The sequence below is a fragment of the Rhinoderma darwinii genome, chromosome 1, assembly GCF_050947455.1.
Source record: "Rhinoderma darwinii isolate aRhiDar2 chromosome 1, aRhiDar2.hap1, whole genome shotgun sequence".
In the NCBI taxonomy this organism is placed as follows: Eukaryota; Metazoa; Chordata; class Amphibia; order Anura; family Rhinodermatidae; genus Rhinoderma; species Rhinoderma darwinii.
The window spans coordinates 220834335-220978513 of NC_134687.1; the positions used below are offsets into that span (position 1 = coordinate 220834335).

At 43.6% G+C, this 144179-nt stretch overlaps 1 protein-coding gene across 2 annotated transcripts; it reads left to right on the top strand.

The window, feature by feature from the left end:
• The first annotated feature begins 32439 nt into the window (after positions 1-32439).
• ANXA3 (annexin A3) lies at positions 32440-110184 on the top strand. 2 transcript variants are annotated; one of them, XM_075849852.1, is made up of 13 exons: positions 32441-32603; positions 61265-61296; positions 71567-71654; positions 72341-72435; positions 75805-75918; positions 76723-76813; positions 79500-79579; positions 88490-88546; positions 99019-99112; positions 101204-101299; positions 108769-108827; positions 109036-109158; positions 109867-110184. In XM_075849852.1, the coding sequence occupies exons 2-13, from the start codon at positions 61282-61284 to the stop codon at positions 109924-109926; spliced, it is 972 nt and encodes a 323-aa protein (XP_075705967.1). In that variant the 5' UTR covers positions 32441-32603; positions 61265-61281; the 3' UTR covers positions 109927-110184. The 2 variants fall into 2 exon arrangements, with proteins under 2 accessions (XP_075705968.1, XP_075705967.1); XM_075849853.1 differs by lacking the exon at positions 88490-88546 and having other exon boundaries at positions 32440-32603.
• Positions 110185-144179: the final 33995 nt, after the last annotated feature.

The window sequence follows — 144179 nt, forward strand, 5'->3', positions numbered from 1 at the left end:
ACCTATCGCAACAGGCTAATAACGAGTTAAAGCGCACCCCAAAACCAGTTCACACATCCACACAAAACGCTGCCACCACTTGCCGTATTAGGCCGACAAGAGCCTCCTCCTGGTAACGCACACGTTCACCCAGGCACACACTGAATCTAAATAGCATTCAACAGATTATGCTTTTCCTCTTCGAAGTTGTGGGTAGGTTTAGAGCAGCAAGGAACAAACTTATTAATTTTAAGGTTTAATATACGAAAGTACAGTGCTTACAAAAAAGGTTACAAAAATGATGTAAATAAAATGACATACGTATAAGCAAAACAGTTACAAAATAAAAGGGAATAAAGCAAAAGAATAACAGACCTCTTACGTATTGGATAGGTTAGAGATCCCGCTGAGGAGAACAGCTTGAAGGTGGACAGAACTGCAATGTGGTCGCATCTCCTGTGGTCTGACACTGTGTATTTCTTGGTATGCCACTATAAAGGGTCCAAACAAGACCCCTCACCCCTCCTCCTGGTCAGGTGGAAGGAGGATGGCTAATTACATGCAAAACAGGGAAAGTTGTCGGACACAATTCTAATCGGTCATAACTCTTTATATGAATCTCGTAGCGAGATACCATGTCCGACAAGTTCCCGGGCATATTTTAACCAACCCTGGCATACCAAACATGACTATGAAATATTAATAATTGTAACCAACATTCAGTGCTGGGGTTTCTCATGGCCGAGAATCCCTGCGCTTGAGACCCAAGGAGCGTCTGAGTTCCTGGATCATATACACCTAGCTGGGTTATATACAATATGAATGACAGGGGGGGCTTTGAAGGATTATATTTCTTTTGTCCCATACAGCCATTTCTGTAGACATGTGGGTACTGGAGTCTCTCTGTCTGGCTTCCAAAGTATTGATTATATTAGCACCCAGATGTGATGGGAGCCCCACAGAGACAAAGTTGGTCCTGGTGTTGTCATGCAAACTAATTTGATTATGTCTCTGGAAAAGGACATCCTGATTATCCCCCACAGTCAGGGACATTTACCTGATGCATGGGCTTTAAAACATAACTCATGACACCTCTCCCTTTTATAGATGGCATGGGAGATTTATTCACAACCTGAAAATAAGGAATATTACATCCCCAGAGGACTGGTTTATCACACCTCCCCCTGTATGATGTGCCATGGGAAACTGACTTACAGGTCATTTCCCAAGCACATCCCCTTGGCGGGATAACCCATCTGCGTTCCCATGTTCACTTCCCTTCTTATGCTGGATCGTAAAGTCATACTGCTGTAGAGCTAGGCTCCACCGCAGTAATTTGCCATTATCACCCGCTACCCTGTGTAACCAGCTAAGAGGGTTGTGATCGGTCACTACCGTGAAATTACGCCCATAAAGGTAGGGTTGCAACTTCTGCAGGGCCCACACTATGGCCAAGCACTCTTTCTCTACGGTGGCGTATGCCACCTCCCTGGGCAGAAGCTTCCTGCTTAAATACATAACTGGATGTTCTTCTCCCCTTGAATTTATCTGGCTGAGAACCGCACCCAGGCCATAGGCACTGGCATCAGTCTGGACCACGAACCTTCGGGTGAAATCTGGGGCTTGCAACACTGGAGAACTGGCAAGGGCAGCTTTCAGCGTGGCAAGAGAGTTCTCACAGGTGGCGGTCCAATTCACTATCTGAGGCAGCTTCTTCTTGGTTAGTTCAGTCAGGGGCCTCGCTAGGGCACTATAGTACAAATTTGCGGTAGTACCCAGCGGTACCCAAAAAAGACATCACATGTTTTTTTGTTGTTGGGGTGGGCCAGGCTGTGATTGTATCTACCTTCCCGGGCTCTGGTTTCAGAGTCCCCCCACCCACTCTGTGTCCTAGATATTGCACCTCCGTCATGCCTATCTGACACTTTCCGGGCTTGATAGTCAGGCCTGCGGTTTGGACCCGCCTGAGCACCTGCGACAGGTGTTCTACCCATGTGGAGCTGAACACGGCAATGTCATCCAGGTAAGCTACTGCAAACCCTTCAAGTCCCTCAAGCAGCTGATTCACTAAGCGCTGGAAAGTGGCAGGTGCGTTTTTCATGCCAAAGGGCATCACCCTGGATTCATACAATCCGAAAGGTGTAATGAAAGCAGACCGTTCCTGCGCTTCTATGGACATGGGAATCTGCCAATATCCTCGACTCAAATCCATAACGGTTAGGTATTGAGCGCTGGCTAACTGATCCAGTAACTCATCTATGCGGGGCATCGGATATGCATCAGAAACCGTGATGGCATTTAATCTCCTATAGTCTACACAGAACCGAGTTGTCCGGTCTTTTTTGGGGATAAGGACTACAGGGGAGGCCCATGAACTCTGCGATTTTCGGATTACGCCCAGATCCAACATTTCATCTATCTCCCGTTTAATATCTGCCCGCACCTCTAAGGAAACCCGGTAGGGGGGTTGTCTGATAGGAAGATGCTCCCCAGTGTCCACATGGTGGACTGCCAGCTGGGTTCTTCCCGGTTTCCCAGTGAAAGTGGCTAGAAAGGGATGTAATACCCCACGCAGCTGGGACATCTGGTTCGCAGATAGCTTCGGGCTAATCTGGGCATCCTCAATGGACCCAACCTCTTTCGCGGTAGCGACTAGATCTAGAAGGGCATCACTTTCCCCTTCCTCTGGCCAACTGCACACTGGCAGGGCGCATGCTTCCCGGTCATAATGGGCCTTCATCATGTTGACATGAAAAACCTTCTGCTTTTTCCTCACATGATCTATGGTCACCACATAATTTACATTATTTAGGCGTTGGTGAATGGTATAGGGGCCTTCCCAAGCGGCTTGTAATTTATTTTGAGTCATGGGGACTAACACCCATACTTTCTGGCCCACTTCATAAACTCTTTCTCTCGCATTGCGGTCATACCATTGCTTTTGGCTGGATTGGGCCTGCACCATGTTCTCCCTTACCAACCCGGTCAGGGTTTGCATCTTATCCCGGAACCTCATGACATACTCTATGACTGATACCTCTGGAGTAACCAATTCTCCTTCCCAGGATTCTCTTATCAGATCTAGGGGGCCCCGTACTCGTCTTCCATACAGCAGCTCAAAGGGGGAGAACCCCGTTGAGGCCTGCGGTACCTCTCGGTAAGCAAACAACAGGTGGGGGAGATACCGCTCCCAGTCGCGCCCCTGGGACTCGACCAACATCTTGAGCATTTGTTTGAGGGTCCCATTAAATCGTTCACACAGACCATTAGTCTGTGGGTGATAGGGACTGGCTACAAGGTGTTGCACCTGCATTTTCTTACAGAGGCACTGCATCAGGTTGGACATAAACTGGGTCCCCTGATCGGTAAGCATCTCCCTGGGAAATCCTACTCGAGCAAATACACTTATCAGGGCATCAGCCACCTTGTCGGCCCGAATGGAGGATAACGCTATGGCTTCTGGGTATCGAGTAGCATAATCTACCACCGTTAAGATAAAGCGTTTCCCAGAACTGCTGGGTATGGCCAGAGGCCCAATAATATCCACAGCGATTCTCTGGAAGGGCTCATCAATGATTGGCAAAGGGGCTAATGGGGCTTTCGGGATATGTCCCGACTTCCCCACCCTTTGGCATGTCACACAAGAACGGCAGTAGTTTGCTATGTCAGTTCCCATTTTAGGCCAATAAAAGTTATGAGCAAGCCTGGCTTTTGTCTTCTGTACCCCTAAATGTCCAGCTAAGGGGATCTCATGGGCAACCCTCATTAATTGTTCACGAAACTGGTGGGGTACTATGAGCTGTTGCTCTGTTAACCATGCCTGTTGGTGATCACAGGGAATAGTCTCCCTATACAGTCTGCCTTGATCCCAGAAGATCCTCTCCTTGTCAGATTCGTCAGGTGTTTTTCCAGCAAGGTCCCTTAGCTTGTCTAAGATGGCATCATCATGTAAAGCGGCCTGGAACTCTTGGCTCTGGGTGGCTAGGAGGGAAGTAAAAGCGACAGCCTCGCTGGGCTCCTCTGTGGCACTTTCTGGGCTGTTAGCTGGCAGACAGATATCTAAGTTATGGCTATTTTGACTGCGGGTCACGGCTGATATGTAAGTCCGCTTCTGGCTAACTAGGGTCTGGGGGTCATTCTGAGTATATACCATATTACCGTTATCAGGACATATCTCTAGAGCATTACTGGTTATATGACTATTACCGATTACCTGAGTAGCATCCCCCAATAGTATGGCATTACATGGTTCCACATGGTCACATAGCACATTAACATCATTAGACACTTCTACATGGCAGGGTTCAGAAAGCTCAAGAGGGGAACATATTACCTTATCATCAACATCACACATTTCAACAGAGCTTGCGGGGTCATCAGCAACATCTGATGCAACATACTGAGATACTAACCGTCCCAGGTCAGTACCTAATAAGACATTCGTGGGAATATTTTCAGACACCCCCACTTCTTTTAACCCCCTCCCTGTACCCCAATCAAGGTACACCTGTGCCATGGGCAAAGCGGGGTGGACTCCCCCAATCCCTGTGACAGTCAGGGTTTTTCCAGGAATAATGTCCTCCATGGACACAAGTTCGGGACGGACCAGAGTCATCTCAGCGCCGGTGTCTCTCAGCCCCACAGTGACGGTATTGCCCACAGTAACCGACTGTAGATTGTCACTGGGTTTCCCCTGAATCCCACCCACACACAAAACAGCTGGAGAGGACCCAGGTGGCTTGGGCAGGGGGGCATTCTTCTTTTTCTCAGGGCAGGTAGTGCTGAGGTGGCTCAATTTGTTACACACAAAACACCTGCGGGAATCAAATGCAGGCCTGGTGGGGGGAACAGGGCCAGGACCCCCTGAGGGTCGGTTGGCAAAAGAAAATGTGTTTGTAGTTGGCTTACCCCCTTTCCAGTTGGCAATAGAAGGTTTCCGCACTGCTGGTTCCCGGTTGGCAAGATAGGCATCCGCAATGTGTGCTGCCTGGGCCGCATCCTTGGGCTCTCGGTCCAATACAAACTGTCGCACTTCCACAGGGCAAATGTGCAGCAATTGATCTTTAATAATCAGATCCTCCAGGCCCTCAAAGGTAGTGATGGAAAACCCTCGGATCCACTGCTGGAGGTTGATTCTCAGGCCATCTACCACATCGGAGTAGCTGTCATTAGGTCCACGTTGTAAAGTCCGGAATCTTTTGCGGTACACCTCTGGGGTGAGGTTATATTTCCGGATCAAAGCTTGTTTGATGGCATCATAATCCCCATCCTGGTCTAGGGGAAGAGCTGCAAACACTTCCAAGGCTTTGCCTTTTAACCCTGGGGTTAGGTACCTGGCCCATTGCTCATTGGGTAACTGGTACTGTCTGCAAGCCTTTTCAAATCCTCTTAGGAAAGTGTCCAGGTCCCCATCCTTTTCCATAACAGGAAAGTGCTCCAGACGGGGTTTAAAGGTTGTTATTGTATCCCTGGACTCTCTGTTCGGTGGGGTAGAAGTGTGCAATTGGAGTCGTGCTAACTCCAGCTGGTACTCTCGCTCCGCCTGGCGCTCTGCCTGCCGCTCCGCAAACTCTCGCTCTGCTTGGCGTTCTTGTAAAATAAGCTGCATACGCATTTGGGGGTCACATTCACTCATCTGTTGAAGAATTAGGGGCAAACAAGAGTCCATTCCACTCCGAGAACTGCTGCTGCTGGTACCCTCTGGGTCTGCCAGTTCCGGAGCCATATCCATTGCTTGATCCCCATGTGCTGTATAGGTCCCTGGCTCAGGTACCACATGGCGTTGGTGCTTGGCATCATCCTCTACCAACGGATCAGCATTTCTTTTGTTTTGTCAGTCCCATCCAGACCTCTCTGCTCACAAAGGCTGATCAAAACGGCTTTATCTTGCTTCTTGTAAGCAGCTGCCATCTTAGCAGTTACTTGCCAAATAAAAAAAATAGAAAAGAATAACAAGGGAGGGAGGGAAACTGTATGCAAGTATGTCTTAATTAATAAAAAATAAATAAGCACTGAGTTTGTCCTTATAGACCGGTGAGCTCCTCGCAAGGATTCTGCCAGTCCTTAAGTGCAAGGGTTAATTACTTAATCCAGGCACTTAATGCTCTAATACAAAAATAAAATTATCCCACCGCTGCCACCACTCTGTCACGAACACCACTCCCGGCACACGTGACTTGGATGCTACTGTAAAGGGGAACTCCGCTTGTCCACTCTCACTATTACACACACCTATCGCAACAGGCTAATAACGAGTTAAAGCGCACCCCAAAACCAGTTCACACATCCACACAAAACGCTGCCACCACTTGCCGTATTAGGCCGACAAGAGCCTCCTCCTGGTAACGCACACGTTCACCCAGGCACACACTGAATCTAAATAGCATTCAACAGATTATGCTTTTCCTCTTCGAAGTTGTGGGTAGGTTTAGAGCAGCAAGGAACAAACTTATTAATTTTAAGGTTTAATATACGAAAGTACAGTGCTTACAAAAAAGGTTACAAAAATGATGTAAATAAAATGACATACGTATAAGCAAAACAGTTACAAAATAAAAGGGAATAAAGCAAAAGAATAACAGACCTCTAACGTATTGGATAGGTTAGAGATCCCGCTGAGGAGAACAGCTTGAAGGTGGACAGAACTGCAATGTGGTCGCATCTCCTGTGGTCTGACACTGTGTATTTCTTGGTATGCCACTATAAAGGGTCCAAACAAGACCCCTCACCCCTCCTCCTGGTCAGGTGGAAGGAGGATGGCTAATTACATGCAAAACAGGGAAAGTTGTCGGACACAATTCTAATCGGTCATAACTCTTTATATGAATCTCGTAGCGAGATACCATGTCCGACAAGTTCCCGGGCATATTTTAACCAACCCTGGCATACCAAACATGACTATGAAATATTAATAATTGTAACCAACATTCAGTTCTGGGGTTTCTCATGGCCGAGAATCCCTGCGCTTGAGACCCAAGGAGCGTCTGAGGTCCTGGATCATATACACCTAGCTGGGTTATATACAATATGAATTATGACAGGGGGGGCTTTGAAGGATTATATTTATTTTGTCCCATACAGCCATTTCTGTAGACATGTGGGTACTGGAGTCTCTCTGTCTGGCTTCCAAAGTATTGATTATATTAGCACCCAGGTGTGATGGGAGCCCCACAGAGACAAAGTTGGTCCTGGTGTTGTCATGCAAACTAATTTGATTATGTCTCTGGAAAAGGACATCCTGATTATCCCCCACAGTCAGGGACATTTACCTGATGCATGGGCTTTAAAACATAACTCATGACACCTCTCCCTTTTATAGATGGCATGGGAGATTTATTCACAACCTGAAAATAAGGAATATTACATCCCCAGAGGACTGGTTTATCACAAAGGGAAAGACCCTCAGCTATGTGGGAGTTACAGCCTAATCTCATTATTGAATTTAGATTTAAAAATTTGGGCCAAACTCCTTGCCTCCAGACTAAGGCCCTTAATGCCTCTTCTTGTACATAATGAACAGTCGGGTTTTGTGGTTGGAAGAGAGGGAGAGATAACACTGCTAAACTTTTTACAGCTATCACCCTTGCTCATAAAAATAACACGCCACTTGTTCTACTTCGTATTGATGTCGAAAAGGCTTTTGATAGGGTTGATTGGGCCTTCATGAAAGCTACCCTGGAAAAATGTAAGTTGGCATCAGTTTTTATATGCAATTTTCACTTTATATTCACAGCCTCATGCCAGATTGAAAGTTAATGGGTCTCTGTCTCCCGCTCTTGAAATCTCTAATAGGACGCGACAGGGTTGCCCACTTGACCCTTCTTTGTTTGTACTAGTGGTTGAGACGCTTCTTCAATGTGTGAGGCAGGCAGAGGATGTGGGAGGCATGGAGTTTGGCTCAACACAATTACAGGTTACAGCTTTTGCAGACGACCTTTGGTCAGCTTGATCTACCTGCACTCAGAAATATACTGACTCAATATAGAAACATCTCAGGGTTTAAGGTGAACTTTAACAAGTCTGAGGTGTTAAATATAACTCTTTCGCAGACTGATATGCTGAAGGAGCAATCAACATCCCCTTTTCTCTCGTCCAAGGGCAACATTAAATATTTAGGAATTCGCTTGTCAAATAAATGTTCCGATTTATACAACTTAAACTACTCCCCCCTTCTTTCAGAGGTGACTAAGTTAACTAAAGAGTATAATATTCCTCTTCTCTCATGGTTAGGCAGAAAGAATCTGTTGAAGACTTATATTGTGCCCAAGATTCTGTATGTACTACAAATGGACCCTGTGGGCCTTCCACCATTTTTTTTCAAATCTCTGAGAGGGATTTTCTCTAAGTTTCTTAGGAAGAAGCCAAGACTTTCTTACTCACTCTTAATAACTAAAAAAAAATAGCTGGAGGTGTTGGTATGCCTGACATGCAGTTATACTATAAAGCTATCCAGCTTAATAGATTGATGGACATGGTTAAGCCTTCCAAAGACTAAACCATTACCCTTGCTCTGAAGTCTCTATGGGAGGCCTCGTATTCTAAGAATTTGTGGAGACCTGCTCCAAGGATATAGACAACCCACTTTTGACCCCCTGACTAAGGGAATGTGTGAGGTTTGGCACTCTCTATACCCTTCCCTCATGCCATCACCTTCCCCTTGTTTACCGATAGGGCTTATTCCTAATCTTCTGAACATAGACATTATAGCATATCCAGACATATGGGAGGCACTTAATAGATATTCTGTTAGGGATATCCTGGGGAATCATAATGTACCAGATGAACTTCATTTCCGAACACTTTTACCAGCGCTACGCCTCACATTCTTACATTATGCTCACTTCAAAAAGCTGTGCTCGCAATTTTTAAACCTTCATTCACCACTTAGAGATGTAACTGATATGGAAAAGATATTGTTAGCGCAGACTCCCAAAACTAGGAAAATTTCTAATTTGTATAACACCTTAGTGAGTAGGTCGTCGTCTGTGAAGCCTGCCTTTATTCCATCATGGGAAGAGGAGACAGGTAAGATGGGCGGATGGAAGACTTGATACTTTCATTAAAATTTGGCAACCTTGGATTGACTTTCAGACTCTGGCACAACACACATCTACCACACAGTGATTGACTCTTATCCTTTACTTTGCTTTCTCTCATGAGACATTGTGCTTTCTTTTATGTTTTTATGTTCTCTAACCCATTGAGTTGGATCATCTCATGCCCCCCCTCCCCTCCCCGCTACCTTTATGTATCCATACCCTTCCCTTACTCTCCCTTTTTTATAATACTGCTGGGTGGATAGCTTTTTTGTATGAGATTTATATGTGACTGTTGTATATAGAAGTCTTATGTGTATCATCTTGCATTGAGGCTCTTCACCTACAATAATGTTCAACTGATGACTGATCTCTGCCTCTGAATGGTGGGGAACTGGTCCTTTTAAATTTAAAATGGACTTACTCCCTGCCATTCTGAGGCAGACATCAAGCCGTCTAATCTCTCACTAAATAGAATTTTGTAAGATACTTACTCTCATCTTTATAAAAATTAATGTGCATTCCATTATTATGGATTCATGGATCTGCCCGTTTGGTGGGGACTCGGTCCTTTTGCCTTAAATGGCTTAGGACGGGTTCCCTGGCACCCCGGGGTGAACCATGGATTCTTTATTTATTACCTCTTTTTTTGATTTATTAAATTTACCTATTTAAATAATTACTTTGGGGAATTGCAAATATTATTTGTATATTTTTTTACTTTTATTATTTTTGTTTTTGTTTTTTAATTTTGGTTAGGTTATTCTTATAATTTTTTGGAGAGGACATCGCTGACCATTCACAAATATGACAGGGATGGAAAATGATACTTTGTAACTTATTATTGGTATATAACATGATTTTCTATATATATGTGTATCTCCTTATATACTTGTCTGATTTTATATTCCTGATAATTTATAAAAAAATAGGGAAAGATATACATGACCTTATCTTATACTAATTCTCACGATAGAATTAATATTATTGCACAATGTAAAAATTTGGGACTGGTCCCCTTTAAGCTTGGCACTATAAAGATGCTAGACGCTATTGCATCTATGGAATGGCTCTGAGGAAATCCCGGTCATGGATGAAACGCGTTAGCTGATCTAATCAAGGTGCGCTCGGCCAGTAGTGACGTCAACCATGCCTTGCAATCTCTGGCAGTGTTGAAGCAACACATGGAAAAACAACACAGTACAAAATTGTACTTCTCTGGCAAATTGTTCTTCCCTTTGGACTTTGTCACTCTTCATTCGTCTTCTTGGCTGCCTCCAAGTATTTGGAAGTTAAAACACTGCAATACAGATGACTCTCGAGACTGGCTGGATACATAAGAGTGTCTGTGTGGCAATCATGGATGTCCACTCGGAGATTTAAGGAGGGGAAAAAGAAATCTGACCGGTCTATAACATATACCATCAGTCACCCTCGCTCCTGAGAATAGGACGCAAATCAAAGGAAAGAATTTAAAGTGTATTCCAACCACATTTGCGCAAAACCTACGAACAGATGAGTATGAAATGGATACAAAGTTAACAATTCAGTCTATATTTTGATTACAATCATATCAGATGATTCGTTCTTGCCAGCACCTGATTGAAATATATAAATATGTAAAAAACGCAAGTGTGTACGGAGACCAGTGGTTTTTTGAAAACGAAGTAAAAAGCTTTTGCTAAATCTCTAATTCGATTTCTCTTGTAGTATTTGTAGGAAGTCAACAACTTTAAAACTATATTTCATGATACATGTACTTTACTGTTTATGAAGAGGGATATATGAATGGAATCATTGTCATAAGTATATATGTCACGGTTTGTGGACCCACTAGGCCATACCGCCGTCGGAGAGGCAGCTGGGCAAACAACAGGGAACCCCAGCAATACAAAGTCCCGCACAAGGGTACCTGAACAGTCCAGATAGTGGCCGCAGCTCTGGTACTGATGAAGATGGGTGCAGCAGGTAACGCCAGATGTGGCAGATGACAGCAGGTGCCGCAGGTTGCGCCAGACGTGGCGAATCCCTCTGGACGTGGCAGATGACACAGGACATGGCGGATGACACAGATGCCGCAGGTTGCGCCAGACGTAGCGAATTCGACTACATGCGGCAGAAGACACAGGACGTGGTGGATGACACAGATGCAGTAGACACGACTCCAACTAGTAGGCAAAGGAACAAGAACACAGCACGGGATACAGGAACAGGTAACAGGGCACGGGTAACAACTGGAACAGGAAACACTAAGGGACCATTTGCAAGACAGACTTAGGAATTACTAACAATGCTCAGGCAAGGATCAGAAGGGCTGGGGCCCTCTTATAGACCAGGAAGTCATGTGGTTGATGATGATTGTTTTACAGGTGCGCACGCTGGCTCTTTAAGAGCGGGCATGAGCATGCGCGCGCACCCCACGGAACACAGCAGACCGGAGCGGAAGTGAGCGCTGGCGTCTCCTAGGAAGGAGATGGGGACCAGCGCTCACGGATCCATGGCTGCGGGCGTCAGGAGGTGAGTAAACCCGACGGCCCGTGGCCATGGACGCTACAGTATCCCACCTCTTACGCCCCCTCTTCTTGGGGCCAGAGCTAGAGAGGAATTTCTTAACGAGAGCAGGAGCACTGAGGTACTCTTCCGGCTCCCAGGACGAAAACCTCTCCAGTCCACCAAATAAAAAGTCCTTCCTCCTACCCTTTTGCAGTCCAGCATCTCCCTCACCTCGAACACATCAGAAGAACCGCTGGGAGCAACTGTGGAACTAGAAGTCTTGCTGTAGCATTTCAGAACTACTGGCTTCAGGAGGGACACATGAAAGGAGTTAGGGATTCTGAGGGTAGAAGGTAGCCGCAGCCTATAGGAGACAGGGTTTATTTGTTGCAGAATCTCGAAAGGACCAAGGAACCTGGGAGCAAACTTGTATGAAGGTAACTTCAAACAAATGTTCCGAGAGGATAGCCAGACTTTGGTACCCAGAAGATACTGATGCGGCTCTTTTCTCTTCGTATCTGCTTTTCGCTTCATGCGATCGACTGCTAGCAAAATAGAGGACTGGGTCTGTTGTCAGATTTGCAGAAAGTCCCCAAATGCAGGGTCAGCACCGGTACCTGAGATGTAGTCGACACTGGAAGAGGGACTCTAGGATGTTGACGGTACACAATTTGAAATGGAGTGGAAGTGGTTGACTCGCTTGTGTGGTTGTTGTACGAGAACTCGGCCCATGGAAGAAGCTGTACCCAGTTATCGTGCTGTAAAGAGATGAAGTGGCGGAGATAATTCTCCATGATCTGGTTGATCCACTCAACTTGCCCATTGGACTGGGGGTGATAGGCCGAGGAAAAGTCCAATCTCACATCCAGGAGTTTACAGAGGGCTCTCCAGAACTTTGAGGTAAATTGAACCCTCCGGTCGGATACAATGTGAAGAGGCAAGCCATGCAAGCGAAAGATGTGTTGAATGAAGAGACTCGCCAGTTGGGGAGCAGAAGGTAGGCCGGTCAGCGGGATAAAATGTGCTATCTTAGAGAACCGGTCCACTACCACCCAGACAGTGTTGCATCCTGCTAAGGGGGAAAGGTCTGTGACAAAGTCCATCGCAATGTGCAGCCAGGGGGCATTGGGTACAGGCAGAGGTTGAAGTAGGCCGGCAGGCTTGGAGTGAGAAACTTTCTTAGAAGCACACACCGTGCAAGAAGAGACAAAGTCCATAACATCCTTGGGCAGCGTGGACCACCAGAAGTGACGAGCAATCAGGTCTCGGGTCTTACAGACACCAGGGTGCCCAGCCAGTTTAGAACTCTGTCCCCATCGAAGAATTCTTCTCCTGTCTTCCAACCGAACAAACGTCCTCCCCGGAGGGATGTCTCTAACCTGCAGAGGATTAGCAGTGATAATGCAGGATAGGTCTATGATAGTCTGAAGGGACTCCACCGGGTCTTCTGTCTCAAACGATCTGGACAGGGTATCGGCCCTCACATTCTTGTCAGCGGGACGGTAGTGGAGCAAAAATTGGAAACGGGTGAAGAACAGCGACCACCTGGCTTGACGGGGATTTAGTCGTTGAGCGGACTGAAGGTAGGTAAGGTTTTTGTGCTCGGTGTAGATCAGGGTGGGGTGAGCTGCGCCCTCTAGAAGATGTCTCCATTCCTCCAGATCCAATTTGATGGCCAGTTGCTCCCGATCTCCAATAGAGTAATTGCGCTCAGCAGAAGAAAAAAGTCTTGAGTAGTAGCCACATACTACTGACTTTCATTTGGAGCTCCTCTGGAACAGAAGTGCACCTGCACCAACAGAGGAAGCCTCCACCTCCAATAAGAACTGCCGAGATATGTCAGGATGATGGAGGATTGAAGCTGAATTGAAGCTGAAGTGAAGGCTTTCGTGAGACTAATAAATGCGGACTCTGCCTCTGGAATCCACACCTTGGCGTTCGCACCCTTCTTGGTAAGGGTAGAGATGGGAGCCGTCAGAGATGAGAACTTTGGAATAAACTGCAGGTAGAAATTGGCGAATCCCAGGAACCGCTATATGGCCCTTAGGCCTTGAGGACGTGGCCACTCCAGGACAGCTCTCACTTTCTCAGGATCCATCTTGAGACCTTGATCCGAGATGATGTAGCCCACGAAGGGCAAAGAACTCCTCTCAAAGACGCACTTCTCCAACTTGGCGTATAAACTATTCTCTCTTAAACGTAGCAGAACCTGACAGACATGCCTCCGATGGGTCGTCGGACCTGGGGAGAAAATCAAAATATCATTGAGATAAACAACAACACAGACATAGAGGAGATCTCGGCAGATATCATTAACAAACTCCTGAAACACTGTGGGAGCGTTACACAGTCCGAAGGGCATCACTAGGTATTCGTAGTGCCTGTCCCAGGTGTTAAATGCCGTCTTCCATTCGTCACCCCGGCGAATCCGGATTAGATTATAAGCCCCCCACAGGTCTAGTTTAGAAAAATTTTTGGCTCCTCGTATGCGATCAAACAGCTCTGATATAAGTGGAAACGGGTATTTGTTCTTGACCGTGATCTGGTTGACACCACGGTAGTCAATGCAGGGTCGAAGGGATCCGTCTCTCTTTTTAACTAAGAAGAATCCAGCCCCGGCCGGGGAGGAAGACTTCCATATGAAACCCCTCTAAAAATTCTCCTTGATGTAGGCCGACATGGACAGAGACTCTGGCAAGGAGAGAGGATATACTCGGCCACGGGGGAGAGAAGCATTAGGAACCAGTTCAATGGGGCAGTCATAAGTCCGATGTGGAGGCAGTGTCTCAGCCTCCTTTTTGCTGAAAACATCTGCAAACTGAGCAAACTAGGGAGGCAGTCCCGCTAAAGACTGAGGTAGAGGAGGCTGGACAGGACGGATCTGCAACAGACATCGACCAAGGCATTTGGAGTCCCGTTGGAGAACCTCTCCAGAATTCCAGTCCAGGACTGGGGAATGTAGTCGAAGCCAAGGCAAGCCCAGCAGAACAGCATTGATGGCCTTGGGCAAAACAAGGAAAGAAATCAGTTCAGAATGAAGGACTCCAACCTGGAGCTTCAACGACTTGGTTTTAGAAACGATGGGATCAGGCAGAGGCAGTCCGTTCATTGAGGCAACAGCCAAAGTTGTCTCTAGGGGGACTGTGGGCAACTGAAGATGATCCACCAGCTCTTTTTGGATGAAGTTTGCCACAGACCCAGAGTCAAGATAGGCGGAAACCCGATGCGTCCTCTTGCCGCATACTAGGGTCATAGGAATAGTCAGCTTGGAACAGAATGTCTTATTAGGTACTGTTCCACCTAGGGCTGTCTCCCCAACCAATCCTAGGCAGTGGGGTCTCTCTGGCCTCTGGGGACACAGAATCTGGCCTCTGCGTTGTTTCTCCTGGATAGACAATTTGACATGGTTACTTTGCATAGGATCCTCTGGTGGGACGACTGAGAAGGATTGGTGGAAAGTAGCATCCAGCCTAGGGAGTTCTTTCTCCCGGAGAACCTCTTAGGAAAGCTCCCGGATCCTCATGTCAACCCGGGTGGCGAGTAGGATAAGATTGTCCAGGGTAGATGGCAGATCGCGAGCAGCCAGCTCGTCCTTTATCCCCAAAGACAGTCTCCACCAGAATGTGGCCACCAAAGCCTCGTTGTTCCAGGTTAACTCAGCAGCCAGGATACGGAACTGAATGGCATACTCGCCCACGGAGAGGTCTTCCTGGTGTAGGATCAGCAAGGATACAGCAGCCGAAGAAACTCTCCCAGGTTCCTCAAACATCGAGCGGAAGGTCCGTAAGAAGCACTGCAAGTCACGGGTCTCTGATGTTTCCACAGAGGATTTGCCCATGCCAGGGCTTTGCCAGTAAGGAAAAAGATGATGAAGGTGATCCTGACGTCATCCGAAGAGAAGGACCCGGCATGAAGTCTAAAGTGGATCAGGCACTGATTCAAAAATCCCCTGCAGGTCCTCGGGTCTCCGTCATAGCGTGGAGGTAGCGGCAAGAAGCACAGGGGTCGGCACTGGTACAGACAGGAAGTGTAGCAGGAGGAACAGCAGGAATGGGTGCAGTGACGACTGTGGTTGGAGAAGGCAGCCAATGAGCTATGGCGTTCACAGACAGGAGGAGTTGGTCTTGCCGTGACTGGAGGTCTTGCATCTCGGCCAGCATGGCTTATGTCATCGAGATCTCAGGTTGACCAGCGGGGTCCATGGCCTGAGCGTACGGTTTGTGGGTTTCTGGACCCACTAGGCCATACCGCCATAGCAGGGAGGCAACTTGCCAAACAACAGGAAACCCCAGTAATACAAAGTCCTGCACAATGGTACCTGAATAGTCCAGATAGTGGGCGCAGCTCTGGTACTGATGGAAATGGGTGCAGCAAGTAACGCCAGACGTGGCGGATGACAGCAGGTGCCGCAGGTTGCGCCAGACGTGGCGAATCCCTCTAGACATGGCAGAAGACACAGGACATGGCGGATGACACAGATGCAGTAGACACGACTCCAACTACTAGGCACAGGAACAAGAACACAGCACGGGATACAGGAACAGGTAACAGGGAACGGTTAACAACTGGAACGGGAAACACTAAGGGACCATTTGCAAGACAGACTTAGGAATTACTAACAATGCTCAGGCAAGGATCAGAAGGGCTGGGGCCCTCTTATAGACCAGGAAGTCATGTGGTTGATGATGATGATTGTTTTACAGGTGCGCGCGCTGGCCCTTTAAGAGCGGGCACGAGCATGCGCGCGCACCCTACGGACACAGCAGACCAGAGCGTAAGTGAGCGCTGGCGTCTCCTAGGAAGGAGATGGGGTCCAGCGCTCACGGATCCATGTCTGCGGGCGTCGGGAGGTGAGTAAACCCGATGGCCCGTGGACACTACAATATGTGCTTGTTTCCTGGCCAGGAGATATTTTAATTAAATAATTATACCTGTTTGGAAAAAGTAGTTCTATCCAAACGCTCCCTTTTTCTATAAATTTATATTTAAAGGGAAAATCTCTTTATGGAATGTAATAATAATTGTATACATCCAGTTTGGAGAAAGTAGTTCTATCCAAACGTTCCCTTTTTCTATAAATTTATATTTAAAAAGGAAAAACATTTTTGTTATAGAATTTGATAAAATGTATACAAAATTTATATTATCCCAAAGAGTGCTGTTTTTTTTTGGAACTTTTTCTTTTTTTGTTTTGTAGATCTGTTTTCCGAAACGGCACCGTGCTATATATTCATTGCATATTTTGGGATCTCCATTAGGCATGGTTTAACCCCTTAATGACCGGGCATGTTTATACCTTAATGACCAAGCCAGATTTGTCAAATCTGGTATGTCTGACTTTATCAGAGAATAACTCTGTGAAAGTTTTGAATATCCAAGTAATTCTGACATTGTTTTTTCGTCACATGTTGTACTTTATTTTAGTGGTAAAAGTAGACTGATACAATTTGCGGAAATTAATAAAAAATTAGAAAAATTGAAGAAATTTTGTAAAAATTACAATTTTTCCCTATTTTTAACTGTAATATGTCACATATGTACACACATACTGTACAATTTTTTTAAATTAAATATATATTTCCATCTCTTTACTCTATTTTGGCAGCACTTTTGAAAAAATAAAATAAATTTTCAGCAATTTAGAGGACTTCAAAATGTATACAATTATTATTCATTTTGTAAGTACATTTTGTTTTCCTGCACAAAGCCAGGTTTTCAGAAGCTCATAGGTCTCAGAATGATGGAAACCCCCACAAATGACCCCATTTAGAAAACTAGACCCCATAAGGTATTTATTTAGGGTTATAGTAAGTATTTTGACCCCACAGTTTTTTGCTAAATTTAATACATAGCAGCTGAAAAAATAATTATTTCACTTTTTTTCATAAAAGTATCAGTTTGAAGACCGATTTCTTTGTAAAGCAACCAGGAGAATGAAGAAACACACCACAAAATCTATCACCCCATTTCTCCTGTTTTCAAAAATACCCACATTATACGCTGCCTGCCCTAATACGCTGCCTGGACACACGGCAGGGCCCAAAATGAAGGGAGCAACCGGAGGCTTTCAGGACTCAAATTTTGCTTGAAAATGTTTTAGGCCCCACTGTACATTTGGAGAGGCTTTGAGCTGCCAGAATGATAGAAACTCCCCATAAACGACCCCATTTAGAAAACTAGATCCCATAAGGTATTTATTTAGGGGTATAGTAAGTATTTTGACCCCACAATTTTCTGCTAAATTTAATGCATAACAGGTAAAAAAAAAAAAGTCACTTTTTTCATAAAAGTATCAGTTTGAAGACCGATTTCTTTGTAAAGCGAACATGAAAATGAAGAAACACACCCCAAAATCTATCACCCTCTTTCTCCTGTTTTCAAAAATACCCACATTGTGGCCCTAATGCGTTGTTTGGAAACACGGCAGGGCCCCAAAGGAGGGGAGCACCCGGAGGCTTTCAGGACTCATATTTTGCTTGAAAATGTTTTAGGCCCCACTGTACATTTGGAGAAGCTTTGAGCTGCCAGAACGATAGAAACTCCCCATAAACGACCCAATTTCGAAAACTACACCCCTTAATGTATTTATCTAGGGATATAGTTAGCATTTTGACCACACAGGTTTTTCGCTAAATATATTGGAATTAGTCTGTAAAAATTTAAATGTACTTTTTTTTCTGAAACAACATAGACATTTTTAATATTTACAAGGAATAACAAAGAAAATGCATCCCAACATTTGTAAAGCAATGTCTCCCGATTACAACAATACCCCATATGTGGTAATAAACTGCTGTTTGGACCCACAGCAGGGCTCAGAAGGGAAGGAGCGCCATTTGGATTTCTGATTTTGCTGGAATGGTTTTCGGTGCCATGTCGCATTTGCAATGCACTGGAGGGACCAAAACAGTGGAAACCCACCAAAAGTGACCCCATTTTGGAAAAACCTTCAAGGAATTTTTCTAGGGGTATAGTGAGCATTTAGACCCCACAGGTCTTTTGCAGAGTTTATTAGAATTAGGGCGCGAAAATTAATATCAAAATTTTTTCCACTAAAATGTTGCATTTTCTCATTTTCATAAGGGATAAAGGAGGAAAAAAAAACAACCATTTTTTATAAAGCAATTTCTCCCGAGTACGGAAATACCCCACTTGTGGTCATACGTTTTTTTTTATTAGAAATGAATTAACCCATTCGGGACTGATCCATTTTTTGCTTTCTTATTTTAGATTTTCACTCCCCCCTTTCCAAGAGCCATAACTTTTTTATTTTTCCATCAATAGAGAGGTGTGAGGGCTTATTTCTTGCGGGAGGAGCTGCAGTTTTTATTGGTACCATTTTTTGGTACATAAAAAGTGATTCAAAAGTTGTATTACATTTTTTTTTTTAGAGCTAAAAAAACAAAACAGCGATTTTGGCGGTTTCAATTATTATTTTTTTTTAAGTTGTTCACTGTGCAAATTAAATAATGGTATATTGTAATAGTTCTGACTTTTACGGACGTAGCGATACCAATTTTGTTCATTTTTTTTACATTACTTTAGAAGAAAAATGGGAAAAGGTGTTGTTTTTTTTTTTACTTTAAAAAAAAATAAAAATTCTCACTACTAATAACTATAATTCTTCTACACATTTTATTAATCAATCCCCTTAGGGGACTTGATCCAGCGATCATTGGATCACTGGTACAACACACTGCAATACTAATGAATTGCAGTATATTGTTATTCTTACAGGCTTCTGTAACAGAGCGATTGCTGTACCTGTCCGTTAGTCCCGGTTGTCAGCTGTAATACACAGCCGACACCCACAGCGTATGGAGCGGGCTCAGCATGTGAGCCCGCTCCATACATCAACCGCCGCACCATGACGGGCAATTAAGTCATAGTGCGCAAAGGGATTAGTCCACAGCGGATGGTTCAAAGTGAAAATTGCAATTTTCCACTGATATGCCATTTTAGTGCATAATATGTTGTGCCACAAAAGACAAATACCGCCTAAAACGTTAAGCGGGTTCTCTCGGGTATGGCGATGCCATATGTGTGGGCGCAAACTGCTGCTTGGCCACGCTGCAGGGCTCTGAAGGGAGCGATGCCATTTTGCTTTTGGAGCGCAGATTTTGCTTGGTAGTAGTTTTGTTTGGGGTTTCGCTGATATTTCAGTTTATAATGAGGGGGCATATGTAATCTGTGCGGAATACATCAGGGCATAATAATGCGGTAAATAAATAATAATCCGCAGATGTGTGGCCGGTGTCGCACTGATAAATGGCGCCCGATCTTATCCGCTTTTGGAACACTCTGCACATTTTGTATCGCCATATTCTGAGAGCCAGAACTTTTTTATTTTTTCACCAACGGAGCTGGGTGAGGGCTTATTTGGTGCGGGACAATCTGTAGTTTTCATTGGTACCATTTTGGGGTACATGCGATTTTTTTTTTATCACTTTTTATTACATTTTTTTGCAATCCTGACAAAAAAACAGGAATTCTGACACCGGTTTTTAGGTTTTCTTTTTGCGGCGTTCACCGTACGCTATAAGTGAAATTTTTACTTTATTCTGCGAGTTGGTACGATTACGGCGATACCATATGTATATAGGTTTGGTCCTTTTTTTTAGCGTTTGCACAATAAAATCACTTATTTATAAAAAAAAAAAAATTCGGTGTCACAATATTCTGAGAGCCATAATTTTTTTATTTTTCAGTCAAAAAAGCTGTGTAAGGGCTTGTTTTTTGCGGGACGGATTGAAGTTTTTATCGGTACTATTTTCGGGTACATGCGACTTTTTGATCACTTTTTATTCTTTATTTAGGGAGCGGTGGTGACCAAAAAAATTGCGATTCTGTCGTTTTTTATTGATTTTTTTTGGGGTGTTCATCGTGCGGGAAAAATAACATTACAGTATTATAGTTGGGGTCGTTACGAACGCGGTGATACCAAATATGTGTACTTTTTTAAACGTATTCATTTTTTATCTATAATAAAAGTCTTATTATAGGAAAAAAAAGCATTTTGTGTTTAAAGAGCTTATAACTCATTTTTACACTTTTTTAAAAAAAAACATTTATTACTTATTTTTACTTTTTTTACTTGTCCCACTAGGGGACATTTATACTTGCAGCTTTGATCGCTGTTAGAGAGTACATTACACTACACACGTAGTGTAATGTACTCTAACTGTCATCGTGACGTAACTGTCACTCTGACAGAAAGCCGAGGAGGACCGGCCGGAGGCTGTTACTCTGAGGCTTCCGTACATGGCAACCCGGAGGTCATTGTCTGGCCTCCGATTGCCACGACAAGCATCGGTAGCCCCCACGATCACTTCGTGGGGGCTGCTGATGTGCTTCAAACCACTTAAAGGGAATGTGTTGCCAGAAAAACATGTTTTTTTTTTGTAAATTAAACATTTAGTGTGTGGGTGATTAAACATTGTTCAAATTTTTTTTATTTTTTTCACGAGTCAGGAAATATTATAAATTAATTCAAAATTTATAATACTACCCATTTTTGGTCACTAGATGGAGCTATTCCCAAAATTGCAGCATTGCAACATTGGGTTAAAAGCCCTCGCTCTAGTGAGCTCTCAGCATCCCCCCCTCCTTTATCCTGGCTAGTGCCGGGATAAACGAGGGGTTTGAACGGTGTAACCTCCTACACTGTGTGTCGCCATTTTTTGAGCTAACACACAGTGTAGTAGGTTTACATACAGTAGTAAACACACACAAACACGAACATACATTGAAATCTCTTACCTGCTCCTGCCGCCGCGGCTCCCTCCGGCCCGTCCGCTACGTTTGCTGCCGCTGGTCCAAGTGCACAAATCCGGAAGCCGCGACCGGAAGTAGTAATATTACTGTCCGGCCGCGACTTCCGGTCCACAGGAAAATGGCGCCGGACGGCGCCAATTTCGAATTGGACTGTGTGGGAGCGGCGCATGCGCAGTTCCCACACAGACGCCGTACACTGAAGTCAATGGGATGGGAGCCGTCCGCAGTCCCTATGGAACTGTGGCTGCCGTATTCCATGTCTGTATGTGTCGTTAATCGACACAGACAGAAATGGAACAAAAAATGGCAGCCCCCATAGGGAAGAAAAAGTGTAAAAATAAGAAAAAGTAAAACACAAACACACAAATGAATATAAACGTTTTTAATAAAGCACTAACATCTTTAACATATAAAAAAATAATTTGTGATGACTCTGTTCCTTTAAATGCGGCGACGGCAATCCGTCGCCGCACTTAAGGGATTAATTGCCGAAAGCAGCGGCGATGGTCCGCTGTCCGGCGAGACTGATGTGACAGCTGTCTAGGACAGCTGTCAGCGAGCGCCTGTCACTCTGTGTTTACACAGAGTGACAGTTTGAAATACTGACGAAAATGAATGTCATGGTGCGGTAACTAGCAGCCGACCATGACGTTCATTTTCGTCATTGGTCGTGAAAGGGTTAAAACAATTTCCCTTTCTTAACTTCCATACATACCTGGATTACTCTTCCATTATTGATGTGGACCACTCAGATCTCTTTCCTTAGGTCTTCAGTCTATTGATATAGAAATAAACTGTCCAATAGCTTTAGCTTATGATCTTCATTTACAAGTACATTATTGTGATGTCATAAATTGTTGGGGAATCAAGTGATCTAGTGATGTCATTGAATGTTGTGTTGCCATGTGGTCTTGGAGTTTCAAGGAATGTTGTGGTGTCATGTGGTCTTGTGATGTCATGGAATTTTGCAGTGTCATGTGGTCTTGTGATGTCATGGAATTCTGCAGTATCATGTGGTCTTGTGATGTGGCGTCAAGGATGCCATTGCCAATTATCACTGATATTAAAACAAATGTCATCCATTTTATTGGTGGGATTAGCATTCTTTAATATATAAATCGTTAATAATTTGTATGGGTGCTAACCTTAATAAACACCTTTTATTCTTTAGGAATGTTGCTCAAAAAAGGATTCCGTGTTTTTAAAAAAACATAAAACTGGCAGATATAACAAAGAAAAAAACCTCATGCTTATGTTTTTAAATCCTCCAGCACCACCAGTCCAGTAGTCGTCCGCCGTTCTACACCGTGTTCCAAATTATTATGCACATTGGATTTAAGTGTCGTAAACATTTAAAGATGTGAAAAGATTTGTGGCTGATTCAGAGCATAGACGGGTTCGTTCAGATAAAGGCATAATGAGGAAGGTTTCTGCCAGACAAATTAATAGGATTAGGAGAGCAGCTGCTAAAATGCCATTGAAAGCAGCAAACATGTATTTGAACCCGCTGGTGCCTCTGGAGTCCCGCGAACCTCAAGGTGTAGGTTCCTCCAGAGGTTTGCAAGTGTGCATAAAGCTATTATTCGGCCACCCCTAAACAATGCTCACAAGCAGAAACGGTTGCAGTGGGCTCAGAAATACATGAAGACTAATTTTCAAACCGTGTTGTTTACTGATGAGTGCCGTGCAACTCTGGATGGTCCAGATGGATGGAGTAGTGGATGGTTGGTGAATGGCCACCATGTCCCAACAAGGCTGCGACGTCAGCAAGGAGGTGGCAGAGTCATGTTTTGGGCTGGAATCATGGGGAGAGAGCTGGTAGGCCCCTTTAGGGTCCCTGACGGTGTGAAAATGACCTCTGCAAAGTACGTAGAGTTTATGACTGACCACTTTCTTCCGTAGTACAAAAAGAAAAACCGTGCCTTCCGTAGCAAAATTCTCTGCATTCTCTGCAAAGAATACCTCTGTGTCATTGGCTGTTATGGGCATAAAAGGAGAGAAACTCATGGTGTGGCCCTCATGTTCCCCTGACCTCAACCCTATTGAGAACCTTTGGAGCATCCTCAAGCAAAATATCTATGAGGGTGGGAGGCAGTTCACATAAAAACAGAAGCTCTGGGAGGCTATTCTGACATCCTGTAAAGATATTCAAGCAGAAACTGTCCAAATACTCAAATTCAATGGATGCAAGAATTGTGAAGGTGATATCAAAGATGGGGTCCTATGTTAACATGTAACTTGGCCTGTTATGTTTTTTTTGCTTGAAAGAGCTTTTGATTTCTGTAAATATGACCTCCAGATGCTGCAAATTCAACAAATTACTATTTTAGTTCTCTTTACAACCTTTAAAATGTTTTGATCTCTGTTGTGCATAATAATTTGAAACAGTGCATTTTGAGTTTTTTACTTCTAAAAAAAAATCTGTTATCATTAGGAGATTTGTTCAATAAAATTCGCATTATACTCCAACAGTTGATGGCTTGATGCCAACCAATGCTAGCCGGGGGCGAGCGCCACTTGTGCCCCACTCCGAGCGTACCGGCAGGGTTAAATAGCCCTGCGTCGGTACGCTCAGCAGCTGAAGCTAGCTGGGGCTAGCAGGAAATGACCCCACCACTCCACCTACGAGTAGCAGCTGGGACCTGCCTGCCTCCCACACCACCAATGTCAGCTCACCTGTCCTGCGGTCTCCTGCCCTGCTCGGGCTCCTGCCTCTGCTCCCACCAAACGCTAAGGGTATGTGCACACGACCTCCTTTCAGACATAATGGAGGCGTTTTACGCCTCGAATTACGCCTGAAAAGACGGCTCCAATACTTCGGCAAACATCTGCCCATTGCTTGCAATGGGTCTTATGATGTTCTGTGCAGACGAGCTGTCATTTTACGCGTCGCTGTCAAAATACAGCGCGTAAAATGACGGCTCGTCAAAAGAAGTGCAGGACACTTCTTGGGACGTTTTTGGAGCCGTTTTCTCATAGACTATTGAAAACAGCTCCAAAAATGGCTGTAAAAAACGCAGCGAAAAACGCGAGTTGCTCAAAAAACTTCTGAAAATCAGGAGCTGTTTTTCCTTGAAAACAGCTCAGTATTTTCAGACGTATTTTGTTAATCGTGTGAACATACCCGAAGTAGCATAGTGTAGCCACGACTACACTTTACCTCTCCCTGTTTGTCCCTGGGTTAACCCTTGGGGTAAGTTCACACAACCAAGTTTCAGATGTAATTCGAGTGTTTTACGCCCCGAATTACGCCTGAAAAAACGGCTCCATTACGCCGACAAACATCTGCCCATTACTTTCAATGGGTTTTACGATGTACTGTGCCGACGACCTGTCATTTTCTGCGTCGCTGTCAAAAGACGGCGCGTAAAAAAGACGGCTCGTCAAAAGAAGTGCAGGACACTTCTTGGGACGTAATTGGAGCCGTTTTTCATTGACTCCATTGAAAAACAGCTCCAATTACGCCCGTAATGGACGCCGCGAAAAACGCGAGTACGAGTAATTACGTCTGAAATTCAGGAGCTGTTTTCGCCTGAAAACAGCTCCGTAATTTCAGACGTATTTGTCGTTATCGTGTGCACATACCCTTGCTGTCAGTAACCCTTGCTGTCCCTGAGTTAACCCCTTGCTGTACCTGAGTCCCTGTTAACCCTTGCTGCCCTGAGTCCCTGTTGACCCTTGCGGCCCTGAGTTAACCCTTGGTGCCCCCGAGTCCCTGTTTACCCTTGCTGCCCTGAGTTAACCCTTGCTGTCCCAGTGTCCCTTGCAGTCGCTAAAGTTTACCCATTGCTGCCCTGATTTAACCCTTACTACCCCTTGCAGTCCCTGAGTTAACCCCTTGCTGATCTGCGCATACCCTGTTGTATCCCTAGAAACATTTAACCCTTCCCACTGTTGACCCTTTTACATGATTATTAACACTACGGGTATGTGCACACGATATCGACAATTACGGCTGAAATGACAGAGCTGTTTTCAGGAGAAAACAGCTCCTGCATTTCAGACGTAATTGCTCGTACTCGCGTTTTGCGAGGAGTCCATTACGGACGTAACTTGGAGCTGTTCTTCATTGAAGTCAATGAAAAACGGCGCAAATTACGTCCCAAGAAGTGTCCTGCACTTCTTTGACGACGCTGTTATTTTACGCGCCGTCTTTTGACAGTGACGTATTTGAGCTGTGTTTTCAGGCGTAATTTGAGGCGTAAAACGCCTCGTTTACGCCTGAAAATAGGTTGTGTGAACCCAGCCTTAGTGTACAGGGACAGTTATATTAGGAGGGCGAGGGACAGAGATATTGAGCGTGTGAGAATTACAAGTAACTTATGTGTATTGTGTTGTAACGTAACTTCTATGTATGTTTAGGTAAGTGGGTGGCGGTATAATTAGGATTGTGATACCGTGTTTATACTGTACTGTGATTAGTTACTGTATTTTATATATGAGAGTAATTACTGTATGTTAATAAATATTACCTTTATTTACTATACGGTCTTATTCCCTTGAGTAGCAGCAAAAGCAATTAGATCGATGTTAGTATAAGGCCGGATTCACATGAGCGCATGCGTTTTGCGAGCGCAAAAAACGCAGCGTTTTTAGCGCGCAAAAGGTACATAACAGCTCCGTGTGTCAGCAGCATATGATGCGTGGCTGCGTGATTTTCGCGCAGCCGCCATCATTATGACACTCTGTTTGTATGTTTGTAAACAGAAAAGCACGTGGTGCTTTTCTGTTTTCATCCATAGTTTTTACTGCTGTTGCGCGAATCACGCGCGTCACATGGAAGTGCTTCCGTGTGCTGCGCGTGATTTTCACGCACCCATTGACTTCAATGGGTGCGTGATGCGCGAAAAACACAAATATAGGACGTGTCGTGAGTTTTACGCAGCGGATACGCTGCGTGAAAATCATGGACTGTCTGAACGGCCCCATTGACTAACATAGGTCTGTGCGAGGCGCCTGAAAATCATGCGCATTGCACGGACGTATTATACGTTCGTCTGAATAAGCCCTAAGGAAAAGGTAGGGGAACTAGGCATAACTCTAGTGACCCTGATTATAAAGGAGGTAGTTATAGTGGGTGAAACTAACCAGTGAATCCCGCTATTACCCCACCCCTTTTAACAATTACGTCCGTGTGACAGTTGTTAAAACAACGGCCGTCACACGGACCCATGTAATTCAATGGGGCCCTTCACACGGCCGTTGTTTCAATGGACCGTGTGAAGGGTCCGTTAAAAAATAGGACATGTCCTATTTTTTTGTGCTTCACGCATCCCACCATAGACTCTAGTGCAGGGGTCTCAAACTAGGCAGGGTAAGTGGGCCACGTATAGAAAAAATATTAAGTTGACAGGCCGCATTACTTTCAAATTTGACACATTACAAAATTATTGTTAAGCAATTAGTTATTTGAACTACTATAATAATACCGTGTTTCCCCGAAAGTAAGACAGTGTCTTACTTTCTTTTTATCCCCAAAAGCCCCACTATGTCTTACTTTCGGGGTATGTCTTATATTGGAAAAAAATTGTCGAATTATTATTTTTTTTTTTTTCACAAACTTTATTTAACTGTTTTACATTTTTTTTTTTTAGTCCCACCAGGGGACTTCACTATGCGATGTGCCGATCGCATATATAATGCTTTGGTATACTTAGGGTATGTTCACACGGCCTATTTACGGACGTAAATCGGGCGTTTTTGCCCCGAATTACGCCCGAAAATAGCGCCTCAATAGCGCTGACAAACATCTGCCCATTGAAAGCAATGGGCAGACGTTTATCTGTTCACACGAGGCGTATATTTACGCGCCGCTGTCAAAAGACGGCGCGTAAATAGACGCCCGCGTCAAAGAAGTGACCTGTCACTTCTTTGGCCGTAATTAGAGCCGTTATTCATTGACTCCAATGAATAGCAGCGCTAATTACGCCCGTAATTGACGCGGCGTTCAAGCGCCTGCACATGCCGGTACGGCTGAAATTACGGGGATGTTTTCAGGCTGAAACATCCCCGTAATTTCAGCCGTAACGGACGCCCTCGTGTGAACATACCCTTAGTATACCGAAGCATTATTGCCTGTCAGTGTAAAACTCCCCCCTCTGTCAAACACATTAAATGCCGCTGTCACTATTGACAGCGGCATTTAATGGGTTAAACTGCCGGAATCGGCGCGCGCTTCGATTCCGGCAGTTGCAGCAGGAGCCAGGCTGTGTATAACAGCCGTGCTCCTGCCGCTGATCGCGTGGGTACAGTCTCAGTACCCGCGCCATCACAGGACGGATATATCCGTCCTCCTGCGCGAACTAGCAGCTGCTGAGGACGGATATATCCGTCCTTCGTCGTTAAGGAGTTAATACTGTGTGCATTACCGTATTTTAAGCAGGAGGCGGCATTGACAAGTGCAGGGGACGGCGCGGTGACGTATGGAGACGTATGGAGAGGGGGGCGGCGCGGAAGTGGGCAGGAGGCGGCAATACCCCCGTGTTTCCCCGAAAGTAAGACATATGTCTTACTTTCGGGGTACGGCTTATATTAGCCGACCCCCCCTGAAACCCCCGATACGTCTTACAATCGGGGGTGTCTTACTATCGAGGAAACACGGTACAATATTACTATAATAATACTACATTGCTATAATAATACGACATAACTATAATAATACGACATTACTATTATAATACGACATTACTATTATAATACGACATTACTATTATAATAATAAAAAATAATAATACTACATTACTATAATACTACAATAGTATAACAATACTACATTACTATAATAATACGACATTACCAGTGGCGTAACTACCGCCGTAGCAGCCGTAGCGGCTGCTACGGGGCCCTTGGCATGAGGGGGCCTGTGTCGCCCGCCGGCACGGGCCCCCACCATGGCCGGAGGCTCCGCTAGCAGCCGCTATGGCTGCTACAGCGCAACGCCACTGAACACTACGGCAGAGCAGGGAGGTATCTCCCCGCTCTGCCATTAAACAAAAGACATGTATCCCCTCTCCACAGGATAGGGGATACATGTGTGATCGCTGGCATTGATAGGGAGAAGTTCTCCATCACAAACCTCGGACTTCCGGGGTCTGTGTCGGCAGCTCCGTAGAAATGAATGGAGCACCGGTCGCGCTTGTGCGCATGCGTGACCAGCGCTCCTTTCATTTTTATTGAGCTGCGCAGACGCCGGAAGTCAGAGGTTAGTCATGGAGAACTTCAGGGGACTTTCGGTCCCCCGTTCTCCCTAACAATGCCAGCGATCACACATGTATCCCCTATCCTGTGGATAGGGGATACATGTCTTATGTAGGACACACTATAGGTCGGCTTTTTTTGGGAGGGGGGATGCTGTATGGCGTTCCCTACAGGGGGGGGCTGTATGGCGTTAGCTACAGGGGGGGCTGTATGGCGTTAGCTACAGGGGGGGCTGTATGGCGTTAGCTACAGGGGGGGCTGTATGGCGTTAGCTACAGGGGGGGCTGTAGGGCGTTAGCTACAGGGGGGGCTGTAGGGCGTTAGCTACAGGGGGGGCTGTAGGGCGTTAGCTACAGGGGGGGCTGTAGGGCGTTAGCTACAGGGGGGGCTGTAGGGCGTTAGCTACAGGGGGGGCTGTAGGGCGTTAGCTACAGGGGGGGCTGTAGGGCGTTAGCTACAGGGGGGGCTGTAGGGCGTTAGCTACAGGGGGGGCTGTAGGGCGTTAGCTACAGGGGGGGCTGTAGGGCGTTAGCTACAGGGGGGGCTGTAGGGCGTTAGCTACAGGGGGGGCTGTAGGGCGTTAGCTACAGGGGGGGCTGTAGGGCGTTAGCTACAGGGGGGGCTGTAGGGCGTTAGCTACAGGGGGGGCTGTATGGCGTTAGCTACAGGGGGGGCTGTATGGCGTTAGCTACAGGGGGGGCTGTATGGCGTTAGCTACAGGGGGGGCTGTATGGCGTTAGCTACAGGGGGGGCCTGTAAAAAAGGCACTATCTACAAGGGGGGGTGTGTGACACCCAGGGGAGGGGGGGCCCAGTCAAAAGTTTGCTATGGGGCCCAGTCTTTGCTAGTTACGCCCCTGGACATTACTATAATACTACATTACTATAATAATACTACATTACTATAACAATACGACATTACTATTAGGGTATGTGCACACACACTAATTACGTCCGTAATTGACGGACGTATTTCGGCGGCAAGTCCCGGGCCGAACACAGTGCAGGGAGCCGGGCTCCTAGCATCGTACATAAGTATGATGCTAGGAGCCCGGCTCCCTGCACTGTGTTCGGTCAGGGACTTGCGGCCGAAAAACGTCCGTCAATTACGGACGTAATTAGTGTGTGTGCACATACCCTCATAATACTAATAATACTACATTACTATAACACTTCTACATTATTATAATACTACATTACTATAACAACACTTAGGCTATGTTCACACGGGGTATTTTGCAGAGTTTTTTGACGCGGAAACCGCGTTGCAAAACTCGGCAAAAACGGCCCGAGAACGCCTCCCATTGATTTCAATGGGAGGCGTCGGCGTCTTTTTCCCGCGAGCAGTAAAACTGCCTCGCGGGAAAAAGAAGCGACATGCCCTATCTTCGGGCGCTTCCGCCTCTGACCTCCCATTGACTTCAATGGGAGGCAGAGAAAGCGTATTTTGCGCTGTTTTATGCCCGTGGCGCTCAATGGCCGCGGGCGAAAAACGGCGCGAAAATCGGCGTGCAGGGAGAGGAAAATCTGCCTCAAACTTCCAAACGGAATTTTGAGGGCAGATATTCCTCCCCCAAAATACTCTGTGTGAACATAGCCTAACACTACATTACTACAATAATACTGCATTACCATAACAATACTACACCACTATTCGGGTATGTGCACACACACTAATTACGTCCATAATTGACGGACGTATTTCGGCCGCAAGTACCGGACCGAACACAGTGCAGGGAGCCGGGCTCCTAGCATCATACTTATGTACGATGCTAGGAGTCCCTGCCTCGCTGCAGGACAACTGTCCCGTACTGTAATCATGTTTTCAGTACGGGACAGTTGTCCGGCAGCGAGGCAGGGACTCCTAGCATCGTACATAAGTATGATGCTAGGAGCCCGGCTCCCTGCACTGTGTTCGGTCCGGTACTTGCGGCCGAAATACGTCCGTCAATTACGGACGTAATTAGTGTATGTGCACATACCCTAACAATACTACATTATTATAACAATACCACATTACATTACTATAATAAGGCTGGGTTCACACTGAGTTTTCTGCAGGCAGAAAATCTGCCTCAAAATTCAGTTTGGAAGTTTGAGGTAGATTTTACTCTGCCCGCACGCCGATTTTCGCCCGCGGCCATTGAGCGCCGTGGGCAAAAAACGCCACGAAATACGCTTTTTCTGCCTCTCATTGATATCAGTCAATGGGAGGTCAGAGACGTAAACGCCTGAAGATAGGGCATGTCACTTCTTTCTCCCGCGAGATGGTTTTCTACTTGCGGGAAAAAAACGCCTCCGCCTCCGATTGAAATCAATGAGGTGTTTTCATCAGTTTTTTGGCACGTTTTCCGTGTAAAAAAAACTCAGTGTGAACTTACTTCTGGGCAGCTTACGCTGGGTTCACACAGAGTTTTTTGCAGGCGGAAAATCTGCCTCAAAATTCAGTTTGGAATTTTGAGGCAGATTTTGCTCTGCCTGCACGTAGATTTTTGCGGGGTTTTTCGCCCGCGGCCATTGAGCGCCACGGGCAAAAAACACAGCGAAATACGCCTTCTCTGCCTCCCATTGATATCAATGGGAGGTCAGAGACGTAAACGTCCAAAGATAGGGCATGTCGCTTCTTTCTCCCACGAGACGGTTTTCTGCTTGCGGGAAAAAAACGCCTCCGCCTCCCATTGAAATCAATGAGGCATTTTCATGTTTGTTGCGTAAAAAAACTCAGTGTAAACTTACTTCTGGGCAGCTTAGGCTGGGTTCACACAGAGTTTTTTGCAGGCGGAAAATCTGCCTCAAAATTACATTTGGAATTTTGAGGCAAATTTTGCTCTGCCTGCACGCAGATTTTTTGCGTTTTTCACCTGCGCCCATTGAGTGCCACGGGCAAAAAATGCCACAAAATACGCCTTATCTGCCTCCCATCGATATCAATGGGAGGTCAGAGGCGTAAAGGCCCGAACATAGGGCAGGTCCCTTCTTTTTCCAGCGAGCCGGTTTTTCCGCTAGCGGGAAAAAAAATGCCTCCCCTTCCCATAGAAATCAATGGGAGCCATTTTCTGCCGTGTTTTGACGCGTCAAAGAACTCTGTGAGGCTATGTTCACACAGAGTTTTTTGATGCGGAAACCGCGGCGCAAAACTCGTCAAAAACGGCTAAAAAATGCCTCCCATTGATTTCAATGGGAGGCGGGGGCGGTTTTCTCCCGCGAGCGGTAAAACCGCCTCGCTGGAGAAAGAAGGGACATGTCCTATCTCTGGCCATTTACGCCTCTGACCTCCCATTGACTTCAATGGGAAGCAGAGAAAGCGTATTTCGCTGCGTTTTATGCCCACAACGGTCAATGGCCTCGGGCGAAAAACGCCACGAAAATCTACGTGCTGGGAGTGGAAAAACTGCCTCAAATTTCCAAACGGAATTTTGAGCCAGAAATTCCGCCTGCAAAAAACTCTGTGTGAACATAGCCTCACTGGCCCTTATTCGTCCAGTTTCTTATTTAGGGCTGAAGTTGGTTAATAAACGTGTTGGTTGCCGCGATTTGTGACGCATTTTTCGGCAAAAAACTCTCGCAGTTATTCCATCAGCTAAAAACAAAGGGGAAAAACGCGGCAAAAACACGTGTCGTGCAAAACCGGAGCAGACTTCTCCAGGCAGAATTATCAGCCTGCAAAAAACTCCGTGTGAACATAAAACTAACTTCAGCATCGTCTTTTTCCAAACCTTTCTATATTCCCTACATTACATAGCACACACGTCTACAATGTCGACCATGGACAGGTCAGTCATCCCCTCATAGCAGGTGCACCTGCCATAGACCTCTCCTTCCCTGGTAAGTATGCTGTGTAGTTTTCCTCTCATTAGCTAAACCGCTTATCCTACACCAAATAAACTCCATCCACACAGACAGACAGCACTGGTTTGGTTAACGTTCCCCTTCCTGAGGTGGCGCGCAGTGCACGCTGGGAGGAATGTAGAGTGGGTAGGTGTGGTGGCCGGCCGCTCGTCATCCCTCCTATACAGTATAAGGGGAAGTAACCGCTCGGGTGCGGTTGTTTAGTTTGCACTTCACCAGTTCTCGGCAGACAGAGGAGAGAGCAGCCGCATCACTTGACGTAGCACGGCTGACACCGGTGAGTTCTTTCTGGGGTTAAGTTACTCACAGTAACTTTTTAGAATCGCTTCACATATGTCATTATTAATTAAGTAAAAGTTGCAGAACAGTAAACTCCTTGCATATCAGTGCTTGTTCACACCTATGTGCTGGCATCCATCATTTGACCCACTGTACCACAGAAGTAATCATAACTAGCAGTATGGGATCTGCATCTCCGGTCCATGTTTGCACAGAGGGCACACTTCTTAATACTGGTGTAGAATACTAATGTAGGGTGCCATATTCCATAAATACAGTGCAGGTACAAATGAAATGTATTCAAAGTGCTAAAAAACGCATGCGTTTTTTAATTACCCATGTGTTTCAGCTGTAAGCCTATGAATAGTAAATGTAAAACTAGATTACAGTTGAAACCCTTTATAAAACACATGGGTAATTTAAAAAAACCTCATGCCTTTTTAGGTTAAAAAAACAAAAGCAAAGTCTGCAGCGGAAGCCTGTGAAAATCCTCGGTTATATCTGCAATAAATCGGCGTGTATTAACAGAGCAGCTGAAATCTGGAACAAACCAATGCCAGAATAGGACATGCCGTTATGGATTTCTGTGCAGTGTACTACATGCAAAACTTAGCACCAAATATGCGACGTGTGAACGGCACCAAACGGTGCAGGTGTTGTTTCTTCACAGGAACACCTATTGCGTGTAAGGCCATGTATAACGGTTCAAACCTTAGTGTGCCGCCTCCTATGTATTTCAGGTCCATGTGACATAGATTCCAAATCCAGCTGTATTCATGGGCCCCAGAGGAAGATCCAGCCCTTCCCATAATCACAAATCAGAATCGAGCCGTGGTCGAACATTTCCCCTGTATAACTTGCTCTTGTTGGGGATCCTATGACGGGAACCTGTCAGTAGTTTTGAGGCCTAGATCTAGGGGAGGGCATTTTAAACCAACCTTTTGTCTCGATCATGCAAGTTGCAGGACGGAGAAAGCAACGTTTGATTCACCCGGCACAGCTGTGGCAAGTGCCACTCTCCGCTGAGTGAATGCTTCAGGAGACCGCTAGAGCTGTCACTTAGGGCAGATGGGCGGGGCTTGAAGAGTAGGAGCACTTGCATGTCTAATCCCGCCCCCGTGGTACCTGCGATCTGCATGCCGGGGGCATGAAATATCATTTTCTCCATCCTGCAACTTTCATGACCAAGAATAAAAGTAAATTTAAAATGTCCCCCCCCACCCCCTCTCCTATATCACGGTCAGCAGTTTCGGGCCCTTCGCATCAAAACGGCAGGTCAATTCCACACCTATTAGTGCGTTTTTAGGTGCAGGTTGTACATTTACATTCAGTGTGGTTTAACCCCTTAACGCTCCAGGACGCACCGGTACGTCCTGCATTGAAGTGCTTTAAGGCACAGGGACGTACCGGTGCGTCTTGGCTAAAAACTGTCACCCTGTCAAATGACAAGGTGACAGAACTGTGCCGTCAACTGTTTGTCAGTTGACCGGCACAGTAAGACGGCAGGGGACCATTCACAGCGGTCTCCTGCCGGCGATCGCTGTGATTGGTCAATCACAGCTCCATGACGTAAGGTATGTGATGGCGCTGGCTCAGCTTGAGCCAGCGCTATCACCGCCGGTAATCAGATGTCCGGCACCCCTCTGTAACGGCCAGGACCGGAGCTAGGCTCCGATCCGGCCGATTAACCCCTTCGATGCATCGATCAACGCGATCGATGCATCGAAGTGTCTTGTAGCCTGTCGGCAACCACGATGGTTGCCACGGGCGTCAGCTGTTTGTCACAGCTGACATCGTGCTCTAACGGCCAGGACCGGAGCTAGGCTCCGATCCGGCCGATTAACCCCTTAGATGCAGCTATCGCTGCATCTAAGTGATTAGACCGCACGCGATGGTTGCTAATGACAACCATCGGCACACGCGAGTGTTCCGATGGTTGCTATGGCAACCATAGCCTAACAATCGCTTCCTAGTACGGAAGCCTATTAGGCCCCGTCGGGAGGCGAAGCCTAATAGGCTTGCTGTCAGTGAATAGCTGACAGCTCTAATACACTGCACTATGTAGGTAGTGCAGTGTATTAGAATAGCGATCAGGGCTTCATGCCTTCAAGTTCCCTAGTGGGACACAAAAAAAAGGTAAAACAAGTTAATAAAAATGTTGTAAAACAGTAAAAAAAACTAAGTTGCAAAAAACACTAACAGCCTTTTTTCCTATAATAAGTCTTTTATTATAGGAAAAACAGAGAAACATAAAAAAAAGCACACATGTAGTATCACCGCGTCCGTAACGACCCAAACTATAAAAATATCACGCTATTTTACCCGTACGGTGAAAACCGTATTTTTTTTAAATAAAAATCGATTCCAGAATCGCTGTTTTAGTCACTACCCCTCGCAAAACAGAATAAAAAAAGGGATCTAAAAGTTGCATGTACCCCAAAATGATACCATTAAAAACTGAAGCCCGTCCCGCAAAAAACAAGCCCTCCCGCAGCTTTTTTGACGGAAAAATAATAAAGTTATAGCGCTCAGAATCTGGTGACACAAAAAATTAATTTGAAACAAGTGATTTTATCGTGTAGACGCTGCAAAGCATAAGAGAAACGATATACATCTGGTATCGCCGTAATCGTACCGACCCGCAGAATAAAGTAAAATTGTCATTAATAGCGCATGGCGAACGCCATAAACATTTTTTGATAAAAAACATCAGAATACCAGGTTTTTGGTCACCTGGCTTGCCAAAAAAATTAAATACAAAGTGATCAAAAAAATCACATGTACCCCAAAATGGTACCAATGAAATCTACAGATTGTCCCGCAACATATAAGCCCTCACACAGCTCCGGTGGAGAAAAAATAAAAAGTTCTGGCTCTCAGAATATGGCGATGCAAAATGTGCAGTGTCCAAAAGCGGATAAGATCGGGCGCGACACCGGCCACATATCTGCAGATTATTATTTATTTACCCCATTATTACACCCTCTTATTATGCCCCTGATGTACTCCGCACAGATTACATATGCCCCCACATCATAAACTGAAATACCAGCAAAACCCCAAACAAAACTGCCACTAAGCAAAATCCACGCTCCAAAAGCCAAATGGCGCCTCTCCCTACTGAGCCCCACAGCGTGCCCAACGGGCAGTTTACGTCCACATATATGGCATCGCCATACCCGGGAGAACCCGCTTAACAGTTTGAGGTATTTGCCTTCAGTGGCATGAACTGGGCACAAAATATTGTGCACTAAAATGGCATATACCTGTGGAAATGTGCAATTTTCACTTTGCACCATCCACTGAGCATTCATTTATTATAGAAAAAAAAAACCCTGTGTGGTCAAAATGCTCACTACACCCGTTAATAAAATGCCTTCAGGGGTGCAGTTTCCAAAATAGGGGTCACTACTTGGGGGTTTGTTTTACTATTTGACCCCGTTGTGGGCTAATGCTGCGAAAATCACCAAAATAGGTCTCACATGCGCCTTTCACTCCTAAGCCCTGTCATATATCCAGGCAAATGTAAAATGCCTTGAGGGGTGTAGTTTACAAAATGGGGTCACTTCTCAGGGTTTTACACTCTACTCTGGTACCTAAGGGAGCTCTGCAAATGCGACATGGCGCCCCTACACCAGTCCAGCAAAATCGGTGCTCTAAAAGCCACATGGCACTCCTTCTATTTTGAGCTCTGCCATGTGCCCAAACAGCAGTTTAGGGCCACACATGGGGTATTGCCGTACTCGGGAGAAATTGGGTAACAAATTATGTGTGGTTTTTTTCTAATATTACCCCTTGTGGAAAAAAAATTGGGTGCAAAACTACATATTTTTGGGGAAAAAAAATAATTTTTCATTTTCACTGCCTCAATCTATGAAACACCTGTGGGATCAAAATGCTCAGTACACCCCTAGATGATTATCCTGAGGGGTATAGTTTCCAAAATGGAGTCACATCTCAGGGGTTTCTACTGTACGGGTACCTCAGGGGCTCAGCAAATGCGACATTGCGCCCAAAAAACAATCAACCAAAATCTACATGCCAAGTAGCACTCCTGCCATTCTGAGCCCTGTGGTGTATCCAAGCAGACGTTTATAACCACATATGGGGTATTACCGTACTCGGGAGAAATTGGTTTACAATTGTTGGGGCGCTTTTTCTCCTTTATTCCTTGTGAAAATGAAAAAAATTCAACATTTTAGTGGAAAGAATGTAGATTTTCATTTTCACTGCATAATTCCAATAATTCAGCAAAAAAACTGTGGGGTCAAAATGCTCACTATACCGCTAGATAAACTCCACGAGGGGTATAGTTTCCCAAATGGGGTCACTTTTGCCGAGTTTGCACTATTTTGGCCCCTCAGTGGCTTTGCAAATGTGACATGGGGCCGCAAACCATTCCAGCAAAACTTGAGCTCCAAAAGTCAAATGGCGCTCCGTCCTTTCTAACTTCCGCCATGTGTCCAAACAGCAGTTTATTACCACATATGGGGTATTGCTGTGCTCAGAAGAGTTTGCTTTACAAATATTGGGGTGTTTTTTTTTCCTTTATCTGTTGTAAAAATGAAAAAATCTGAGCTAAAACGACATTTTATTAGAAAAAAATTGAGATTGTCAATTTCACAGCATAATTCCCATAATTTCAGCAAAAACCGTGTAGGGTCAAAATGCTAACTATACCCCTAGAAAAATTCCTTGAGGGGTGTAGTTTCCAAAATGGGGTCACTATTGGGGAGTTTCCACTGTTATGGTCCCTCCAGGGCTTTGCAAACACGACATGGCACCGAAAACCAATGCAGCAAAATCTGCGCTCCAAAATCCAAATGGCCCTTGTTCCCTTCTGAGCCCTGCCGTGGGTCCAAACAGCAGTTTATTACCACATATGGGGTATTGCCGTAATCGGGAGACATTGCTTTACAAATGTTGGGGTGCTTTTTCTCCTTTATTCCTTGTAAAAACTAAAACATCGTATGTTTTTTCAGAAAAAAAGTAGATTTTCATTTTCACAGACCAGTTCCAATAAATTTAGCAAAAAACCTGTGGGCTAAAAATGCTAACTATACCTCTTGAAAAATTCCTTGAGGGGTGTAGTTTCCAAAATGGGGTCACTTTTGGGGGGTTTCCACTGTTTTGGCACCACAAAACCTCTTCAAATCTGACATGGTGCCTAAAATATATTCTAATAAAATAGAGGCCCCAAAATCCACCAGGTGCTCCTTTGCTTCTGAGGCCGGTATTTCAGTCCATTACCACACTAGGGCCACATGTGGGATATTTCTAAAAACTGCAGACTCTGGGCAAAAAATATTGAGTTGAATTTCTTGGGTAAAACCTTCTGTGTTACAGAAAAAACTGTTACAAATGAATTTAGTAAAAAAAAATTAGAAATTTGTAAATTTCACCTCTACTTTGCTTTATTTCCTGTGAAATGCCTAAAGGGTTAAAAAAAATCTGAATGTGGTTTTGAATACTTTGAGAGGTGCAGTTTTTAAAATGGGGTGTTTTATAGGGGGTTTCTAATATATAAGGCCCTCAAAGCCACTTCAGAACTGAACTGGTCCCTGAAAAAATAGCCTTTTGAAATTTTCTTGAAAATGCGAGAAATTGCAGCTAAAGTTCTAAACCTTGTGAGGTCCTAGAAAAATAAAAGCACGTTCAAAAAACGATGCAAACATAAAGTAGACATATGGGAAATGGTAACTAGTGACTATTTTGTGTAGTATTACTATCGGTTTTACAAGCAGATACATTACAATTTAGAAAAATGCAGATTTTTGCAAATTTTCTCAATTTTGGTGTTTTTTACAAAAAAATATTGAATTTAACGGCGAAATTTTTTCAGTATCATAAAGTACAACAGGTCACAAGAAAACAATCTCAGAATCGCTTGGATAGGCAAAAGCATTCCGGAGTTATTACCACATAAAGTGACACATGTCAGATTTGCAAAAATCGGCTGTGTCCTGAAGGCCAAAACAGGCTGTGTCCTTTCTGTGTTTTTTTTTTTTTTTTTTTTTTTTAAATAAACCTGTACGATTCACAGTGTGAAACGTGAGATAAATTGACATGCTGCGGGTTTGTCAATTTACGTGCGGAAGAATTCTGCATCTTGTAGATGAAATTACTTAATCTCCTTTACCTTGCTGATACTATTACACGGCGGATTTGCCGCAGAAAAATCTGTATGGCAAATTTGCACGTAATGCACATCGTGTGCATTTGGCCTTAGCGTTTTGAGCTGTAAACGCATACAGAATAAGGCCTCATGCACACGGCCGTGCCCGTAATCACGGCCTGCAATTGCGGGCACGGCAGGCCGCCGATGGACGCGGGTGGCATCTTCGTGCCGTGCTCCCATACGAAGTAATGAGTCAGTGGCCGCTTTGCGACCCGTAGCTTGCCGCGACACTGCAGTCGCAAGAATTCCAGCAGGTTTGAATTTTTTGCGACTGTTATGTCACGGCAACAGACAGGTTGCTACGCAGCCACATTGAATTTAATTACCTGCGATGCAGGCAGGACATAACAGCGATCTTTTCGCTGTCATAGTTGTCGTGTAGCCCTAGCCTAAATCCTATAATTAGGACATCTGAGGTATTGAAACAGTGGATTTACTACTAGGATGATAAAATGGTGAATAAGTCGCATTTTGTAGAACTCTAATAATCTGCCTAAAATGTTGTGCAAGGGTTTCATAAATGTGTTTTGGGCCTTGATCCGCAGAGAAAAGTTTGGCCTTTTGGAATGCTGTATACTAGAGGTGTTTTTTTTTTTTTGTTTTGTTTTTTTTAATATCAGGACACATGGGGCTTTCTCATGATTTGAAATTGGTGTAGGTCTTTTTTAGGAGAAAAAGGTCTGAAAAGGGAAACTATTAAGGCCCTGTTTACACTGAGTTTTTTGCAGGCAGAAAATTCTGTTTTCTTTGCGGTTTTGCACCACACGCGTTTTTTTGCCGCAATTTTTTTTTTTTTAGCCTTTTTTCTTTACAGCTATTTCTTCAACAGAGATGGAATAACCGCAAGCCTTTTTTGCTGAAAAACGCATAAAAAAATCGCTGCAAAAAAAGGTTTGTCAGTCTCCCATTGATTTCAATGAGGTTTTTGAAGCGGAAAACGCCTCAAGATAGGGCATGTTGCTGCTTTTTCTCGCGAGTGGTTTTCTTGATCGTGGTAAAAAAACTCCTCCACCTCCCATTGAAATTAATTGGAGTCAATTTCGGACGTTTTTTGCAGCAGTTTCCGTGGCAAAAAACTCAATGTGAACAGGGCCTAAAGCTGTGTTCATACTGAGTTTTTTGCAGGAGGAAAATTCCTCCTGCAAAAACTGCTCCAGACGTTTTTTGCACAGTGATTTGACAAAAACTCGTCAAAACACTAGTTGAGGCGTTTTTTTTCCCGTTTCTGGCCCTGTTCACACGGAGTTTTGATGAGTTTTTGGGCGCGGAAACCGCTCCGCGAAACTCGCCAAACGCCTGAAGATGCCTCCCATTGAAACCACCATTGAATTACCGTGAGCAAAAAAAAACGTGTCGCGGTAAAAAGGCGACATGACCCATCTTGAGGCGGTTTCCGCCTCCACAACCCCATTTCAATCAGAAAGGGTAAAAAAAAAACACCGAGTGTTTTGACGAGTTTTTGTCAAACTACTGTGCAAAAAACGTCTGGAGCAGGTTTTGCAGGAGGAATTCTCCTCCTGCAAAAAACTCAGTGTGAACACAGCCTCTAGGCTGGGTTCACACGGAGTTTTTGCAGGCGGAATTTCTGCCTCAAAATTCCATTTGGACGTTTGAGGCAGATTTTCCTCTCCCTGCAGACCGATTTTCGCGGCGTTTATTGCCCGCGGCCATTGAGTGCCGCAGGCATAAAACGCCGTGAAATACGCTTTCTCTGCCTCCCATTGATGTCAATGGGAGGTCAGAGGCGTAAACTCCCGAAGATGGGGCATGTCTCTTCTCTTTCCAGCGAGGCGGTTTTACCGCTCGCGGGAAAAAGACGCCTCCGCCTCCCATTGAAATCAATGGGAGGCATTTTAGGGCCATTTTTGACGAGTTTTGCGGCGCGGTTTCCGCGTAAAAAAACTTTGTGTGAACATAGCCTTAGGCTGGGATCACATGGAGTTTCTTGACTAGTTTTGTGACTGCCTCAAACTACCAAACGGAATTTTGAGGCAGAATTTTCGCCTGCAAAAGAACTGTGCGAACCCAGCCTTAGATGAGGCATCTGTGCACAGATGATAATTAACGGATGATAATTTGTTTGTAAAGGCGCAAAAAGGTAGAATAGGCAAAAATTGGTGGCTGGAGTAATTATATATTTGGAATAACGTACATTCTGCCTGGAAGGAACATTTATGTTTGAATGCCTGAGCACCTGATACCCATGCAAAAGACGTTTGTGCCACATAGAATATAAAAAGCTTTGGGAAGAGGGACTTTTATATAAAAAAAATTAAATAAAAAAATTCATTGTTTTATATTTTTGTTGTACATGTATACATTTATTTATTCTTAATATTTTATTTTTTTTAAATGTTATGATCTGGCGCTTAGGCCAGAGAATACAAGTTACTGTAAGGGTATGTGCACACGATAACAGCAATTACATCTGAAATTACGGAGCGATTTTCAGGAGAAAACGGCTCCTGAATTTCAGACGTAATTGCTCGTACTCGCGTTTTTCACTGCGTCTTTTTTGGACGTGATTTGGAGCTGTTCATTGGAGTCAATGAAAAACGTCTCCAATTACGTCCCAAGACGTGTCCTGCACTTTTGACGAGGCTGTAATTTTACACGCCGTCCTTTGACAGCGACACGTAAAATGACAGGTCGTCGGCACAGTACATCGGCAAACCCATTGGAGCTGTTTTTTCAGACGTAATTCGGGGCGTAAAACACCCGAATTACGTCTGAAACTTGGTCGTGTGAACATGCTCTTAGACGTGAACTCTCTTATTCTACTGGAACCCAGTGAGTAGTGTTCCTGCAGCGTGGAGTGTGCAGGTCTGACAGCAACCAACAGTCTAGACCGGGTGCCGTCAGAATGTAAGTTCGTGTCCGATCTAGAGACTGCAGTGCTGCTGGAACCCAGAAATTGTGGCATTTCTACAGCCAAGGTCTGACTGTAATTAACAAACTTTGGTTCACGTTCCGATAATGGCAAGCGGACACAAATCGGGTCTCAATGACGGCACCTGGACCAGAGGCTGTTGGATACAGCCAGATCTTGATAGTTGATGCAGCAGAAATGCTGCAATCATCGAGGAAAATGGGACCTTAAATATATGGCTTCTCTGCAGGCTGGCACACTGCTAGCTACTGTGTTTTTATGTGAAGGGGTTAGGCTACGACCCGTAATTATGGGCACGGCCGGCTGCACCTTTTTACAAGCCGTGCTGCTCCCATTATAAAGTATAGGAGCACGGTCCGTAAAATGAAAAAATAGGACATGTCCTATTTTTTTCGGCAGGTTTCTACGGCACGGACAGCCTCCTGTAGATATAGGGGAAGGTGTCCGTTGGCCATAGAAGTGAATGGGCCTGTAATTACGGGTGATTTTACGGCCGTGTGCATGGGGCCTAAAAGCCTTGCTCATGGGGGAGAAAAACTCTGTACATATGCCATTTGTTGAAGCATGCCACATTAATTATTTTGTCAGATTTACAGAAAAAAACCTCTGTATGAAATCGGAAGCATATGGAGGTACAGTAATGACTTATTTCGGCTTTGTACCAAACGTCTGTCCGTCATAATGTGGCCATGTGCATTATGCCGAAGTGCTTTACCATATGTAAGTGCAGTTTATAGAAATTGTGCTCTTGCTTTTTTTTTTTTTTTCTCAGCAGTGAGTTGGTCCTGAGAGGAGACTAAGGGGAAACCTGCTTCATGGACTGGCTCACATTGTTTCCAAAACTGGCACAAATAAAAGATGCATTAAACGGGTTTTCCGGGGTATTATATTGATGGCCTATCCATAGAAAAAGCAATTAATCTATGATCGGTGAGGATCCCACCCCCAGGACCGAACAAGCATTGGTGCTCACTGGAGTGCTTTGTGCCCTTCACTGCAGTAGCCCGCACAGTGGTGTCCAAACGTGTGGCTGTGTCTGGTACTTCAGCTCAAGTGAAAACGGCTGACCATTGCTGAGCTGCAGTACTAGACACTGCCATACGTTCCATTGCGAGCACTGCAGCCCCTGCGTTCTGCTGATCAGTGGGAGTTCTGGGGGCTAAACGCTAATGTATATGTACCTTAAAATAGCGCCATTACAAGCCCTCATACAGCTATGTCAATGGAAAAATAAACATCAAAATTGTGTTTTTACAGGGTTAATAAGTCACCAGTTCCTAAATGAGTACTTGAATTGCAGCCACAATTTTATTGAGTTTTCGATGAGGACTGTGCCATGTGACCGCATAATGAATGTGCAGCTCATATAATGTACTTTTTTTTACTTGAACTGGGCACAAGCTAAATAACTTCTTTCTGCATTCTATAAAACCATGTAAGCCTGTACTCGAATATTTGTAACTAAAAGTGATGCAGAATGAAGAACCGTAGCCTTGAATTACAGCGTAATGGCCCAGGGTGTGTGCAGTGTCATGTCCAGGAGTGTGGGAGAGTTAACATTCTCGCATCACATCCTGAATGGAGGAATGTACACAGGATGAGGTACTTTTCCAAGGCGTAACACTGAAAACCTTGGCCTCTAGTCAGATATTCTAGAAAACTCTGCCCTCTGTTTTCTACTGGCTTGTGTTTAAAAAAAGAATTAAATACTTAATCCATACCTTCGGGTTTTTACAAGATACGGTGCTGAGCTGTACATGGATTGTGTTCGTTCACTGTAGTCACTACCCCGTGATATAATTTGGGGCATGCACACACATAATACAGACCATTTCATAGAAAGATATTTTTTATGTCGTAAACAGGACATTATGCACAGAAAGGGTCAGTTCATACGTGTAAATACTGTGGTTTTTCCACAACGGAATTTGTTGCGGAAAATCTGCAGCAAATACAGTAGCAGCAAATTGGATGAGATAAAACAAAGCTCATCAACACGCTGTGTAAATACTTAGCGGAAATACCGCTCAGAAATTGACCTGCGGTGCAGAACTTTATTCCGCAGCATGTCAATTGTATTTTCGTAAACGCTGCTTATTTGTTGGGGTAAATCCCGCAACAAATAGTTGTTACGGTTTTTACAGTGGGTTCGCAGCGATTCCGCGCAAAAAAAAAAAAATGCAACTAAGGGGGGATTCACACGAGCGTGTATTCGGTCCGTGCGGGCCGCGTGGTTTTCACGCGGCACGCATGGACCAATACAAGTCTATGGGGCAGTACAGACAGTCCGTGCTTTTTGCGCAGCGTTTGTCTGCTGCGCAAAAAGCGCGACAGCTTCAATAACTCTGCGTATTTCGCGCATCACGCACCCATTGAAGTCAATGGGTGCGTGAAAATCACGCGCACCACACGGAAGCACTTCCGTGGGACGAGCGTGATTCGCGCAACAGCAGTGAAAAGGATGAATGAAAACCGAAAAGCACCACGTGCTTTTCTGTTTCCGAACATCCAAACGGAGTGTCTTTGCGATGAGCGAAGCCGGACAAGCGTACCGAACTTCACCGGGTTCGGCCAAACTCGTTTTGGCCGATCCCGGCAAAAAAATTATCGGTACGCGACGTCAGGAGATAGTCACTGTCCATGGTGCTGAAAGAGTTAAACTGTTTCAGCACCATGGACAGTGACTTGCGATCCCAAAATACATTAACCTGTAAAAAAAAAACGAAGTTCTAACTTACCGATTACTCCTGTCTCCTTCCTGCAGTCCGACCTCCCGGGATGACACTTCAGTTCAAGTGACAGCTCCAGCCAATCACAGGCCAAGCACAGGCTGCAGCCAATCACAGGCTGCAGCGGTCACTTGGACTGCTGCGTCATCCAGGGAGGTGGGGCCCGATGTCAAGAGAGGCGCGTCACCAAGGACGCGTCACCAAGGACGCGTCACCAAGGCAACGGCCGGGAAGTTCTCGGTAAGTAGGAACTTTATCTTTTTTTTTTACAGGTTTTTCGCTGTTGTGTTCGGCATTCACTGTCGAGGGTGCTGAAAGATTTAGCTCTTTCAGCACCTTGGACAGTGACGGGCGTTGACAAGCCTCATCTCTATGATGCCGGCTGCGCGAAAATCACGCAGCCGCGCATCAGACACGCATGACACACGCAGCTGTCAAATGGTTTTTGCGCTCGCAAAACGCTGCGTTGTTTGCGCGCGCAAAAACGCAACGTTCGTGTGAATCTCCCCTAAGAAAAACACTCATACTTAGCCAGAAGTCTGTGCTCCTCCCTCCAGCGCATTTCATCCCATGTGACTACTGCAGCCATTCACAGGCTGTAGCGGCGGTCACATGGGATGAAACGTCATCCCATGTGACGTGACATTAGAGGGCCGGCCTCCTGGGATGACGCTTTATCCCATTTGACAGCTGCTGCAGCCAATCTGACTGGGGGTCAATGTGCACACTGCATATTACATGCGGTTTTGATTTGCAGATTTGTGTGCAGCGTAATACAGTACCAGCATAGTCCATGACATTCCAGGAAATCTCATGTACATGCTGCAGTATTTTTCGGGACTGAAATTGACCTGTGGTGCGTTTTTTAGAATCCGTAGCATGTCCATTTATTTTGCATTTCCACCTGCGGATTCTATCTGCCTAAAGTAGAGGAAAATCGCACCAGAATCCGCAGCGTGAAAACTTGCCAAAAAAAAGCATCAAACAACTGAAAAACCGCACTGACACACATTAACCCCTTGAGTACCCAGCTCATTTTGGCCTTGAGGACCAGACCCATTTTTTCAAATCTGACATGTGTCACTTTATGTGGTAATAACTCCGGAATGCTTTTACCTATCCAAGTGATTCTGAGATTGTTTTCTCGTGACATATTGTACTTCAGGTTAGTGCAAAAATTTGGTCGATAAATTCATTGCTTATTTGTGAAAAACACCAACATTTAGCGAAAATATGAAGAAATTATGATTTTTCCAATTTTAAATGTATCTGCTTGTAAAACAGATGGTAATACCACACAAAATAGTTACCAATTAACATCTCCCATATGTCTACTTTATGTTTGCATCGTTTTTTGAACATCCTTTTATTTTTCTATGACCTCACAAGGCTTAGAACTTTAGCAGCAATTTCTCATATTTTTAAGAAAATTTCAAAAAGCGATTTTTTTTCAGGGACGAGTTCAGTTCTGAAGTGGTTTTGAGTGCCCTATATATTAGAAACCCCCATAAAACACCCCATTTTGAAAACTGTACGCCTCAAAGTATCCAAAACAGCATTCAGAAAGTGTTTCAACCCTTTAGGCGTTTTACAGGAATTGAAGGAAAGTAGAGCTGAAATTTTCAAATTTCATTTTTTTTTACAAAATTCATATGTAATACATTTTCTTCTGTACCACAGAAGGTTTTACCTGAGAAACGCAACTCAATATTTATTGCCCAGATTCTGCAGTTTTTAGAAATATCCCACATGTGGCCCTAGTGCGCTAATGGACTGAAACACAGGCCTCAGAAGCAAAGGAGCACCTCTTGGATTTTGGGGCCTCCTTTTTTCAGAATATATTTTAGGCACCATGTCAGGTTTGAAGAGGTCTTGTGGTGCCAAAACAGTGGAAACTCTGATTTTACTGGAATGGTTTTCAGTGCCGTGTCACGTTTTGCAACGCCCTGGAGGGACCTAAACAGTGGAAACCCCCCAAAAGTGACCCCATTTTGGAAACTATACCCCTCAAGGAATTTTTCTAGTGGTATAGTTATCATTTTGACCCCACAGGTTTTTTGCTGAATTTATTGTAATTAGTCTGTGAAGATGAAGAGACTTTTTTTTGGAAAAAACACAGAATTTTCTAATTTTTATAAGGAATAAAGGAGAAAAAGCACCTCAACATTTGTAAAGCAATTTCTCCTGATTACGGAAATACCCCATTATGTGGTAATAAACTGCTGTTTGGACCCATGGCAGGGCTCCGAAGGGACGGAGCACCATTTGGATTTTGCAGCTCAGATTTTGCTGAATTGGTTTCTGGGGGCCATGTCGCATTTGCAGAGTCCCTGAAGTACCAGTACAGTAGAAATTCCCCAGATGTGATCCCAATTTTGGAGACTATACCCCTGAAAGAATTAAATTAGAGGTGTAGTGAGCATTTTGAGCCCTCAGGTGTTTTATAGATTTTATTAGAATTAGTCCGTGAAAATGAAAACATTTTTTTTTTCCAATAACCTGTAGCTTTAGCTCAGAATTTTTCATTTCCACAAGGAATACAGGAGAAAAGACGCCATGTTGCATTGCGCTGAGGTACCAGTACAGTGAAAACTCCCGAGAAGTGACCCCATTTAGGAAACTACACCCCTCAAGGAATTCATCTAGAAGTGTAGTGAGCATTTTGACCCCCAAAGGTTTTGCAGAAATTAGTGCACAGTGGATGTTGCAGATTGAAAATTGACATTTTCCACATATATGCTATTTCAGTGCCCAATGCGTTGGGCCCAGCTTGTACCACTGGAGACGCACACCCCATAAATTGTTAAGCGGTTCTCCAGAGTACGGTAAGACCCCATATGTGGTCATAAACCGCTGTTTGGGCACACTGCCAGGCCCAGAAGGACCGCCATTTGGCTTTTGGAGCTCAGATTTTGCTTGGTAGTAGTTTTGTTTAGTGTTTTACTGGTGTTTCAGTTTATAATGTGGGGGCATATGTAATCTGTGCGGAGTACATCAGGGTATATGTAAGATGCGCGGAGTTCATCAGGGCATATGTAATCTGTGTGGAGTACATCAGGGCATATGTAAGCTGGGCGGAGTACATCAGGGTATATGTAAGCTATGTGGAGTGCATCAGGGTATATGTAAGCTGGGCGGAGTGCAACAGGTCATAATAGGATGATGTAATAATGGGGAGAATGAATAATAAAATTAATTATCCCTGGATAGTGACGTACGCTTTGAACCAATCCTTCATGCACAGGCCGGATTATTGGGTGCAGGAGTCGCACTTCTAAAGGGTGTCTGGTGTTGTACAAAATATCCGCACTCCAGTATTGCCTAATCTTTGACATCTTCACTAGCCCCATATGTAGCACAGACCCCAAAACGTCATCGTTTTCGCTGGATTTACAGGGTCTACCAATGGGGGCTGCAAATGATGACGTGGGGTTTTAGGTGAAGAACTGCTGCACACATAAATTAGTCTGGGCCGTCGTTTTGCATTATTGCGTTCCAAGAGTCATAACTTTTTATTTTTCCGTTGACGAGCTATGTGAGTGCTTGATTTTCATGGGACGAGCTGTCGTTTTTATTAGTATCATTTTGGGGTACATGCGATAATTTGATCAGTTTTTATTCCATTTTTTGTGAGGTGAGGAGACCAAATATCAGAAATTCTTTCACTATTTTTTTTATAATTTTTTACCGGCGTTCTCTGTGCAGTATGAACAACATGTTTACTTTATTCTGCGGTTCGATACGATTATGGCAATACCAAATTTACATAGTTTTTATATGTTTTACTACTTTTACAAAAAAAAAACACTTTTTTCTAAATAAAATGTTTTAGTGTCACCATGTCCTGAGAGCCATAACTTTTCTATTTTTTTGTCGACGGAGCTTTGTGAGGGCTTGTTTTTTGCGTGACACACTGTAGTTTTTATTGGTACCATGTTTGGCTACGCGCGACTTTTTGATCACTTTTTATTCCATTTTTTTGGAAACAACGTGACCAAAAAAGGAAATTCTGCCATTGTTTTTTATGGTATTTTTTTTTACGGTGTTCACCATGCGGGATAAATAATGATATTTTTTTAGGTCAGGCCAATACGAACGCGGCGATACCTATTATGTCTAGTTTTTGTCTTTTTTTTCATTTTTTTTCTAATTATAAAGGGCTTGATCAGGGAAACAGGGCGATTATTGTTTTTATTACGTAAAACTTTTATTTATTTATCTAAAACTTTTTTTTCACTTTTTTTCACTTTTTATTTTACACATACTAGGGGACTGGAAGATCTGATCTTCTGATCCCCTGCACAATACACTGCACTACTTCTGTGTGTACTTGTGTAGTGCAGTGTATTGTAACTGTCACTTTACAACTGACAGTTGAGCCTATTACGTCCTGCCTTGGGCAGGATCTAATAGGCTCCCGTACCTGGCAACCAGGAAGCCGTTGCTAGGCTTCCTGGTTGCCATTGCAACCATCAGAACCCCGCGATTTTTCGCGGGGGGGGGGGGGCAATGGGGTGCAGAGGGAGCCCCCTCCCTCTGTATCAATCACTTAAATGCCGCTGTCGCTATTGACAGCGGCATTTAAGGGGTTAAACTACAGCGATCGGAGAGGACAGTGATCGCTGTAGTTGCAGTGGGATGTCGGCTGTATATTACAGCCGACATCTGATGAAGATGGAGCGAGCACAGCTCCTGTGCCCGCTTCATCCTCAGGGCGTTACTATACGCCTATTTTCGGGAAGGGGTTAATAAAAATAGTGTTTTGTTTTTTTTTTTACACCGCTTTCTCTGATCTCCTCACGTATCTCACAGAAGTGAGGAGATCAGAGAAAGTGACAGGAGCTTTCTACTGCAGACGACGTCACAGACGGCTGAGATTGGTCAGTCTTCAGAGACTGACCAATCACAGCAATCGCCGGCATTGGGGACTGCTAATTGGTCCCCAGGCCGGTAGCAGAGACGGTTAGCTGCCGCTGTTCTGTCACTGTGATTTCACATAGTGACAGTTTATTCCTGCGCCGTAATAGTACGTCGAAGGTACGCTGGCATAAGCGGCCAGCGACGTACTATTACGGCGAAGGTACGCAAGGGGTTAAAATACTCACGATCCGTTGTTTGTTTTTCTTTACCTGCGAATTTCTTGTGTATTGCTGCGTTTTTGGTGTGTAATTTCCACAGCAAAATACGCAACCAGTGCATGTAGCCTAAGGGTAAGGCCACACGGTGCGGCCATGTTGCGTTTTTAAACTGCAGCAAGTCCTTTCTCAATAGAGGTCAATGGTGAAATGTTTGTTATAGACAGACTGCTGCTATTATATTAGTTAACTGCATCTTCATAATGTCCGACCGCATGCAGTTAATGACCGCGCTGCCAAAGTTGTTGCTGAACTGCTTGCGTTTTTGCTAACAGTTCTGCAATGCCTTGTAATGACCTATATACAGGAAGCACATAACAAACTTCAACACGGGTGAAAACTGTGTCCATCAATTATTTCCTTTAAAAACGCAACAGAACTGCAGCATGAGGCCCCATGCACACAAATGTAAAAATACCCGTAATTACGGCACGTTTTTACGGGCCCATGGATTTCTATTGGCCACGGGTACCTCCCCGTATGCTTACGGGAAGGTGCCCGTGCCGTTGAAAAATATAGAACCGGTCTTATTTCAGGCCGTAATTACGGCACGGGCAGGCCCATAGAAGTCTATGGGGCTCCCGTAATTACGGGTGACCACATGTGTGCACCCGTAATTACGGGAGCGTTGCTGGGCGACATCAGTAAATAGTCACTGTCCAGGGTGCTGAAAGAGTTAAACGATCGGCAGTAACTGTTTCAGCACCCTGGACAGTGGCTACCGATCACCATATACATCAACCTGTAAAAAAAAAAAAGACGTTCATACTTACCGAGAACTCCCTGCTTCTTCCTCCAGTCCGGCCTCCTGGGATGACCTTTGAGCCCATGTGACCGCTGCAGCGGTATCATGGACTGCTGCGTCATCCAGGGAGGTCAGGCTGGATGTCGAAAGAGGGACGCGTCACCAAGACAACGGCCGGGTAAGTATGAATTACTTTTACTGCGGAAAGGGCTGTCCCTTCTCTCTATCCTGCACTGATAGAGAGAAGGGCTGCCGATTAGTGCAGTGCTGTTTTGCAGCGAAAATGTGCCTGTAAATACGGGTGGAATACTGGTGACACCGGACCCGTATTTACGGGCACTGGTCCGTAAATACTGGTGCAATACGGGTCGAATACGTGTGACCAAAGACCCGTATTTATACCAGTATTTACGGGAGGACAAAAATACGTGCGTGTGCATGAGGCCTGACAGAGACAAAACGCATGCATTTTTCCACATGTGGTTTTCAAACGCAACAAAACTGCAACAAAACCGCAGCAACGACATACCATGTGGCCTTACCCTAAGGCCGGATTCACAAGAGCGTGTGTGTGTGTTTTGCGCGCGCAAAAGGTCCGTGTGTCATCAGCATATGATGCGTGGCTGCATGATTTTCGCGCAGCCGGCATCATTATGACACTGTTTTTATGTTCGTAAACTAAAAAGCACGTGGTGCTTTTCTGTTTTTCATTCATCGTTTTGACTACTGTAGCACGCATCACGCGTGGCACACGGAAGTGCGTCCGTGTGCCGTGCGCGGTTTTCACGCACCCATTGACTTCAATGGGTGCGTGAAAAACAGGCAAATATAGGACATGTCGTGACTTACGCAGCGGATATACGCTGCGTGAAAATCATGGACTGTCTGAACGGCCCCATTAACTAACATAGGTCCGTGCGATGCGCGTGAAAATCACGCGCGTAGCACGGACGTATTATACGTTCGTCTAAATGAGCCCTAAGGGTATGGCCACACGGTGCGTCGATCGCTACCATTGGTCGGTCTGCATAGACCGACCAATCCTAGCCATGGCGGGCGTTTCAAACACCCTGCACCAGCTCTGCTCACCGTTCTAAACCGGAATTAAGTGGGCAGAGCTGGTGTATCTCTGTGAACTGAATACTTACCGTTGCTGAGGCCTTCTGTGCTGAGATCATCATTTTCTGCATCTTGCTGTGTGATTATGGACTGTAATAATCAACTGTGCTGATTTTATTTTTTTTAGCAGCAACACTAGTGATTCCTGAATTTCCCTGCCCCCCCCCCCTCCTCCATGTACATCCCGCGGCCACTGATCAGCAATTTTTTTTAGCGGTAGTTTAGGTGTAGGACGTAGGTGTAGCTAGTACCTGCATAGGTAGGACGTTAGGGTAGCGGTAGTTTAGGTGTACCTAGTACCTGCATAGTTAGGACGTTAGGGTAGCGGTAGTTTAGGTGTAGGACGTAGGTGTAGCTAGTACCTGCATAGGTAGGACGTTAGGGTAGCGGTAGTTTAGGTGTAGCTAGTACCTGCACAGGCAGGACGTTAGGGTAGAGGTAGTTTAGGGGTAGCTAGTACCTGCATAAGTAGGACGTTAGGGTAGCGGTAGTTTAGGTGTAGCTAGTACCTGCATAGGTAGGACGTTAGGGTAGTGGATATATAGGTTAGCGTCCATTTTATAATAAAACAAATTACATAACCTTTTGTAGTTTTAGCTATACAAATTTTCTAAAGTTAGTGTCATTTACTGTAGTATATTATGCTACAGTTTTTTTTCTAAAATATAGTGCTACATTTAGTGTCGGTGGTTACTGTAGCTTTATAGTTTGTCTAAATTGACTTCAGCATAATTTTTATACTACAGTTTGTTTGTTTTTAGCACTATTATATAGCGTTATAGATTTAGCGTCAGTTAGGCCCCATGCACACTACAGTAAAAAACCTCAGTTTTTGCGGACTGCAATTACGGTCCGGAAAAACAGACCCGTTCACTTCCATTGTACGCGGACACCTTTCCGTATCGCTACGGATGGGTGTCCGTTCTGTAGAAATGTTCCGAAAATTATGCAACATGTCCGTTCTTTTGAATTTTGCAGGCCGCGCTCCCATACTTTGTATGGGAGCACGGCCCGAAAATGCGGGTGGCAGTCGGCAGGCCGTGATTACGGGCACGGTCGTGTGCATGGGGCCTTAGTGACGGGCATTCAGTTTTTTTATTTAAGTTCGTTGGCAAAATTTTACATAGCGTAGGTTTAGCCTAAATGTACTGCAGTAGTGTTTATACCGCTTGTTTTTTTTTTTTAGCAGATAGAACGTCACTAAAGTTTGGTTTGTGTCAGGTAGTCAGGAAATTCTTTCGTTTTATATTGCCATAATTTTCTGTTACTGAATAATTTTATGCTTCCATTTTTTTTCTACATTTTTTATTTTCTCAAACTCACAAAACCCTGTGTAAAGATAGTCCGTGTTACACGTGTTCAAGCACTACACACACCCCCTAATAAAAATGTCCCAATTATCCCAAAGGGTCTATTCAGCAGAGGAGGCATACGCCATCCTGGCCTCTGACACGGATTCCGCCAGCGAGGGAGAAGAGGAATTCGCCCCATACATCTTTTCTTCCTAATCATCATCATCCAGTGATGAGAAACCCCTGCAAAGTCGACCCAGGACATCAGCTGAAGCAACCCCCCCCCCCCCAGATGAGTGATCCTGTGTGGAACCCACCCCCTGAGAATTGAGCCTCAGATCTCCGAATTCATAGGCAACTCAGGAACTCATTTTGAGACTGAAGGCCTCACAAATATTTTTTTTTTAAGGTTTTCTTCAGTGAGGATTCAGTGAATTTGATGGTGGCCCGAACCAATTTTTATGCCCAGCACCCCACATCATATGCTAGACCCTTCAAGTGGACCCCTGTAGATGCAGCGGAGATGCTCAAATTTTGGGGCCTTGTGCTGCATATGGGGCTAGTAAAGAAGCCACAGATCAAGCAATTCTGGAGTGCAGATGTTTTGTACAACACCCCAATTTACCACATGGTAATGCTCAGAACTCGCTTTGAAACTATTCTTAAATTTTTGCATTATAATAATAATAATGCACAGTGCCCGCCCCGTGATGACCCCACAATTGACCACCCATTCAAAATCAGGGCAGTAATTAATCATTTCTGCACCAAATTTCAAGAAGCGTATACCCCCCAAAAGAACACTGTAATAGACGAGTCCCTTGTACATTTTTGTAGGCTAAAACTCTGCCAATACCTGCCCAGTAAGAGGGCAAGGTATGGGATAAAAATTTACAAACTGCGCGAGAGTAGCTCAGGGTACACCTACAGGTTTCGGGTTTATGAAGGGAAGGACTCCAGGATTGAACCCCCAAAATGCCCCCCTGTCCTGGGAGTTAGTGGGAAAATGGTGTGGGATTTGGTGCACCCACTGCTGGACCAGGGTTATAAACATTACGTGGATAACTTCTACACCAGCATCCCACTATTTAAATGCCTCTCCACCAGAAATACTGCAACATGCAGCACGGTGCGCAAAAACCAGAGAGGCCTCCCTAAAACACTGCTTGGCCAACGTGTCAGAAGGGTAGAGAGCAGGGCATTATGCAGCGAGAACGTGTTCGTCAAGTATAAGGACAAGAGGGATGTCCTTCTCTTGACCACAATACATGGGAACAGCAGCGCCCCTGTCGCTGTACGAGGTACCACAACAGTGACCCACAAGCCAGATTGCATTGTGGGCTATAACAAGTACTTGGGAGGGGTTGATCTCCCCGATCGAGCGCTGAAGCCCTATAGTGCCATGAGAAAAACAAGGGTGTGGTACAAAAAGGTGGCCGTGCACATGGTACAGATGGCAATGTGTAACGCTTACGTGCTATCCAAATGCGTAGGCCAGACAGGGTCATTCCTTAATTTTGAAGAGGGGATTATCAAGTTGCTTGTGTTTGAAGACCAAGCAGGAGAGGGCCCAAGCACTTCTGCTGAAAGCGAGGGCACCTGAAAAAGGACTCAATATATATAACTATATATAATGAATACTCACTACACACTCTGGGTTTCACCTACTTGGTCGCCCACTATTACTACCTCCTTTATAATCAGGGTCACTAGGGTTATTCCTAGTTCCCCTAGCTTTTCCTTATACTAATGTCTACTTGCTTTGCTTCTACTCAACGGAATAAGACCGTACAATAAATACAATTGTATAGTAAATAAAGGGTAATATTTCTTACAAACAATAATCACACTTACATATAAAATACACCAAACGAAACACAGAACATAGTAACTGATCACCGTATAGTATCAGTATACCCCAATACATATAACATGTTAATATATACTGAGTATACTCACACTATAAATAGTACAGTATAAACATGATGGCATAATCCTAATTATACCGCCACCCACTTATCTAAACATACATATGAATACAGTTACGTTACAATCCAATACACGCTCACTATTTCTGTCCCACTCCCTCCTAATATAACTTTCCCTATACACGAAGGGTTCAGTAATGGGTTAACAAGGGGAGAGAAAGGGTTACTTAGGGTGTATAGGGGAGAAGATACTTAGCAGTTCATCTGGTCCAAGGTTGGTGTGGGGCCATCAGGGCCATGAGGCAGGAGCAGGCCAGGAGGGAAGTCCTTTGGTAGCAGGAAATGAGAGTGAACTTTGGGACAGTTTGTCCTTTTAAACCTCCCCGTGCACACGTGTGACATCACAGCTCATGCACGTGAAAGGGGGGGGGGCCCTGGGCCTCATGGAATACCATTATCTAGTAGGGGGATGGAAGGGCAGTTGGAACTTCCTGCTACCTGGATTAGTTCGTTGTTTTACACCCCCCAGGGTGTCTGATTAGATGACACCTTTCTGGAGGGACAAATACATATATAATGTATATATCTATCTCTACACTACATGTACATAGATATAAATATATAAAACACTTCCCTTTACAGCGCCCGTATTGTACCAGGCAACACTTTTCCGTCCTCGTTCCCCAAACTGCAAAGAAGGGAAGATCCCAAAAAAGGTGCAGTGTGTAGCAAAGGGGGCATAAGAAGGGACACCACCTATCAGTGCGACACCTGCCCCGAAAAACCTGGCCTGTGCATAAAGGATTGCTTCAAGGCTTACCTCACATCTATGAATTATTATTTTATTATTCATGTACCCTTTTATTATACTCTGATTTGCTCTTCACAATATACACATGCCCCCACATTATATATTGACATACCAGTAAATACGGCCGAATTCAAAAAAACCTTTTTGGTCAAAATTCTAACTATACCCTTCGATAAGTTCCTTGAGGGGTGTAGTTTTCTAAATGGGGTCACATTTGGGGGGCAGGGTTTCCACTGTTTTGTCCCCTCAGGGGCTTTGTAAATGCGGCATGGCCTCTGCAAACCATTCCATCTAAATTTGAGCTTAGTCAAATGGCGCTCTTTCCCTTCTGAGCCCTGCTGTGTCCAAACAGCCGTTTATGACCACATATGGGGTATTGTTTTACTCAAGAGAAACTGCTCTACAAATGTTGATGCTTTTTCTGCTCTTAGTTCTCGTTTAAATGAAGAAAAATTTTGCTAAACCTACATTTTATTGAAAAAAAAAATTTTCATTTTCACGGCCTACTTCCAATATTTTCTGCAAAAAACCTGTGGGGTCGAAATGCTAACTATACCCTTGTATAAGTTCCTTGAGGGGTGTAGCTTCCTAAATGTGGTCACTTTTGGGGGTTTCTACTGTTTTGGCTCCACAGGACCTCTTCAAACCTGCCATGGTGCCTAAAATATATTCTAATAAAAAGGAGGCTCCCTAAATCCACTAAGTGCTTCTGAGGCCTGTGTTTGTCCATTACCACACTAGGGTCACATGTGAGATATTTCTAAAAACTGCAGAACTTGGGCAATAAATATTGAGTAACGTTTCTCTGGTAAAACTTTCTGTTACAGAAAAAAAGGATTAAAACTGATTCTCTGCAAAAAAAAAAAAGTAATTTGTAAATTTCACCTCCACCTTGCTGTAATTGCTGTGAAGCACCTAAAGGGTTAAGAAACTTTCTAAAAGCTGTTTTTAATACTTTGAGGGGTTAGGCTTTAAAATGGAGTGATTTATGCGGGGTTTCTAATATAGAAGGCCCTCAGTCACTTTAGAACTGAACTTGTCCCTAAAAAATTGCCTTTTGAAATTGTGAGGAATTGCTGCTAAAGTTCTTTGCCTTGTTACGTCCTTTAAAAAGAAAAGCGTTCAAAAAAACTACGCCAGCATAAAGTAGACATATGGGATATGTGAACTAGTAACTATTGTGTGTGGTATAACTATCTCTTAGGCCGGATTTACACGATGCGGCGTTTTGCATGCGCAAAAGGTACTTAACAGCTCCGTGTGTCAGCCGCGTATGATGCGTGGCTGCGTGATTTTCGCGCAGCCGCCATCATTATGACACTGTATGTTTGTAAACAGAAAAGCACGTGGTTCTTTTCTGTTTTTATTTATACTTTTAACTGCAGTTGCGTGAATCACGCGCGTCACACAGGTGCTTCCGTGTGGTGCACGTGATTTTCACGCACCCATTGACTTGAATAGGTGCGTGATGCGCGAACAACGCACAAATATCGCACATGTCGTGAGTTTTACGCAGCGGACACACGCTGCGTGAAACTCACGGACAGTCTGCACAGCCCCATAGACTAACATAGGTCCGTGCGAGGCGCGTGAAAATCTCGCGTGTTACATAGTTTGTACGGTTGAAAAAAGACATGTCCATCAAGTTCAACCGGGGGATGGGAAAGGGGAAGTAAAAAATTTCTACACATAGGAGCTAATATTTTTTTGTTCTAGGAAATTATCTAAGCCTTTTTTAAAGCCATCTACTTACTGTCCCTGCTGTGACCAGCTCCTGCGGTAGACTATTCCATAGATTCACCGTTCTCACAGTAAAGAAGGCTTGTCGCCTCTGCAGGTTGAACCTTTCTTTTTCCAGACGGAGGGAGTGCCCCCTTGTTTTTTGAGAGGGTTTTACATGGAACAGGATTTCACCATATTTTTTGTATGTGCCATTGATATATTTATATAAGTTAATCATGTCCCCCCTTAGTCGTCTTTTCTCAAGGCTAAATAGGTTTAGTTCTTTTAATCTTTCCTCATAACTTAGATTCTCCATGCCCCTTATTAGCTTCGTTGCTCTTCTTTGTATTTTTTCCAACTCCAGGGCATCCTTTCTATGAACTGGAGCCCAGAACGGGACTGCATATTCTAGATGAGGCCTCACTAATGCTTTGTAAAGTGGTAATATTACATCCCTGTCCCGCGAGTCCATGCCTCTTTTGATACACAACAATATTTTGCTGGCCTTTGAAGCAGCTGATTGACACTGCATGCTGTTATTTAGTTTATGATTTACAATTACACCCAGATCCTTTTCAACAAGTGACTCTCCCAGTGTAGCTCCCCCTAGGAGATATGATGCATGCAGGTTGTTGGTACCCAGGTGCATAACTTTACATTTATCTAGATTAAACTTAATTTGCCAAGTGGACGCCCAAACACTTAGTTTGTTTAAATCTGCCTGCAATTCACAAACATCTTCCATAGTCTGAACTATATTGCATAGCTTGGTATCATCTGCAAAAATAGAAATAGTGCTATTAATCCCATCCTCTCTATCATTAATAAATAAGTTGAATAACCGTGGTCCCAGCACGGAACCCTGGGGTACACCACTTATAACTGGGGACCATTCAGAGTAGGAATCATTGACCACAACTCTCTGGATACGGTCCTTGAGCCAATTCTCAATCCAATTACAAACTATACTTTCTAAACCTATAGTCCTTAATTTACCCATTAGACGTCTATGGGGGACAGTGTCAAATGCCTTTGCAAAGTCCAAAAACACTATCCACAGTGGCCCCTCTGTCTAGGCTTCTGCTTACCTCTTCATAAAAACAAATCAGGTTGGTTTGACAGCTTCTGTTCTTTGTAAAACCGTGCTGGCTGTCACTTATAATACTATTTATTGTCACATAATTCTGTAAATAGTCCCTCAATAGCCCCTCAAACATTTTCCCCACAATTGATGTTAAGATTAATGGTCTATAATTACCCGGCGAAGACCTAGAGCCCTTTTTGAAAATAGGCACCACTTTTGCCCTGCGCCAGTCCCTTGGCACTATACCAGTCATGAGAGACTCTCTAAATGTTGCACAGACGTATATCACGTTCGTCTAAATAAGCCCTTACAAGCAGATGCATTTAAATTTAGAAAAATGCTAATATTTTATTTTCTCAGAATTTTTGTGTGTTTTTTTTACAAATAAACACAATGTATCGACGTAATGTTACCACTAACTTAAAGTCCAATGTGTCACGAGAAAACAATCTCAGAATCGCTTGGATAGGTGGAAGCATTCTGGAATTATTACCCCAAAAAATGGCCTGGTCCATAAGGCGAAAAAAGGCTGTCCTTAAGGCCCCATGCACATGAACGTGTTTTTGCGTCCGCAAATCCATGGGAGAATTGCGGACCCATTCATTTCTATGGGCCCATACACACTATCCGTGTTTTCACGGGTCTCCGCATGTCCGCAAATCCGTGCCGCAGAAACTCAGGACATGTCTTATTACGGCCCGCAAATTCGATGCGGACATGCCCATAGAAGTCAATGGGCCAGTGGAAAATGCGGGTACACCTCCGTGTGTCAACCGCAGTTTGCGGAAGTGTTGCTAGGCGACGACCGGGAATGAGTTCTGTCGTCGTCCTGTTTTACCTAGGCTTTTTTTTTTTTTATCCGCATTTTGCGGATTACATACGGATGAACTGCGGAGGACATTTCACGGAACACGGTCCTGGAATTTGCGGACCAGAAAAACACTACGGTCGTGTGCATGAGGCCTAAGGGGTTAAAGTACCGTCCTACAGATTTTTTGGGATCTAAATGAGCACTATAATATCAAGGGATATCAAGCACAACCCCACACAAGACACACATGTTCTATTACCACTGTCCACATACGTAAGGACAACAGCAGATCAGCGTTCCTCCATACAAAATTTTAATGTCTAGTCAGGATACAAGCTCCTTATACATCAGTGCCAGACAACCCCAGACTATTCTAAGTTGCTTTCATATCTCAACCAGTCATTTGACCAGTGCCATTTCAACATGCACCAGTAACTATAAATGAACCTAAATCTTTAATGTCAGGTTAATGCACACCAGGTCCAGATCTTGGTGATTGCACTTGTGGGATCTGACCGTCATGTTTCCGGAGGGCAGGTCCGAATATTTCACAAACTACGTACCCCACCCTGGTGTAGAAGTTGTAGAGCAGGCTTTACAAATACACTCCTGCAGCCCACTCTAAACAGCCAATCGGCTGAAAAATGCCTTCACAGGCGTTAATGGCGCCAGTAGAGGCATACCACTGCCTATATGCATTTATTTTCTGAAAGTAGATGCCAGGCGCAATGTGAAAATGTCAACTAGCGCTTTACACTCGTGGGCTTCTGCCATAAGTAAATGAGGTTTTGTAAAAATCTCATTCACTTGCATTGCGCTGTAAGTTGCTGCAGAACAATGACTTAAAAGCTGTTATGTTTTATCATTTGTGAAGGGTTAAAGGCTATGTGCACCTTTTTGAAATTGTCTGACACGCAGGAGCCACCTGTTATCGATCACATAAGTTATGAACTTAGATGCGATCGATAACCGCTCGATCCTGCGTGTCAGACACATGTCTCAGCGCAAGATACATCTGCTGTGTATCTAGGATACAAAGCAGCTGTATCTGAAAAATAATTTTTAATAAAAAGTAATTACAAGGTTGCACCAAACACACATTCACTGTTTTTAAATTGTTTTCAAAGGTGTAGATATCCTTTAAGTTGCTTTTCTCTTACTGTAGAGCATTCAAATCTCATCTCCTCACAGCGGTTGTGGTGAAGAGAAATGGGCGGGGGCTCGGGATCGCCACTGATCATTAGAACGGGGGGCCCCAGCGATCACCTGTGTATAGGTGATAAATGTTCGTTGTGTGAAAACCCCTCTGATGCTATATCCTGCTCAAATCTTCTTTGTGTAGGTTTTTGTATATCTAAAGTTCCTATTGCCTAAGCAGCCAGCTCCTTCTGTTCCTGGTAACTTATATTTAAAGAGGCTCTGTCACCAGAGTATAAATGCCCCATCTCCTACATAATCTGGCGCTGTAATGTAGATAACAGCAGTTGTTTTTATTTTGAAAAACTATAATTTTTGAGCAAGTTATGAACAATTTTAGATTCATGCTAATTAGTTCCTTAATGCCCAACTAGACATTTAACTTTTGACCAAGTGGGCGTTGTAAAGAGGAGTGTATGATGCTGACCAATCAGCGTCATACACTTCTCTCCATTTATGCGAGATCACGCTGTGTGATTAATTCCAATAGAAACTTTACCGAGTCGGGAGTGTGAATAGACATCGCGTCGTGGCTGGAGGTGATGTCTATTCCCTCTCAAGACACTTCAGTAATGTTAATGTGGGTGTATGTGACAGCACAGCGTGATCTCGTGAGATCACGCTGTGCTGTGAATATGAATGGAGAGAAGTGTACAATGCTAATTGGTCAGCATCATACACTCCTCTTTACAACGCCCACTTGGTCAAAAGTTAAACGCCCAGTTGGGCATTATGAACTATTTTAGATTTATGCTAATCAGTTTCTTAACTTGCTCAAAAATAGTTTTTCATAATCAAAAACACTTTTCTACATTACAGCCGATCAGATTATGTAGGAGATGGGGTACTTAAAACCTGGTGACAGAGCCTCATTAACATGCAGCCATGATTAGAGATATATATATTTTTTTATTTTTTTTATGAAATATAAATGTTTTTTGTGTGACGAATGTATCCCGTTGACTTTTCTGTCCTTTTTTGCCTTTTTATTTATTTATTTATTTATTTTTTTCCACAGGGTCACTTCAATTCAACATGTCATCTGTATGGGTAAGCATAAACTAGGCCTCTCACATATTATCAAATTTGGAATGCTTAGTGAAACTGAATGCTATCTGGTATTTCACTTTTGTTTTTGACACTTTTATAGTTCTGTAAATGTAAAATTTTGCGTACACAACTGTTTGTAATACTGTGTCTCTGGTGGAAGTTCACCCAATATGCCTAATAACTACATAGTTACGTAACTAGTACGGTTGAAAGACACATTTCCAAGTTTAGCCAAGGGATGGGGAAAAAGGGAAGGGATGAGACACATTGACATAGGGGCTGATATTTTGTCGTTCTAGGAAATTATCTAAGCCTTTTTTTAAAGCCATCTACTGTCCCTGCTGTTACCAGCTCCTGCAGTAGACTATTCCATAGATTCACAGTAAGGGTATGTGCACGATAGCAGGCATTTACGTGTGAAAAGACAGACTGTTTTCAAGAGAAAACAGCTGCCTCGTTTCACACGTAAATGCTCCTCCTCGTATTATGCGAGGCGTTTGTGACGCTCGTAAATCTTGAGCTGCTCTTCATTGAGTTCAATGAAGAACGGCTCAAATTACGTTGCAAAGAAGTGCCCTGCACTTTGCTGAGGCAGTCAATTTACGCGTCGTCCTTTGACAGCTGTCAAACGACGACGCGTAAATTACAGGTCGTCTGCACAGTACGTCGGCAAACCCATTCAAATGAATGGGCAGATGTTTGCCGACGTATTGTAGCCCTATTTTCAGGCGTAAATCGAGGCATAATACGCCTCGTTTATGCCTGAAAATAGGTCGTGTGAACCCAGCCTAAAGGCTTGTTGCCTATGCAGTTTGAAGCTTTTTTTTTTTATTATTTTTTATTTTTTCCAGATGGGAGTGCCCCCTTGTCTTTTAAGGGGGTTTTACATGGAACAGGTTCTCACTAGATTTCTTGTATGGGCCATTCATATATTTATGTAAGTTAATAATGTTCCCCCCTTTTCAAGGCTAAATAGGTTTAATTAGTTTAGTTTCTCCTTTGTATTTTTTTTCCAACTCCAGGGCATCCTTTCTATGAACTGTAGCCCAGAACTGAACTGCATATTCTAGATGAGGCCTCACTAATGCTTTGTAAAGTTGTAATAGTACATCCCTGTCCCGCGAGTCCATGCCTCTTTTAATACACGACAATATCTTGCTGGCCTTAGAAGCAGCTGATTGATTAAATAGCATGCAATATCAATCTACAAGTACACCTAGATCCTTCTCAACAAGTGACTCTCCCAGTGTATTCCCTTTAAGGCCCCATGCACACGAATGTGCTTTTGCGGCCGCAATTCCCCCGAAAATTCACGGGAGAATTTCGGCCCCATTAATTTCTATGGGGCCATGAACACGACCGTAGTTTTTACGGTCCGTGCATGGCCCGGGAGCCCGCACCGCAGAAAGAACGGACATTCCTTATTACGGACGTCTTCTGCGGTCCGGGCTCATTGAAAATAATGGCCATGTGCATGGCCTGCGAATTGCGGGCGGCTTGCGGCTGACAGTCCGCTTCCAGCCGACCCGAAAATCACGGCCGTGCACATGGCTACGGTCGTGTGCATGAGGCCTAAGACACATGATGCATGCAGTTGTTGGTACCCAGATGCATAACTTTACTTTTATCTACATTAAACCTCATTTGCTGAGTGGCTGCCCAAACGCTCCGTGTGTCTACATCGACTTGTAATTTATGATCATCTTCCATAGACTGAAGATATGTATAGATCAGCAGCACAGGATAAATATTTCAAGAGGGTGCACGTCTCCTGGGTCACAGTCCGGGTAACCCCTCAGTCAAGATAAAGAAGAAATGGAGACAGCACTACCAAATTTTCAAAGTGAAGATCCTTTTATTCCACGGTGCAACGTTTCAGCTCAATACGAGCCTTGAGAAAGGCTCGTATTGAGCTGAAACGTTGCACCGTGGAATAAAAGGATCTTCACTTTGAAAATTTGGTAGTGCTGTCTCCATTTCTTCTTTTCCATAGACTGAACATAGCTTGGTGTAATCTGCAAAAATGGAAATAGTGCTATTAATCCCATCCTCTATATACCGTATTTTTCGGACTATTATAACCCAAAAACTAGGAAAAAAATTCTGTTAAAAAAATTAGTTCTATTTCACCACATACTCAGAGCCATAACTTATTTATTTTTTTTTTTTTTTAAATTGATTGAGTGGTGTGAGGGCTTAGTTTTTTGCAGGACGAGCTGTAGTCTTATTGGCACTGTTTTTTTTTGGTGCATAGTGTTTTTTTGTATCTTTTTTTTTTTTATTTAATTTTTTCTTAAGCGCGAAGGTGACCAAAAAAAATTCTGAAGTTTTTACATCGTGCTTGGGGAAAAATATGAAAAGGGATTTTTTTTTTTTTTTTTTTTTTTAAACTTTTAATTTATTAATGTATATATTTTTCTTTTTTTAACACGTTTTATTAGTTCCTCTAGGAAAAAAAAAAAATTCCGGTGTTCACCGTGCGAGTTAAATGGTATATTGTAATAGATCGTACTTTTACGGACGCAGTGATACCAAATTATTATTTATTTATTTTTTTACATCGTGCTTGGGGAAAAATGAGAAGGGATTTTTTTTTTTTTAACTTTTCATTTATTAATGTGTGTGTGTGTGTGTGTGTGTATATATGTATATATATATTTGAAAAACTTCTCTGCTATAGAAGGGACCTTCACAAGGGGCCTTCAAAAGCTGATAGCTTTTTAGTAATATCCTGCTAATATCTGCAAAGAAGCTTGATTGGATATCCCCCTGTGTGATATGGAACCTTCTCGTTCTGATGGTATTCTGGACGTGTCCCAGGGTCGTGTGAGTCCCTCCCTTGGAAATTAGGGTACTACTCACGTACTCTTGTACAGGTATTTTACCTACCACACACACCCCCTCCCTCCTATTGTTTCTTGTAGGAAAGAGAACCTTCTCTGAGACAAAGACCTCAAAATTTTTTTTAAAAAATGTGCTACCTGTGGTAAAAAAAAAAAACTGCAGGATACACATAAGAAGCAATTATGCCAGGATTGCATAGTCAAATTATTGAAGGAGAAACGACCTTCGTTTATGTCCGAGCTGAGGACTATTATTCGAGAGGAAGTGAAAGTCAGTGACCTCCCTTACACCACCTCAAGAGACTCCAACTATGTCCCAAGCAAAAAGACCTAGGATAGAAGTAGATCAAAAGTGGGAGCCCCCTTAAGATTCAGACTCGGAGCAGGAATGTGTTTATCGGTCTGAAGGCGAATTAGAAGAGGGTGAAGAACCAATACCTTCATCTTCACAAGAAATACTCAATTTCTCTTCAGAAATAGCAGATACCCTGATAAAGGCAATTAGAGAAACCATGGGTATTCAGGATGATCAGCCCCGTTCTATCCAAGACTAAGTGTTCAAGCCTTTCAAGTTTTTCCTATAAATGAGAACCTCATGAAAATGATTTTTCCAGAATGGGAAGATTCAGAAAAGAGGGTATTTATCTCACGAGAATTTAGAAAAAAAACTTCTCTTTGACGCTGAAGATGCAAGACCTTTGGATGAATTTCCAAAGGTAGATAGCCCGTTTGCAAGAGTAACAAAAAAAAAACTGCAATCCCCTTTGGGGATTCCGCACAGCTAAAGGATCCTATAGACTGCAAGGCAGACTGTATTCTGAAGAGAATGTGGGAGTCTTCATCTGCTATAGACTCTATAGATTGACACTATAGATACTATAGACACTATAGATTGACGTTCTGTCAAATACGGATCTTGGTTTTGGACGGAAAGTCTTCCAATCCGCACTCCCGCCCTGAGCATTTATAATTTGGTATTGCTTCTGTGGTGCTGTCATGAGGGACGTACTGGAAAGTAGGAAATGGACCTACCGGTAATTGTATTTCCAGGAGTATCCTGACAGCACCCTTATGTTCTCTCCCTTTTTATTGAAATTCTGATTTGTGCAATTAACATGTCCGTTATTTATCCCTAAAAATAAAATAGGGTTGCATCCATGCTGGTGTAGTAATTGAAAAACACTGGCAAGTGGCTGGAGGGAGGGTCCTCTTTAACCTGTCTTCCTGTCCCTATAGGTCAATAGGGCAACCTCCTGTGGTGCGGTCATGATTAACTCCTAGTTATTTGCAAAAGTAATTGTCGCCCAACAAATTGGAAGCCAGGGACCTTTTATTGTCTATGTGGTGATCCCAAAGGTGGAACTCCCATGTATCGGACATTTATGGCATATCCTGTGGATATATTCACGTCGGTAATTTGACTGTTCAATATCTGTGTTCTATAAATGCAGTAATGATTACCATAGTGTTTTTCACTTGGTGTCTCTTTGGCTAATAAAAAATACTTGATCGGTCCGATAAAGAAATGATTGCTCTCGTGGTTGGATGCAAACAACCTGAGAAGCCGTTGTCTGGAATCAGATGCTAAATATAGTGATTACCAAATCTGCCAGCAACCGGGGCTGGAGAGCAAAAGTGCTTCACCCAACTTTTCAGAGTATGGCTTTAGGAGATGTTCCAATATTTAAACTTACAAGATTGGAGCTCTGTTTGGGAAACCCTAAGGCTATATTCACACGACGGTGAAAAAAAAATGTCCATTAAAAACTGATCACCTGTCAGTTTTTCATGGCCATTTTGCATCAGTGTCTCTAAATTTTCATCCATTTCCAGTCTGTCTGTTTTTAATGTCCGTTTGACATCTGTTTTTGCATCAGTTTTTCATGGCCGTTAAAAAAAAAAAAAAAAAAAAAAAAAAAAAAATTGGTCAGTTTTGTCCCAGCCCCCTGAAAACACCCAAAGGAAGGTCACATGTTCAGTTAGTGACTGTTTACAGCCCCCCTGTATAGGATGCCACACAGCCCGACATGAATGCCCTACATACTCACCGATGCAGCGCTGTCTATTTCAGGCAAGGTCTCTCAGCTTCACGGTGTCTGCGAAGGCGGCGCGGTGACATCACGTCGCCTTCACAGAACCCATGAAGACTGAAGACCACACCTGAAGAGGTTGGCGATGCATCGGTGAGTAGGTCATCGAGCTGCCGATAGCCAGAAAGGGAACTAGTAGTTCCCTTTCCAATCCCCATGTTAGATCCGTTTTTAACGGTTGTTACATGTATTGACAGCTGTTAAAAACTGATTCTATGGGGGCTGTGAAAACAGCCAAAAATAGGACTTGTCCTATTTTTTGACGGCCATTGTTCATGGGCCATTAAAAAAAAAAAACAAAAAAAAAAACAGCTGTGTGAATACACCCATAGAACATCATTGTTCTGAAAATGGCCGTTAAAAGAACGGCCGTCACACAGCCGTTTTTCACGGTTGTGTGAATAAGGCTTAAGTGGTGCAAAATGTCTGCTACATGGTAAACATGTACATGTTCTTTTCACTGTCGGGGCAGTTCGACACAGGTCACAGCAACTTCTGTCCGCAAAGCACTTCCACTGGGGGGAGGGGCAGGTAATCTCCCTGTCTGAATGTTGTGGGACACCTTCAGGTGAGTGGCATCAGATTTTCTAAGCAGAAAAGACTCCAGGGGAATGGTGTCTCAACAAAGAGGTTTTTCTAAACACTGGTCCACCAATAGGGATATTCACAAGTAGATCTGTTGGTGGCCTAACCAAATTTGAAGCTCTGAAAAATTTTCTTCCTAAATCCCCAAGACAAACCTGTGTAGATATGGTCTTTGAATCATGCTCTTGCATATGCCTGTTTTGTCGGTAACCACGAGCGCCGCTCAACGCGACAGGTCATTGATCGGCGCTCATTTGCTCCTTTAAAAACGAGCCCTTTATGGGGACAAGCGCTCGTTACTACGATCGCTCGTCCCCCCTACATTTCTATCTTGTCGATGATATCACACTATCGCAATGATATTTTCTGCTGCAGAAATGATACGATTAATCTGAACTGATCATTGGCCTGTGTAATAGGGCCTTTAGGTAACTCCAGGCCTTAGCTGTCTGGTAACTATACTTATCAATTCTTGGTGACAGGATCATTTTTAAGCTTGATCCCTCATATCGACTCGAAGATCAAGACCTCATCCAACCTTTTTTTGGCAAAACCCACTGGAGGTTAAAAGAACAGTACTAAAATATCTACAAATATCATAACTATGGATACCAAATTAAAATGTATTCAGTTATATGGGGTACACTAAGGCATAAAAAGAACCAATCTCCAGATTGATAGTGTGTGGTTTTTCACATTGATATAGATTTGTATTTTTAGACCATGTATTCCCTTCTGCAGTGAATGTGATCATTGCCCTTTATCGAAAGGTATGTGCCACAGCCAGGACCGTACAGGGACTTAAAATGAGCCCTGGCATTTTTAAGCACACAGGCCCACCGCAGGCCATATGCAGCCGACAGATGGACTGGAGTACATGGGACCACCTTTCAGCTATACAAGACATGGGGAAATCTATTAAAACAGGTGTAAATTAAAGAGGAATAGTCCTGATAGCTCCAACTCCAACGAATTCACTGCACTTCTACGAGAATAATGAACATGCTTATTATTCTAGAGGATTTTTTTTTTTTTTTTTTTTTGCAGAGTGGAAAAAATTCAAACTTTTCTTTCCGCTCCATGTGAATGGGGTATAAAATAGCCCATTCACTTGTAATGGATGCAGAAAGTTAGTGGATTTGAAAGGGATTTAGGTGTGGAATCAGGGACTTAGGCCATGATCACACAATCAAGATTTGATAAGGACTAAGGGTACAGGCACACGGTGCGGCCCTGACACTGTTGCAATGCGGCAAACAACCGCATCGGCACCATGTAGGAGCGGCTGACAAATACCTCGTTAAGAGGTATTCCGGTGACCTGCGCATGCGCACTGCCACTCCATTCATTCTCTATGGGAGTGCCGGAGATAGCTGAGTGCAGTGTTTGGCTTTTTCTGGCACTGCCATAGAGCATGAACAGGAGGTAACTTGTTGTAATTTGCTAAATCGTGCGGCCATAATGGGTGCATTCATGGCTGCACGATTTTGCAGATAAAGGGACAGTATACACGCATTAACATGCGGCCACTAACAGGCTGTTCGATAGCCGCACCGAACATGGTGCCAGCGCGGTTGTTAGCCGCGTTGCGACCGTGTCAGGGCCGCTGCATGTGGCCTTACCCTAATACTGACTTATTTATACCATTATACAATGCTAAAATATCACCATTTTGTAACTAAATAGTATCATTTATATTTCATTTACACACGCACACGCAACCCAGAAGCTGGACACATGCTGCTACACCTAGGGCACATGCACACGCATACCACGAACACCTAGACCTATACCACTCACACTGAAAACACGCACGAATACATAAGAATACACAAAACTCACACAAATTCATATTTGTGCTCACTGTCCGCAGGGCCGATTCTAACTTTTCTGCTGCTTGAGGCAAAAATTTAAATGGCACCCCTCAGATTTTGATTGACACCCCCCTGGCTGTTCTAAATCACTAGCAGCCTCGTCCAACTCTTGCGGGTGCGCCGTTGCCTTGTACTGGCACGCGTGGTGCAGCCGGGCAGAGGACACCTCGCTGCATGGTATGTGCCCAAGTAGTACAAGGCAATGGTGCATCCAAGAAAGTTGGAGAAGACTGGTAGTGATGTACAACAGCCAGGGGGATGTCAATCAAGCATGGAAAGGTGGGTTTGGAGGCAGGACTATGTGACTCTTCAGGATAGCAGCACCGCCCCATGACCCTTTTAATGAGTAATTGGCATATAGCGTGCACCGGTTTAAAAGTTTATTTTATAGATTTTTCTGCATCTGCAAACCACATACAGGGGAGTGTTTGGAAATATTGTCAGGTCATGTATTACCGCATGGTGGCGGTTTAAGGGGTTAAAACTGCCAGACAGGTTCCCTTTAAATATCCAATAAATTGAAAACCATTCCCTCTACCCTGCAATTTTGTTCTGCTGTAATAGAATATATTTAGAACAAAGCTCTGACATATACAGCTCCAGAAACAAGCTCATACATAAATACAGTACCATAACCAAGCTCAGTACATGTATACAGCACCAGAACAAAGCTCAGTACATATATACCGCTCCAGAACCAGGCTCAGTACATATATACAGCACAAATACAGCTCAATTTAGTGCAACCCCTGCTGTATAGGTTTGTACGATGTAAAACTACAGCTCCCAGCATTGCCTGAACAATGGTAAGGATATGCTGGGAGATGCTGTTTCACATAAAAAAAGATCCTATCCTAATCAAACACCCATAATCTCGCTATAGATCATACAGTGACTGCAGTGCTGATTAGACGCAGAATAAACATTTACATTGACTCACCGGTGACTATCTCAGATTCTAGTTGTTCGTTTTTCTCCTCTATCCGGTCCAGACCTCTGATTTCTCCCGGCCACAGCGCATTTCTGCAGTTGACACACACTGTAAATGTGACACACCCCTAAATATAATAGTTCCATACACTGCACCTCTAATTAATTATAATAGCACCATACACTGTCCGAAAATGATGGAACATTTCCGTTCTTTTGCATTTTACGGGCTGTGCTCCCATACTTTTGTATTGAAGCACGGCCCGAAAATGCGGCCGTGCTCGCGATCGGGGGCCGTGATTACGGGCACGGCCGTGTGCATGGGGCCTTAGGCACCATGCACACGACTGTATTTTCATCTGTCAATGATGTCTGTAAATACTGATCTGTAGTCTGTAATTAATTAATCCGCATATACAGAAGGGTGTCCGTAAACACTGTCTGTATTTGATACGGATCCGTAAACAAAGAGGGAGGCTGCAAATGTCACCAACATGTTACATAGCAACACTTCCGTCAATAAAGACTGTTTACGGATGCACATCCGTACGTATTTACGGAAGTGACCATAGGCTTCTATGGGAGAGTCCGTGCTGTAATTATGGACAAGAATAGGACCAGTTCTATCATATTTTTTTTTTTTTCAAGCCTTGAGAAAGACCCTCCACTTGTCACGGGTGGAAACGGTGCAATTTTTTACTGGATGTTTGACCAATAAAAGAACATATTGATTGAAATTTAGGCGACGTGTGCTGCTCTTCAACCACGCTTTTTCTGAGGATTACATCCTGTGGATGTGTCATAAATGTCCTTCGTGGGAAAACGCCAATAAATGCCGTGGGCACTATTGACTGCGGCATTTAACTAGTTAAATGGCCAGGAACAGCGTGATTGCTGCTCCTTGCCGTTAGAGCAGCGTGTCAGCTGTAAAACACAGCTTACACCTGCAGTGCATGGAGCGGGCTCAGCGCGTGAGCCCACTTCGCTCCAAACCTCATCCCCTCTCTGCTCCATGAAGTGCTGGCACATCATTGGTCAAGAAGGGGTTAATTAAGGAAGTGGTCCGGGGGCCCAGCACAGCCGGGTCCCTTGACTGACCGCTATAAGATGCAGGGACTTTTCAGCAAGATCTATTCTTGCTAAAAACTACATCTTATAGTCCGAAAAATACGGTATGTTGTTCTTTAGATATGTACCTGTAGTTTGAGCAATCTCATTGTACTCATTGGATTGCTCATGATTGCTGTATTGAAAAACAAAAGTTTATAACTTTTAAAGAAAGCGATTAATTGTAAGTACATTGTATTACCTGCCATACACTTGTATTAATCAGTGCTTCACAGTACCTAAAGTCCAAATGAACGTTCACAATCTATGTGCGGCTTGTTTTCTGTAGTCTCCACCGTTCTCAATGACCTTTTCAGTGAGTGCCTGTATGCAGTACACAAATCCTTGCTAAAGGTTCACTGCAATAGTGAAAGTGTTTGTGCTTAGAATGAGGAATAAGGTCCTGGTCCCCATTGCTGGTTTGTGGATTTTTTCGTGGTGGTTTTTTTTTTTTTTTTTTTTTTTTTTTTTTTTTAAATGCTACAGTTTTCAATGAGAGGACAGACAGAACGGTTTCCCTTCCACTGTGCTTGCGTTTTTTTCTCAAGTTTTGTGATCTGTGAATCAGTACATCTATTTTGTTTGTAGGAATGTTTGACAATAGAATATTATGTCATATGCTGCACAGATCTGTCAGGCAGCCTTGTTGGGGGAAGTAGAGTCTGGAATGTGACAGCACTGGGAATCTTTTGTGAAAGTTTCCTGGTATTTGGCCATGCCATAATGTCGAGGCTGATGTAAGTAATGGCTGAATAATGACCTTTTTGCAGGTTGTACTCTGTAAAGTCACTTAAAGTTTATCTGAAACTTCTAATGTGATTTATGTGGTAAATCTTCACAGGTTGGTAGCAGAGGAAGTGTGAAGGACTCCCCAGGTTTCAGTGCAGGCAGAGATGCTGATGCAGTTAGGAAAGCAATCAAAGGCCTTGGTGAGTATAGTCATGTTTTCTGTGTGCTGAAACCTATTTTGCAAAGCCATTGACAATATTCTGGAGTGGAGGGGAATTTGTTCAGAATAAGTTATAAATAATACTCAGAATGCATACTTTTCAACCCAAGTTATTTTTGCCTAGGTCCCACTAACCTTTGGTCTGCACTTATCCACCAGCCCAGCTCCTTATCCACCAGCCCAGCTCCTTATATTACAAGCTCTACTTAAAAAGGGCTAGTTTAGTAGATATGCGCTGACCACTATTTTCAGCAAGAAACAGCGTCGATCGTGTCAAACTCGGTGCCCCGTGTAAATAATTCCATAGTGTCCCCTGTAGATGGCGGCAGTTTCATGTGCTTCAATAAGCACTCGCCTGTCCTTGTTCCCATGCCTTCCTCTCCTCCAGCGATGCAGGCCTAGTCTCTTCTAACCCGGCCTGCTCCAGCGTAGCACCGGAATTGGCTCAATAGTCTTTGCGCTGCCTGAAAAGCACTGACTGGTGGGGAAGGGAACTGATGGTGCGGTTACAATTGAGTACAACAAGGTGAAAGTGCCTTCCAGCCCGGTCACGGGGGGTTTTCTGGGCAACTGGAAACCCCCCCTTCACTTCTGCGTGTGCCACTGATCGTTTTATTTAGATTTATTAACTGTTAAATAACATTGTTTTTTCTTTGTTTTAACCAGGGACTGATGAAGATTCCTTGATCAATATTCTTACACAAAGGTCAAGTTCACAGAGACAGCTTATTGCAAAAGAATATTTGGCAGCATGTGGGAAGGTAAAGTATGACCCCTGTTTTTTTTTATGTATTCCATGTTAAAATGCATTCCTGGGACTAATATAGGGTAAGTAACTTTTTTGTTTAGCGTGTAATTAGGAAACCTCACAAGTTGCACGCTAATCGTGTCAGGCGGGGGCCATTGTCAGACTGAGGAAAAATTTGTCTGTTTGGCCTCCATCACAGGCATACGATAAAAAAAAAAATGTATAAGTCGAGCGCTTTTCAATAGCTTGTGTGTCCATTAAAAAAATATGTCGTTCTAGCCTATAAGTGACAACTGCGTTACACTGATGCATCCCTCATAATATGCTATAATGGCTTTTGATTAAAACGTCCTTTAAAAGTATTGACACAGGCTAATTCCAGCGGTCGGTCACTTATGTCTGAATGTTTATGTACTTTTTGTGAACTTATTTTGCACGTTGCAGCGCGATCCGAGTGATTCAAGAGCTGCCACCCACCCCCCTCGTCTAGCTGCCACTGACTGCTTTCTCCACAAGCACAGTAAAAGTTGCTGACAAAACATTCACACACAAGTAGGGCCTGTTAACCTCACCGTTCGCTTTCTGTTCCGGGGTTCCGTCGGAGGTTTCCGTCGGGTGAACCCCGCAACGGAAAGTCAAACTGAAACCACAGCTTCCGTTTCCATTGATATCAAGGGTGACAGAAACATTGCTAATGGTTTCCGTTCGTTACCATTCCGGCAGGTTAGCGTTTTTTCGACTGAATCAATAGCGCAGTTGACACTGCTATTGATTCCGTCGTTAAAATGGAAACCTGCCGGAAGTAGGTCAAGTAGGCAAGTATAAGTTATGAAATGCCTTGAAAGTGCTGTCTGTTGTTATACTGACACAATGTAACCAGATTTATTTTTTTTTCTATTTCAACCTTGTTAGGATTTTAGAAGTTTATCTGTTAATGTAAACATAGTGCATCAGGACCAGACTTATCAATTTTGCGATACAAAGAAAAAAAAGGCATAAGGGTGGTTCCACGTGAATGGAATTTATGCAACAAAATCTTCCACGTGGGAATCCACCCCAAGAGGGTCCTGAAAGCTGTCCGTTCCTCAAACTGTTTCAACGTTTCTTGAGACTTTTAATTAAACAGTGGAGCAGAAGTAGGACATGCCTGTCGTGGTACACGTGGCTTTACTGTGAATTGCTGTGGTTTTATAGGTAAAACACACATCCCACATCGTGACGGATATATCGGCGCTCGTATCTCATGGGTACCGCACGTGAACCCTGGAGATCAGCGTCAGGAGCTTGGCTGTTCTACACAGCCAGGCAACTGCCACAATCTAAGAGCACTAAGAATCCGTCAGTTTAGCGCCCTCCATAGCGACCGTAGCTTCTAACGTGTTTGCTAGAGGGAGGGCGCGCCCTCTGGCACACCTGCGACGTGATCGCGGGGTGCTGATGTGTTTCCATGGCAGCCGGGGGCCTAAAAGGCCCCCAGGTCTGCCTTCAGTAACTGCCAGAGCCTTGGCCTAAGGCCTCATGCCCACTTCAGTTTTTTTTCGTCAGGGTGCTATCTGTTTTTTTGAACTGATAGCACCCTGACACATTCATTTCAATGGGGCCATGCACACTTCAGTTGTGTTAACGGAACCGTTCGACCGTTCCGTCAACAGTAGTGCAGGTCCTACTCCTGCCTGTTTTTGACGGAACAGTCTCGGGCTTTGCATTGATTTGGTCCGTGAAACAACGGGCTGCACGCTGAAGACATTCGTGTGCGGTCCGTGATTCACAGAACAGTCATTAGCGGCCGTTCAAATGCACACTGAAGTGTGCATGAGGCCTTTTAGATTGCCTGTCAGTTTTACACTAACGGGCAATAATGCTTTGGTATACGAAGTATACAAAAGCATTATATCTGCGATCAGAAGATCGCTTTGTGTAGTCCCCTAATTAAAAAAGTTAAAGTTTATGGGAAAAAGTCAAAATAAAATAAGTACTTTTTCCATAAGTGTTTTTTTGGAAAAGTGTAAAAAAATAAATACACCTATATGGTATCGTAACGAGCGATTAAGTTAACACCTTGATTAAACTGCCAGGTGAACGGCGCACAGCAAAAACTGACACTTTTTTTTTTTTTTTTTTCTTTTTTTTTTTCTATCAAAGTTGATTAACAAATACCACGTATCCCAAAATAGTACTGTCTTGGAAGTCAATGGCTCAAAATATATTAGACTGAAATTTAGACGAGTGTTCCAACAGACACTCCCGCCGGGAACTTTATCCAGCATCCTAATCAGGAGATTGCATACCGATATATATCGAGAGAGGAGAAATAACAGACGCTGCTGATATGCTCAAAATACCCCTCTGGGGGTTTACTGCCAAACTCAATTACAATAATATCCTTCAAAAGGGGTGTAAACTTGAGGTTAACCAATGTGACAATATTTCTTATTCAGCCAATAGTAGACGATAAGAATATTTCAAGTACATAATTAGAATTCATTAAAAATGCTGACATCGGGTAACACCTGGAGACAAGCCTACAATGGGGGGGGGGGGGGAGCGTTAACTGTTCTTTCCCATGAGGGAGTTTGTTACGATAATGAGAAATAATTGCATTTTATGTCTGGGCGTTCAGCCAACCCGCTGGCATAGATGTATGAAGACCATACTATTAACACAGAGATCACATTTCTTTGAGACTCAAGAAACTATGTAGAGGAAAGGTCATTAAAATAATGGAGAATATCTAATCTAATATACCTTAGTAATTCAGCATCCTGTTTGATAATTCATAATGTAATTTAATACAGAGCATATAAGCAAATAAACCATCCTTCACAGTACAAATGAAAACTAAACTTTGTCCCGCAAAAAATCAACCTCACATATGGCCACATCGAGAAAATAAAAGGAACGGCTCTTGAAATGGATGCAGAAACCATTTTTTTTTTTTTTTTTTTTTTTTTGTGTAAAACCTAAAAAACTATCCACATTTAGTATTGCTGATCCATGAAATAAAGGTAAAATGTTATTTACGCTGCATAGTGAACTCGAAAAACAATGCTGGAATAGCTGTTCTTTTTCAATTCCCTCCCAAAAAAAACAATTACGTTTATCAAATGGTGCACTTAAAACATACAACTTATCCTGCCAAAAAGCAAGCCCTCATACGGCTATGTCGACGGTAAAAAAAAGTTATGACTCTTAGAAATGCGATGGAAAAAACGAAAAGAGTCCTTGGTCATTAACTTGCAAAAAGGCCTGATTATTTAGGGGTTAAGGTCAGATATCGCTACGAAAATCCCCAAGTTCGCTGTAAAATTGCCATGTGCTGTACGGGGCACCCTTATATGTACAATTTTAGTACTTTTAATTATTTATTTTTTTCCATACTTAGGATTTAAAAGATGACTTGAAAGGTGATCTTTCGGGCAACTTTGAACATCTTATGGTGTCCCTCACATTGCCTGCAGCTTCATTTGATGCAAAACAGCTGAAGAAGGCTATGAAGGTAGGTGCTAGAAAAGGAAAACCTTTTTGGGATATAAAGCAGAAACTTTACAATTAAACTGTATTGGTTGATTGCAAAACTATGAGAAATAGACACATTTTAGTAACTTACCCTTGTGTTTGCCCTATATATAATGTTACAGGAGGAGTTTTAAGCTGGCCATAGACCTAACCTTCTAAACAATGTTCCGATTTTCCTATGGTGCTAAAAACGACTGATCCTTTTATTTTTATTTTTTTAAATGTTTCTTGGTTGTCATTGGTAAACACCTTTTTTCATTTTAGTCTTAGGTTTGCTATTTTTTATCTTTCTGAAAAACATATATTCAATGCAAACGGACAATAAGTCCTATAATACAAATATTTAGCATTGTGAGAAATATATTGTCATGTATAAACATGGTACTAGCATTCCAAAACACAAATCAAATCGGTATGCTCTTATCATGGCCAAATTTTTACGTCTATGGCCAGCTTTACTTAGGGCCTGGCCTGTACACCTCATTGTTGGGTTCCGTCAAACCTTTCCGTCAGGGGAACCCATCAACAAAGGCAAACGGAAAGCATAGCTTTCCGTTAGCAATACCATTGATTTCAATGGTAGTGCTTCCGTTGCTAATGGTTTGTTTGTCTCCGTTCTGTAAGATTTCAGGTTTTTTTTTTGGACTGACTAAATATCGGTCCACTGCGCTTCCATAAAAAAAAAAGGGATGGGAATATTTAATACTTGCTTGTTCAATATTTATTTATTTTTCTTTACATATGAGATGGAACATTAATAACGTTTGTTTGTTCTGATCTCAAGGGCACAGGAACGTCTGAAAACATCCTAATAGAAATCCTGGCATCACGATCCAGCAAGCAGATTAAAGAAGTAGGGGATGCTTTTTACTCAGGTACATAACCAATGAAAAAGTAGCTTGACAATCATTTGAGGTAATCAGCATTTAAACATACTGTAGACTGATCAAAGCGTATGTATTCGTTACCAACACAGATTCAATATGTCTATTAGTGCGAACAGTCATTTACCTTGTAGAGAGTCCTGCGGTCTGTGCTACTTGTTCACTTTCTTCCTGGCCCCTGTGTTTTCAGGGAACTCCATGCAGGTTCTCTTGTGATCAAGTTTGCAAGGCCATTCTTTGTTTTGAGAACCCCTGAATGAGGTGGGGAGGCTGTTTTTTTTGGGGAGGCTAGCTGGGTGGCAGGCTCAGGTAGGCCACAGACTTCAAGTAACACTTTTTGTGGTACCAGAAGCCCAGCTGCAAAGTTTCTGACACTTCCCATTGTCAATTCTGTGATATAGAGAATAATTCGGACCAATCTCTCTGAATTTACCCGCTTTCATACGATGTTTTTTTTTTTCTGTTTTTATCCTTCGCATAGTCTGTCAATATCAGATTGGTGGCATTCCCATTGATCAGCTGACTAATGGGGCTCGGCACAGCGCCGTACATTTGGTCGTTGCTGTGTCTGGCATTGCACATGAATGAGACTGAGGCAGTACCAGGCACAGCAATTATCAAATGTATGTATACCAGGCACAGCACCAATAAAAGGGACGCGGGACTCCAGATAGCACTTTCGTCAGCTGATCGGTGGGGGTGTCGGGAGTCGGACCCGTACCAATCACCAATTTATCCATTCCGAAGGATAATCCATTGGTATTCAAGCCCTGCAATAATTCTTTTAAGGATATGTCCACATTTTGAAACAGTTTTTTTTTGCTCCAAGCATCTTAAATAAAAATAAAGCAAACCTTGATAAATTACCGTTTTGCGTCTACAGCTCCTACGCAGGCCTTTGTCTGGTTATGAACCACAAACCCTTTGTAGTCTAATCCTGCAGTTATATTACATTTCATCTGTTCTCTTCTTACTGCTCACCTACTGAATGAATGGAATTTTAAATGCGTTGGAGCAATAAAAAAAAAAATTATTTGTTTGTAAAGGTGTACATACTTGTTATGGTGGACGTGCTCTTTAACCCCTGAATGCACTATACTTATACATTCTGGAATGGCTTGTATTAAGACACCATGCCATACATGTATGTGTGATCAACAGAAAACCGGACTGTGGCTGACAGCTGGGCTCCCTTTGTAACTGCTGGGATCAGAGAGAACTTCAATCCTGGCTGGTTAACCTCTTGGCACTGGCATTGTGAATTGCTTTTTCTTTTTTTTCCTGTGGTGTTCATCCAGCAGGTTAAATAACGTGATATCTGAATAGTTTGGATTGTTACGGATGTGGCGATACCAATGTTTACTATCTGTATTTTTTGCATTCATTTTAGGGGAAAAATGTGTATGTATGTTTTACTTCGTCTCGCTAGAGAAAACAAGCAGTCGCAGATGCATTGCAGTGTATTGTGCTATTTACTGGCTCCTATTAAGCCCTATGGAGCAGAACGATGGCAGACCTTGGGCCCGTTATTAGGCCCTCAAGCTACCATCAGCACCTTCCTCTTTCTAACTGCATAGATGCTGTGATCGCTATTGACCATAGCATCTAAATGGCCAGAATCCGTTCTCTGGCTGTAACCTACAGCTGACAGCCGCTGAGTATGGAGCGGGCTTAGCCTGTGTGCCTGCTTCACATTCCCCTTTGTCGGCTGTTATGTACAGTTAAGTTACATGTCGCCAAGAGGTTGAGCGCTGCGGTCAATTGGCGACCACAGCAGTTAAGCGAATTGACAACCCATCAGCCGCCGGTGGGTTGCCATGGCAGCTGGGGACGTAACAAAGCACGGCCTAATAGATTGCCTGTCCGCTTTACACTGACAGGTGCTAATGTTTAGGAATACAGAGTATACCAATGCATTTTATCAGAGATAAGATCTCTGTGAAATCCACGAGTATGTATTAAATTATTAAATAATATGACATCATTTTATTTAAAGTGCACAGTAGAAAAATAAAATAACCTTTCTTCTATAAAAGTATTTTTAATTTGTAAAAGTGTAAAAACAAAGCTATATGGTATGTCTGCGATCGTAAAGAATCCGATCAATACAATGAAAGAGTTATGCTGCATAGAGAACACTTTTTTTTTTTTTTTTTTTACTACATGAAATTGAATCCACAAGTCCCATGTACCCCAAAATGGTTCAAATAAAAACAAAATCTCGACACGCTAAAACATGTCCAATCACGACTACATACACAGAACAATAACGCTGCAAAAATTTTTTTGCCCGTTTGCAAATGCTTTTATTGTGCAAAAGTAGTAAAACAAAAAAAAATTAAATTGTGTTCGTACGTGCGCGCGCGTGTGATTTGGTACTGCCATAATCGTACTGACCCATAGAAAAAAGGTAACACGTTATTTACTTCGCACAATAAGTGGTGTAAATTAAAAGCACACAAATCTAACGGAATAGCTGGGTTTTTTATTTTTTTTTTAAACCCCACCCCCCATAGTTAATAAAAGTTCATCAATAAATTATATGTACCTATTAAATGGTGGCATTGAAATGCATCGATGAAAAAATAAAAAAATAATGCATTGTCCTGAAGGCCAAAATCTGCCTGGTCGTTAAAGGATTAATGAACAATCTGATGGTTTTTGTTTTTTATTGCAGTATATAGTAAAAGCCTTGGAGATGACATCAGTTCGGAGACATCGGGTGACTTCAGAAAAGCATTGCTGTTCTTGGCCAATGTAAGATTTTTATTGAGCACTATTGTAAACTGGTGTTTTTTTAAAAAAAAAATTCGTTACAATTACAAAGTGTTTCCTGTAAGCAGTAGATTTAAACAAACATTTTCTATTGGAGATAAAAATGTTCGTGTTTTTTCATTACTAAAAGATTAATTTAGTGAGTCACCACACTTCCAAACTTTTTTTAATATGTCTCTCTGACATATCAAACTTTTGAAGGATCGGTGGGGGTGCTGGTGCGGAGACTCCCACTGTCACTCAGGAGAGTCGCCTTCGGCTGTGATTGGCGCTCCCTGTTAGGTTGAAGATGGCTCACATAGAATGTCTGTGAGCGGTCTTCAGGCTGACTAGGAGCGCCGCTCACAGCTCAAGATTGTGCTGCTACTTGATGTATTTAGCTCACATAGCATTGTGGTTAAAAGCTGGCCATACACTTAAAGATAGTTTTGCATTCTGTCTGGGAAAGAAGGCTCATTAAAAAAAACAAAAAAAAAATCCGCTTTTCGTTCAATATGTGGTTCTGGCCATTTGAGCATATTTCCATTTTGACACTTGGGGTATATTCCCAGTAGACTTCATGAAGACATTTCTGTGCCTGAATGGGTTTTGCACATGTCTTCAGAAACAACCCCATTAAGATGTATGGAATTGATGTTGTGATCAATTTATTGCAGAAATTTCTGCGTGTGAACATACCCTTGTTGTTCACTACTTCCATTTTGGTTCTTGGCTGGTAGTGTCAAACATTGTGCTTATCTATAAAGCAATGCAAGGGTGTGATATTTGATTGGGGTGATATTACCCACCATTTGTTAAATTGGGAACAAGTTGTCCATAAATGGGTAGCTTAAGGCCTCCTGCATACAGGACGGAAGTGCTGCAGAATTACAGTATCAGCCATATGGATACAATTTGAACACCTGTAATCCACATGCCACAGAACTGACCATTGGTTCTCAATCTGCAGCACGCTAATTTATTTTGTGCAAGCGCTGCGGAACTTCTTCGTACATAGATCTATATATTTTTAAAGAAGCTGTCGCCAGGCAGGTAGGAGATAGGCAAGTTATAAACTGGTGGCAGATTCTCTAACTTGGTAAAAACTTTAGTACTGCAACAACTCTGTTAAAGAGGCTCTGTCACCAGATTTTGCAACCCCAATCTGCTATTGCAGCAGATAGGCGCTGCAATGTAGATAAGAGTAACGTTTTTATTTTAAAAAAACGAGCATTTTTGGCCAAGTTATGACCATTTTCGTATTTATGCAAATGAGGCTTGCAAAAGTACAACTGGGCGTGTTGAAAAGTAAAAGTACAACTGGGCGTGTATTATGTGCGTACATCGGGGCGTGTTTACTACTTTTACTAGCTGGCCGTTCTGATAAGTATCATCCACTTCTCTTCAGAACGCTGAGCTTCTGGCAGTGCAGATCTGTGACGTCACTCACAGGTCCTGCATCGTGTCGGCACCAGAGGCTACAGATGATTCTGCAGCAGCATCGGCGTTTGCAGGTAAGTCGATGTAGCTACTTACCTGCAAATGCTGATGCTGCTGCAGAATCAACTGTAGCCTCTGGTGCCGACACGATGCAGGACCTGTGAGTGACGTCACAGATCTGCACTGCCAGAAGCTGGGCGTTCTGAAGAGAAGTGGATGATACTTCTCGTCAGAAAGCCCAGCTAGTAAAAGTTGTAAACACGCCCCGATGTACGCACATAATACACGCCCAGTTGTACGCACATAATACACGCCCAGTTGTACTTTTACTTTTCAACACGCCCAGTTGTACTTTTGCAAGCCTCATTTGCATAAATACGAAAATGGTCATAACTTGGCCAAAAATGCTCGTTTTTTAAAAATAAAAACGTTACTGTAATCTACATTGCAGCGCCTATCTGCTGCAATAGCAGATAGGGGTTGCAAAATGTGGTGACAGAGCCTCTTTAAATCGGGGACAAGACTACCAGGCAACTAATTCTATATCCAAGAAACGCCTGAAGATAGCTTGGTTTTATGGTACTGATGGTGTTTGGTAGTTTAATCCCCTCTTGAACCTGTGTTACAGCTCTTGCACACGACCTGCTGTTTCGTACTGAACAAAATGATACAGTATGGAACAGCAGTTCCGTGGGAAGGCAGAGACTCCTAGCATCATAAAATGTCTGATGCCAGGAGTCCCGTTTACCTGTACCGTAGTCTGACTGGGAAATGTGGCCGACACATGGACCGTTTTTCACGGCCCGATCTCGGTCGTGTGCAAGAGCTGTTAAAGGTTGATTTTTTTTAAACAAAGTTGACTGAGCTACTATTGAGTATTAAAGAAAATTCACACGCTAAATTGGCATTGCCAAGCTGTAATTAATTTTTAAAATAAGCTTCTTATGTTGTCTTATTGCCGGTGCTAGTTCATACCATACACAAACTTGGCTCTGCTATATCCGTTTACACCAAATAAAATTAGACCTGTTGTGTTATCACTAAAGTTACTTAACCCCTTGAGTACCCAGCTCATTTTGGCCTTGAGGACCAGACCCATTTTTTCAAATCTGACGTGTCACTTTATGTGGTAATAACTCGAATGCTTTTACCTATCCAATTGATTCTGAGATTGTTTTCTCGTGACATATTGTACTTTAGGTTAGTGCAAAAATTTGGTCGATAAATTCATTGCTTATTTGTGAAAAACACCAAAATTTAGAGAAAATATGAAGAAATTAAGATTTTTCCAATTTTAAATGTATCTGCTTGTAAAACAGATAGTAATACCACACAAAATAGTTACTAATTAACATTTCCTATATGTCTACTTTATGTTTGCTATTTTTTCAGGGACGAGTTCAGTTCTGAAGTGGTTTTGAGGGCCCTATATATTAGAAACCCCCATAAAACACCCCATTTTGAAAACTGCACCCCTCAAAGTATCCAAAACAGCATTCAGAAAGTGTTTCAACCCTTAAGGCGTTTTACAGGAATTGAAGCAAAGTAGAGCTGAAATTTTCAAATTTCATTTTTTTTTTTACAAAATTCATATGTAATACATTTTATTCTGTACCACAGAAGGTTTTACCTGAGAAACGCAACTCAATATCTATTGCCCAGATTCTGCAATATTTAGAAATATCCCACATGTGGCCCTAGTGCGCTAATGGACTGAAACACAGGCCTCAGAAGCAAAGGAGCACCTCTTGGATTTTTGGGCCTCCTTTTTTCAGAATATATTTTAGGCACCATGTCAGGTTTGAAGAGATCTTGTGGTGCCAAAACAGTGGAAACCCCCAAAAGTGACCCCTATTTTTTAAACTACACCCCTCAGGGAATTTATCTAGGGGTATAGTTAGCATTTTGACCCCACAGGTATTTTGCTATATTTTCTGGAGTTAGTCTGAAAATGAAAATCTACTTTTTTTTCTGGAAAATTTCTAATTTTTGCAAGAAATAAAGGAGAAAGCGCACCCCAACATTTGTAAAGCAATTTCTCGCGATTACGGAAATACCCCATATGTGGTAATAAACTGCTGTTTGGACCCACAACAGGGCTCAGAAGGGAAGGACCCCCATTTGGATTTTGGAGCGCTGATTTTACTGGAATGGTTTTCGGTGCCGTGTCACGTTTGCAACGCCCTGGAGGGACCTAAACAGTGGAATCCCCCCAAAAGTGACCCCATTTTGGAAACTATACCCCTCAAGGAATTTTTCTAGTGGTATAGTTAGCATTTTGACCCCACAGGTTTTTTGCTGAATTTATTGGAATTAGTCTGTGAAGATGAAAAGAGACTTTTTTTTTGGAAAAACACAATTTTAAATTTTTTATAAGGAATAAAGGAGAAAAAGCACCCTAACATTTGTAAAGCAATTTCTCCTGATTACGGTAATACCCCATATGTGGTAATAAACTGCTGTGTGGACCCACGGCAGGGCTCAGAAGGGACGGAGCACCATTTCGATTTTGCAGCTCAGATTTTGCTGAATTGGTTTCTGGGGGCTATGTCGAATTTGCAGAGTCCCTGAAGTACCAGTACAGTAGAAATTCCCCAGATGTGATCCCAATTTGGAGACTATACCCCTGAAAGAATTAAATTAGAGGTGTAGTGAGCATTTTGAGCCCTCAGGTGTTTTATAGATTTTATTAGAATTGGTCCGTGAAAATGAAAAAAAATTTTTTTTCCAATCTGTAGATTTAGCTCAGAATTTTTCATTTCCACAAGTAATACAGGAGAAAAGACACCCCAAAATGTGTTACACAATTTCTCCTGATTACGGCAATACCCCATATGTGGTTGTAAACGGCTATTTGGACATACGGCAAGGGTCTAAACGGAAAAAGTGCAATTTCGTTTTTGGAGTGGAGATTTTACAAAATTTGTTTTTGATGCCATGTTGCATTGTGCTGAGGTACCAGTACAGTGAAAACTCCCGAGAAGTGACCCCATTTAGGAAACTACACCCCTCAAGGAATTCATCTAGAAGTGTAGTGAGCATTTTGATCCCCAAAGGTTTTGTGGAAATTAGTGCACAGTGGATGTTGCAGATTGAAAGTTGATGTTTTCCACATATATGCTATTTCAGTGCCCAATGTGTTGGGCCCAGCTTGTACCACTGGAGACATACGCCCCATAAATTGTTAAGCGGTTCTCCAGAGTACGGTAATACCCCATATGTGGTCATAAACTGCTGTTTGGGTACACTGCCAGGCCCAGAAGGACCGCCATTTGGCTTTTGGAGTGCAGATTTTGCTTGGTAGTAGTTTTGTTTAGTGTTTTACTGGTGTTTCAGTTTATAATGTGGGGGCATATGTAAACAGTGCGGAGTACATCAGGGCATATGTAAACAGTGCGGAGTACATCAGGGTATATGTAAACAGTGCGGAGTACATCAGGGTATATGTAAACAGTGCGGAGTACATCAGGGTATATGTAAACAGTGCGGAGTACATCAGGGTATATATAAACAGTGCGGAGTACATCAGGGTATATATAAACAGTGCGGAGTACATCAGGGTATATATAAACAGTGCGGAGTACATCAGGGTATATATAAACAGTGCGGAGTACATCAGGGTATATATAAACAGTGCGGAGTACATCAGGGTATATATAAACAGTGCGGAGTACATCAGGGTATATGTAAGCTATGTGGAGTACATCAGGGTATATGTAAGCTGGGCGGAGTGCAACAGGTCATAATAGGATGATGTAATAATGGGGAAAATGAATAAGAAAATGATCCATGGAAAGTGACGTACGCTTTGAACCAATCCTTCATGCACAGGCCGGATTATTGGGTGCAGGAGTCGCACTTCTAAAGGGTGTCTGTTAGATAAATTAGAAAAGAGACACGGCGCCACAAATGAGGATCTGATAGGCTATCAGAAAAGTGGTGGATGAGATGATTACGCTCACCTCGGGTGGTGGACACCTTTAGGTGTCAATACGGCTTGAAAAGCTGCAGCCAGGTCCACATCACAGTCAAAACAGGTTTGCTGTCAAATTGTAGTGCGATTTAGATTTGAAGAAAAACGGGGCCTGGGCCTGAGGAAGACGCCGATACGGCGTCGAAACGCGTAGCCTGTTAACAATAAATCCTTTTATTTACTTCACCCACTGGAATGGTCGTGGATTATCTCTATCTAAGCAGCGCCGTTGGTCCCGTTTGTCTTCAAATCTAATCGCACTACAAAGGGTGTCTGTGGTATTTTACAAAACATCCGCACTCCAGTATTGCCTAATCTTTGACTTCTTCACTAGCCCTATATGTAGCACAGACCCCAAAATGTCATAGTTTCCGCTGCATTTACAGGGCTACCAGTGGGGGCTGCAAATAATCACGTGGGGTTTGAGATGAAGAACTGCTGCACACATAAATTAGTCTGGGCCGTCGTTTTGCATTATTGTGTTCCAAGAGTCATAACTTTTTATTTTTCTGTTGACTAGCTTTGTGAGTGCTTGATTTTCATGGGACGAGCTGTCTTTTTTATTAGTATCATTTTGGGGTACATGCGATAATTTGATCAGTTTTTATTCCATTTTTTTCTGAGGTGAGGAGACAAAAAAAGATTCTTTCACTATTTTTTTTTATTATTTTTTACCGCCGTTCTCTGTGCAGTATAAACAACCTGTTTACTTTATACTGCAGTTCGATACGATTATGGCAATACCAAATTTATATAGTTATGTTTTACTACTTTTACAAAATAAAAACACTTTTCTAAAAATGTTTTAGTGTCACCATGTCCTGAGAGCCATAACTTTTTTATTTTTTTGTCGACGGAGCTGTGTGAGGGCTTGTTTTTTGCGTGACACACTGTAGTTTTTATTGGTACCATGTTTGGCTACACGCAACTTTTTGATCACTTTTTATTCCATTTTTTTGGAAACAATGTGACCAAAAAAGGAAATTCTGCCATTGTTTTTTATGGTATTATTTTTACGGTGTTCACCGTGTGGGATAAATGATATTTTTTTAGGTCGGGCCAATACGAACGCGGCGATACCTATTATGTCTAGTTTTTGTCTTTTTTTTTTTTCTTTTTTTTTCTAATTATAAAGGGCTTGATCAGGGAAACAAGGCGATTTATTGTTTTTATTACGTAAAACTTTTATTTATCAACCTTTTTTTTTTTAACTTTTTTTCACTTTTTTTATTTTACACATACTAGGGGACTGGAAGATCTTATCTTCTGATCCCCTGTACAATACACTGCACTACTTCTGTGTGTACTTGTGTAGTGCAGTGTATTGTAACTATCACTTTACAACTGACCGTTGAGCCTATTACGTCCTGCCTTGGGCAGGACCTAATAAGCTCCCGTACCTGGCAACCAGGAAGCTGCTGCTAGGCTTCCTGGTTGCCATTGCAACCATCAGAACCCCGCGATTTTTCGCGGGGGGGGGGCAATGGGGTGCAGAGGGAGCCCCCTCCCTCTGTATCAATCACTTAAATGCCGCTGTCGCTATTGACAGCGGCATTTAAGGGGTTAAACTACAGCGATCGGAGAGGACAGTGATCGCTGTAGTTGCAGTGGGATGTCGGCTGTATATTACAGCCGACATCCGATGAAGATGGAGCGAGCACAGCTCTTGTGCCCGCTTCATCCTCAGGGCGTTACTATACGCCCATTTTCGGGAAGGGGTTAATAAAAATAGTGGTTTGTTTTTTTTACACCGCTTTGTCTGATCTCCTCACGGATCTCACAGAAGTGAGGAGATCAGAGAGTGACAGGAGCTTTCTCCTGCAGACGACGTCACAGACGGCTGTGATTGGTCAGTCTTCAGAGACTGACCAATCACAGCAATCGCCGGCATTGGGGACTGCTAATTGGTCCCCAGGCCGGTAGCAGAGACGGTTAGCTGTCAATGACAGCTGCCGCCGCTGTTATGTCACTATGTGATTTCACATAGTGACAGTTTATTCCTGCTCCGCAATAGTACGGCGAAGGTACGCTGCAATAAGCGGCCAGCGATGTACTATTACGGAGAAGGTACGCAAGGGGTTAAATTGGTTATTTGGTTGGCAGAGGCAAGAGGGTTGAGTCCAGCGCTGAAGAGGATAAAACGGAAACTAGTTCCAAGTTTACTAAATATTCGATTAAAAAGGTCCAATAGGTTGGAGTCCTGGTGTGCATACGGGAGTGAATAACGATCCAGTCCTGAAGCCTACGCGTTTCAGACGTTAGGCACGTCCTTAATCATGGCTGTTGAACATCAAACCCCTCAATGTGACGGAAACCTTATTTGGGAAATTGAGTGCTCTGAAGAAACCTTTTTATTACCAAATTAAATCTCAGCAAGCTAAAAAAAAACAGTTTTCAGCTTAGATGTTGGCAAGGTTTGCTTCATGCAAAGGTTTATTTTTTATTTATTTTTTCTTCATACATTTGGATATACTTAGGTGGGATTCACACGAACGGGTCGCGCCCGAGTGTTGGCCGGTAAAATTGGCCATTCTGCCCGGCCGGTTTGCATAAAGTTTTGCATCCGTGCCGGGCCGGGCAGATCCGGACAGTGACATCAGCGGCAACTCCTGAAGGGGAATCCCCATGTGTTCGGGGATTCCGCTTCAGGAGTTTCCCCTGATGTTACTGCCCAGATATGGACAGAGACATCAAGCGCTCTGTCCAGGAGCGGAATCCCTGAAAACACAGGGATTCCGCTCCTTCAAGGAGCTAAAGTGCGGCTAGCACATAGCAGAGCAGGGAGATACCTCCCCGCTCTGCTATAGTGGCTTCGCTGCAGTAGTAGCAGCCGCAGCAGCTTCTGCTACTAGCGGCGCCATCGAAGGTGTCGCCGGGCCAGGAAAACAAGCAGGGGACGGGAGCCAGCGCAGCGCTCCCTTCCACCTGCTGTACACCCCGGCCCTGCCACACCGTGTACAGCGATGCCATTCGTCAGAATGGCATCAACTCCTCCTCCTCACATGCACTCTGCGCTGTGAGGAGGAGGAGATAGAGCGCAAGCGCCGGGAAACCCGGCCATCACTCGGAACACATTCCGGTGATGGCCGTGTAATACCCGGCCCCATAGACTTCTATGGGGGCCGGGTACCCGGGCGAAGATAGAGCATGTCCTATTTTTTTACGGCCGGATTTCCCGGCCGTCAAAAAATCGGTCGTGTGAATAGCCCCATTACGGGTCTATTATTCCTAATGCAGCCGGGTGCCGGCCGATTTATGAACGGCCGGCACCCGGCCGGGAAACCCTGCCGTGTGAATGAGGCCTTAGGTATTTAGAATGCATGTTATACCTTAATCATAATAAAGATGTTGTGGCAATAGGAATTCCAAGTCACGTTTAAGTCCTGAGCAGATGTTGTTCTAAATTTACCATAGTAGATGAATTGAGGTTTTCAGCTTTGCTTCCAAAAGCACAATCAATCTCTAAGTGATTATCCTTTTCTTTACTTTTTTCTCACCAGTCCAGACGTGATGAAAGTTCAAAAGTGGATGAACATCTTGCTAAAAAGGATGCGGAGGTAAATTAACCCCTTCAGGACTGGGCCTGTTTTGGCCTTGTGGACGCAGCCGATATTTTTTATTTTTTTTTTAAATCTGACGTGTCCATTTATGTGATAACTTGGGAATGCTTCTACCTATCCAAGCGATTCTGAGATTGTTTTCTCGTGACATTATTCTTTGTTAGTGGAAAAATGTGATCAACAAATTCAGTATTTGTTTGAAAAACACCAAACTTTAGAGAATATGCAAAATTAGCATTTTTCTAAGTTTTAAATGTATCTGCTTGTAAAACAGATAGCGATACCACACAATAGTTACTTACTAGCTTTTCCCATATGTCTACTTTGTTGGCATCGTTTTTTGAACATCGTTTTGGTTTTTTTCTAGGACGTTACAAGGCTTAGAACTTTAGCAGCAATTTCTCACGTTTTCAAGGAAATTTCCAAAACCTTTTTTTTTTTTATAGGTATCCGTTCAGTTCTGAAGTGGCTTTGAGGGGCTTATATATTAGAAACCCCCCATAAGTCACCCCATTTTAAAAACTCAACTACAGACCTAGATTAACAGACTACCGCATGAACTATATTTGGCTAAATGGTGTATCGGAAAGGACATACTTTGAGCAAGCTTTAAAGAGGTTCTCTCACCAGATTCTCAAATCCCTATTGCATGGGATCGGCGCTGCAATGTAGATAACAGTAACGGGTTTTTTTTTTTTTTAAACGTTCATTTTTGGCCAAGTTATGAGCTATTTTATATATATATATATATATATATATATATATATATATATATATATATACCGTGTTTCCCCGAAAGTAAGACAGTGTCTTACTTTCTTTTTATCCCCAAAAGCCCGACTATGTCTTACTTTCGGGGTATGTCTTATATTGTAAAAAAATTGTCGATTTTTTTTTTTTTTTTTTTTTTTTTTTTTTTTTTTTTTTTTTTTTCGCAAACTTTATTTAACTGTTTTACATTTTTTTTTTTAGTCCCACCAGGGGACTTCACTATGCGATGTGCCGATCGCATATATAATGCTTTGGTATACTTAGTATACCGAAGCATTATTGCCTGTCAGTGTAAAACTGACAGGCAACCTATTAGGTCATGCCTCCGGCATCGCCTAACAGGCAGATGCTGAAGGCAGACCTGGGGGTTTTTGTTAGACCCCCGGCTGTCATGGAAACCCGACGGCGACCCGCGATTTGTTTGCGGGGGCGCCGATCGGGTGACAGAGGGAGCTCCCCCCTCTGTCAAACACATTAAATGCCGCTGTCACTATTGACAGCGGCATTTAATGGGTTAAACTGCCGGAATCGGCGCGCGCTTCGATTCCGGCAGTTGCAGCAGGAGCAAGTGCAGGGGACGGCGCGGTGACGTATGGAGAGGGGGGCGGCGCGGAAGTGGGCAGGAGGCGGCAATACCCCCGTGTTTCCCCGAAAGTAAGACATGTGTCTTACTTTCGGGGTACGGCTTATATTAGCCGACCCCCCTGAAACCCCCGATACGTCTTACAATCGGGGGTGTCTTACTATCGGGGAAACACGGTATATATATATGCAAATGAGCTTTGAAATGGACACCTGGGCGTGTTTTTTTTCGTATGTCTAACTGGGCGTGTATTGTGTTTTTAACTGGGTGTGTTTACTTGTGGGCGTTGTGAATAGAAGTGTATGATGCTGACGAATCAGTGACCAATCAGCATCATGCACTCCTCTCCATTCATTTACACAGCACATAGTATTCTTACTAGAACGATGTGCAGCCACATACACAAGTGTCCTGATAATAAATACACATGACATCCAGCCTGGCACTTCTGACTCTTTTCTGTGAGATTTCCAGCAAGGGAAACAAAATCTCGTTTACCTCGTAATCTCGCGAGATTACGAGCGGCTTGCTGGAATCTCACAGAAAAGATTCAGAAGTGTCAGGATTCTGAGTACACATGACGTCCAGGCTGGATGTGATGTGTATTCATTATCCGGACACGTGTATGTGGCTGCATATCGTTCTAGTAAGAACACTATGTGCTGTGTAAATGAATGGAGAGGAGTGCATGATGCTGATTGGTCTAAAACGTCCTTGCTACGAAATGTTCTAGCTAAGGTTAGGTGGTGGCTGGACCTGAGATGTTGGAGAAGATGAGGCCTTCTATTTTTGCCGCTTACAGACCCCCGCGACCTGGGCGTTTAACAGCGTCCGAAATGTGGCGTCAAATAGGTCGCACCACAAACACCTCAATAAAGCTTCTGTATTTTACATTGTCCCTATTTGTTCTGTATGTGTGTAAAATCCGCTGACCATTTCTCTAGTGATCCCCCGTTACACACTATAATCAAAGCAATAGACCTGCTTCTCTGGTGATAATGATTAATAAAGTTCTGACAGATGGACAGATATCTGACAGCCAGTAATGACATTTTCATCCACTGACTGTCGTTCTAAATGAACTTGTACAATTCGTTCTACCAAAAGAAAAATAGTTAATGCATTTGATTAGGTATAGGGATTTTTGATTATGGATAAGAATTCGCGTCCGTATGGGGGATAGAAAATAATGTACATATTTAATTTGCATGAAAGTGTTGCCACTTTCCTTGAGTGTGGCGTCTTTTTGTTTTTAACCCCTTAATGATCGCCAATACGCCTTTTCACGGCTGTCATTAAGGAGCTTTATTCTAGGCCGCCGCCTTTCCACGGCGGCCTATTCAACGTCCTGCACGGGTCTCCCGTGCTGGCTGGAACCGGGGCTCGGCTGTCTGCTTACAGCCGGGCTCCTGCTCAAACGATAGCGATCGAAGTTTACTTAGATTGCGGCAGTTTAAGGGTATGTGCACACGATGAGAGGCTTTTACGTCTGAAAAGACAGACTGTTTTCAGGAGAAAACAGCTGCGTCGTTTCAGACGTAAAAGCTCCTCCTCGCATTATGCGAGGCATCTGTGACGCTCTTAAATCTTGAGCTGTGCTTCATTGAGTTCAATGAAGAACGGCTCAAATTACGTCTGGAAAAAGTGCCCTGCACTTCTTTGCCGAGGCTGTATTTTTACGCGTCGTCGTTTGACAGCTGTCAAACGACGACGCGTAAATGACAGGTTGTCTGCCCAGTACGTCGGCAAACCCATTCAAATGAATGGGCAGATGTTTGCTGACATATTGTAGCCTTATTTTCAGACGTAAAACGAGGCATAATACGCCTCGTTTACGCCTGAAAATAGGTTGTGTGAACCCAGCCTTACCCCTCAAATGCCAGTCATTAGCGACTGCTGTATTTGAGTTGTTTACAGAGGGAGGGAGCTCCCTCTGTCACCCATCGGCAGCCTGCTAATGCAATTGCGGGCATCCGATGAGGTGCCATGGCAGCCGGGGGCCTAACAAAGGCCCCCATGTCTGCCCTGGCTATGAGCCTATTAGGCCGTTCCAGAGGCACCGCCTAATAGACGCGTGTCAGTTTTACTCTGACGGGCAACAATATTCCGGTATACGAAGTATATGCGAACTTTAGATCGCCGATTATAATGCTTTGGTAGTGAAGTCTCCTAGTGAGACTGAAAAAATTATTAATGTGAAATAAAAATGTCGAAAAAGGTACACACTAAATAAAACCATTTTTAATGGCAAAAAAAAGGATTTTTTATTTTTTTAAAACAAGTGTAAAAATAAAATATAAACTACACATTTATGGTATCCCCGCAATCGTAATGACCCAAAAAATAAAGTTAGCATATTTAAAACGCACGTTTAACGCTGTAAAAACAAAACCTCAAAAAACGACGGCAAAATGACAATTTTTTTCCCTATCCCTCCCCCCCCCCAAAAAAATAAGAGGTTAATCAAGAAGTCCCATGTACCCAAAATGGTAGAAATCAACTCCCGCTAAAACTAAGCCCTCATATGGCGACATTGACAGAAAAATAAAAAAGTTATGGGTCTTGGAACGCAGCGATGCAAAATAAAACTATTTAAAGAGGCTCTGTCACCAGATTTTGCAACCCCTATCTGCTATTGCAGCAGATAGGCGCTGCAATGTAGATTACAGTAACGTTTTTATTTTTAAAAAATGAGCATTTTTGGCCAAGTTATGACCATTTTTGTATTTATGCAAATGAGGCTTGCAAAAGTCCAAGTGGGCGTGTATTATGTGTGTACATCGGGGCGTTTTTACTACTTTTACTAGCTGGGCGTTCTGACGAGAAGTATCATCCACTTCTCTTCAGAACGCCCAGCTTCTGGCAGTGCAGACACAGAGCGTGTTCTCGAGAGATCACGCTGTGACGTCACTCACAGGTCCTGCATCGTGTCGGACGAGCGAGGACACATCGGCACCAGAGGCTACAGTTGATTCTGCAGCAGCATCAGTGTTTGCAGGTAAGTCGATGTAGCTACTTAAAAATAAAAACGTTACTGTAATCTACATTGCAGCGCCTATCTGCTGCAATAGCAGATAGGGGTTGCAAAATCTGGTGACAGAGCCTCTTTGTTAAAAAGTATTTATTCTTCAAAAGTAGTAAAACATAAAAAACAAAACATATTTTGTATCGCCGTAATCGTACCGACCCATAGAAAAGGTAGCATGTTATTTAGGCCGCACAGTACACGGCATAAATGTAAAATGCACAGAACAATGGCTAAATTGCTGTGTTTGTTTTTGTTTTTTCTTTCCCCCCTAAAAAAAAAGTTAATAAAAAAAGTCTATGTACCCCAAAACGGTGCCATTGACAAATACAACTCATCCTGCAAAGAAACAAGTCCTCATACAGCTATGTCCACGTGAAAAGAAAAGTTATAGCTCTTTAAATGTGACGATGGAAAAATTAACAAAAATTCCTTGGTCATTAGGGCCCAGAATGCATGCAGGAGGAAGGGGTTAAAGAGGACTTGTCAGCTCTCCTGACATCTCTTTTAGTAAATACCCTTACATATTGGGAAATACATGTATGTTCACACGGCCTATCGAAAGCCGAAAACCTACAAACGTCTGCCCATTGATTTCAATGGGAAAAACGGCGTTCCTTTCAGACGGACCGTTTTTTTACATGGCCGTTTTGAAAAACAGCCGTGTAAAAAAAAAAAAAAAAAAACTGCAGCGAAAAAGAAGCGCAGGTCACTTCTTGGGATGTTTTTGGAGCAGTTTTTCCTTACTGTTTTTTTTTTTTTTTTCCCCTTCTGAGAACTGCTCTGTATTTTCAGAAGTTTTTGGTTAAGCGTGTGAACATACCCTTACAATTCTGGAGTTTTTTTTATTCATTTAACTTTTTTTTTCTAACTGCCTAGTACCATTCCTCTGTTATTCCTCATACAAACTTATGAATAAATTTTCAACTGGGTGTAACTAGTTGGGGCGGTATGTCCCTACACAGTGATCGCACACAGTCTGATCAGTGCTTAGCCTGAGTACGTAGGAACAAGCCCCTCTGACAAGTGGAAAAGTAACACCCAATTAATTTATTCATAAATCTGTAGGTGATTGGAGGCGTTCTGGTTCCGATTTTTCGGCCGTTTACGGACCGAAAAACGGCCAAAAATAAGCAGTGTAAACATACCCTTAGGCACGCTGCAGATTCTGTTGTACAAATTTCTTTGACTGAAAATCCGAACATTTTGTTTGCAAAATTGGACTTCTTGAGTAAGCGTTTTTAGTCGTAAATATTTGCATCAAACACTGATGAGCGAAGTTGCGTGAAGGTGATTGTGCGTATAAATTTCAGTTGTATTTTTATTCATGCTGTGCGCTCTCAAACTGTAAATTTTGGTAGCATAGTAGCTGTTCGAGGTGTGCGGTATATATTGTGATCATATTTGTGGATGACTACCAAATATTGCATGTCCTCCTCCTTTCTTTCTTTTAATAACATAAATACGCAATTCTGTGTCCGTTATGTAATGGATGATATGGCTGTTAACAGCGGGCCAAGACAACAGCAATCATAAGGATGTATGTTTTCAGAAAATATGAGGGTGCAATCCCTTTTCAAGTTGTGTACTCCCTGTGTTTTTAGAAGTTTTGGTCAAGTTCTGGGGATTAACCCCTTAATGGCCAGCCTATTTTAGACCTTAATGACCAAGCTATTTACGTTTTTCAGGGTGCCGATGGGGTGAGAGGGAGTACCCTCCTTCCAAAACCACTTGGATGCAACGCTTGCTATTGAGCGCCACATCGAAGAGGTTAAACGGGTGAGATCGATGTTGAAATCTATTCTGCCAGTTAGAGCAGGTGCCCGGCTGTCTTTAGATACCTGCTTTAGCCGGCACAGGACACCCGTGCCGGGCTTATGTCACAGCGCCGTGAAATGGCAGCGCTCCGGCATAAGTACCCTTAACGGCCAGCGTGAAAAGGCGTATTGGAGGTCGTTAATGAATGGAAAGCACAACACGTGTAGCTCACCCCAAAATAATGGATAAGCTCTCTGTTGACACCCCTAGCAAAAGCAAATTATAGCAACAGATGGGGTCCAGCCTTATTGCTCTGGCACAAACAGAGAAAATGAGTCACATTTCTGTATTGGTTTGCAGTCATGACACAAGCAATACGTACCATATTCCTTACAACACCTCCTTTACAGTGAAACCATGGCAAGTTTTACTAATTTAGTAAAAAGGAGCTACTAGGATCATGTAACATATCGGGGCAATTACTACTTTCACTCTGTTACCTCAAATGCACGTTTCCAAGGTGCTGTGTACACTATACATCTTTAACCCCACATGAAATAACAAAATGGCTGCAGGTTACTGGGCACCATACAAACTTCCTGTTTTCACCGCCCCCTGCATGTACTCTACACCTAATACGAACAAGCTCTCTGCTACGGACCAGAAAACAGGGTAATTCTATGGAATGGAGACGGGAGCTCTCCATATTAGCCTCGTTTACATTTGAGTTGAAGGCTCTGTTGGAGACCTCCATCGCAGACCTGTCAGATTACCAGAGAGCATAGCGCAGCATGCTGCGCTATTATCTTTGGTAAAATCACGGAAAGCCGACCGAACCTATTAAAGTCAATGAGTTCTGTCGGCCGCTGGCGGTGTCTGTTGTTCAACAGAACCGGAACACACGCCTTTTTGGCATCTTCATTCCCTCCTTAGTCCTAAAGTGCAAAGTATCAGAGAACTCAATGCTGAAGACCTGGTCGCTTATTTTAAAGTTAAAATTGACCACATACGACATGATGATATCTCCAAGTCCCGTAGTAACCTCGATTTCCCCCTTCCCTCCCGCACTCCCTCTTCACTTTCAGCATTTGACCCAACAGAAGACTTCTCCTAGGCTCCTTTTTGTCCTACTCGCCGCTCTAGTGATCCTATCCCCTCACACCTCATCCAGTCCCTCTCCCTGGCTGTCACTAGTCACCTGACTAAAAATGTTAACCTTTCTTCTGGAATCTTTCCCTCCCCTTTTAAACATGCCATTTTATAAATCCATTATTGAAAAAAACAACTCTTGACCCATCCAGCACTAACTATCCAATCTCCCCTTCATCTCCAAACTCCTGGAACAGTTGGTCTACTCTCGCCTTATTCGCTATCTCTCTGTTAACTCCATTCTTGACCCCTTCCAATCTGGTTTCTGCACTCTACACTCCACAGAAACTGCCCTTACTTAAAGAGGCTCTGTCACCAGATTTTGCAACCCCTATCTCCTATTGCAGCAGATCGGCGCTGCAATGGAGATAAGAGTAACGTGTTTTTTTTTTTTAAAAACGAGCATTTTTGGCCAAGTTATGACCATTTTTATATTTATGTAAATGAGGCTTTCTAAAGTACAACTGGGCGTGTATTGTGTTCGTTACATCGGGGCGTTTTTACTTCTTTTACTAGCTGGGCGTTGTGTATAGAAGGATCATCCACTTCTCTTCACAACGCCCAGCTTCTGGCAGTGCAGACACAGCGTGTTCTCGAGAGATCACGCTGTGACGTCACTCACTTCCTGCCCCAGGTCCTGCATCGTGTCGGACCAGCGAGGACACATCGGCACCAGAGGCTACATTTGATTCTGCAGCAGCATCGGCGTTTGCAGGTAAGTCTATGTAGCTACTTACCTGCAAACGCTGATGCTGCTGCAGAATCAACTGTAGCCTCTGGTGCCGATGTGTCCTCGCTCGTCCGACACGATGCAGGACCTGGGGCAGGAAATGAGTGACGTCACAGCGTGATCTTTCGAACACGCTGTGTGTCTGCACTGCCAGAAGCTGGGCGTTGTGAAGAGAAGTGGATGATCCTTCTATACACAACGCCCAGCTAGTAAAAGAAGTAAAAACGCCCCGATGTAACGAACACAATACACATCCAGTTGTACTTTAGAAAGCCTCATTTACATAAATATAAAAATGGTCATAACTTGGCCAAAAATGCTCGTTTTAAAAAAAAAAAAAAAAAAACACGTTACTCTTATCTCCATTGCAGCGCCGATCTGCTGCAATAGGAGATAGGGGTTGCAAAATCTGGTGACGGAGCCTCTTTAAGTCTCTATCTCTTGGTGGCTAAATCGAACAACAAATACTCTCTACTGATATTTCTGGATCTCTCTTCAGCCTTTGACACTAGACCACAAACTCCTGCTTAACATGCTCCACTCTATTGGCCTTAAAGACACTGCTCTCTCTTGGTTTTCCTCCTATCTGACCGCTCGTTCAGGGTGTCATTTGCTGGTTCTACTTCTCTTCTTCCCCTTGCGATTGGCGTACCGCAGGGATCAGTCCTAGATCTGCTTCACTTTTCTCTACACAGCCCCTGTTGAACAAACCATCAGCAGATTTGGCTTCCAGTACCATCTCTACGCCGATGACACCCAATTATATGCCTCTTCCCATGACATCACCCCTGCTCTAATGCAAAACACCAATGATTGTCTATCGGCTTTCTCTAACATCATGTCCTCTCTCTCTGTTTGAAACTGAATATTTCTAAAACTGAGCTCCTTGTGTTCCACCATCTACTAACCTACCTAAACCTGATGTCTCCATCTCTGAGTGGCACTACCATAACTCCCAGGCAGCGTGCCTGCTGTTTTTATTTTTTATTTTTTTTAACTTGAAGCTTTCCTTTACTTCACACGTTCAATCAATTACACGCTCCTGACGCTTTCGCCCTTTTCTTACTGTGGAAACAGCCAAAACTCTCATTGTCGCTCTGATTCACTCGTCTTGACTACAGTAACTCATTACGAATCAGTCTTTAACTCGCTAAACGCTCCCCTCTCCATTGTAACATTAATTCAGAAGCCAGGCTCCTCTTTCTGACCAACCGCTACACCAACGCATCTACCCTCTGCCAATCACTGCACTGTTTGCCCATACCCTTCAGAATTAAATTCAAACTTCTTACTCTCACCAACAAAGCTCTCCACAGTTTTGTACCACCTTACATCTTCTCCCTCATCTGTCTACTACCCTACTCACGCTTTACGTTCTGCCAACGACCTTAGATTAACAGCCACCATAATCTGAACCTCCCACTCCCGTCTCCAAGGTTTTTCTCGTGTTGCACCAGTCCTCTGGAATGCGCTACCATAGACAATCCGATCAATTCCCAACATCCACAGTTTGAAAAGATGTTTGCAGGGCACGTTTAAGACAGGCCTATAACATTCCCTAATCTGACTACTTTCCCTGGCCCCCTTTTACGTTAGTCATGAGAATTTGACCCCCTCATTCAGCAGTATCCCCCACACACACTCCTTGCACCCTAATGCGCTTCATGTCTGTCATAAACAGATACTGGCTGGTGACCGGCTCATGCAGCTTTAGTTGTACTACCCGATATGTATAAAAGATGGCTGGACCATTGCACTTAACAAGCACTTTTACATTTTGTCTCCCTTATTTCCTCATAGATTGTAAGCTCTTGTGAGCAGGGTCCTCACTACTTTTGTTGAATTGTAAATTAGCTTTGTCAATATGTAATGTCTGATGTCTATACAATGTACTCCCTGAATTGTAAAGTGCTGTGGAATATGTTGGCGCCATATAAATAAAGATTATTATTATGTGAACTAAGCCTTACCAGTACTTTATCAATACTGCATGCAGTGGCTGGGCAGAGGACTGAGGCAGTTAATGAAAAACTGATTCATTTAGATCCCTATTTAATGTTTTTCCCCCTAAGGCCCTGCACTACACCTAAAAGTTTTATATGGTTTGTGTGGTGTTTGTTAATAAATTCACTACCGGTAGCCACAACAAGGTGGAGCTTACTGAAGACAGATTTATTATTGCCTTCAATGGCAGATTTATAAATAGGCATACAGTGAGGTGCCCCCTAGTGGTGGCTGTAGACAGACAGGATTTAATAATTTTACTATACAGTGAGTGAAGTGAAGCAGGGCATTTGGATGAATTCTCTGAAGAAAATGTGAACTTTATTGGGAAAACAATAGATTTTTGATCACCTAAACATGTTGTAGTGTTCTATAAAAAAAATTAAATAATCCAGTAGCAACTGTAAAAAAAATGTTCAATTTTTTTTTTTTTCCTTTATTGTTTTTAGATTCTGTGCAATGCTGGGGAGAAAAAATGGGGAACAGATGAAGACAAATTTATTGAAATACTCTGTTTGAGAAGCTTTCCCCAGCTGAGGCTAAGTATGACACCTTTCTTTTACCTGAAATTGTGTTATTCTGTGCACAGTCTGTATGTCTTAGGCTGGATTATCACGCGCACATTAAGTCCGTAATGGACGGATGTATTTCTGCCAGAAGTCCCGGACCGAACACACTGCAGGGAGCCGGGCTCCTAGCATCATACTTATGTACGATGCTAGGAGTCCCTGCCTCGCTGCCGGACAACTGTCCCGTACTGTAATCATGTTTTCTGTACGGACAGTAGTTCCACGGAGAGGCAGGGACTCCTAGCATTGTACATAACTATGATTCTAGGAGCCCAGCTCCCTGCACTGTTCGGTCCGGGACTTGCGGCCGAAATACGTCCGTCGATTACGGACGTAATGTGCTCGTGTGAATCCAGCCTTATAAGACCAGTCACTGCTGTGATGACCTCATTATGGATTTTAAAATGATGCTCCACATAGTGCCATGGACTACAAGAACAATAATGCCTTATTGAAATGACAGGTTACATCGTAATCTCGCGAGGTTACGCTTGCCTTGCTGGAATCTCGCAGAAAAGATTCAGAAGTGTCAGGATTCTGAATAAACATCACGTCCAGGCTGGTAGTGATGTATATTCATTATCAGGACACTGCAGTAATGTTTGTATGTAGCTGCACATAACAATATAACTATATTGCTAGTGCAGTGTAAATGAATGGAGAGAAGTGTATGACGCTGATTGGTCAGCGTCATACACTCTGTACAACGCCCACTTGGTCTAAAGTAAAACACGCCCACTTGGGCATTAAGAAACATTAGCATAAAGCTAAAAATCGCTCAGTGGTTTAAAATAGTTTTTCGAAATAAAAAGCATTACTGTCACCTACATTACAGCGCCGATCTCCTTTATATAGGAGATGGGGCACTTAACCCCTTAATGACCGCCGATACGTCTTTTTACGGCGGTCATTAGTGGGCTTTATTCTAGAGCGCCGCCAAACTACGTCGCTGCATTAGAATAAAGTAAACAGAGCAGGGAGCCGTGAAATCTCCCTGCTCTCAGCTGCCAGAAGCAGCTGAGGGCTGGGGGCGTCCCTGCTCTGCCGGGTGAGATCGATATTAGTATCGATCTCACCTGTTTAACCCTTCAGATGCGGTGCACAATGGCGAGCACCGCATCTGAATGGTTTTGGAGAGAGGGAGGGAGCTCCCTCTCATCTCACTGACACCCGGCGATAAAATCGCCGAGTGTCTGTGTCTTCTATGGCAGCCGGGGGTCTAATAAAGACCCCCAGGTCTGCCTGCAGCGAATGCCTGCTAGATCATGCCGCAGGCATGACCTAGCAGATGCCTGTCCGTTTTAAACGGACAGGAAGTAATACACTGCAATACAAAAGTATTGCAGTGTATTATAATAGCGATCGGAGGATAGGGAAGTCCCCTAGTGGGACTAGTAAAAAAGAAAAAAAAGTTTAATAAAGTTAATAAAAAAAAAAAAAGTGAAAAAAAAAAATGAAAAACCCAGCTTTTCCCCTTACAAAATGCTTTACTATTAAAAAAAACTACAATAAAGCAAAAAAGTTACACATATTTGGTATCGCCGCGTCCGTAACGACCCCGACTATAAAGCTGTTACATTATTTAACTCGCACTGTGAACGCCGTAAAAAATAAAATAAAAAACAATGGAAAAATTGCTGTTTTCTGTTAATCCTGACTTAAAAAAAATGTGATAAAAAGTGATCAAAAAGTCGCATCTACTCTTAAATGGTACCAATAAAAACTGCAAGTCGTCCCGCAAAAAACAAGACCTTATACAGCTATGCCGACGCAAAAATAAAAAAGTTACAGCTCTTCGAATGTGACAATGGAAAAATCTAAAAAATGGCTTGGACATTAGGGCCCAGAATGCCAGCAGGGGGAAGGGGTTAAAGAGGCTGTCACCACATTATAAGTCCGTATAATTCAAAGTAGTTTACCATTTTGACAGGCAATTCTGTGTAGCCTAGTAGTCGGTGATATACCTAATAAAAAGGATGTATTAATGAAGGCTGTATTAATGAAGGCTGCATTTATAGTGCAGTTTGAGAGGCTGAATTGGACCTAAATCTGTTTATATCTACAGCATTTGATGAATATAAGAACATCTGCAATAAAACTATTGAGGAAAGCATAAAGGGTGAGATGTCTGGTCATCTGGAAGATCTGCTGATGGCAATAGGTAATAAAGATGAACAGATTATAGCCAACTGAGTTCACTAACTATGGAGCAATAATGGTATCGCTGCTTTTTTCTTTTTAGCGGCAAACCTATGTTAAAGGGAATGTGTCGCAAATGAAACCTTTTTTTTTTATTTTTTTTTATTTTAGTAAGTTACTTATTTCTATTATGTTTTTTGCTGTAATTTTATTTTATTTTTTTCAACCACATGGTGGAAAGTATTAAAAACGAAATAATAATTTGACATGTTTTCCTATGTTGGCCACAAGAGGGAGCACTTCCCAGAATTACAGCAAGGTGAATAAGGCAAAGCAACCTGACTCACAGCTGCCGTAAATGTGGGAGGGAATCTTTTTTTTACGTCAATGGCTCCAAACGTCCCAAAAAGTGACATGCACTTCTCTTTGGCGTGCATCTTTTTACGTGCCGTCTTTGGATAATGGCCGCATTAAAAAAAACGCCCCGTCGGAACAGAACGTCATATTTCCCATTGAAACCAATGGGCAGATGTTTGGAGGCGTTCTGCATCCGATTTTTCAGCCTTTTTCGGGATTTTTATGGCCCGAAAAATGGCTGAAAACACTGCGTGTGAACATCCTCTTAGAATGATGAAAGTGAAGTGAATGACTTTTCATTTGACCGGTTCAGACGGCGTGTATTTGACACTTTTCTTTTTTTTTTTTGCGCATTTTACATGCCTCTCGTGCTAAATGTCTTTATCCCTCCATCCTGCTGACAGTCTCCTCCAGCATCACCGCCCAATACTGCTGACAGTCTCCTCCAGCGTCCGCATACAATCCTGCTGACAGTCTCCTCCGCAGTAGAGGAGACTGTCACACCACTCTGATAGGAATAACCATCTGCTGCTGACAGTCTCCTCCCCGACCACCTGCTGACTGATCTCACCTCATCCGATCACAGTCCGGACACTGTCCACACTGATCATACATCTCAAACTCCGCACTGCTACATCCATACACACACACACTCAGCTCTACTACACAGACACAAACTCAGCTCTACTACATATGACAAGCTTAGCTCCGCACACCGTCCACACTGAGAATACATCTTGCGACAAGTGGGGGGGCCCGTCGGGGTCACGAGCAGGGGTCTGTGAGAGAGGGACAGACACACACACCTTACCTGCAGTGCAGCTGGTCTTCATAATGGCGCCTGCTAATCTCCCTACAAACCGGCTTCTCTGCTGTGTGACTCTGACCTGCGTCTGCGCAGTACAGAGCCAGATAACAGAAGCAATGAACGGCTCACGTTCATTGTGTCCTATGCCCTGTAGCTGCCATATTCCATCTCTGTATGTGTTGTTAATCGACACATACAGAGATGAAAAAAAAATGGCAGCCCCCATAGAGAAGTAAAAGTATGAATACATTAAAAAGTAGAAAGTGATAACACAAATAAATAAAATTTGTTTACATTATATTAAAAGCAATATAATAATAAAAAAAAAAAATCATGACACCTTCCCTTTTAAGGTTAACCACACTGAGAGCAGCACAATGTTTACATGTTCATATTGTTGTAACTTGTAGTGTTTTGAAGCTTCGCTTTGGAAATTGAGTCAGAAGGGTGTGGCAGACTACGTAAAGTTAGTGGGGTCACCAAGTGCTAAGGCCCATAGTGCATTGAAGTCCCCAACGCTCTGCTGACTCTAACTGCAGAGGTGCAAACCTATCAACCTCTGCACGAAAACTGTGCGCCAGGAGCGTCCTGATATAGTTTTTCCATAGGAAAACCGTTGCATGCAAGCCTTACATCACCAAGCACAACGTCAAGCGTCAAATGGAGTGGTGTAAAGCACGCCACCAATTGACTCTGGAGCAGTGAAAACTTGTTCTGTGGAGTGACAAATCATCGTTCTCTATCTGGCAGTCTGATGGACAAGTCTGGGATTGGTGAATGCCAGGAGAACGTCACCTGCCATGCTGCATTGTTCCAACTGTAAAGTTTGGTGGTGGAGGGATAATGCTGTGGGGTTGTTTTTCAGGTGTTGGCCTAGGCCCCTTAGTTCCAGTTAAGGGAAATCTTAATGCTTCAGCAGAAGACATTTTGGACAATTGTAGGTTTTCAACTTTGTGGGACTACAGTTTAGGGAAAGCCCTCTTCTGTTTGAGCATGACTGTTCCCCAGTGCACAAAGCAAGGGTCCTACAGGTAAGGTTGGGGGAGTTTGGTGTAGAAGTAGTTGACTGGCTCGCACAGAGCCATGATCTCAACCCCATCAAACACCTTTAGCATGAAATAGACTACAGATTGTGAGCCAGGCCCTTTTGTCCAACATCCCGTGTATGACCTCAAAAATGCTATTATCGATAAATGGGCAAAATCTTGTAGAAAACCTTACCTGGAGAGTGCAATCTGTTTTAGCTGCAGCAGAGGTATCGACTGCATATAAATGCGTATGGGATGTCCTAAAAGCTTGTGTTTTGTATAGATGTCCCCCAAAAAATTTTCAACTGTGTAAACACACACTGTTTCAGCAGGGTCTAAAGCTCTTGTTGAAGAATCCCTTTGTCTGTGGGAAATAGTTACTGCTGTTCCTGGGAGAAGGTCAACAATTGGGTTATCCCTTTTATTCTCCTTGCGTCTTATTCGGACAGCCGTGTTTGGTCCGTGATATACGGGTTGTTTGTCGGTCGTGTTTCCCGGCTGACCACAGTTCAGGGAGACGGGCTTCTAGCATCATAGTTATCTATAATGCTAGGAGTCCCTGCCTCCCTGTGGGTATACTGTCCCGTACCGAAAACATGATTACATTAGTCTGCTCTCAATAGTGAGCAATGCAGGGCATGCGGTTTAGTCTATACAATAGGTGCTGTGCTGCAGTGCTGGTGATATGGAGAATTGTGAGGTATATGCTGTTGCCACTAGGAGGCTTGACACTATGAAAGACAAGTTACTCCTCCTATAGGATATACCCTTCCCCCAGACACTGAGCTATTCAGTCTTCGCTTAGTGTCCGTAGGAGGCAGACCATTCTGCTGAAAGCAGCAGAGTCTCTACTAAGAATTTTTATTTTCATCATGAAGAACTAGGATCACAGGGTCCCCTGTGTTCCCATTCAGCGGGCGCACAGTGTCATATGCAAATGCACTGTTGTCCAACTTCTCTTCGTAGGCAGTTTGGACAAGAGCATCAGCTCCTCTGTCACCCACTAGCCCAAGGAGCACCAGCATCCTCTTGCTAAAGGCGGGAGGGTGCTCCTGGTGGTCAGTACATCTGGGAGATGCAGAGTTGAGTGAATGTTATTAAACTCCTCTTCCCCAAACCGGGCCACCGCTTGTGCACTGCGGTGGTCCGCTGGACCAGCCTATTTCCTGTGGCTTTCCCACAGCCCTCTCTGCAGCCCTTGACACTTGGGCAACAGCGCTACTTTTTACTGTATGGCCGGCACCATTACGCCAGCGGCACCATTTTGCACTTTACTGCAGGGACAGTTATTCTCTCTAGTATGCACCAATAGTGCTTCCCTATCTCCTCATGGGGAATCATGACTTCCAGCATCCAATCGTGGCGCTCCATGGGTGGGGCTTCAGCTTTCCCCCTCTGCTCTCCTCAATTTGGACGGACACTACTCTGAACACAGGTCCTCCTGCACAGAGATGCCGCTTCCTGCCTCAGGAGGACTTCTGACATCTTGGAAGCAGGTAGGCTCAGCCTTTGCTTCTATTCCCCTACAGGTACTGAGTTCGTTTTCTAAGGGACATACTCTCTCTCCTTACTGTGCTAGTTTTCAGTTAGTACACTTCTCCAGCAGCGCTAAATGAAAGAGCTGTTACTCCCTGAATAGAAGGACTCCTTGCTATGCAGTGAGAAGGAAGAGTCCGAGAAAAAAATCCTCGTAGAAAGCTTTTGTCTAATCGTGATTTATCTGATTCTGATATTGTAAGGTTCTATCTTCCCACCTCAGTAGAGGTGCTAATTAGAGCTCTACGTGACACCATTCAGGTCACTAATTTTGTACCTTCCACTGACCATTTCGGTCTTTCAGCCTCAACCTTCTCAGGCATTTTATCAAGCCCACTCGAAACTATAGAGTATTGTCTTTAAGAAATGGATGCACCCAGACAAGAAACTTTTCCCACTTTAGCCATCTGGTTGTCTTCCACCCCTTTCAAAAGGGCAATTCTTGTGTTTTGGGTGGGGACGCCGGTGGTAAATCCTCTTGTTTCTCGCCTAGCTAAGGCCACTACCTTGTCAATGGCAGATTCCAATTCCTTCAAATATCTCCTTCATTGCTGCGTGGACTCCTTTGCTAAAACCACTTTTAAGAGCTTGGGCTATGCCTTTCGCCCCACTTTTTTCATCTCTCTGGGTTAGCAGAGCGGTCACTGAATGGGCTTACAAACTCTGTCATGGCCTGCTTTCAGGCCCTCCTCAGTAGGAACTAGTTGATCTCTCACCTTCTCTCCGTGTCCAAATATATCTGCGAAGCTGCCTGCCTGGTGACGCGGGCTTCTGCTGCCTCGGTCGCTATTCGAAGGACCACCTGTCTCAAGGCTTGGTTTGCTGATTCAGCCTCCAAGTACTCTGACTGCTCCACCTTTTTCAGGGTCACCTCTCTTTAGGCCTAGGTTAAATGAGATTTATCTCAGAAACCATGGGTGGCAAAAGCACCCATCTTCATCAGAATAGACCAAAGCGCACTACTCCAGCCGAAAAGCCGGGTCCACATTTCCATTCCTTTCATGGAACAAAACTTCCTTGCCACAGACAAACGGATCAGTAGGCCAAACCTTCCTTAAAGACCCGGCCCTCCTGTTGTACCTGACAACCACCTGCTAAGGTTGGAACTGTCAAGACCAGTTTTGCCTGAAGGTACGCCACCACTCGACTTGGTTGGGGGCAGGCTTCTGCACTTCAGACGTCTGGCTCTCACATTTCGGATGTCTGGGTTCAGGAGGTAGTATCTTTCGGATAAAAACCCATCCAGGGTGACACTGTTTTTTGGTCGATTGACTCTGCTTTTTCAGGGGATTGTAATTTCCGGTACCCTTGAACAAAAGGTTTCCGGGGTTATATGCCAACCATTTTTGTCATCCCCAAAAAGGATGGTTCGGCCCATCCTTTATCTTAGACCCAAACATGCGCATTGAGGCGCTTGTCCTTTTCAGATTGAATCTCTACAATCTGTCATCACTGCCATAGAACAGGAAGGATGTCTTCTGTCGACATTCGGGAAACCCATCTACACGTCCCTATGTTTCCTGTGCTTTGTGGTACTGTTTATTCCTTACCAATCCGTGGCCCTTCATTTTGGTCTGGCCACAGCCCCTAGAGTGTTTACGAAAGTTCTGCAGTGATGGCTCTTTCGCACCAGGGGGGGTGTAGGTCACCCCCGTACCTGGGCAACATCCTAATCAAATCCCCCTCCAGGAAGAACAAAGATGGCTCTCTGATTTCTGTTCATTTGGATAATCAACCGGTCAGTGTCCAAAGTCTTGTGTATCTCCTTAGCAGATCGTCTTTTTGGTGTCGCCTTTGGCATTGGCTTGGCAAAGATTTTGTTGCCTCCGGAGCGTCTCTCCATTCGTTCGTTAGACGGCTGTGCCGACCTCACTCCGCCTCTGTTTGCATGGTGGCCTCAATCAAGACCATTTTCTATGTGCCCTCTGCAGCGGGCGATCCTCTCCCGGTGGGATCGATCTTTGCAATTGCTGGATCTGAAGTTCACCCTTCCCTTTCTCGGTCCATCGCTTCGGTGGTGGCTCACTTTTTCGGCTGTTCCCCAGGGGCACTCCTTCCTCTGAACTGGCTGATCCTCTTGGCAGATGCCAGCCTCAAGGGCTAGGGGGAGGCACCTTTCGGAACCTCCCGGCTCAGGGGCTGTGGTCTCCACAGGAGTCTTTCCATCAATCTTCAGGAATTGAGAGCCATCTTTCTCCTGCACTGGACTCTGTCTGTCAGGACACCCAGTGAGGGATCAGATGGACAATGCTATGGCTGTGGCTTATCTAAATCACCAGGGCAGCACTCGCATGTGCCTCCTCAGTGGTGGCCAAGGCTTCTAGGATCCTCGGAGGGGCGGAACTCCTGTTTCGGCTCTCGCAGTTCACATTCCCAGGGTCGACAATTAGGTTGCGGACTTCCTCAGTCGCAAAACAGTGGATCCCAGGTAGTGGTCAGTTCATCAAGATGTCTTTGACCAAATTTGTCTCGGGTGGGGTCGTCCGGACATGGACTTTGTGGCCTCCAGTTTTAATCGACTGGTCACAGGCTTCATCTTCTGTGCTCTGGATTCAGAGGCCTGTGCCGTAGATGTTCTCGTGGCGTCATGGTCTGACTTCAGTCTTTCCATGGTCTTTCCTCTTCCTCTCCTGCCGCGGCTCCTCCAAAGGCTCAAGGCGGAAGGGATTTCTGCCATTTTGGTAACCCCAAATTTCCTGCGCCGCTGTTGGTACGCTGACCTAGTGTTCCTGTTGGCCGACTTCCTGTTTGTCACCTCTCCGTCCGAACCTCCTCTCTCAGGGACCTCTCTTCCACCATGATTTAAGGTTGCTACATTTAACAGTGTGGCTGTTGAATCCACCATTCTGAGGGCTCATGGTTTTTCGGAGTGTTATCCTCACTATTCTTAAGGCCAGAAAGTTCCCTCAACAACCTGGATGTTTGTGCTCTGCGGATTTGCCTCGGATCGGATTTGCCTTGTCTGCGGATTCTGTTTCATATCCTCCCTGAGGGTCCCACGAAGGCTCTGTCAGACTCGAAGGCCACCATTGGATTTTATGGTGAGTAATTTTCCATGAAAAAAAAGGCTTTTTTTTTTTTTTTTTTTTTTTAGGGTACTCACCATAAAATCCTTTTTCTGTCCAGTTTATTGGGGGGGACACAGACCGTGGGGTATATTCTGTTGCCATTAGGAGGCATGACAAATAAAATGTCACTCCTCCTACAGGTTATACCTTGCCCACAGACACTGAGCTTTTCAGTCTGTCCGCAATAATTAGAAGCAGGTACAAAGTAAGATAATTTTGTTGAACAGCGGAATCCCTCAGACCGTAAATGCAAAAAAAAAAAGAATTGGGTGGGAGCTGTGTCGTCGCGCCCCCCCCCCCCCCCCCAATGAACTGGACAGGAAAAGGATTTTATGGTGAGTACCCCAAAAAGTTTTCGGTTTTATTCTTTCTGGAAAATTAACTATTGCTGTGGCGAATATAAGGGCTAGAGGTGTGTGTGTGTGTGTGTATGGATGGAAAAGCATAGTCTGCTGTGCTGTTCTATACAGAGGCATTTCACAGAAAAGTATACCACGTGGTATAAGTTTCTTAACATGGGAGCCTATAGACATCAAATGCCAATGTATGTTAACTTATACCTCTGACGGATACCACTGTATAGGCAAACCGTGAGTAGACCCTAACATCATGCATATTGTTGATCTTTTCCAGGCACTTTTCTAATCGTGCAACAATACTTTTATCATTTTTTTTTTTTTTTTTTATTATATAGTACAATGTGCAAGGAACACACCCGTTTTTTTTGCTGAAAGGTTGCACAAAGCCTTGAAGGTAAATATTTAAAGTAGATCTCCTATTACTTTTACATATGCTTTAATTGTTCTCAAAATTGAAATGAATACATGCATTTTAATTTATAGTTTCCCAGGGGTCCTCATTAATCAGTAAGTAAGCTTTACGGGAGAATGTAGTTCCCTGGGTGACAAGTTATTGACCACTTTTTCTACTAAGACTTTACATGTTTGGTTGGTTATTAAAGGGCGCTGGAACAGATGAATTCACTCTGACAAGAATAATGGTCTCTAGATCAGATATTGATCTTTTGGATATCCGTGCGGAATACAAGAAGCTTGCTGGGGAGTCTTTATACTCTGCTATAAAGGTTTGTATAGCGACCAAATTTAATTTCACCATATAGCACATCCTTGACTCTTCAGGGAACTGGATTTTGGAACTTTGCTGTGTTTTTTTTGTTTTTGGTTTTTTTTCAGCTAGAAGAGCTTTAAAATTAGATTTCTAAAGAAAAAATTTAATTACAAACCATAACACAACTGTTTGGCCTGCACTATGACATCTTGAGCAATGATTAACTTGATTGGTGAAAGCCCTGGATGAACAAATCCAGATTCATCCTGTAGACTCCTTTTTATATCTATCGATGAGTGAGTCTAAACAATTTACCCATCTAATTAACATTTCAACAGGACAATATATTGACATTTAGTATTGTAATGTAACATTGAATACAACTTCAAAACCGTGACAAGTCCTCTCAGATGAGCATAGTTTGCCTGATTTCCAGAATCCTTAAAAAAAAAAATTCAAAAAAATTACCTAATTTTGCATGTATACACAGATGCCAAGTGCATGTATGTACTGTTTATTTATATTATGAACACTCCTCTGATGCCTGTTTTTAGTATATAACATGTTTAGGGAGACTTATCTAGGGTGTACAGTGCCCTGAGGAGTGCCAGCTGTTAATGACAATACTATTTACTATGTTTTATATAGCACACACCCAAAGATCTTTTGTCAATTTTAAATCTATGCTATAGGTTTTTTATTTTTTTTACATTTTTCTGTGCAGTCGGATACATCCGGGAATTATGGGGCAGCCCTGCTAAAGCTCTGCGGAGGTGACGACTGATGGGAGACGTGAATAATTGCCACAGTGAAGAAATAGGACTTTTACCACCTTAGGCACTCATGTATTTTGTTCCTGCAGCATGTTAACACCTGAACTGCAGAACAGCTGCTCAATAAAACTATATATGATATGAAGCAAAACTTTCAGTGTAGACCCAGTATACTGATCTCTCTGTTCATTACTCTTTATGCTTTTTGCTTTGACCATCGTTTTCTAAATTCACAGGAAAAAAACTAATAAAACACACGGTTTAAAGAATTTGCTAACCTGTTGATCATTGTCACCTCTATTAAAATAACAAACATTTAGACACTTAAAGAGGCTCTGTCACCAGATTTTGCAACCCCTATCTGCTATTGCAGCAGATCGGCGCTGCAATGTAGATTACAGTAACGTTTTTATTTTTAAAAAACGAGCATTTTTGGCCAAGTTATGACCATTTTCGTATTTATGCAAATGAGGCTTCCAAAAGTACAACTGGGCGTGTTGAAAAGTAAAAGTACAACTGGGCGTGTATTATATGCGTGCATCGGGGCGTGTTTACTACTTTTACTAGCTGGGCGTTGTGTATAGAAGTATCATCCACTTCTCTTCACAACGCCCAGCTTCTGGCAGTGCAGACACAGCCGTGTTCTCAAGAGCTCATGCTGTGACGTCACTCACAGGTCCTGCATCGTGTCAGACGAGCGAGGACACATCGGCACCAGAGGCTACAGATGATTCTGCAGCAGCATCGGCGTTTGCAGGTAAGTCGATGTAGCTACTTACCTACAAATGCTGATGCTGCTGCAGAATTAACTGTAGCCTCTGGTGCCGACACGATGCAGGACCTGTGAGTGACGTCACAGATCTGCACTGCCAGAAGCTGGGCGTTCTGAAGAGAAGTGGATGATACTTCTCATCAGAATGCCCAGCTAGTAAAAGAAGTAAACACGCCCCGATGTACGCACATAATACACGCCCAGTTGTACTTTTACATTTCAACACGCCCAGTTGTACTTTTTCAAGCCTCATTTGCATAAATACGAAAATGGTCATAACTTGGCCAAAAATGCTCGTTTTTTAAAAATAAAAACGTTACTGTAATCTACATTGCAGCGCCGATCTGCTGCAATAGCAGATAGGGGTTGCAAAATCTGGTGACAGAGCCTCTTTAAATTATACTATTAAATGCTTGCAGCAGAGTCATTGGCACGAGACCGAACTATTAAGTAATGGGGACACTAGTGATAGTGAATTTCTGAAAAAGTGATTTTGCCTCTGATTTGTAACTATAGTATGTTTGAGGGGGGTAGCTTAGTATAATTGAACATGGATAAGGGTTCTATAACGTTGCTCGTCACACTGTTACGTGTAGTGCACCATGCTGGCTTGCAGCCAATTAGTTACTCCCATACTGTTCGATCAGGCGGGCTGCCCTGCACTTAAGTGGAACTCACAAAGTACTGACGCTTCATTCTTTCCCAATATCACAAGACCAGACTGCATCCTTCAAAAATTATAAACGAGGTATTCGTTAATGCGTTGGCCAAAGTACAAAAGCTTGCAAACCTGCGTCAAGGGTCCGAGTCTTGAGTCCCTACACTAACCTTAACCCCTTCAGGACACAGCCTGTTTTGGCCTTAAAGGCGAAGCCGATTTTTTTTCAAATCTGACATGTCACTTTAGTAATGACTTTGGAATGCTTTTACCTATCCAAACTATTCTGAGATTGTTTTCTTGTCCGTTTTTTTTTACTTTTAGTGAAAAAATGTGGTTAATAAATTCAATATTCATTTGTGAAAAACACCAATTAGAGAAAATTTGCGCTTTTCTAAATTTAAATGTATCTGCTTGTAAAACCGATGGCAATACCACACAAATTAGTTACCATGTCACATGTCTACTTTAGACTGGCATTGTTTTTTTTATTTATTTTTTTAACTTTTTCTAGGACGTTACAAGACTTAGAACTTTAGCAGCAATTTCTCACATTTCAAAAGGCTTTTTTTTTTCAGGGACCAGTTTAGCTGTGAAGTGGTTTTGAGGGGCCCATACAATACAAACCCCCATAAGTCACCCCATTTTAAAAACTGCACCCCTCAAGGTACTCAAAACAGCATTAAAGATTCTTTACTCTTTAGACATTAGGCAAGTAGGGGTGTTTTTTGCAGAAGTTCGTATTTAACTATTTTTTTAAATTTTTTTTCTGTAAAAGAGCATTTTACCAGAGAAACGCAACTCCATATTTATTGCCCAGATTCTTCAGTTTTTAGAAATATCCCACATGTGGCCCTAGTGTGCTACTGGACTGAAACACTGACCTCCGAACCAAAGGAGTGCCTAGAGGATTTTGGGGCCTTCTTTTTATTAGAATATATTTTAAGCACCATGTCCGGTTAGAAGAGGTTTTGTGGAAACACTCCCCAAAAGACAACATTTGGCAAACTACACCCCTTAAGGAATTTATCAAGGGGTGTAGTGAGCGTTTTGACCCCTGAATTTAGTAGGATGAGGCAGTGAAATGAAAATTTTTTATTTTCCAATAAAACAAAGTTTTACAAGGCATAAAAGACAAAAAAAACACCCCAACGTTTGAAAATCAATGTCTCCCGATTACGGCAATACCCCATATGTGGTAATAAACTGTTTGGACACATGGCAGAGCTCAGAAGGGAAGGAGCGCCATTTGGCTTTTGGAGCTCAAGTTTTGCGGCAATGGTTTTCGGGTGCCATATCGCATTTGCAAAGCCCCTGTGGGACAAATCATGGAAAACCCCCACAAGGAACTTATTAAGGGGTATACGAAGCATTTTGACCCCAGTTTTTTGGTTTTTTTTGCTGACTTTAGTGGAATTAGGCCATGAAAATGAAAATCTATTTTTTTTTTTTTTATTTGTTTTTTTTCCTAATGTGTTTTAGCTTAGATTATTTTTTTCATTTTCACAATAAAGGACATAGTACCCCGACATTTGCAAAGCAAGGTCTCCTGATTACGGCAATACACCATAAGTGGTCATAAACTGCTGTTTGGACACGCTGCAGGGCTCAGAAGTGAAGGAGCGCCATTTGGAATGGTTTTCGGGTGTCATGTCACATTTCAAAAGCCCCAATAGGAGCCCCCCAAAAGTGACCCTATTTGGGAAACTAAGGACTTATCTAGGGGTATCTGAGCATTTAGACCATACAGGTCTTATGCATAATTTATTTGAATTAGGCCTTAAAAATTACTACTTTGCCACTAAAGGCAATACTCCACATGTGGCCATAAACTGCTATTTGGACACAAAGCAAGGCTCTAAAGGGAAGGAGTGCAATTTTTGTTTTTTTGGAGTGGAGATTTTACAAAATTAGCTCAATGCAACTTGGTTTTAGAAAACTAAGGTACCAGTACATTGGAAAGCCCTGAAAAATTACCCCATTTTGGAAACTACATCCATGAAGATATTCATCTAGAGATATTGTGAGCATTTTGACCCCGCAGGTGTTTTGCAGAAATTAGTGCACAGTGTGTTGCAGATTGAAAATTGCAATTTACCCTTTCACCTATGACCGCACCCCTGGCGAGACATCCCATTTGCTGGACAGGAAGCCTGAGGATATAAAGGACACCTCTCCACACACCATCAGGTTTCCTGTCCTCTGGATGGGATCATCCTGTTAGGGAAAAAGCACTTCTCCATAGGTTGCGGGGTGATGTGTCCTACGCTCCAGGAAGCGTTGGTTCCGGCGACCCCCAACTGGGAGGAGGGGCTCCAGGCGTCTGGAGCAGAGGACCTCCTGAGGCCAATCCAAGGCCTATTTAGGCCTGAACGATGTTGAGCCTCCGTCTCAAGCATCTCCTTCCATAATGGAAACGGCAGGAGAAGCAACTGGATGCGCTGACCGCTCGGATGCCACAAGATCCTCCAGTCCGGTACTTGAGGAGAAGGCAGGACTATAGAGTAAGACCAAAAAAAAAAAAACACCTTTTTTTTTTGCTAATCTCCTCTTGTACATATGTTTAGGTCAGGGAAGGTCCTAGAAAAAAAACTGGAAAAAACCCATAACAAGGAGTGTGCAGTTTGTAATCCACTAGTAGCCTCTAATAATAAGACTTTGCCAGAATTGTTTTGATAAGATCATCACAGAAGAATCAAAGTCTGGCCTCAAGCATTAACCCCTTCCCTCTTTAGCCACTTTTGACCTTCCTGACCGAGCCTCATTTTTCAAATCTGACATCTGTCACTTTATGTGGTAATAACTCCGGAATGCTTTCACCTATCCAAGCGATTCTGAGATTGTTTTCTCGTGACACATTGGACTTTATGTTACTGGCAAAATTTGCTCGATATGTTCAGCATTTAATTGTGAAAAACACCAAAATTTAGCGAAAAATTGCAAAAATTAGCATTTTTCTCAATTTAAATGTATCTGCTTGTAAGACAGGCAGTTATACCACACAAAATTGTTTCTAATTAACATCACCCATATGTCTACTTTAGATTGGCATCGTTTTTTGAACATCCTTTTATTTTTCTATGACCTCACAAGGCTTAGAACTTTAGCAGCAATTTCTCACATTTTCAAGAAAATTTCAAAAGGCCATTTTTACAGGGGCCAGTTCAGTTGTGAAGTGGCTTTGAGGGCCTTATATATTAGAAACCCCCAAAAAGTCACCCCATTTTAAAAACTTCACCCCTCAAAGTATTCAAAACAGCATTTAGAAAATGTCTAAACCCTTTACACATGTCACAGGAATTAAAGCAATGTAGAGGTGAATTTTACAAATTTCATATTTTTTTGCAGAAATAAATTTTTAGTACAATTTTTTTTATAACACAGAAGGTTTTACCAGAGAAATGCAACTCAATATTTGTTGCCCAGTTTCTGCAGTTTTAGGAAATATCCCACATGTGGCCGTAGCGTGCTACTGGACTGAAGCACCGGCCTCAGAAGCAAAGGAACACCTAGTGGATTTTGGGGCCTTATTTTTGTTAGAATAAATTTTAGGCACCATGTCAGGTTTGAAGGGCTCTTGCGGTGCCAAAACAGTCAAAATCCCCCAAAAGTGACCCCATCTGGGAAACTACACACCTCAAGGAAATTATCTAGGGGTACAGTGAGCATTTTGACCGCACAGCTTTTTTACAGAAATTATTAGAAGTAGGCCGTGAAAATTAAAATCAACATTTCTTCAAAGAAAATGTAGGTTTAGCGATTTTTTTTCTCATTTTCACAAAGACTAAAGGAGAAAAAGCACCGTAAAATTTGTAAACCAATCTCTCCCGAGTAAAACAATACCCCACATGTGGTAATAACCGGTTGTTTGGAGACACGGCGAGGCTGAGAAGGGAAAGAGCGCTATTTGGCTTTTGGAGCTCAAGTTTAGCAGGAATGGTTTGTGGAGGCCATGTCACATTTACAAAGCCCCTGAGGGGACAAAACAGTGGAAACCCCCCACAAGTGACCCCATTTCGGAAACTACGCCCATTGAGGAAATTATCTAGGGGTATAGTGAGCGTTTTGACCCAACAGGTTTTTTGCATAAATTATTGGAAATAGGCCCTGAAAATGACAATCTAAATTTTTTCAAAGAAAATGTAGGTTTAGCTAATTTTTTCTCATTTCCACAAGGACTGAAGGAGAAAAAGCACCGTAAAATTTGTAAACCAATCTCTCCCGAGTAAAACAATGCCCCACATGTGGTAATAAACGGTTGTTTGGAGACACGGCAGGGCTGAGAAGGGAAAGAGCGCTATTTGGCTTTTGGAGCTCAAGTTTAGCAGGAATGGTTTACGGAGGCCATGTCACATTTACGAAGTCCCTGAGGAGACAAAACAGTGGAAACCCCCCCACAAGTGACCCCATTTTGGAGACTACACCCATTGAGGAAATTATCTAGGGGTATAGTGAGCTTTTTGACCCCACATGTTTTTTGCAGAAATTATTGGAAGTAGGCCCTGAAAATAAAAATCAACATTTTTTCAAAGAAAATGTAGGTTTAGCTTATTTTTACTCATTTCCACAAGGACTGAAGGAGAAAAAGCACCACAAAATTTGTAAAGCAATTTCTCCCGAGTAAAACAATACCCCACGTGTGGTAATAAACGGCTGTTTGGAGACACGGCTTGGCTTAGAAGGGAAAGAGCGCTATTTGGCTTTTGGAGATCACATTGAGCAGGAATGGTTTGCGGCGGCCATGTCACATTTGCAAAGCCCCTGAGGGGAAAAAACAATGAAAACGCCCAAAAAGTTACACCATTTAGGAAACTACACCTCTTGAGGAATTCATCTAGGGGCGTAGTGAGCATTTTGACCCCACAGATGTTTCATAGAATTTATTAGAATTGGGCAGTGAAAATAAAAACAATCCTTTTTCTTCAATAAGACGTAGCTTTAGCGCAAATTTTTTCATTTTCGCAACAAATAAAGGAAAAAAAAGAACCCAACATTTGTAAAGCAATTTCTACCGAGTACGGCAATACCCCATATGTGGTCATAAACTGCTGTTTGGGCACACGGCAGGGCTCAGAAGGGAAGGACCGCCATTTGGAGTGCAGATGTTTCTGGATTGGTTTCTGGGCGCCTGTGGGCCCAAAACAGTGGAAACCCCCCAGAAGTGACCCCATTTTGGAAACTACACCCCTCAATGCTTTTACCTAGGGGTGTAGTGAGCATGTTAACCCTGCAGGTGTTTTGTAGAAATTAGTGTGAACTCGATGTTGCAGAGTGAAAATGGGATTTTTTCCACAGATATGTGGTGCCCAGCTTGTGCCACCATAACGAGACAGCTCTCTAATTATTATGCTGGGTTTCCTGGTTTTAGAAACACCCTACATGTGGCCCTAATCTCTTGCCTGGACAGTCGACCAGGCTCAGGAGTGAAAGCGTACCATGTAAAATTGAGGCCTAATTTGGCGATTTACAAAGTATTGGTTCACAACTGCAGAGGCTCAGATGTGAAATAATAAAAATAAACCCCTGGGAAGTGACCCCACTATGGAAACTGCACCCCTCAAGGCATTTATTAAGGGGTGTAGTGAGCATTTTCACCCCACAGATCTTTTCCATAAATGAATGCGCTGTGGATGGTGCAAATTAAAAATTTATATTTTTCCCTAGATATGCCATTCAGTGGCAAATATGTCGTGCCCAGCATATGCCACTGGAGACCCACACCCCAAAAATTGCTAAAAGGGTTCTCCCGGGTATGACGATGCCATATATGTGGAAGGAAACTGCTGTTTGGGCACGCTGTAGGGTTCAGATGGGAGGAAATGCCATTTGGCTTTTGGAGCGTGGATTTTGCTTGGTAGTAGTTTTGTTTGGAGTCTTACTGGTGTTTCCGTTTATAATGTAGGGCATATGTAAGCCGGGCGGAGTATATAAGGGGCATAGTCAGGTGGTATAATAACGGGGTAAAAAAAAACAATAAAATAATCCATAGATGTGTGTTACGCTGTGAAGCAATCCTTTCTGCACAGGCCGGTGTCGCACTGATAAATGGTGTCATTTCTTATCCCCCTTTTGGTCCACACTCCGCGCCTTTGTAGTTTGGGGAATTTTGCTGGGAAGTGTTGTCCTGGTATAATACGGGCACCGTCGCTTCCAGCGGATATGTTTGGGCCCTCCCTTTCCTGGTTCCCTAATTTTAGGTCCTTGAAAAATCGCCTCTTCAAACAGAAGAAATGTTCCCCTCGGGCACAACTGCATATTTTTTTATTTCCTGACTTATTGGAGCCATAACTAATTTTATTTTTCATAGACGTAGCGGTATGAGGGCTGGTTTGTTGCGGGATGAGCTGTAGTTATTATTGGTACCATTTTGGGGTACATGTGACTTTTTGATCACCTTTTATCCTATTTTTTGGGATGCCAGGTAAACAAAAAAACGCAATTCTGGCACAGCTTTTTTCGGGTTTTTTTTATACAGCGTTCACCATGCGTTATAAATTACATGTTAACTTTATTCTGCGGGTCAGTACGATTCCGGCGATACCTAATTTATAGAACTTTTTCATGTTTTACAACTTTTTTGCACAATAAAATTACTTTTGTAAAAAGAATGTATTTTTTCTGTCGCCAAGTTGTGAGAACCATAACTTTTTAATTTTTTTGTCGACGGAGGTGTATGAGGGCTTGTTTTTTGCGGGACGAGCTATAGTTTTTATAGGTACCATTTTTGGATACGTGCGACTTTTTGATCACTTTTTATTCTAATATTTGTAGGGCAAAGTGACCAAAAAACAGAAACTCTGGTAACGTTTTTTACGGTTTTTTTTACGCTGTTCACCGCGTGCAATAAATAATATAATATTTTGATACCTCCGGTCGTTACGGTCGTGGCGATACCAAATACATATGGTTTATTATTATTTTTCAATAATAAAGGACTTGATAAGAGTAAAAGGGGGATTGTGTTTTATTTGATTACTTGAAACTTTTACTGTTTTCAAACTTTTATTTTGTGCACTTTTTTTTACACTTTTTTATACTTTTTTTACACTTTTTCTCAAGTCCCACTAGGGGACTTGAAGTTCCAACGGTCAGATTTTTTTTTTTCTAATACATTGCACTACCTATGTAGTGCAATGTATTAGATCTGTCAGTCATTCACTGACAGCAAGCCGATTAGGCTTCGCCTCCCGGCGGGGCCTAAATCGGCTTCCGTAATGGCAGAGCAGGAGACCATTGTGTCTCCTGTTGCCATAACAGCAGTCGCCAGTCCCGATTGCCTGTCAGGGCTGGCGATCTGCTAGTAACCGCTACAATGCAGCAATCGCTTTCGATTGCTGCATCGAAGGGGTTAATGGCAGGGATCGGAGCTAGCTCCGGTTCCTGCCGTTACAGGTGGATGTCAGCTGTACAGTACAGCTGACTTCCACCGCTGATGACGCCGGATCAGCTCCTGACCCGGCGCCATCTTGCCGACAGCTACGGAAGCCGATCAGGCTCCGCCGCCGGGCGGATCTTGACCGGCTTCGGTGCTAGGCAGACCGGGAGGCCAGTATTAGGCCTCCGGTTGCCATTGCAGCCACCGGAACCCCGGCAATTTCATTACTGGGGTTCCGATGAGCTGCAAACACCTTAAGTGCAGCGATCGCGTTTGAGCGCTGCACTTAAGGGGTTAATGGCGGGGATCGAAGCTAATTTCGGTCCCCGCCGTTACAGTCGGATGTCAGCTGTAAGATACAGCTGAGATCCGGTGATGATGGGACCGGCTCAGCTTCTGAGCCGGTCCCAAACATTTGGCGTACATGTACGGCAAGATGCGGGAAGTCAGTACTTTCCATGACGTACATGTACGGCAAATGTCGGGAAGGGGTTAAAGAGTTTTGTGAGGGCACAAGTTAGGAAGACCCTAAAGAAAGAAAAATCTTCTAGACGGGTAGACATCCGATTCCTCTGCTGAAGAGGATTTTCAGCTAGGAGGAGAGCTGAGCTCTTCAGATAATTCCTCAGATGAGGACTGGTAGGGGGGTATTTGTTCTTCGCAGAAGAGGTAGACCAGCTTCTTAAAACTGTAAGCGCAACTATGAACATCGATGACCCCAAAGAACCTCGTTCCGTCCAGGACATAATGTTTAAAGGCTTAGACTACAGAGAACCTTTCCCATTCATAAGAATGTATTAATTACAATTCCAGGTAGGAAAGTTGGTATTCCCAAATTTACTAAAAATAAATATCCCTTTGAGGAAGAGGTCTGCAAGGACTGGTATAATACTCCTAGACTTGACACCCCAGTTACAAAAATATCAAGGAAGAATGTGCTTTCATTTGAGGATCTAGGCTCTTTATCCGATCCCATGGATAGGAAAGTCGATTACTACCTCAAGGGAACCTGGGAAGCTTCTACGGCTGCTTTTATGCCAGACATTGCAGCCACTTGTGTAGCTAGGTCTCTAAAGATATGGCTAGCGCATTTAGATCTCCACCTTAGAGAAAAGACTTCTACGGCAGATTTTTTGTCCGATTCCTCGGTAGATTCTATACGCCTGTCTGCCAGATGAGCGGCTCTCTTAAACTCCGCCAGGACGGCTATCTGGCTAACAACCTGGAAGGGGGACACTTGGTCAAAAGGACAGCAATGTGCTATTCCCTGCTCTGGTGATTATTTGTTTGGGCCCCTGCTAGATGACCGATTTAGAAAAAGCATCTGATAGGAAGAAGGGATTCCCTACACAAGGAAAACCAATGGATTCCTTTTGTCCCAAGAGGTTTAATAAAAGACCTAACCCTAGGGGACAGGAGTTTAGGCTCTCAAAATTTCCTAAGAAAAACCAGGGCTTCATTTTCAGGCCTCAAAATGACCCCAAAAACAGAGACCACCAACAATGCCAGAAGGCCCATGGTGGGCGGGGGGGGGGGTCGTCTATCCATCTATTACTAAAATTGGGAAAAGATATCAAATCTGTGGATCCTAGGAATTATAAAAACCGGGTACGTCCTAGAATTCAGATCTCTTCCCCCAAACAGATTCTTTCCCACAAAGACCCTAAAACATTTAGAGAAACAAGAAGTATTAGGGGCAGATATTCTGTCAAAAAAAGAAAAAGGTTCTAATTCAAGTGCAAAGGCAGGCCAGGGCTTATATTCCCCTCTATTCCTGGTGAAGAAACCAGAAGGGAAATACGGTCATAATAAATCTAAAGTATTTGAACGGTTATCTGACCTACAAGAGATTTCGAATGGAGAGCATTCCTTCTACTATAAATCTCCTCTCCAAAGATTGTGTGATGGCATCACTAGACCTGGAGGATGCATATTATCATGTGCCAATATGCAGTCCTCACCAGAAATATCTAAGGGTAGCTGTGACCCTCAACAAGTCTTTGTTTCACCTTCAGTACAGAGTCCTCCCCTTCTGGCATTTCACAAGCTATATTTAGGCCATATGACCTCTTTCAGGAAAGCTATGTCCGTTCGGGCCTCATCACATCATGCATCCCAGCAGTATTATGGGCTCACTTCAGATCCAGGGCACTACAATGGGACATTCTAAATCACTGGGACAAGAACAGTCTCTCCCTAGATCAATCCCTCCACATCTCATCAGCAGCCAGGCTGTCTCTCAGATGGTTGAACAGCGAAAACCTCTGTTCCTCCTTGGGACTTAAATATTGTTCTCCAGGCCATGACAAATCCACCGTTCAAACCACTAGACTCTATAACCATAAAAATGCTGACACACAAAATGACGTTTTGTTAGCCATTACATCGGCCTGTAGATTAAGTGAGATTCAAGCCCTTTCTGCTTTTCCTCCATATACTCTACTATTAGATGACCGGGTCATCTTAAAAACCTTACCGGGGTTTTTTTTTCTAAAGTGGTCTCTCCGTTTCTTCTAGACCAAGAGATTATTCTTCCCTCTTTTTGTATTTCCCCGAAAAATCAGAGGGAACCGCAGTTTAACTGCCTGGACGTAAGGATATGCCAAGTCCAATACCTAGAAATCACTAAAGATTTAAGAACCTCAGAAAATGTGTCCTGTTCCAGGGTCCCAACAAGGGTTCGGCAGCCAGTAGATCCACTATAGCGAGATGGATTAAACAGACTATACATTTAGCCTATGTAAGTCAGAATCTCCAGCCTCCAGATTTCTTCGGAGCCCACTCCACCAGGGCTGTGTCCACTTCCTGGTCTGAGAGAGCAGAGGCATCCTTAGATCAGATATGCAAGGCTGCTACATGGAGCTCTCCACACCTTCCTCAAGCATTACCGATTACAACTGCATACAGCCTCTGACTTGGCCATTGGTAGCAAGGTACTACAAGCTGTGCTCCCACCCTAAATATTGACTTCTATTGTACATCTCCAGGGGTGCTGTCATAGGTGACAGGGTAAAAGATTGATTACTTACCGGTAATCTCTTTTTCATGAACCTATGAGAGCACCCCTCTGCTTACCCTCCCTAATTTTTTTAGCATATATAGTCCTCATAAGGTAGAGTGGCAACATGAATACAAAGGGATTCCTTGCAACTACTGTATATATGAAGGTGTGAGGTAATTCCACTTGGGTGGTGCAAAAAAAAAAAAAGTCAAAATATATATATATATATATATATATATATATATTAAACTAATTCTCATCCTGAGTTCTTCCTAAGGGTATGTTCAATGGCCGAAAAATCGGAAACCGAACGCCTCCAAACATCTGCCAATTGATTGCAATGGGAAAAACGGCGTTCTGTTCCGACGAGCTGTTTTTTTACGCGGCCGTTTTGAAAAATAAGTGCAGGTCACTTCTTGGGACATTTTTGGAGCCGTTTTTTATAGACTCTATTGAAAACGGCTGTGAAAATCGCGAGTGGCTTAAAAAACGTCTGAAAATCAGGAGCTGTTTTCCCTTGAAAACAGCTCCGTATTTTCAGACTTTTTTGGTTGTGTGTGAACATACCCTTAGACTGGGTGTGTGGAGAGGTGGGTCCTTTTTTTATATCCTCAGGCTTCCTGTCCAGCGAAAGGGATGTCTCTCCAGTGGTGCTGTCTTTTAGGTTCATGAAAAACCGATTACCGGTAAGTAATCAATCTTTTTTCCAATGATATGCCATTTCAGTGACCACCGATGTTGTGTCCAGCTTGTGCTAGTGGAGATACACACACCTTACATTGTTCTCCAGAATACAGTAATACTCCAGCTGTCAAACGACGATGCGTAAATTACAGGTCGTCGGCACAGTACGTCGGCAAACCCATTCAAATTAATGGGCAGATGTTTGCCGACGTATTGGAGCCGTATTTTCAGGCGTAAATCGAGGCATAATACGCCTCGTTTACGCCTGAAAATAGGTCGTGTGAACCCAGCCTAACTGTCATTTTCCAACTGACAGCCTATTAGGTCCAGCCGTTAATAGGCTTCCTGCTTGCCATAGCAACCATCGGCACCCGCGATCGTTCATGGGGGGGGGGGTACAGAGGAAGACCTCCCTCTGTCAACGACTTTAATGCGGCAGACGCTGTTGACCGCCTCATTGAAGGGGTTAAACGGCGATGATCGGCAGTAACTGCCATCGCTGCCATTGCAGAGGGGTGTCAGCTGTATATTACAGCTGACACCCGCTGAAGATGAAGCAGGCACATCTCTTGCGCCCGCTTCATCTACAGGACCTGTCTGGTACGTCTGATTGCGGTTAGCGACTTGCAATGCCGACGTACCAGACCCGTCATTGTGCGGGAAGGGGTTAAAAGCATATCCCAAAAAATCTGATCAAATCTACTCAAAATCACAAAGTCCAAATGTATTGATAGAAGGGCAGGTTTAAAAGCTGTATGCCTATTAGTTGAAGGGAGGCGCTTCCCCCTTAACCCATCCCACACTGTCCTGTAATATGTTGCAAGATTTCCTGCGAGCTGCCATACTATTACGGCACAATAATGGTACGGGCACAGCTCCATTACATTAATTTGCAAGTGTTAGCTGTATTATAAATAACTCAGATCCCAGCCGTTTAACACCTTAGATGCCGCAGCCAACACTGGCACCTAAAGATTTGCCTAACACCCCCAGATCAGCCACTAGTACATACCAAGGCATGGCTTAATGGATACTAATCATTACAAAGCATTATATATGCAATCAAACAATCGCAGCTTCAAATTTCCTAGTAGTACTAATAAAACAAAATGTCAGCGTAATTTAAAAAAAAAATGTCTAATAAAACGATAAACTTTTTTTAAAATAAATTATTATACGTAATATAGTAAACAATAAAAAAAAATACACATGGTGTAATCGTAATCTGTAGAATAATAATAAAAAAGTAATCTGCCATTGTTCTTTTGGGATATTTATTATTTTTTCCAATTTCCCCACAAAATAAATGTAATAGGAGTCAATCAATAAGTTCTTTGTACCCCAAAATGGTGACCCTAAATACCACAACTTGTCTTACAAAAAACAAACCCTCAAGATTAGTCATAGTGCTCGGAATGTGTCAACGCACAAATTTATATATATATATTTTTTCAGTAAACATGCTTTTATTGTGCAAAAGTGCTAGAACATAAAAAAGCATACGTAATTGGTATCGCCGCAATCTGATCAACTTATAAACTAAAGTAAACATGTTCTGCATACTGCACGTTTTGTGGTTTTTTTTTTATGCTGTTAGTCTAATAAAATTAGTGTATCTATCACCAATTTTTGGGGGTGTAATCTATATCAGTTTATGGTATATTCTCTCATGGACATTGCGCTACATATCGCCTACAATTTTAGTGTCACTGTGTTTGGCTTGTATCTGAGTCTAATGGCTGTAGCTGCAGTAAGGGCTCTGTTAAATCAGATTTCACAGTGTCAGGAGACATTCTAGACCAATCAACTTCTTCAAAAGGTGGCTGAACAAGAGTGGAACCCCTCATAAATATGCATCAGCAGCCATTGGGTTAGGATATATAGATCTGGCCAGACATTCCAGTATCTTAACCAGTTGAGGACAGTCCACTGTTTATACACTGCAGGTTTAAGATTGCCGCCCAAGTGACTGGGCAGTTAAATGTTGGGGGCCCAGCAGTCATACAATGCCAGGGACCCTGTAGAGAAGACAGAATTGTTTTTCACCTCTTCTGTTTATATATATATATATATACACACACGCACCCACCCCCCAATGATCGCTGTATATAGTATTGCGGCAGCACGGTCGCCTCTTTTGGCCCCGGTGGTCATGGGACTGGTCGCATGATTGCCAAGATGAAGAAGGCTGCTGCTGGGTCTAAGGGTAGTGTATTAAGGCGTATTTTGGGGCGTTTACGCCTCAAAAAACACCTGAAAAGACGGAAGCAGAATGCCTCCAAACATCTGCCCATTGATTTCAATGTGAAATATGGCGTTCTGTTCCGACGGGTTGTTTTTTTGTTTTTTTACGCTTCGTTTTCCAAAAACGGCACGTAAAAAGATGCCCGCAAAAAAAGTGCATGTCACTTCTTGGGACGTTTTTGGAGCTGTTTTTTATTGACTATAGAAAAAAATGCTACAAAAACGGACGTAAGAAACGCAGCTAAAATTGTGAGTGGCTTAAAAAGCTATTTTCCCTTGAACAACAGCTCCGTATTTTCAGACGTTTTTGATTTTGTGTGTGCACATACCCTCACAGTGACAGTAGTCACTCTACCAGGGCTGATTATGCCTGTAACTTGGGCTGATGTGTCCCAGTTACAGGGATAATCAGTATGGTGTGAAGAAAAAAAAAAAAACCTTGAGGGACAGGTCATAACAACAAAAACTAAAAAAAATTATAAAGATTAAACAAAATACCACGCAACACACACCCAAAATGCCAGTCAGTCTTAACGCTAGCCCTGACCCAATTTCCATAAAATAGACATGTAGTATATAAAAAAAAAATTTGAATTTTGGCTGTGCTTCTGTTTTCCTGAATAACTGTTATAAGGTTGTTCGAGGTTGGTGGCTAGAATATACCACCACTGACATGCATAAAGATGATATGTTACTTTTCTGGGACGCTGCCAAAGCTGTCCTGAGAGGTAGAATATTATCATATACGGTGAGCAAAAAGAAAGAAATTGCACTACGGTTTACCGCCTCCAGTTCCTCATTGAGAAACATGTACACCACATACCCCACACACCCGATGGTAGAAAATAAACAAGCTTGGATACAGGCCAAACAAAACTTCGATGACTGGGCATTTCAGAAAGAAGCAATGCATAGACATGACTTCGAAGCCAAGTTACATAGGTTTGGGGACAAGGTGGGGAAGCGGTTAGCAAATTTAGCGAAAGACAGACACTTGCCCCAACACATTACACAAATTAGGGATCCCTCTGGGAATCTACATAAAGACCCGTTACGTATTAATGGAACTTTAGCTCAGTTCTAGACAAAACTCTTTTATACAAAACTAACCTTCCAAATGTTACTGAAGAGCAACCCGCGCTTCTAAAAGCCCAGATAACACTGGAAAAAGTCAATCAGGCCATCAAGAAATTAAAAAATGCTAAGGCCCCGGGGCCAGACGGCCGAACTGGAGAATTTTTCAAAGTCATGAGAGAGCAGGTGAATGAGACTTTGGGTTCACTTTACAATAATACTCTGGGAACTATAGGATTACGCCCCATCGGCGGACACGTCCTATATTAAGCTTTTGTTAAAACCAGGGAAAGATCCCCTATCACCGGGGTCATATAGACCTATTTCACTTATAAATGTTAATGCTAAACTACTCTCTAAGATTATGGCAGATAGGTTGGCAGACAGTATGTGACACCTCGTAGCTCCAAAACAGGTTGAATTCCTCAAAGGACGAGCGGCAGTTACTAACATAAGAACAGTACTGGCGGTTTTGGATAGGGTTCATCATAACACATTGCCGAATGAACACCCTGTGCTATTATTGTTAGACACAGAAAAAGCTTTTGACAATGTAAGATAGTCATGGTTAACAGCAGTCCTGGATAAATTTGGGATTATTGGGGCATTCAGGACATTATTAGGGCACATATATAAAAGCCAAGGGCGAGAATTTATACATCAGGCTTCTTGTCCCAGCCCTTTAATCTTTATAAGGGTATGAGGCAGGGGTGTCCACTGTCCCCACTGTTGTTCAACCTAGCGTTGGAACCACTGGCCCGTTATTTAGCCTCCTCTTATTTATTCAAGTGCATAGCAATTGGAAATATAGAGGTCAAAGGAGCTCTATTCGCAGATGACATAATATTATTCCTCTCAGACCCCTTACAAGCGATCCCAGTCATATTTTGAGCTTTGCCACAATTTGGATCTTATTCGGGATATAAGGTAAATACTGCCAAGTGCCAATTACTAGATTAAGCGACCAATGATTTGGCAAATAGCCGACAACTCGGCTCCCTGGGCATGGAGAGAGCAAGAACACATTATTTATTTGGGTATAAAGGTTGGTCGATTACCTCAATCCTTTTACGAGCTAAACTATCCCTCAATAATACATACCATTCAATCTGACCTCTTGAGATGGCACAGCTTACCTCTCTCGACTATGGGACGATGTTGCTTGCTTAAGATATCGTGTTTTGCGAAGCTTTTGTACCCAATGCAGACTATTCCCTTACTAATCAAACACTCTGACATTAGTACGATTAACTCTACTTTTCCCAAATTTGTTTGGGCGGGAAGGAGGCCCAGAATTGCTCTTAAACTTATGATGAGAAAGGAGGTTGGGGGGTCTCAATTTCCCCAATATTAGAGGATATAATCTGGCTTGCACGAGCAGACACTTATTAGACTGGTGAAATGACACAATGTATCATTCGAATACTCTCCTGGAGAGACAATTGGAGGAGGCATGGGACCTCATGGCATTACTTCATACAAGTTACACCTCCCTCCCGATTATAGTTAAAGGATCGGCACTTTTAAGAGACACTATCGTAGCGTGGAAGTTATTGCGCAAACACTATGGCCTTTCATATCATTTCTCCAAATATATGCCCCTATTGAAACACCTGGAATTTGAGGTGGGGAGGATAAATTAATTCTTAATGAGCTGGAAAGATAAGGGGATAATGACCCTAGGTGACTTATTCCATGATCAGGGGGAGAGATGGCTGTCATTGCAGGAGATACGGAATAACTCCAGACGACTCACCAACAGCATTTCCAATTCTGTCAGATACACTCATACTGTGCAAAAAAACGTAAAAACATTTTGAGCGAATTTTCACCTAATTTATTCGATGCTTGGTTTAAGGGCTCTAATAGGAGATCCATCTCTCACCTATATGAATCATTAAGGTCGAAGCTAAATACTATGACTCCCGGGCAAGCTTTCAGAAAGTGGGGAAAACTGTTTGAAATAAAGGACGTGGAAAGACTAATAGAGATGGGATTGATTGATTTTCGTAAACATGAGAGAAACTCACTTAAAAACCATACACCAAGCGATCGATGCATTTACTTTACCCCCCCCCCCCTTCAGTGGTCAATCTGGACAGGAAGACTTCTTGTCCGAGGTACAGCTCTGATATGTACCACGGGTTTTGGACTTGACTAAACATACAACCATTTTGGAAGGAGGTTACCTCTTTGTTAACGCAAATAAGAAGGGTTGCCAACCTCCACTTCAGAAATTTCTGAACAACTGAGCTAAAATTCACGGACAGACCAAAATTTGGAGTGACTCACCAATCACAGCTCCACTTGTAGCTTTCCCCTGCTAACTTACATGATGTTTTCTCTGATTAGTCGTTCACTTTCCATTTTTTTTCTCCATCCAGCTCAGACCACTGTGATGACTTATTCCAGCCATGACTTGCCTCTGCAGAATTTGACACGCTGACATGTTGGTTTCTCTCTTTTCTAGCATCCTCCACACCTATATCCCATTCTCTAAACAAACTCGTAATTCACTGTGCCCCAGATGATAATAATGATCCCTCGGTGCTGACACAATAAAAGTGCCCCATCAGTAACCATGCCCCCTGTAGATAACACCACACACAGCCCCCCTTGTAGATAGCGCCACACAGCTCCCCCTTGTAGATAGCCACACAGCCCCCCCTTGTAGATAGAGCCACACAGCCCCCCCTTGTAGATAGTGACACACACAGCCCCCCCCCCCCCCAGTAGATAGCGCCACACACAGCTCACCTTCTAGATAGCCACACACAGCCCCCACTTCCCTTGTACGTAGCGCTGCACAGCCTCCCCCCCCCCCCTTCCCTTGTACTTAGTGCAAGCAGAGCACAGCGCGGTAGCCTACTGCTACCACTCTCCGCTCTGCCTGACACTACTCACCGTCAGGAGGAGGAGGTGGTCATGCGGCGAAGGATCAATTTTGACTGGGGTCGGTGACGGCACAGGACTGGACCAGTTCAGTCACCTGACCTGAGTCACCTGACCATGTCAGGTGACTGGATTGGTCCACCCCCGGCACCGACCTCACTTGGCAGCGTTCAGCCTGCATATTTTCAGATTCCGCAGAATCTAAAAATATGCCTGGCCGCAGCCTACTATTCCTTTGCACTGTGCATGTACATTTTGGCTCATGCGCAGTGCAAAGTTCCGGGAGACTGCAGAAAAGTACCGGACAGTGCTTTTTTCTGCCAGATGCTTTGGATTGCAGAAAAAAACAACCGTTTTTGCGGAATGTCCGTAAATTTACGGATGGTTGGCAGCCCTGCAAATAAGTAAGTTTATGGGAGAGTTGGGCCCGCTGGAGGTTTTCTTTCATATACCATGAGACGATGAGTTAGACGACACCGCAGGGATACATCTCCCTCGTATAGAACACATTGTATTGATGGCAGCTAAACAATGTATTCTTCAGAATTGGTTGTCGGCAAACATTCCTGATCTAAATATGGTAATCCAAAAAATGTTTTACTTAGAGAGGGTGGAGGTCATAAATCACAAAGACTCGCAAGGGAAAATAAATTTTGGGAAGTGGAAGTTATTTCTCACACATCACTTCTCCGCATCAGAAACAAGCTCAAATCATGGACCGGTTTACGGGTACTCCATGGTATCTTATTGAACATCCCAAGGGAACTTTGGGAGCATTAAACACAAAACAACCTTAGGCATAGTAACCATACCAAAATTTAATTTGCATATTCATATATCATTTGTTAGCAGATCTGTAATCTAATGTACATTGACATTGCTGTATAGATAACCACATGTTGCTCCCATTGGTTATGGTTTATATCACTACGTTTGATTGAATGGGCACTTCAAATATTTTCATGCATATAATATGATGTAGATGTGGTGATATATACATTGTGGATGTCTTAACTTCTGTCGTGTCCCACTTCCACATGGTATTGACACTGGAATGTATAGTCCTTGACAGGTCTATTCAATTTCTTTATTTTGTACGATTTTGTAATGTTTTCTAATTTTATTTTACAGTTTTTACTATATACAAAATCCAATAAAAATGTTTTAATAAAAAAAAATATTGCAAATATCACGTCGCTAGCACAACAAATAAGTTATATGTTTAACACATGATCAAAAGGTCTAAACGGTTCTTAGTCCTGAACCGGTTAAAGCTTCTAATGTCACTGTTCATATATGGACAGGAACATCATGATAGGCGATTCCAGCGTCACAAAGCTCTTAATGTCAGTCCGTATATATATATATATATATACCGTGATGCCAGGGGCTTCCCAAGGAATGGAGTTTGTGGCCAGAGCGTTTGCAATGCTCTGACTGGGGATATATAAACAGTGAAGCTTCCCCAGTAACAGCGCTTCGGGTAGTGCTCTGCACGGAGGGTTCGGGTAAAATATCCCACTGTATGCCTATACAGTGGAATACGTTTCAGCCTGCCGTTGGATATAGGGCCCTATTAATGGTGGTTGCTAGTTGTGTGCAGATGGTTCGTCTGCAGTAAGACTAGTCACTTAATGTGCTTTCTATGCTAAAATGCCTCTCTAGGCCAGTTTCACGTGTAGTCACATGACCATTCGCCTAGTGTTTTATCTCCTGCTTGTGTGACGCTCTATACACTGAACACGTGATTATCTTCCCCCATTCCTGTATTATAGTATGTCACACATCACATGCCTTTTATCCCCACTGCTCTCTGTTGGGATTGTGTTTCACATGCTGGGCAGCAGAATAGCACAGCTGTGCCATGTAGCAGACAGGGAGTAATTACAGCACTACACCTTGTAATAGAGGGGCATGCAGGCAGTTATAAATATAAGCAAGGTCTGTGAGAGGAATCCTGAGAACTGAAGTCATAATCATCGTAATCTTTTCCACAGCAAGCCCAAGCAAAATGAAAATAAGTGCTGCAAAGTGCTGGGCAACATAGTGAAAATAAAAAGTAACTACTGAGCTATAGTGGCACCATTTGGTGACCACACGCACACAATGTTTCGGTCTTTTTCATAAGCTTGGAAAACCCCTTTAATAACTGCATTAATGCAACAAAAATATTTTTATTGCTTGAGTGGGAAAATTTAAATTTTAGGTACAAAATTTATCTTTCATGTGCATCTTCAGTAGCAGGAGGGAAGGACTTGAAATTCTTGTGACAGTCTGAACTTTTGGATGATTCAGTGGCTAATGCTATATGAATGTATCTAGTGTTGCCAAGGAGGCTGCACTGCAGGTCTGATTTGTGGAGATATAGGGAAGGACTACAGACCAGGCTCTAGTTGCTATGGTGGAGTGTGTGCAGAGAAATCTTAAAAGGCACTGCTAATAGGACAAAATAATTGCTCTTATCCACCTAGCAAGGGAAGTCCTACTAGCTTTAAATTATTTTCTAGCATTTTTTATATGCACGAATAGGGATTTCTGAAACGTAGTGTTGAAATAGATAAAAGATTGCACTTACTGGATAGTAGATGGTAGCGCTGGGGATAGATCTGAGCAGCGCTTGCTTGGCACTGCAGCTAGGAGTATTGTTCCTGCTCCTATTAAGTGGAGTGAGCAGTATCAGCCCCTGCTGACTGCTGCTCCACCAATCACAGAGCTTCAGATGTGAGGAAGGAGCACAGCAGAAGCATTACTGTCTATGCACATCACACAAATGTAGTAAGTGGGCAGTTTCATTAGAAGTTCTGGACCCCCCCCATACACATCTCGGTCATCACCTTTACATCAATCTGCCCAAAAAGTAATGTGAATAAGAGAAGGCTGTAATACTGTGAACAATTGTGATGGCGGTTTACAGTATGGAGCAGCGTAAGCGATGAAGGTAAAGCAGCGGACTCCTCAAAGGAGCTTATTGGGTGTGCAGAGTGTCAGAACCCCACTGATCACATATTGATGGCCTATCCTGAGAATAGGCCATCCATTTTTTCTTACTGGACAGCATTTTAAATCTGTGTAGAATGTGCAGGTGTGTGTAATATCTGTATATATTGTATATTTGTGTGTAATATGTGAGTTTGTGTAATATCTGTATATTGTGTATGTAATGGGGCAGTTTATTATTGGTGGTGCACTAGAATTCTGGCTTAAATTGCACTGTCTTTTTAGTGACAATCATTTTAGACAAATTTATCCATGAAACGCTCCAAAAAGAACAGATGTTTGTGACTCACCCGAGAAGGGGACGTGGCCTAAGATGCGTCAATACCGACCACGTACTCCTGGCATCAGACATTTATGATGCTAGGATTCCCTGCCTCCTCACAGAATTACTGTTCCGTACTGAACAAAATGATAGTCTGGAACAGTAGTTCTGTGGGGAGGCAGAGATTCCTAGCATCTTAAATGTCTATGACGGCAGGAGTTCCGTCCACCTGTACCGTGGTGTTTTATCAGCCTAAGGAAGAGGTCGGTCCGACCTTGAAACATTTAGCTATACTGCCAGATCAAAAATAAACACAGTATTGAATTATTACTCTGGTTCAAACCATTTTTTTTCCAAGAGTTTTTTTCCCTACTTCCATCCAGAGTGGTCATTCCAACCCACGGGACACTGATTTACCAGACAGCGCTAAACTATAGAAAAATCCACTTTTTTCTCCTACTGGGCCAGGAAATCCGTCCGACACATGGGCTGTTTTTCACGCCCCGATCTCGGTCGTGTGCAAGAGCTGTAAAGGGAGAATACAGGACTGTAAAAAAAAAAAAAGGATGAGCTTATTTTTTTTTTTTAGTCCATATGCAGATGGCAATAAGGAACAGGCCATTTTTTGTTCGTCCTTTCCCACTTTCCAAGAGCCATACATTTTTTAGTGACTGGAGCGGTGTGAAGTATTATTTTTTTGTGGGGCCATTTAAGGTACTATATAACGTACTGGGAAACTGAGAACCATTTTTTTCACAGCGACCTGTACTTTTTTGTTTCTACCATTATTTGATCACTTTTTTCTAAAAAAAAAAAAACAACCTATTTTTAGCGGGCTAAGGCGACCAAAATACAGCATTTGTGGCATTTTTTTCTAAATGTTATATTGTAATACTTTGGACTATTAATGAACTATATGTAGGGGACTTGTACCAGCGATCGTTTTTGTATTGCAGTTTCTTGTAAATTTTACCAGCTCCTATTAAGCCCTTCCTCTAGCAGGGCTTAACAGGAGCGGAAAGATGGCAGACCAAACCTAGGAGCCTTCAGTAGGCCCACAGGCTGCCATGAAAACCAGTGGCACTGGGAAATTGAATGTCGGAGTGAGCCCCCACCCCTCTTAATAACACTTAGATGCCGTGGTCCATAGCGAATACGACCACTAGAGTAAGTGGTTATCTCTGATCCTGGCAGTCGGTGCGAGGTGTCAGTTGTAACAAACAGATGACACTCACTGCGTATGTATAGTGTCATCATGGTGCAACAAGAGGTTACAACCTTTAATTGTGGAAAGATACAAGGATACCATGCCAACCATTTACACTGGGAAAATCTGCCAGCATACCACACAACTCTGATCCTAGCTCTTTAACAGTGACCATGCCACCTAAGTCATAAGACAAACGGTCCCAGCGTTGTGATAGTTGTCATGGCAGCCTGAGGGTCTAATAAAGGCCCCCAGGTCTACCAGCTCTGTCCTAGTATTAAGCCCTGCCAGAGGCAGGCTACAAAAAGACAATACACTACAATACATAAGTATTGCAGTGTATTGTACCAATCTAAGGTTAGCATTGATCGCAGTGGAACTTTTTTTTACGTTTTTTGTAACCCTGAAGGAAAAACAAATGTATATGCGCAGGAACTTGGATGGTACAAAGTATACAAGTAAGCATATTATAATAGAATGCAAAAAGATAAAAAATGTAATTAAAAAATTAACAAAGAGAAAATCAAAAAAATTGAACTAATAGAACAGTGCAGAGTATAATTACCATCAGGAAATCTAGCACAATATCTGCATATGAGGTTACATAAAGATAGGAGGGCAGTACATTCCTTGGACCAGAGGTAACCTAGTTGGTGAGGTCGGTTGAGAGTTGAAGAAATCGGGGAACGGAATATTTTATAGGACTAAGGGAATCTAATTGTATAGTAAGAGTTCCAAACAGACCATCTGGAATCTAGTCAGAATGTAGAATGCAAATCTATGGGCAAAATTTTTTCCATATTTTACGCAAATTGGATAGTGTGGCATAGCGCTTTAGTGGTTAAGGGAGAGCTAGATTTCCAGGTTCTTGCGATCATGGATCTAGCGGCGAGTATAATATGTCCTACTTCTGTTCTTAAATTTAGGGGCAGATCTAATATACATAGAAAGCAGAGAGCTAATTTAGGTTGTAACTATATATCTAAGGGCTTATTCAGACGATTTTCACACGCCTCGCACGGACCTATGTTAGTCTATGGGGCCATGCAGACTGTCCGCGAGTCTCACGCAGCGTGTCCACTGCGTAAAACTCACGACATGTCCGATATTTGTGCATTGTTCGCGCATCACGCACCCATTGAAGTCAATGGGTGCGTGAAAATCATGCGCAGCACACAGAAGCACTTCCGTGTGACGCGCGTGATTCGCGCAACAGCAGTAAAAAGTATGAATGAAAACAAAAAAGCACCACGTGCTTTTCTATTTACAAACATACAAACAGAGTGTCATAATCATGCCGGCTGCGCGAAAATCACGCAGCATACGCGGCTGATACACGGAGCTGTTTAGTATCTTTTGCGCGCGCAAAACTCACACGCTCATGTAAATCCAGCCTAAACCTCAGAAATCTTTAATAAGGGCTTCTGCAGCACGCCAAAAGGAATATACCAGGGGACACATCCACCATCCATGCAGGTAGGTATCAATAAGGCCGCAGCCTCTCCAAGAGAAGTAGTGGGTATGACGGATTTAGTCTCGCTATATGGGCAGGGATAAGGTACCAGAGAAGAGTAATCTTAAGACTTCCGGTTCCGGCGCTGCCATGTGAGGAGGGAGAAAAGAGCTCTCCAGACCTACGCTCCAAAATAGCACTGACTAATATAACCAGCAATCCCCCAAACCACACCAGGAGTGTCGACAACGGCACTACAACAAGCAGCAGGCAAGCATCGGGAATTCTGGCATCAGCAGGCATCTCCCCACGCTTACCGGAGGTTATAGTTACCGGTGGGTCCGAAACGCCTCAGAGCGAGCTACGGTGAAGCCGAGGAGTACTGCCCTCACGGCACCGGGTGGAGACAAGACAAGATTGCCGACTGCACAGGTATCGTGCAACTATTATATACGGCTATATACCTCATTAAAGCGAGGCGCTCATTTTGGCGCCAAACACCGGAGCAGCATAATCGGGAGATAAGGAGCGCCATCTTCCTCTACACTCTGCATTGGTCCCGTGCTGCGCCAGTCTCGGCCCCCTGCAGCGCACATATCCTGACAAAAATAGGACTCACCCCTAAAGAAAGTAACCACAAACTTGAAAAAAGACACGATGCCACCGGTCACCCGGAAAGAGAAACAGGTGATGAGCCGCCCATCCTCAGATCAGGAGGATATAATGTCAGATGAAGAAGGGGGGGAGGGGACCTCGACAAAGATAGATTACAAGAAGCTGGCCATTGAAGTAGCCAAACGTATTACACCCGACATCCAAGACACCCTGGCTAATACTGTATCAGCCTCATTGAAGGCACTGCAAAACGAAGTGTCACAACATGGCACACGTTTAGACGAAGTAGAACAAAGAATATCTCTGCTAGAAGATGACGCAGCAGACACACATGGCACACTGCAGGAACTATTGGCTGAGAAACAAAAGATGCTCTCCAAAATTGACGACCTAGAAAACAGGTCGAGACGAAATAATATTCAGATAGTGGGAATACCGGAATCAATACCGGCCACGCACCTAAAACGCCTTTGTGAATACGACCTACCGAGGACGCTAAACATGGAGGGACCGTGCAAAGTCGAAAGAGCACATAGAGTGGGCCCCGACAGACAGAATTTACCACAGCACCAAGGCCCGACGAGAGCGCGACAAGTTATAGTGCGCTATTTGGACTACTCCGATAAAGAAACGCTGCTACGCTTGTACAAATCCAGACGAGGACCGACTAAAATAAATGGTGTCATGGTCATGCTGTTTGGCGACTATTCCGCGGAAGTCTCAAAGAAAAGGAAATTATTTAGCAAAATCTGCACAGCATTCCATAACCAGGGAATGAAGTTCCAGCTGCAATAACCGGCAACGTTAAAAGTCACAACTCCAAGCGGTACCATGCAAATATACATGGATCACCAGGAGGCGGAAGCGGTGTATAAAGATATACTTAAGGACCCTGAACCGTCAACAGCGGAAGACAACGTTCCTAGAGGACGCTCGCAACAGAACGCACCGCACTCGCAGGGACCCCCGCCAAAAGAAAAAAGACTGCCGCAGACCCCAACACACGGGTAGCAGACCCCCAGAACCACAAGCGAGTCGACTCCTAGGTTGACGGGAGTCGTGAGTACCAAAGACGACTGAATTTGGAAATAATTTGTCTGTTATTAGATATGTGATATATGTAACACTAGTCGATGCTTAATGATGAAACAATAGTGGTACAAGTTTAAATCAGAAGTATGCATAACCATATTGATTACAGATGTATTGTAAAATGTGGATTGCTGATTAGGCCACACCTAGAAGTAGGTTAGAGAAAATCACATGTCAGAAAAAAGAGAAGCCTGAGTAAAAATGAAGGGGGGAGTTGGGAATCTCCGATGAGTACGGGGAAAGTTAAATTGTTACCTAATAGTTGGGTTTTATGGTTAAATGGTGGTCACATTAGTTCAATTGAGTTATACTACACGGAGTTCAAAACCCTCAGCTACTCCTTATTAACATGTAACACTTCCTATAGGTCACAGACGCAGGGTCAGACAACGAAATCACTTAATATAAATACCCTTTATGAAAGTAGTGACATGGAATGTTAAGGGGCTTTTATCCCCGCACAAAAGATCAATGATCTTACGCCCTCTCGGTAAAATGAAAGCTGACCTAGCCTTGCTCCAGGAAACACACCTGGAAGAAAAAGATTTTTTTAGAATGCGTAAATTTTGGGTGGGAACGGTCTATGGTTCCCCAGCAATGAAAAAAAAAAATGGGGTGATGATCTTAATACACAAAAACTTTGCTGCCACTTTACGAACGAAAAATGTAGACACCGAGGGGCGAATACTGCAAATACTACTAGACACACCACTGGGTGAAATTAGCGTGTACAATTTATATGCACCTAACACAAACAATCGCGCCTACTTTCAGAACCTCCAAGCTTCAATTATAGCTGACACTTGTACGATGAAGTTGATAGGGGGGGACTTTAATTCAGTACAATGTTCAGTTGAGGATAGGAAGCGAAATACCCATGCATCGACGCTTGCCACAGATGGCATATTGCCTGAATTTTCACACGCCGCACAACTAACTGATAGCTGGAGATATAGCCACCCTGACGACAGGGAATACACCTACTTCTCTCCATACCACAAATCCTGGTCTAGAATAGATTAAAAAAAATTAAGCCATCAACTACTGCAACGGGTAGAACAGGTAGATATCACTGACATGATCATATCTGATCATGCACCAATGCGGCTAGTGCTGGCAGATGCACATCCCAGGGGGGATTTCATCCAATGGAGATTCCCTTCCAACCTAGCAGAAGACGGAGACTTTCAACAGCGGATAAGGGGATGGTGGTTGGAATATGCCAGTGATAATGCGGAACATGCTACTGACCAGGCGCTATTTTGGGAGACGGCTAAAGCTGTCTTACGAGGGAGGCTCATATCATACGTCACATTCAGGAAAAAACAGACACAACAGAAATCCAGAAAAAGTAGCGACAGTCTTAGAGCGGCATATTCCTCCTTCCTAGCTGATCCTTCCCCTGATAAAAAACACAAATGGATAAACGCTAGAAGACAATTTGAACTATGGCTGGACAAAAAGGAGAAGTTTGGGAGGGCAATCTACGAAGCCAAGCTTTTTCGGTTTGGCAACAAGGCAGGAAAGATGCTGGCAGGATTGTCTAGAGGGTTCCGTCCACATACACATATTACTAAACTGAGAGATCATGAGGGCCATATTCGAGCTGACCCCAGAGAAATGAATGGCATATTCCAAGCCTTCTATCAGCAGCTTTATGCGACCTCTGGTGTGCCTGGAGATACACGGGGCAGTCAGTTCTTATCCAACCTGACCCTGCCTACTCTGGACCAGGGACAGTTGGATGACCTGAATGCACCAATATCACTAGAAGAATTACAGCTAACTATAAAATCATTACCAAATGGGAAAGCCCCAGGACCTGATGGGTACCCGGCTGAATTCTATAAAATCCTGCAGGAACAAATCACCCCGACGTTACTATCCTACTTTAATTCCCTGATGAGGGGTGGAGTCATCCCGGCTGCAGCGAATACGGCCTACATCAAGATCCTACCCAAACCAGGAAAAGACTTGTTATTACCGAGCTCATACAGGCCCATATCATTAATAAACCAAGACCTCAAGCTGATATCCAAGATTATGGCAGCCAGACTTGCTCACTTAATGCCTCTCTTGGTAGGTCCATCGCAATTGGGATTTATTAAGGGTAGATCAGCAGTCACTAACATCAGGAAAGTGTTGGGAGTCATGGACGGTGCAGTGGCTTGGCCAACGTCGCTCAACCAATCGGCGCTTGTGTTACTAGATGTGGAGAAGGCATTTGATAATGTTGAGTGGCGGTGGCTGGACATGGTCCTGGACAAATTTAACATACAAGGGGAATTTAGAGTCTATTTAAAAGCATTATACAATAACCCCACGGCCGCTGTTTGTACACCGGGATTCAGGTCGACAACGTTTAGGTTACACAAAGGAACGCGGCAGGGGTGTCCCCTGTCACCGATTTTATTTGATCTGGCATTGGAGCCATTGGTACATGTCTTGGAACATGGGCAAATATACTCTGGCATACATGTGGGCAAGGTGGAAGTTAAATCTGCAGTTTTTGCAGATGATATTCTGCTGTTTCTCTCTCAACCATCTAGACATCTACCAAAAATTTTTGAGGTGATTAAAAAATATGGGTCATTTGCAGGCCTCAAAATTAACCCAACCAAAAGCGAGCTTTTGGGATTAACATCGCACAACCATACAACAGATACCAGCCTCCAACACCTGGGTTTTAAAATTGCGAAAACGCAGATAACATATTTGGGGATCCGGATTGGGCGAACCCCGGGAACCTTATACCACCTGAATTATGAACCCATCTTCCGCAAAATAAAACAAAAAACAAGCCCTCACACAACTCCGTCGATGGAAAAAATGAAATTTTTGTACTATAAAATCCCTTTCTTGGGGGATACAGCACCATGGGTATAGACCCTTGCCACTAGAAAGCTAGATGTATTGGCTCTGCCAGCTAGGCCTTACCCCTCTCACAAACCCTGGCTAGATTAGTTTATACAGAAAGCAGTAGGAGAAGACAAAACAACATGTCCATGCTCCTGGGAGTGGGGGATGGACGGGACGGATAGACGGCTGAAACAAGCCAAAAAAAGGGCAGGATCTGTGAAACCCAAGAAATACAAATGATAAAGATTTTGCGGAGAGTACAAAAATCTAATTTTCTCGTTTATATCTTTGAGAGACACAGAACCATGGGACGTTCTAAAACAGTCCCAGAGGGTGGGAAGAAAAGAATAAAGTGAGAAGTACAGCCAAAAAATTCGCCTAACAAGCAGCTGGCTGCAGCCCCTTGCAGGCCAGACTGACAACTAAATGAGGCGAAAGAATGGATCTGGTAAAACTTTGTGATGGTGTGCACTAAAGCCCAGGTAGCAGCCTTGCATATCTGAGCAACAGAAGCTTGATGACTGACTGCCAAAGAGGCACCAACAGCCCTTAAAGAATGGGCAGTGACTGAAAGGGGAGGAACATTACCTGTAAACCGATAGACTTCCGAGATCATAGCCTGTATCCAATGCGCAATGGTGGTCTTGGACAAGGCTTCTTAACCCCCAAAAAAATTGTATACCAGAGCATCGAAATTACTTTGGTGCAGCCAAAGTGATGTGGACTGCTCTCTCCACATCAAAGCAATGTAAAGCCTGTTCCCTTGGATGAGAAGGGCATATAGAAGGCTGAGAAAACCTTTGGTAAGTAGGATGGAAGGGACAGGTTGGAAAACCACCTTATCCCTGTGGATGACCAAAAAGGGGGAAACTGTACCGATGTAGGTGACCGCTATCAGGTAGGCCACCTTCCAGGAGAAAAAAAAATGCAGCAAAATATCCTGCAAGGGTTCAAAGGGCGTCCGTTGAGATGACAAGTAACTGGAGGGGAAGGAAGGACCATCAGAGTATGATGGCCACCAAGGTCTCCCACAAGCACAACGTCTAACGAATTTGTCCAGAAAAGTCGGAGACTTGTCCCATCGTGACATGATCGCTGCCTGGAGTGAAACTGAGTGTATAGAACGGCCTCAAAAGTCGAAACCATGCTGCCCAGCACTCGCAAGCAAAACCAGATGAAAGAGGGAGTGTTCCTGCGAAGGAGGGCCACTTCTGGCCGAAGGGTCTTGATCTTGTCCTCTGGGAGATGGACTCTTGCTGATCTTGTGTTAAAGTTCATACTCTAAATCCATGTTCTGAGAAGGCACCAAGGAGGATGTATCCTTGTTGATGATCCATCTAAAATGAGTCACCATGTCCAGAGTGATGAGGAAACTGAGGATTGTCCTGGCTAAGGGGGGCCTTCGCCAGGAGCTCAAGCAGGTAAGCAAATCAGCGGAGAAACACGATTGTGTAGCCAGGACCTTGAAGGCCCGTGAAGACGTGGCAAGTCCAAAAGGAAGGGCACCTGTAATGACGGAGTAGGGAGACAGAAAGGTGAACCCTAATCTACCCGCCACTCAGTCTCTGCCTACTTGCACGACCCGTCCTAGGTGACGGCGTACAACTGGGCGACGGTCCCTACGCTCAATATGTGCACGACAGACAAACAGACGGGTACACAGAACTAAGAGAAATGAGGCAGTTGCCCACGGCAACACCGTGAGCAACAAGAGTAGTGAACGAGCCGAGTCAAACCAGGAGTGTACGAGGTACCAAACGCAGAGCAGGAGCGTAGTCAGTAAAGCCAGGGTCAATATTAAGCAGAGGTCAATAGTAATAGCTGGAACAGCAGAGCCAGGAAACAAGAGAGAATCACAGGCAAATACAAGCAGGAAATGAAGGTATAAATAGACCGAGGGCAGGAGCTAGAACCGTCTGGCCAGGCTGTGATAGGTTCTCCCACTCCTCAGCCTACCAGCCTGAGTGGTAGCAGATCGAGTCACTCTATCAGACCTAGGAGCAGGTGCAGACTGATTAACCACAGGCGTCGACACAGGAGCTGTGTCAGGCAAATCCTTTACAGTACCCCCCCCCCCTTTTATGAGAGGCCACTGGACCCTTCCTAGGTGGACCTGGCTTATTGGGGAATCGAAGATGGAACCTCCTGAGCAATACCCCAGCGTGAACATCCCGGGCGGGTACCCAAGTCCTCTCCTCAGGCCCGTATCCTCTCCAATGGACCAGGTACTGGAGGGAGCCTTGGACCATCCTGCTGTCTACAACCTTGGCCACCTCGAATTCTACCCCTTCAGGGGTGAGAACAGGGACCGGAGGTTTCCTCGAGGTAACCAAGGATGGGGAGCAGCGTTTCAGGAGGGAGGCATGAAACACGTCGTGTATTTGAAAAGACGGGGGTAACTCCAGCCGGAAGGAGACAGGGTTAAGGACCTCAATGACCTTATACGGCCCTATATACCGGCGAGCAAATTTTTGGGACGGAACTTGAAGACGCAAATTTTTAGAAGACAGCCACACCAGATCCTCGACCACAAACAAGGGGTTAGCAGAACATCTTCTATCTGCCTGAGTCTTTTGTATGCTCTGGGACGCCTCTAGGTTCTTCTGAACCTGGGACCCAGACTGTGCACAGTTCGCGATGAACGACATCTACCTCGGGATTGTTGGAACTACCAGGTGAAACGGAGGAGAACCGTGGATTAAACCCAAAATTACAGAAAAAGGGGGCGACCCCTGACGAGTTACTGACCCGGTTATTAAGGGAAAATTCGGCGACGGGAATGAAGGAGACCCAATCATATTGACTGTCAGAAATAAAACACCTTAAATATTTTTCTAGGTGCTGATTAGTCCTCTCAGTTTGGCCATTAGTTTCAGGCAGGAAGGCCGAGGAGAAGGACAGATCAATCTCCAACTTTTTACAGAAGGCTCTCCAAAACATTGAAACAAATTGTACCCCTCTGTCAGAAACAATATTGACAGGAACCCCATGGAGACGCAGGATGTGTTTGACAAACAAGGTAGCTAACGTCTTGTCATTGGGTAGTTTCTTGAGGGGCACAAAGTGGCACATCTTACTAAAGCGGTCTACTACAAGAAATACCCCCAGGTAGTCTCTTAAAATCTCATTTATGAAATTCTGGAAGACCGCGGGAGCATTACAAAACCCAAAGGGCATGATGAGGTATTCGAAATGACCTTCGGGCGTGTTAAACGCAGTCTTCTACTCATCCCCTTCTCTGACTCGGATAAGGTTATAAGCCCCCCAAAGATCAAACTTAGAGAATCATTGGGCCCCCTGAACCTGATTGAAGAGATCAGGAATCAAAGGAAGGGGATACTGGTTCCTTACAGTGACCTTATTCAAGTTTCGGTAATCGATGCACGGCCTAAAACCACCATCCTTCTTTCCTACGAAGAAGAAGCCAGCACCTACCGGAGAAGTAGAGGGGCGAATGTAACCCTTGGCCAGGCTTTCCTGGATATATTCTCTCATGGCCTCATGTTGGGGACAAGAGAGATTAAATATCCTACCCTTAGGGAGCTTAGCTCCTTGTACCAAATCGATAGCGCAATCGTATTCTCTATGAGGAGGTAACACTTCGGAGGCCTTTTTAGAAAAAACATCAGCGAAGTCCTGAATAAACTCAGGTAAAGTGTTCACCTCCTCAGGGAGAGAAATAAAATTAACAGAAAAACAGGACGTCATGCATTCATTACCCCATTTAGTAAGATCCCCAGTATTCCAATTAAACGTGGGATTATGCATCTGCAACCAGGGAAGGCCTAAAACCAAACCGGACGATAATCCCTGCATCACCAGTACAGAACACTGCTACAAATGAATGGAGCCAACAATGAGTACAAAAACAGGGGTATGCTGCGTAAAATAACCATTAGCAAGTGGGGTGGACACGATACCCACTACCGGGACAGGTTTAGGCAAATCAATCAATGGCATAGCTAGAGACATAGCAAATTCCACAGACATAATATTAGCAGAAGACCCTGAATCCACGAAGAAACTGCCGGTGGCAGACCTACCCTCAAAAGAGACCTGAAAGGGAAGCAAGATCTTATTAGGTTTCATATTTACGGGAAATACCTGTGCGCCAAAGCGACCTCCCCGTTGGTCACTTAGGTGCGGAATTTTCCCGCTGGAGTATTCTTACGCCTAGGACAGTCGTTCACTTGATGCTTGTCATCCCCACAGTAGAAGCAGAGACCATTCTTCCTGTGGAGCTCTCTACGTTGTTGGGGAGACACGGAGGCCCCGAGTTGCATTGGTTCATCCGAATTTTCCGTGCAAGAACGAAGTAACGGAACCTCGGTAGCCATCATGGGGGAGCCAGAGGAGAAGGCACAAAAACGTTCAAGTCCTCGTTCCCTGAGACGTCGGTCAAGACGTACCGCTAAAGCCATAACCTGATCTAGAGAGTCAGAAGAGGGATAGCTAACTAACAGGTCTTTCAGGGCGTTCGACAGACACAATCTAAACTAGCACCTCAAGGCAGTGTCATTCCAGTGAGAAGCTACACACCACTTCCTAAAGTCAGAACAGTACTCTTCAACGGGTCTCTTACCCTGACGTAAGGTCACCAGCTGACTCTCGGCAAAGGCAGTCTTGTCAGTCTCATCATAGATGAGCCCGAGAGCGAAAAAAAAAAGGTCAACAGAGGAAAGTTCAGGGGCGTCAGGAGCCAAGGAGAAGGCCCGTTCTTGGGGGTCGTCCTGGAGCCGGGAGACAATAATACCCACTCGCTGGCTCTCAGAACCTGAGGAGTGCGGCCTTAGACGGAAATAGAGTCTACAACTTTCCTGAAAGGAGAAAAAAGTCTTCCGGTCCCCTGAGAACCGGTCAGGCAACTTGAGATGGGGTTCAAGAGGTGAGGTGGAGGGCACTAGCTGGTTAGCATCACGCTGGTCGCACCTCTGAGCTAGGGCTTGTACCTGTAGGGAGAGACCCTGCATTTGCTGAGCCAGGGTTTCAAGGGGGTCCATAGTAGTAGGAACCAGGGTAGAAAAGGTATATGGGCCTGTGATTATGTAATGACGGGGTAGGGAGACAGACAGAAGAGCC

Coding starts and splice junctions, on each gene's coding strand:
- ANXA3 (XM_075849852.1), top strand. Junction 79,580..88,489: donor CATTGCTGTTCTTGGCCAAT/GTAAGATTTTTA, acceptor TTTTCTCACCAG/TCCAGACGTGATGAAAGTTC. Junction 101,300..108,768: donor AGATCTGCTGATGGCAATAG/GTAATAAAGATG, acceptor TTTATTATATAG/TACAATGTGCAAGGAACACA.